Genomic DNA, 144,179 nt, shown 5'->3' with positions numbered 1-144,179 from the left:
AACCTACTTTTCTAGTGATGATCTACATCCGAGAGGTTTTTTGTCTCACCGATCCATTCTCAGATAGTCGACAGAGTTTTCCTTTAGCCTTACCCCAAAGCCGGAATGGATTTTGTCACTGGGATCTTAGGGGAGTCCTAGTGTTCTAGATCAAGTCTGTGTAAAAGTAATTTGGGAATAATCCTAACCATTTGGTTAGGTTATTTTATTACAAATTGCTTGATCTGCTAGATTATATTTGTGTCGCAGAACTGGGTAGTCTGTGAGGGTCTTTTGCAAATGGGTTTTCCCCTTTGAGATGTAAAAAATGTAAAAATCATGATATAAAGTGTCTTGAGGGTTAGAAAAATAATTTATCCCCTCATAGGTCCTAGGTCCTAGGTACATTTAAATTTTCCAAAGGGAAAATTCGTGGGTCCTTTAAAAAAATTAAATTTTAAGAGGTCCAGGGACTAAGGTTAATTGATTATTTTGCTAAATTTTATGCCTTTGGTCCCTGGGGTTAAGTCAAAGGTAAAATTTTGAGGAAATTAATTCAAAAATTTAATTTTTGAATTAATTAAAATGCATTTAATTGAAAAATTCGAAATTTCCTCAACATTTAAAATTTCGACGGATGAGATTAAAAGAAATTTTGATCCTCATCAACAGTCGAGATCACTTTGACAAGGATCACTTGAACTAGCTGTTGGAGGATTTATCTTTCAATAGGAGGTCATTTGTCAGTTAGTGTCATCCGATCTTTTGATCGTGTACTAAGCGAAAAGCTCTCCCTTGTAATATTTTTATGAGCAATAAAGAAAGACTTTGGGGTTAATTTCTGTTGGTGCTACTCTTCATGGAAATGTTGTAAGATGTATTATTTTCGTGCATAATTTCTTTTTTGCCATTAATAATAGCTTCTGAAAAGCGATTTGAGTACAAGTATCTTGCTTAGTTGCTGGGGTTTGAATGATAATTTAAGTTTTGAATATAATAGCAAGTATCTTTATTCAATCTGAATTTTATTATCGTTTTCTCGCTCTATGTTGACGGCTGAATTGAGTTTTGTAGGAAAATCCTTGATTATTAGATCATCGGGCGTTCAGGGAAGTTCTCGGCTGAACCAACCAACCCCCGATCCATGTTTTCTGAATAGCCCAGTTTAAATTTGATCCCAGGCTTATTATAAGATATATATATATATATATATATATATGGGTGATGCATGAAGGGTTTTGAGCTTAGTACCTCCTCTAAAATTCAAAAAAAAATTAATTTTTCTGTGCTAAATCGTTAGATCTCCCTGTTGGGAGCCTCAGATCATCAGATCTAGGAGTGGAGTTGGACTCACACTCCCTAGATCTGATAGATCTGCCATTCATGTATATAGATTTGTAATTAATTTAAGTGTTTTTGACTTGGGTTTTCGGGGTTTCGGTGTTTTTTTTGGGTCATTGTGTATATCGTTTGGGTGTTTTTTGTTGTATTGCAACTACAGATCTGAAGTTGAAAGCTGTGCAGAGTCCAGATCTAGGCCCTGGAGGGTAATATTTGGAACTCTAAGGGTCCGTCAGCATCATTTTTTGCAGGGACCATATCCAGATTTTGCAGTCCAAAGGTTCAAATTTAATTTCAAATCTGGACATTTCGTTAGGGTTTCGGGGTTATATCTGACGGAAGTGGAATCAATATTTTAATTAAATCTGGAGAATTTTCATAAGGGTTTCATTGATAAATTTTAAACAGAAATATAACATTTTAAATCTGGGAATTTCTGAGTTGTATTGGGCACCATTTGTCTTTCTATCTGCTGCCTGGGGTTTTCATTTTTTTGTTTTGTTGCTAGAAAATTTTGAATTTTTTTTGGGCAAACTATTCGAGACCCATGCTGCTCTCACTACCCATCAGATCCGCCCATCCGTCTCTCTGCGCTCTTTTCTCCATTGCTGCCAGCTCTCCGCGTGAGCTCTAAACCCCTTCCACGTAGCCTCATTTCCCATTCCGCATTCATTTCATCGTTGCCCACTCCTCAGCATTCCCATTCCCCCTGTCCGTGTGAACTTCCCACTCCTCTCGCTACTTCGATCCACCCTCAAACCCTTCGTGCTGCCCATCTGCTCCTTTCCTTTGCGCGTTCTGCTCTCACCCTAAACCTGCAAAGAAATAATAATAATAATAATAATACGCTGCTCTCTTGCACACCTTCATCTGGTTCCCACGCAGGCTAAGCCATCCATCTTTGCGTTCCAGATTTTTCTCCATGTCCATCTCACCTCTGCGGCATTCCTTCAACCATTCGCACTCCCATCCTACTCAGAGCCCTCACGCGAACCCTCATCCCCTCGCTGCTCTGTCTGCTGTCCACGTCCCTGTCCGCTGCTCCTCTCTACCTATGTGTAGCTTCCCGTGGCTCCCTTCAGCAAGCTCCCACGCAACCATTCGAAATCCTGCCACCGCTGTCCAAACCATCGACCTACACAAACATCATTTCGATTTATTCTACGTTTTGGTTTTATGTATGAGGGTTGGGCATTCGTTTTCTCTTTTGGTGTTACGCATAGTTTAGAATAGGGGTTGTATATATTTTTATTTTTATTTTTGATATTTTGTTTTGATTTTATCAATCCCGATTTTCATTTTATTATTTTAAAAAAAGAACTCTAATAAATAAAAAAGGGAATTAGATTTGGCTCTTGTTTTATTTTTCTTTCTTTCATTTTGTTTTATTTTGATTTTAATAAAAATTTATAACATTAAAATAAATCTAAAAACCCCTTTCGAAAACTTTTTAAAAATCACTAAAATATCTTTAAAATATTTAAAAAAAAAAACTAGAAATCCTAAAAAACATTACAAATTTTCAAAAGTATTAAAAATACAAAATACTTAAAATCCAAAAACCCTTTAAAAAAATAAAATTAAAAATTAAAAAAAAAATAAAAAAGAATCATAAATTAAAAAAAAAAAAAAAATCCTAAAAATTAGAAAAATTTTAAAACATTAAAAATTTCTAAAAGATAAAAAATATATATATATATATATATATATATATATGTATTGAGAATAAAATAAACTAAGGGATTTGTGCTTTAATGTTAAAAAATTTTAATGTGGCCTATGGCCCATTAAAATTTTATTTTTTAACCCTTTGATTCATTTCTCTGTCGCATTAAAAGATTTTAATTTCTTCAGTTACCATTAAAAATTATTGCCTAAGGAATAATTTAAAAAATTCAACCTAAAGTTCCTTAGTGTCATTTGCTCATTAAATGCAATTTTTCATGATTTTTCTATGGTCAAGCAATAAATGTGTTAAATCATATTGACTGTTGGAGAAAATTACTTAATTCTAGATCTTGGATCATTAACGATAATTATTTTAAATCTAGAATATCTTGTGTGATGCGGTGTTTGACATTTTTATGGATTATTTATGATTGTCACTTTTCGTCACATATTGAAAATCGTTCTAGATAGCTTGTTTAATTGAGGGTTAATTCAAATACTGAAGGCACTGATTTATAATTTTTTCTATCTTGTGGTCGTGTCTTGTTTACATTGGCGTTTAATCTATCAATCTGATTTAATCGTTGAGATTCATCAAGTTGTTCATCATTAAAATCTCCTAGAGCCTGTGATCCACAGGCTTTCTCATCCATTTACCTTAGGGACTACCCCCCTTGACTTGCCTAGGAGAGAGTCTAAACGGAGTGAGTAAGGATTAAGAGTGACAACCCTTACTCTAAACGTTGTCATGCTGCCTCGACAGTTTGCGCGACAACAAGTGCCAATCAGAAGAAGCAACTTAGATTGAGATCTAGGTCATACGGATTATAGCCTGCGCAGAGCCCACACATAGGGTGACGTAGGGCAATTCGTAGAGGGTTTTAGAGGCCAGTCCTCAGACCCAGATTTTCCTGTGGGGTGAGGAAAATTCCTCACTATATTTTTGCCAGTATTTTTCTCTGTAGGATTGCCAGATTCAAAATCTAGATTATTCTACTTAGATTTCACTGCTGCATAATAATAAAAACCCTCAGCTGCTGCACCAATTTTCCCAAGTTGGGTTTTTTCTGAGGACTTTTGTCCAAAGATAACAGTATCATATTTTTATGTGTGTGTGCTAAATTTTCTCAGTTTCCAACACTATTATTTTCCGCATAATTTTATTTTTGAAGGTTATAGTGTGCTTATTGTTTTGTTGTTGTAGAAACAAATTGAATAATTAATTTATCAATTAGAATAATTAATACCAGTTGCTGCAATAAGATTTCAATTTTGAAATTTTCATAGGAACAATTGTTAGAATGACCTATCAATTAATAGGTGCATGTGAAAAGAGGACATGGAAGGAGATTGGCTTCATGGAAGATAACACAATCTCGGTACAAACTTTAGGAGTTCATGTTGCCTCAAAATCTAGCATGTCTTGTGAGAGGCCTCACAAGACAAAAGCCAGAGTAAGACACAACAATGACATGGATTCCACTATCACCTCAACACTCCTCCTCCTACTCATTACTGCAATTTCACCACACAAGATTTTTCCTAGTATAGGTCACCTAAAAGTGTTCTTGGTGAATAGGATCAAGGTGACACTTTGATAGGCTTGATGTTATGATGGTGATCACATGTTCCTTTCCTATTCACATCTATTCTCCCTTGACTCAAGATATGTCATTTTACCCTCCTAAACCTCCCTTTCAATGAAACATATGATGTTTTCCTTGTTTCTCCTTGTCCTAAACAATTTCATGAGGAGTCTAAAACATGTCAAGTACCTCCTATCACAATTCACCACCTCCCTAGAAATTTTGAGAAGTGGTGTAATTATCACAAGTGCACAACTTTTAATGCAAAGGACTTTAGCGCAATATCTATAATGCAAAGGACTGTCATACTCTCTAAATAAAAGATACCCTTCATGGAATTTACTGACCTTTGATTTAACACCATCCTCCATTCCTTCCTTATTCAAGTTTTTTATCTCAAACCAAAATTATGCGCCCTTCATTTCACTTTGTACCGAACCTCTCCCTCCTCTTGCCTTTCCATGCCATTGTATGGTTTCTTTCTCTTTTTCTTCTTCTTTTTCCCTTATCCATTCAATTCTTAGGGAAGGCCTTGCCTTACACTCATAACCTTTGTCTAGTGGATTGAATATTATACTACATCATAAGATTTCCATAATTAATGTGGTTCACCAAGTTGAATGAATCCCCGTTTCAAAATGGGACCGTTGTGGGTCCAACTTAGGCCTCTTATATTTAGTGTCCCTTAAAAATTAGTACCACTCTTCGTCATACTTTCCCTCCTCAAAGACACTTTATCCTTTCTATTCCTAACCTTGTTGATCTAATTAGGGAAGAATACCTTCCTACTCTACTTTTGTTTGTTTTTTATCTCTTCTTTCCTATATTAATTTGCTTGTAATGGATTCCTCTAGGTTGTCCTCTTCAGTAGGGCCCGACTCGAGATGACTTCTCACTAGATTGGACCAACTTCCATGTGTCTTCCTTCCCTCCCAGTGACATTGGTCTTGGTTGTCACAACCCATAGACTGCAACTATGGTATCAGTTCTTCAACCATTCCTCAAAATGTCGCTTTCTAATTGAATTATTCCTTCACCATCTCAACCTTAGTATTGTTGGATTTTTCTTCTTTCCTTTTCTATTTAAAGTGCAGAATCATCTCCACTCACCACTTTTGTTTGCTAGCTTAACAAATGTTACTTCATCTTGCTTGATGCCTTCTTTAATTTAGCTCTAGCATTTTCACGTCTCACCTCTTGGCTTTGTTGATTCCATCCTAGCTTCACTGCATCTCACCTCTCCTTTCCTTGCTATTTTATCCCTCTCAGCTCTCTTTATGCTATTAACTTTTATGTTGGGATCATCAATTGTTTAGCTCCAAGAGTAACATAATTGCATATTTTGCATTCCTACATAGACTTTGACATCATCAACTACCATCCTCAGTTGCAAGTATGGCTCTTCTCCCTTTCCTTTTTATATTTTCTATCTATCTTATATTTCACTTTCTACTTCTAGCTTTTTGTTATAACCCAAAATGCTCTTTTTAGGTGGCAAAGTCCTATATAGAAATGAGACACTAGGATTAGTGGAGAAGGGCTACCCGATGTCACCGCAATAGGTGCTTCACTCCGTTTAGGGCAAGTATCATCTTACACAAAGGGGAATCCCAAAAAGAAACTACGTCTAACAAATGATAATAAATTGTAAGTGTTTTAGACTTAGGGTAAATCTTCTTCCATATCATGATGCTTCATGTGCTTGGATTCTTCTCCACCTAACTGGGGATGTCATGCTCTTAGATTGCCTCCAAGCATGCAATATTATTGATTCATCCTAAGGCATGTTCTTTGGCTTTGTACCCTCACTTTCTATGGATAATTCCACCCTACTACCTCAAGGAAGGTTGTAAAATAAAAAGGATAAGTGAGGTATCAACCATTCTTTATAGAACTTTGCCCCCCCCCCGCTTTGTACTTGTTTGGTAGTAGATTTGCTGCTATTAATTACATTGCATTGTAGATTGGGTACAAGCGCGATTTTTAGGAGAATTGAACTACGCACTTAGGTTTGTTAATGAAGTGGACCACTCTCTTGAAAGCTTGACACAACATTCATTTTCTACCCAAGTATATTTAACATTAAAACAACATTCTTTTATGTGGATTATTTCCATTTCACTTCTATTTGTTTTGGAACACATGGTTGAAGTGCCTCACAAAGGTGATTCATCCCTCTACCTTAAAGGGATGAGGAAAAGAGAGAGAAAGAGGTGAAGAAAGACTGATTTTTCAAGTAGAATATGATCACCAAGGATCCCAGACCCAGTGCTTGCCTATCAGGAGAAATGGAGTCAAGATAAAACATGAAAGGGCAACTCGCTCTTCAAGGAGACATAAAAGGAATTTCGCTCTCCTAGATGGAAGCAACAACAAAATGACTTCTAGATTTTTATACTTTTATGACACTTTTGTCGAGTTTCAAGTACACAAACTCAACCAATCCTCTAGGAACATTCATTCATTCTTTCTCCAATGAGTAACACATGCAAAAATTTCCAATAGTTTCAATGCTTCAAAAAACTCACATTAATTATACCATAGTATTGACCACGAAAACGTATTCCATGCATTAGACATTCTTGAAAGACAAAAATATAGCATCAAATAACACTTACAAGACAAAGAAGAGTATATCCATCCACAAAATTTCCAAGAAGAAGCTCCAAGAATGCTAGCGAAATTATCCAAACATCATAATTCATCAAAGACATCCAAATTTCGTCCTCTACAGCAAGTCCACATTATTTTCTAGAGAATTCCAATATCCAAAGTGTGATGCTTTGAGAGAGGCTCCAAATGCTGTAAAACATCTCCAAACCCAAATTTGGGCTCTGTGGGATCTAAATGGGTCTCATGGGTCTCCAAATGGCTCAAGATCACGTCGATGCTCCATCAATGAGGGCTAGAAGATGACACATGCCCTCCCATGTCTCCCTGAAAGAGACGAACCCTCCTCTGAGACCTGGATCAGCTGCCAAGTATCGGGTGCAAAGTGTACTCAGTTGGGAACGTTGTCCAAGTGCATCATCATCTTTGTATAACTCGGGCACAAACAAATAACGTGGTATTGTTGAAGAATCCCATGGTGTGGCAATCAACGCTCTTCATGTCTAGAGGCCCATGGCTCTCAACACTCACCCTACAAGTGACATGATGTCTCTCTAGAGGACTTGGATCACGTATAGGGAGGCCAAGTCCAAGATGAAGACCCACCTGCAATCCTATATAAGATCCAATGCATCTCCTCACCTTCCAATACAATAATCCACTAGTGCAATTGAGTAAATAAGCTTTCTAATCAGGGGCATAAGTGGACACTTCATAGTGGCATACCCTTCCAAATCCGAACACATCTGATGCTACAAAAATCAATGCCCTCAATGCCTCTGCTGCTATGGACCACTTGGAAAAACAACTCAAACTCAAGTGAAAGCAACCATTCATTAGAGACTAAGCCCATAAATGCATCTAAGTGGACCATACTCAAGTGTTAACGACATATTAATACTTCAAACTGGGATCACCTTTTAATATCTAACTAGACCAAGTCCCATTAAGGTGTTCCCTATCTTTGTAGGAGTGGCTAATTAGTCAACCCTATTAGGTGCTTCCAACCCCTAAGGGGAGGTGGCATTTCCAAGGTTAACCATTGAACCAATAGCTGTTGTTGTAAGAGAATGGAAATTAAGGGGAAATACTTCCTGGCTGAGTGTCATGGTCAAGGGATCAGCAAATGTGAGTCCACATCTTGAGTGTATAGATGTAATGGAAGGAGCAATCATGGATGAATGAGTTACCCCAGTTAGTTTGATTTTCCACCCCTTTGATGTATCTTTTACTTCTTTTTGATAATGCTTTGTGTTATTGTGCATAGCTGAAGGATCAAAGCTTTATCTTTAGGATAGAGAATTTAATTTACCCCTTAGGATGAAGTAGTTTATAGCTCATCAAGGTTGGCACATGTAAGGGTTCCTTTTGATGTGATGGATACTCGAGTGCTCAAAAATCCTGCGGTGGCTAATGAGGAGGGTAGAGCTCACACTATTCCTTTTCCCACACACTATCTTATGTCCCAACCATCTTTTAAATTTTGATTTTCTTTTTCTTTTGTTGTGGCCATATTATGTTTTTTCCATTCTTTTACCTACATCAATTTCCAGAGCAATGTTTTATAGCCCCACTCATGGATGTGGATAGGAGGGTGTCGTATCCTAACGAACCAATGACAAGTTAGACTCAAAGAATGTAGATGGTATCAAGGGCTTATATTGTGACATGGTAAGTGTTAAGTAGGGTGTAAGGGAGAATGAACACGCTATTTCAATCTAGCTTTTCCAAGTAGTGCTCGCCTATGCCTTAAGGGGCATCCCACTAGAATAGAGTTAAAAATTAACCCCCCTAGTAAAACATATCTATAGAAAATATCAATCAATCATCCAGGTCACCCCTTTATCCTTACTAAATGCCTGAAACATTAAGTAAAATCACCTAAATGCAAAATGATCAAAGTACCTGTTAAGTGGTACCCCACCTTCATCTGAGAGGAATGTTGAATGGTGAGAGATGTAGTGACTGGTGGAAATGGTGGAGGAGCTGGCGTATCGTCTTTATCAACCTAATGTGTAGGGTTGCTAGCTCGTTGGTTGTCAAAAATAGGAGAGAAGTTTTCTCCTAGGGGGTTACCCATTTCGATGGGTAAAAAGTATAAGTATCTCAAACTATGTATCAAGTTTTCCCTGGAATGGCCCTCATGTGTACATCTATATGACCCAAAAATGATTGAAAAGGAGCCTCTTCTTGAGTATGTAGGTTAGTTCAAGAGTTATAATTGCATGCCAGTTTAGCGTCATGAATTCTCTCATATTAGCTTGAATGAAACCTATCAATACACAAAAAGAGTTTCTTGTTTGTTTTTATTTTTTTTAACTCTCCTACAAATCAGAAATCAAAGCTCCTTCCCTTTCATAGAAATGTTAGTTTTAGTTTGATATGGCCTATGGTAGCAAGTATATTATAGAGTAAGTTATTCTTTGAATTCAGATAAAAAGGATTTCATCAGCTTGTGTGTAGTGGGCTGGTTGTTGGTATTAGGATTGTTTGTTTTGACAATCAATTGAGGATTTGAAAATAAACTGCCCTTTTATCTTTTTATGATTGATTCTTGCCTTAACAAAACAAATTTCTCTCCTTCATATTTTAATGTTGATATGGAGTTAGCCTTCCATATTGTGTTGGTGAAATTGTCTATAGTCCAACAATATTTTATAGGGAAGGCTCGCTAGTGGTTATTAGATCCACACTGATGAGCGAGAGGACAATTTGAGTTGACAATGGTTTGTCTTCTGAGTTTCTTTTGATTTTCCTTGACAAAGGCCTTCTATATCCAACAAGACAAATCAAGTGGAAATAGACTCATAATGTATTTTGACATTGAGAGTACCACACTCTCAACTTTTGAATGTCGCAACAGACTCATACATCATCAACTACCATCCTTAAGCAAGAGAATGGTGCTTGTAAGTTCTCTTCCTTTCTTTTTTATATTTCATTTATCGATTTCATATTTCAATTTCTAATTCTACCATTTTGTTACAGCCCCAAATCCTCACCTTAAATGACAAATCCTGATACACAAGGGAGACCCTAGGGATATTGTAGAGGGGCTACCCAATGTAACCTGAATGTCTTTTTCACTTTGTGTAGCTCAGTTATCCTCTGGCACAAGGGGGAATCCCTAAAAGAGACTAAGTCTAATGACTGATAATAATTTGAAAGGGTTTTAGACTATGGCTAAAGCTAACTTATGATATTTTTTAATGTATATAGTATAAATTATGGATGTAGAAACTAAAATGATGTAATTTTGTATTTTAAGGGGCTTGTTGGAAGGAAAAATTATAGTAAAACTTGGAAGCCTAGTGGAAAGTATCACTAGGTTGATGCAACAATGAGATCAACCACAACTATCACTTTAGTGGTTTTTCTACTAATCTTTTGTGATTAGATATTATCCCCACAAGCGAGGCCTCCCCAACAAGTCTCAAAGACTCAAGTAACCCAAGGATTCCCAAGTTAAATACCCTCTAAGTAACCTACTAAATTTAAACAACTTAGAAATGTATTCAACAAGGTAATTCTCAAGGTGAAAAAGAGATAAGGAAGTGAGGGCTAAGTCTAAAGGGCTGAGGTAAGTCATATAGATGCTCAAATAGTTTCCAAAGACATATAACCATTAATTAAAGGATTTTTGTTATAAAATAGGTTTTGAGATAATGACACTTTACACCATGCAAAATTTATGAAAGCAATGATACAGTAGCCCACAAATGATGGTTATCAATAAAATATTAAAGCCAAGCATATAGGTAAAAAAGAGAGGCTAAAACAAAGTTTTCGATGGCTGAATTGCACACAACAGCTAGGAAAACCTAGATGTCAGCACTAAAATTATGGGTGAAAAATGCATAAATTGATGATTTTCACTTTTTCAATGTAATAGATGCAAAACCTAGTTTTAGGACAATAATATATAAGGTGAATTATGCTATCTAATGAATATTTTCCAAACCTTAAGCATTTTTAACCATAAAAGGAAAAAGATAAAATAGATTTTGTAGGATCGATACGCCTAGAATAGTGTCTTTCTCAATTGTTTATATGGAGTCAAACGATAGAGGTCATAAGTGGAAGACCTTGTGTGGGTAAGATTGACAAGCATCAATACTCGATCCATCCCATAAATAATTCTCATCTCAAAGTGGTGAACAATGTGGCTTCAAGGCCATGAAATTCCATCATCTTGTGTTGGATGTCCTCATAATAGTGTTGGAGGAGTGTCAACCCATCCTTAATGGCACTTGAAATGTATCTAGAAAGCAACATCTAAAATAAACTTTCAAAATCAAATGAGATCATCATCATAGGTTTAGCAACCATAAAGGTATTATAGTGGACCATATCTAATGCAAAAGGCGCAAGGGTACTTCACACAAGCATTGTCTTCAAATGTCTTACTAGTTGATGATTTGTAAACAAGTTACCACACTTATAGAAGGGAGGGTTATCCAAAGGCCCTACTAAGGGGAGGAATTCTTAGTTTGTGTAGCATCAAATGTGTTCTTGCCACAAAATTTGGTGGAGAGGCTGGAATACATGAGATGTCCAAACCCCAGAAATCGTTTCTGGAAATTCCACCTAAAGATGGCTTAATTAGATTATTAGCCGATTTTTAAATATTTCATAAGTCTAAACTTAGGGTGTTGGAAACACTGAGAGGGGGGTGAACCAATATTTCTTAGCAATTAGCAGTTTTTAATCTTTTTTAGAGCATTAGTTAATATTCCGTTATTATTATTGTTCGTCTCCAGGTGATCATAAACAATAATAAACATTAGACAACATCATACAACAATGCAGAAAGATAAAACAAAGGGGACAAAGATTTTTAGGTGGAAAACCCCCTCCAGGTCAAAAATCACTGAATGCTTCTTTAGTAATTGTCTTCTCCCTGTTAAAAGAAAATTGATTACATTAAGATTTCAGCTACAATTGAATGAGGTGTCAACCCCCTAATTCACAGGATATAACTTGTAGGATGCTACTAGACCCTAATATCATTTTGCAACCAGAAGGACGCCCCAACGCCCTGTAGATCAGGCCACAACTTGACAAGTGCCCCAACTCTTTGTTTCCTAGTTGCTATCGGAAAAGATGTTTCGTTGCTCTATTAATTTATCAGCCACAACTGAATGGATGCCACAACGCCCTGTGCAAGCCACAACTCGCCCTAACACCACCCTGCCACCTTGAAGTGTTCTCAAGTCACAACCTAAAGGTGACTCCAATCACTTGCATTGCACCACCCTAACACCCTGAAGTGTTGACGGACCACGTTTCACAATCTTCAGACTAGATCCCCTTGTGCTTTGAATCAATATAATAAAGATGTATATATGTCAAATCCTGGTAGCCACTGATCACTAACAATCAAACTGATCACTACACGATGCTGCACATCAATGTCACTGCTCAACTGCACATCACTGTCACTACTCAACTGCACATCACTATCATTGCACACATAGATCACCACACATCTGATCACTGCTTAACATTAATAGCTCAAAATGCTAGCTACCACTGCACGTCACGAATGAGTAAGAATCAAGGCTCATATGCAAACAATCATACTTCCGTTGCTTCACTATTCCAAACTGTTAACAACACTGCAACCATATGGCACTGTTGTCAAATGATGGCACAAACCAAGGTGCCTCAAGTCATCCCTATGACCTGCAACCAATGCTCTCAAGCTCTGTCCTCGGAGAGCTACCAGCATACATGTAAACACTGCTGCTCAACTGGTCAAACCCTGCTATCCATCTTTACGTCAATATGCTTGTACAACTGGATGATATTGTCTTCAAGTCCTGCTGCCCTGCAAGGTTACAGTTGTGTCATTTGTACACTCTCTCTAGGTCATCACTACAAGTCAAATCCTAGGTCATCATTGTCATATGTCTATGTTCCTTAATCTATGGGTCAAGTCAATAAGTCATGCCAAACTTAAGGTGTCAACTCAATGTCAATGTCTTATCTAGATGTCAAATCAATAGTAATGCAATATTGTCATATAGTGTCTTAGTCAAGTATAGTTAAAGTCAAGACAGTTATCAACTAAATGTAAACTCAATGTAAGGTTCAAAGTCAAACACCATAGAATGCCCACTAAGTCAATCAATGGTTCACTTCTTAATCAAGGTATTTGTCATGTTAAGGTATCAAGCAGATGTCAAGCATCTGTATGTTAGGTCCACTGGTTATGTCATGTCAATTCACACTTTAGTTTGCCAATCTAGGTTAATGTATCAATGTGTCACTTGTTGTCTCATCACATATAGTCACATCAATGCCAATCCTAATAGGTTGTCAAGGCAACTGCTACAATAGTGAATGCCAAGATAATGTCAACTGTCATGTTATCAGTCAAATTCATCATTTGCTTAGCCGTTGTATTCAAGTCACTGTATACACTAGTTGTCACCTTAATACAAGGTCATGTCAATAGACTAAACACAACTCTAACTAACTGTATATAGTATATACATAAGTCACTCATTATACTTAAGTTATACTTCAAGTGTCATATTATTGTTAGGATAGTTGCAAGAACTGTTCACAACTTGTCAAGTCAAGGATATTATCACTGTATTGTCATGATAATGTCTTGTCTAGCTGTCAAATCTAAGAGCTGCTGTTATGTGTGCATATTTATGCTCAAAGAAGGTCACTGTCAATATGTCACACTATCATACACAGTTAATGTACATGTTACCACAGTTAATACAATCAGGTTACTATATTATTGTTACAAACGTTAATTCATCATAGTGAATGACATAGTTCTAACCCTTAATCATTACAAAGTTCTAACACTAGTTCTAGCAGGTCAAACCCTTAATCATTACAAAGTTCTAACACTACAAAGAATTGCCCAATGAATTCCAAATTCAAACAAAAATACCCAAGAATAGACTCTAGAACAATCCTAAATAAATTCACTGTCCTAGTCATACAAACCACCCAAGAAATATGCTATCATGACAAGAACGTATGTCCTAAAAGTTGTTGCCTTAATAGGAACCTAACACACATGACATGCTGCCTCAATTCAATTCATAACAGACCTAATATAATTTATTGTCCTAGAATTGAAGTTTATAACAGTTCTTCAAGCCTTAAACCAACGAAAGAAAGCAACAAGGCTAAATGAGTCTACGCCCAAAAGAAACCAAAAACCAAGAAGTAAATATAATAGAAATACCCTTCTACACAGGTCTGAATGCCTTTAGGTCTCCCAGTAAATGCAATGATCCTTGAAAGCCAAGAAAAAGGAAACCCTGATTTAGAGAAGGCCTGAATCTTACCTCAGATCTGAAGTGTATAGGTCCTATTTTCTTCATTAAGAAGAGTGACCAACACTTAAAAGGAACCTCCAACCCAAACAAAAATCATAATAAAAAACCAAATTAATTTGCTGTTTCCTCCTTTTGAACTTCTTCGCTGGTCTTCCCTAGAAATCCTTTGTTGTCTTATTTCAGGTAAGTCGAATTATTTCAGAGAAAAGGTCATAAAATAGTTTGCTGAAATGATAATTTTGAAGTATACACGGTCTTTTTATAGGCTTATGTGTGGGTATAAGAGGGGCTCCTATTAGCATTCCGATTTCCTTTTACAAGATCACAAAATCACTTTTCTTTTGATGATATACATTACGTATATGTTTGGAGTGATGTGTGTTCCTAAAGTTTATTGACTTGGATAGTTTTGAAGTCTTAGGGGCTTTGTTAGGTAGGCCTTCTTAGGATACTTCAAAAACAATTTCCTTTTTAATAAAATTAATAGTTATTAATAAATTGTTTGCTTAAGCACTAAGGAATTTGCACACTAACTCTCTTTGGTGTGTTTTGTAGGTGACACATGAGTGTATTAAGTCAATGATTGATTTATTGCCTTTGGCTTTTGAAGTTATGTAACTTATATCGGGTGATATTACAGTGATGAACAATGTCATATGTTGACAACCCTAGGAGGAGGTGTCATGTCAACACACCTGGGGTTTTAGCCAAAAGACTGGGAAAAAACTGGGGTCACTAACTTCAATTGTGAATATCTTTCAAACCAGGAGAACTCTCGGGGCGTACCACATATCAACAGAAACATCTTTTTGAGGAGAATCTAATGACATAGATCTCTGACCCAAACACAATGATTTACCTACCAAAAACCCTCGACAAAGTCGGGGCACATCCTCGGTCCAGGGAACACAAACCCTAAGACTTGGGTTTTTAACCATCCAACAATATAGCTGCCATCTTGATGTAATCCAACAAATACTAAGAAGTGTTCATTAACCATTTGACATCAATGACTGGTGTTTTTGGTCAAAGTCAAAACCAATCAACTCCATGGGTTGACATCAATGACAACACCATCCAACATAGAGAATATGGTTAATTAATCAGAATTAATTAATTCAAGGCGAGAATATTCTAGAAAATCACACGGATCGATCCAAAAATGATTTGAGCCATTGATTAAGATTTAATCTTGGTCGTTGGAGTCCCAACAGGAAGATATAAGAAGGGATTGATGTGGTGATGGAGAAGACACCAGAGACTCTTGGAGAATTTGATTTCCCAGATTAGTGGCAGTCAATTGCTGGAGAGTTCGAGCTTTAATGAGAAAGAAGAGACAGTGATGGGAAGAGAGAGTGAGGATGGAGGAATATTTCCAGATACAGTGAGTGCATTTGCAGAGAGGCAGAAGAGCCACAGAGAGGTTGACGCAGGGACTGCGTAGTAGCTCCTAGAGGCAGTTTGATTTGCATATTAAGGAAGTCATTTCAGTGTTCTGGTGGCAGAAGAAATTTTGCAGAGGCCAGGAGAAGCGTTTCTAGAGTCAGTGGTGTTGTCGCGCAGATTGACACGACAACGCTCAGACCGGGGGCTGTCACTCTAATCCCCGATCCCTCCGTTTAAGCCTGTCTCCCGCGGCTAAGGGGGGTAGTCCCTGCGAGATGATGAGACCAACTGTCGACCAGCTGGTTGGGAGACACGAGACACGATCAAGATAAGCACTAAAATGATTTGATTAATTGAGCAGACCAGTGCCTTAAGAGATTGTTGTTAAAACGATTACTTGTTAAATGATATAGAAACATAAACCGTGAACAACAATCATTTGTCATCAAAAGGTATCAGCTAAATCACAATGCTCTTAGAATGACCAAAACGATATCCAGCAACTGAGAATTTTGAAAAAGATGAATGCTTTAAACCACCACGAATCATAAACTATTAACCAGATATCAATTTCGCATCTCGACTTGAAAATTCAGCATGAAAGATATAACATGAAAACAACTGAATCTGGCAAAAATAAATTTTCCACGAAATTTTTATATTTTTTTCAAATTTTTTTTTTTAAATGAAAATTCTTAAAACGAAACTAAACTAAAAAATTTAATTTAAAATAAAAAAAATTCTAACAATTTTTTTTTTTTTTTTTTTTTTTATTATAAAAAGAAATTAAAAAAAAAAAATCCTAAAGATTATAAAACTTTATCTAAACTAAAACTCAAAATCTAAATCTAACTAAGATCTAAAACACTAAAATCTAAATCTAGAACTCTAAAAAACTCATTAAAAATATTTTTTATTTTTTATATTAAAACTAAAAAAATCTAAACTATGAAAATTTAAAACTATATTAAAATTTAAATAAAATAAACCCTAAACTAAACTAAAGGAAATCTAATTACAAACTATACGCTATCCTTTTTTTTTTTTTTATATAATTTAAAATACAATAAAACAAACCCTAAACTAAACTAAAAAAGAAATAACTTAAGATCGAATTACAAAAAATCAAAAATCTACGCTATCAACGAAACTACGCCTATCCAAGAACTCAGAAACAAAAAACTACGCTAACCCGCAGCCCTATGTAAAAATACAGAACTCGAAAACGCGTTATATAACCACAAAAAAAATCTCGATTTACCTGTTCCGGATCGTAGACCCAAATTCGATTACCTGTTCTGCGTAAATTGGAATGGCGCCCATGCACTCAGGTTTTTCGATTTCTCTTGTCTTTTGCTGGCGTGTTGACAAAACTCTGCAAACGGTGGAAAATTTATACGACGGCGGGTCAGAGACTGCGTGTGAAGAAAGGATTTTTTAACTGGGGAACACTTGAACACCGGGGTTTAAACGTGGCGTGTCAACTGAAACCAGATCCGCGGGCCAAGAGAAACTCGATGAATAGATCGATTCTTCCTCAGATTTCTTGATTCGTTCTTGTCTTTTTTGCTGACAGGCCGGCGGTAAATATGGCTCTTACGGCTCTTACGATATGACTCGGATTAGCTGATTGAATATCAACTGATGGCTTCTCACCTGCAGCAAATACCTTGACAACGGCGTGGAAATTGATTTGAGGATTTTAACGCAGATGTATACAATCTTACCTGAGCTTACGCCAAAAACTCGTGAATGCACCCAAAAGATCTTACTGCAATCCTTGCGGCGGAGTGGAATCGTAACCCCAATCTACAGCTACGAATTTTATTTCTGAGACAAATCGAATAGCGTATAACCCTGAGCCGTTGGTATTTAGTAGAAATCGAAACCTGGCGTGATGGCCCGCGCGGAAGGATCTTAACCCACAGAGACTGCGTGAGAAAGAACGGGTTTGGCAATTTCGATGGCGGAGAGAGAAACGTTTCACACACGAAATCGCTGAATAATGACTTCACAAATAATGGCAGATTGACGAGTTTTGCAGGTTAAATGTGCTTTGACAATTTTCAGGCTCCGAGAAACACGTATGCTCAGTTGCAATCGAAAACTTTGAAAATGATTTAGATCTTGCAGATGCTGCTAGCCTGAATTCTTATGCTTGCCTACACATGCGCCACTGTTTTAGACTGATGAGCTGCCTGTAGTTTCAAGAGAAAACAAAAGCCCTAATTAAATTTGTACAAAACAGAAATTTAAAACCCTAGATCAAAAATTTGAAACCCTGAAACAACTGATTAATGTACAGATTTGGCCCCTTAACAGCCAGATTCGGCAATAAGCACGGAAATATTTTAAGGAAACAGAAATTTTAGGTTTTCACTGTGAAGAACTTCAGAAAATCTCTCATGCAAATTAGAAAAATAAACCGAATGATAGACCCAGGATCAAATCCAACTGGGCTCAGCAAAAAATGCTTGCGGGAGTTGGCTGGTTCAGCCGAGAACTTCCCCGAACGCCCACAAAATTCCTTCAGAAAATGTTTTCTGCACAGCTCAAAACAACCGTCAACAAAGAGGGCAAAAATGTTGCTAGATCTAAAACAGTAATGCTGAGTATCCTTTCCTCTCCACACTTCCACTCCTTCCTTCCATCCATGTCACCATCCTCATAGCCCCAACAAGAAAAATGATTAAAGAATTCTAAGGGAGAAGCAGCTACATGACATCCTATAGGAAATCCTGTAGCAGCCTATCCCACAGAATGCCAATCACACCAACAACAAGTCTTCACCGGGATGATCCGGGAGCTCCAAAGCAACAACATCAGATCTTCAACCATAGATACTTGCAAAAACAAATAAACGATTAGCAGACAACAAGAGGAGGAAGAAGAACGACATGCAACAAATATACACAACAGCACCTCTGGTCTTCGACAACTGCAACATAGCATTGAAACCACAGGTAAGTATACCACTTTCTCTCTCATATGCATCATGTAGTAAAAAATTGTAAGGGTTATGAGATAGTTGGTTTATAAGTGAAAAAGTGGTAGGTTAACTTGGCCACCTTCGTTCAGTCAGCACATGCACAACCAGGGGTCCACTCACACGTGGCTGCAGTCAACTCAAAGACAGAGAAGGAGTAGGACAAAAAGTGATTAAAATATGGATCTATGAGGTGGGAGCTAATTACAAGAAGTGGGAAATGATGAGGTGGTAGTGGCGACCAACGGTCAAAAAATGGCAACGTACCTTTGCTGCCGGCACACCACCTCACCCTGAATCACCATAAGAGGAAATAAAACATCGTTCCCATGCATTCATGCATTTCACCTCCTCGAAACTCCCTCACTCAAGTCACTCTCATAACTTAGGCCACCCATTGGAAGAAAAGATCCATCGTTCACTGCACAGGAATTCCTACGGGAGCATGCACAGGAATTCCTATAGGATACAGTCTACAGGATACGCAAAGACTATCTACAGGATTGGAAGAGAAGATTTCAGAAGGGATATCACGAGAATTGGCCACTGCCACCAGTCTAAAGAGGCAGGCTTTAAAATTACATCCCCCTTTGCAAGTAAATGAACCAAGGATACTCTAAATTTGAGTGAATTTAGTAACTGTGTGAAGGGAATTAAATACACAGTCAACTCTGTTTTGCTCCCACATTTTAAAAAATTGTTTCAACCCTCTCATTTCTCCTCAAGCTTCACCAGCAAGATGACAGGAGGGTTTAATAGGAGAGAGCCCACAAACACTGTGAGAATCCAACAACACCCCTAGGTGCTTGAAATCTTCACAAGACATAGCTGGATGGGGTTTTTCAAAAAATTAAGAGGGTATGATGATGAGGTGGCTCAAGAATTTGCTCTCTCCCTCACTCCACACAACAGAATCCATGCCACTATTGTAATAAGGGACCTCACTATAGATCTCACCCCTGAGCTCATCAGCAGGGTCACCACACTCCCCCTAGGAATCCCATGGAGAAAAGAAGACAAAGGAGATAGCCAAGTGGCAAAAAGAAGATTCTTTGTAGAAGGTGAAGAACCCACTGAGGACAAAAATGGAGTAAGGAGGGAAAGTCTACCATATCCATGGAGTAAGGTAGGCTACCAACTAATCAAATACATCTCATGTGAGGGTAGTTATAGTGTTGTCTATGGCTATCATTTCAGGATCCTTGAAGAATTAAGATTTGGAGTAGAAACACCCCTTCACCAAAGGCTCAACATACCATATTTCTTTCTTCATTCACTCATAGACTCAAGCATCAAAGTGAAGGAGGGGAATTCCCAACAATTGGCTCACGATGGGTTGATTAGGATCCTCATTGAAGATTCCCTCCAAAACCTCAGAACCCCTATAACATGGTCAGTTTTCAGAGACCTGCCAGCAGAGGATGACATCAAAGCTCTCACTTATGGTCTTAGTCCTGATGTCAGTGAAGAGGAAGTAAAACATGAAGAGGAAGATACAGAGCAAGATAAGGATGAGATGGATGAAGAAGGAACTGACACAAAGGAACATGATGAAGATGAAGAAGAAGAGGGAGAAGAGAATGGGGATGATGAAGAAACAAAGGATGAAATTAAGGAGGAAACTGATAGAGATGATGAAGATCTACAAGAAGAAGAAGACATGAAAAACAAAGAGGAAGAAGACAATAAAACAGAGGGGACAGAACACAAGGAGGAGTCACCTAGGGTGTCTCCAGAGGCCACTGAGAGAGAGGCAGCAGTTGCCCTCACTGCTATTAGCACCCTAATCAAGAAAAAAGGAAAAAGGCAGAGGCAGACCCCACTATATTTCAGGACAAGAAAGAGCACAAGAATAAGATAGGGGAAGCTACAAACATCAACAAAAATTCCTATTGAGATTGAAGATTCCCCTACACAAAAAGACAAAATGCCTTCCCCTAAGTCCCCTATCACCTATGTAAGGAGGCCTAATACTAGATCAACTTCCTCAAAGGGTAAGGAAATCCTAAAGGATCCACAACAAAATGTACAAGAAGCAAAAACAGTCCTACATGATACTCTGCTGAATCTATAGGAGGCACAAAAATTGGAAAGAAAGGTAGGGGAGTAGCAAGAAGCTAAAGAGAAGGACCCACAGACAAAGGAACCCAACCCCCAACCTAACCTGGACTCCTATTATCGGTTTATTGAAGGAGGCAGGGTCATACCTCAAAAATTTTCCATCCCACTATTCTTCGAGCTTGAGAAGGAGAGGGCCAGAACTCACCGATGGATGCAGATCGCCAAATCAAAGGTAGTGGAAGACATTGGGCACATGGAGGAGAAACTCAAAGAAATGGGCAGAGAGCTAAGTGGCTTAAGGGATAGAGAAGCTATAATGAGAAATCAACTTGAGACAGAAAATGCATGGCTGAGGGGACAGCTACAGGAAAGAGAGAACCAACTAGCATGTATGGCCAGCCTCTCCTTGGAGGCAATCCAATGTAGGATGCCAGCTAAATCATATGCTCTCTACCGTAAAGAACAATGACTGCAGTTTCAGATTAAGACACTAGCTTAGAGGGGAACCATGCCATTTCAGGACTACAGACAGTTTATTGATCTTTGTGATCAAATTACACTAGAGGATAGGGCCAAAATGGCTGAGTTTTATTTGCACAACATGGCCCTCACAGACATGAATATTTGGGACCCTAATGCCAAGCTAGGAGATCTACAATTAATGGCTTTGGCATCATGGATGAACCATGAGGAGACAACAGGTGCAGAGATGAAAAGGATATTTTCTAGAGGGAAAACTGAACCTCTTTTGATCAGAGTTGAACAATCAAATCCCATGGCCCTCCTCAGTACCCATAATTTGATTGCAAATGATCCTTAGCTGGCACCTAGATATCATGTTGCCCAAGAGCAAGCAATTTCACATTTTGAGGACATGTTCAGGCTGCTAGGAGATGATAGTATACATGCTTGCCTAAGGAGATGGAACACACTACCATACATCTTAAAGATAAGAGAATATCACTCCCCTCAAAGGTTGAGAGAGGCAATCAACAAGACACCTATGTATAAGAAATATATGCGAAGTTTGAAGGTCAATTGGATAGGCCTAAAACTTAGTCCACCACTACTCTTAGGGATGCTAGAAGGGAGAAAAGATGTAGTGGGAAGAGGTAGAAAAGAAAGCACGCTTCTATGAACAGGAAGAGGAGACCACAATAGAGGCATGGGATGTTAGAGAGGCTACCAGAGCCATGAAGGATATGGATATTGACTAAGTTGCTCAGAGGATGAGCAACACTTTTAGTAGGGGGGTGATGATGAGCCTCATCATTGGGTAATTATATGGGCCTTAATTCACCTCCTAGCTTAGTCAAACCAACTATTCTCATAACTTATTGCATACTTTTCATTATATTTTGTTTATGAGTTGAGTTGGAGTTGGATATTTTGCTTTGTGGTCTAATGTGCATTTTATGCAGGATTAAAGGATAAAAGCAAGGAATTTTGGCAAAGACCAAGGTCAAAACTCGAATGGGACAAGGGAGAGGGATTATAGGAGGTAAATCCTCCTCATTTAATACACCTCCATTTGAATATTCCTCCATCAGCTCGAAGTGCAAACAACCAAATCATGAGGACTAGAAGGCAGCCGAGCAAGTGAAAGACAAAGCACCAGTTTATCTCGAGTTTGGGAGCCAAGCCTCCCTAATTTTAAGGAAGTCATTGGAGACTTCAGGTGTATAAGTAGAGAGGCCTAGGACTATTAGGATATTCCGACACAGGAAACAGTTAAGTACAACTTGGTCTAGTATAGAGTTAGGTATAGAGTTAGGTAAAGTGTGTTTCTTTACTATGTACATTTTGTAACTTACAATCCGACGGTCACGATATGTAGTGATCCGACGGTTCATTCTCCCCTCGGTATTACCGACACTTGATCCGTGACTTAACACCCGATTGGTCCATGATCTCTATTTAAAGAGCATGGAGGGTCATTTGTAGGTTAACCATTCATGAGAGAAGCTTATGTAAATTTTCATTCTTTTATTAATAAATTGCCTGAAGTGGCCGCGTTGGCTCAGGCCGTGGACTGCTTCCCTCTTTGAGGGTTTTAACCACGTCAAAAGTACTGGTGTATTGATCTGTGATCTGTTTGTGAGCGGTGTCCTTTGGTGTTCTGTCTAATGAACTTACCCTGTAAATTCCTACATGGTTTCAGAGCTATTTGAGGGCCGCGTCCGTTGGTGATCCAAATCTGAAGCCGGTAGAACTGCATCCGACTACCGTTTCCTATATCTACTGTTTCTGACTGCTTTCGGGCCGAGAGGACTGCTCTGTTGTGTTGGGAGCATCTGTTCCAGTGAGGAACCCCTTTCGTTTCACGCGAAAAGGTTTCCGGTAGCCCTAGCTGCGTCATTTTTAAGATCTGGAGGTATACAGTATTACAGTGTTTATTTGCAGTTTACAGTTATTTTCTCTCTGTTTATTTCGGTTTTCGGTTTATTTAGCTTTTTTTATTACCGGATCTATACCTTTCATTTATGTGTATGCTCTTTGCCCTGTGACTCTGTGCGATCTGGGCAAATCAGAAACAGAAAGGAAGGATTTTTCTCATGCGTATGCTCTTTTCCGCTGCGCCTTAGTGTGATCTCGGAAAATCAGAAACATTGAGGAAAATATTTAGTTTCCGGCTAAAGCTAACTTCGAGCCACAAGCTTCGTTTTTGAAAATATTTAGTTTCCGGCTAAAGCTAACTTCGAGCCGCAAGGTTCTTTTTTTTGTATGTCCGTGTTGGGTTTTGTGTTTTTTGTTTTGTAGGGAAAAAGAGCTTTCTCAAAGCAAGCACGCAACCCAAAGCATCAACCCCCCCCCTCTCTCTCTCTCTCAAACTTTTTGTATAGCTCACTTGGTGCAAAGCTAATTTATGAGAGTAGAGGTCTTGGGTTCAAGTCTCCATTTTGTGGGGGCGGATTTTTTCATTTCCGCACATTCCCGCACTTCGTCGGTGACTTCATCAAATTTTCTTCAAAAGGCCATAACTTCTTCATCCAGAAGCCGTTTTCAGAACCGTTTTTTTTTTAAACAGCCTAATTTTTCGAGATCTTTCCATTGAAACACTTAGTTTCAGCATCTATAGCTTCAGTTTTTTTTAAATGGAAAGTCCATGCCAAGTTATTCTTGATAGCACCAACTACTTCCAATGGTGGTCCTACATTGTGGATTTACTTAAAAGTAAAGGTCTTTACAGAATAGCCACAGGCCAAGAGACCAAATCGAAAGATGAAGACAAGGCAGCTAAATGGGAAAATAGGCAAGACCAAGCACGTGGGTTGATAGGGATGTCTATTTCTCCAGATCTTAGATTCCATATTGCAGAACTTGATACTCTTGATGAAGCAATGAAACAGATTACTAAAGTCTTTGGAATTAAAAATGAACTTAAAGCCCATCAACTTGAAAATGAATTGCTTACATTGGACCCCAATAATTTTTCTTGCATTGAAGATTTTTTTTCCAAGTTCAAGACCCTTAGACTTCTCTTGGAAGGTGTTAAGGTTAAGAAAGAAGATAGTAGCCTTATCTACTCCATTCTTACTAAGTTGGGACCAGCCTATTCTGTGTTTGTTTCCACCTTCCATTCTACAAGAGAAGCCTTCATTTCTCAAGGACAAGCCTACAAGTCCCCTTCCTTTGATTCCTTTTGTGATTCTTTAATAAGAGAACAAGAAAAACTCTTACACCTTGGTCTTCTTCATCTTGGAAACTCTTGTAAGAAAGCATTAGCCGCTCAGCAACAACCAAATTCAAAGAATCCTAAGAAGTCGTATCCTAAAAGGAATGGTCCTAAACCAAACAAGGGTCCTAAGCAATTTTCGCCTCAAAATGAAAAATCATTTCAACAAAATGATAAGACAAATAAAAACAAATGGAAGAAGACTGATAGACATTGCAACTTTTGTAATCGAGATGACCACTTAGAATCCAAATGCTTTAAGAAGATGGAAGCCTTGGAAGCAGCAATGAAGAAGCATAACATCCATTTGGAGCAATCTTCAACTTCAACTTCATCTTCAGGAATGGCACTTTCTGCATGTGGTTGTCAAGCATCTCGGTCTGGCTATGCACTAAATGTATCTTCTTCTTCTCATTCTCATGAGTGGCTCATTGATTCTGGAGCTTCTTATCACATGGCCAAAAACAAAGCCATGTTTTCTTCTTTAAATGATTGTAACACCAAAAATATATATGTTGGTGATGATAGATCTCTTAGTGTTGTAGGGACTGGAACTGTTCATCTAGACAATGGTCAGTTTAATGATGTATTATGTGTTCCAACCTTATCCTGCAACCTTCTATCTGTATATCAGATAACCCATTCAGGTGAAGGTAAAATCGTTGAATTTTCACCTCATGATGTTGTAATTAAGGACCTAATAGATCCTAGACAGTTTTTAGCTACTAGCATTGTTGATGATTCTACAAGGTTGTATAAGTTTCACAACTTTGGGTCATCAAATCTTCCCTCAATATTTGTTGCTCATAATGATGAAGTGAGAAAACTTTGGCATGAGCGATTTAGTCACTTAAACTATCGCTCTCTTCAGAATCTATGTAAAGAAAATATGGTGACAGGTCTTCCAATGGTATCTTGCAGAGATGGTGTTTGTTCCCGATGTGTACTCGGAAAACATCATCGGGACAGTTTTGAAAAACGTGCCTCTTGGCACGCCTCAACCCCTTTACAGCTCGTGCATAGTGATTAATGTGGTCCACTTCCAGTTGCTTCATTCTCTGGCTACAAGTATTTCTTAACTTTCATTGATGATTTCTTCAGACGCACTTGGGTATACTTCTTAAAACTCAAGAGTGAAGTATTTAACATGTTCTTGGCCTTTAAGGCCTTTGTTGAAAAACAATCTGGACATCAAATTCTTAAGCTAAGATCTGATAATGGTGGAGAATATGTTAAAAACACATTCATCAACTTTTGCACTGAGAATGGAATTCAAATGCAACATACTGTTCCATATACTCCATAACAAAATGGTGTAGCTGAAAGGAAGAATCGCACCTTAAAGGAAATGACTAATTGTATGCTTCAATCTAAAGGACTTAGTCTTAATTATTGGGCAGAAGCAATTAACTGTGCAAATTACATAATAAATCGCACTCCTACTAAGGTTTTAAAGAATATCACTCCAGAAGAAGCATGGAGCTCAATCAAACCAGATGTAAGTCACTTTCGTGTTTTTGGAAGTGAAGCATGGGCCCATATTCCAGATGAGAAACATAAAGCTTTAGAACCTAAGAGTGAAAAATGTATTTTTGTTGGATATTCTGAAGATGTCAAAGGATATAGACTTATTCCACTTAAGTCCAAAAATGTTATCATTAGAAGATATGTAAAGTTTGCTGAAAATATATCGGCCCGCGAGCCTAGTTCGGCGGATGTGCCACCTCTCCCTATCTCTTCTACTTTTGAAAATATTTCTTCTTCAGATGACGAAAGCGAGGATGAAAATCCTCCCCCACCTTCTCAGGATCCTCCTTCAGCTCCTCAACTTCCAAAATGGGTCCGTGCTACTCGGGATGCAGCAGGTGATCTTGCCGGTGATCCTACAGATCAGCGACGTACACGTTCTCAGTTCGAGAGAGCCTCTTCTTTACTGGCTCAAGCTTCAGTGAATTATGATCCTGACACCTTTGCAGAAGCTTCAAGCCATCCAGATTGGGAAGCAGCTATGAATGAAGAATATCATTCATTATTGGCAAATGATACATGGGATCTTGTTCCTCTACCAAAGGGACGAAAACTTGTTAGATGCAAATGGGTTTACAGAACCAAGTATGGACCAGATGGGAAAGTTGATAAACATAAATCTCGTCTTGTTGCTAAGGGTTTTTCACAAGTTGAAGGCATTGACTGTACTGAAACCTTCTCCCCTGTTGCCAAAATGAACTCTATCCACCTTGTTCTTTCCCTTGCTGCCTCTTTCAAATGGGAAGTCCATCAGATGGATGTTAAATCCGCCTTCTTGCATGGGGACTCGCATGAAGAAATCTATATGGAACAACCTATTGGCTTTATACAAACAGACTCTAGCCTTGTATGTCGGCTTAATAAATCCCTTTATGGTCTCAAGCAAGCTCCTCGAGCTTGGTATGCCAAAATGGATAACTTTCTTTTAGAAAGTGGCTTTTCTAGGTGTCATTCTGACAATACTGTCTACACCAAGAAAGTGGGCAAGTCTCTTATCATTCTTGTTCTTTATGTTGATGACATTATCCTGACTGGTAGTGATCCCAACCTTATAAACCATGTGAAGTCTAGCCTTAAAAGGAAGTTTGAAATGACAGACTTAGGACACTTACATTATTTTCTTGGTCTTCAAGTCTTGCAATCCAAGGAAGGTATTTCCCTTTCCCAATCCAAGTATGCATGTGATATTCTACGCCATTTTCACATGGAAGATTGTAAGCCAGCCCCTTCTCCCTTTCAGTCTGGAGTCAAACTTTCAGTCACTTGTACTTCTCCTGAAGTTGATGCTACCTTATATCGTCAACTTGTAGGAAAACTTTTGTATCTAACCCATACTCGTCCTGACCTTTCCTTTGCTGTTGGCCTTGTTGCTCGATTTATGCAAAACCCACGTGAAAGTCATTGGAAAGCAACTAAAAGAATACTTCGTTATGTTCGAGGGTACAATTTAGTTTTGGATTCATTACAGTGCCGAAGCATCTCCTCTATTGGTTGGTTTCACTGATTCTGATTGAGCTGGTGACCCTGATGATCGGAAGTCTACTGCAGGTTATGTGTTCACTCTTGGTTTAGGACCTATTACATGGGCTTGCAAGAAACAAGGTGCCATTTCTCTTTCTTCAGCAGAAGCAGAGTATCGTGGTGCCGTAGAAGCTAGTAAGGAAGCCTTGTGGCTTCGTCAGATCCTGTCAGAGTTTGGCTTTTAGCAGCAGCATCCGGCTACACTTTGGTGTGATAATCAAAGTGCCATTCAACTATGCAAAGATCCAATCCAACATCAGCGCAGCAAACACATTGAACTGCACATGCACTTCATCAGAAAGCTCATTCATGACCATGTTCTTGAAGTGCAATATTGTTCAACAGATGATCAAGTTGCAGACATCTTTACAAAGGCTCTCACAGAGGCGAAGTTCACTAAACTTCGATTTATGGTTGGAGTTCAGGAAGTTGTCACTAAGGGGGGATAGGCTCTAGTGCCTCCTTCCTTCTCCTATTGTGTCATATTTGTAAATCCTTCAATCCTATCCCAAGTTGTTCTTAAGGGGGGATGTTAGGATATTCCGACACATAGGAAATAGTTAAGTACAACTTGGTCTAGTATAGAGTTAGGTATAGAGTTAGGTAAAGTGTGTTTCTTTACTATGTACATTTTGTAACTTACAATCCGACGGTCACGATATGTAGTGATCCGACAGTTCATTCTCTCCTCGGTATTACCGACACTTGATCCGTGGCTTAACACCCGATTGGTCCATGATCTCTATTTAAAGAGCATGGAGGGTCATTTGTAGCTTAACCGTTCATGAGAGAAGCTTATGTAAATTTTCATTCTTTTATTAATAAATTGCCTGAAGTGGCCGCGTTGGCTCAGTCCGTGGACTGTTTCCCTCTTTGAGGGTTTTAACCACGTCAAAAGTACTGGTGTATTGATCTGCGATCTGTTTGTGAGTGGTGTCCTTTGGTGTTCTGTCTGAGGAACTTATCCTGTAAATTCCTACAAGGACCTCAGTAGGATTCAGATTTTTATTGTAAAACTCTACTCTATTTTCGAGCTGCAAGACTTGTGACAATTGTTTTGATGTAATTTATTGTTTTGGTAATAAGAATGAGTTTTGTTTTGAGCCAGCACTGAGTTAACCCAGAGGCTGAAGCTCTTGGGTTAGGGCCCAACCCTAGCAGCCAAGGCTCCTCTTTATTGTACATGTATGCTAGTGTAGATTCATATCTTAATTATTATTTTGTTTAGTAGATTGTTGCACTAAAAATTGTCACCTTAACATTCTACTATCTGTGGGAGTTCATTATTACTCATACTTTCCCCCTCTACAAGTCTGAAGCATCAGTTCCTCATATCAAGCCTTGAAAGTAAGAGAAAAGCCCTCAAAGTCTTTAAAACTCTGGTTCCGCACTTTCTCTTTGTATTACATGCGGTTCCGCACCTAATGGTCATGTCTCCTACGCACCTGACCGCTCTATCTCTGTGTTAAAGGTGCAGACCCCTGTAAAAGTTAAAAAGGCGTGAGTATATTCTGAAAAACTCACTTTCAGTCATTTCTAGAAGCTTTTGGAAGGAATCTTGAGGTGGCAAGTTCTCTCTCTTAAGGTTCATGCATCCCATACCTTAAGGAGCTAACCCGTTGATGCGAGGAGCTTATCCCTTTGAAGGAGGATTCTATCCCTTCATAGGTGGACCTATAACATCCTCCTCTGCACTATAAAAAGAAGCATTGGGCTGGTTACTTGAGGGGTTAGAAGCTGAATATTTTTGAGGTGAAACGCTGTTGGAACTTAGTCTTCTTTAGTTGAGTTTTTATGAGGAGAGATTACATACCTCTAAGATCTCATTTGGAGGAGTGTAAGGCTTGTCAAAGTAAAGGAAATTCCTATTTCGGACCCCAGGAAGAGCTTGTTCAACATCAAGGCTGAAAAGGTTGTAAGGTTCTTCTACTTCAAAGTTAATACAAATAAATTTGTTTTCTCAATATGCTGTTGATTTATGGTTTATTTTATGTATTCCTTGATCACCATAATAGACATGATTTATGATATTTGCTATGCAGGTGCTATTTAATGTTTGCTTGTTTGTGATTGCAAGTTTTTAAAAGTAACTCTTTCGAACGATTGGAGGTTAACTCTTTCGAACGATTGAAGGATGACTACTACAAACAAGCATTGGATCTAAGGTAGGATCTTAACACCTTTGTAGTATTTACTTATAAATTGCATATGTCTAGAGAAAGATAGGTTTGTTTTTCTGTTTGTTGCTAGATTATCTTTTGATACTAGGGAGATCGGCCTTGTCCGCAAGATCGATTTATCTGGCCAACATAGATGCATTTCCATTACAACCATGTAGATTAGATTGGTTGTGTGATAATTTGCTTCAATTTGTGTCTTATTTCAAGTAGCAAGTTAGCAAGGAGAAAAAGGATCACCACAAGGTTGTGAGCAGGTGTCTCGGCCTCATTTCCTCCCTCTGGGACCATGACTTGAGGAAGGGACCCTTCAGCAGCCCCAAAAACACAGATTTCTAGCTCTTGTATGAGCTTTGGAGCTTGTTGTTTTTGATTCAGTATTTGCTTAATGTTGCAAGGAAGATTTCATTGTCATCTTTTTCCATCTCCATTCCTGCAATAATATCTCACTCATGCTTTCATTCCCTTCAACAACTCTCCTCATGCATAATATAGGCAATTGATTCATGCTTTTCTAGTTTATGAAAATGTATCTTGTTGCATAGTTCTGGGGAGACTCACATGTTTTAAGTAGAGCAGGTAATTCAGGAGGAGACCAAGACTTCATCACCAACATCCACCTTAGCCACCCCTTGTTTCACCATCACCCTCACTAATTTTTCATCATTTTTCATTGAAATTCCCCTAGATACATTGAGTGAATCTAGCCATCTCTTAACTTGGATATTAACTCCTAAGTGCTCCTAGACCTTCTAACACTCCATTCCACCCATCACACACCTTTCTCAAACTTCCCAACACCTCCAACACCTCTCAATTAGCTCTCGGCTGTATCTTGTAGGTTTCCTGTAATTCCTATAGGATCATCCTGTAGGTTTCTAGTACATCCTGTAGGTTTTCCTGAAACGACCTATTTTGAGGCTGAATTGATGGGAAACCTCTATGAAGTCACAAAAAGCCTCATAGGACCCCTCCACACCATCCAACCACTTCATAAACCTTCTAGCCATCCTCAAACACCTTCCATCCACCTGTCACATCCACAAGAACAATTAGTTTGCATACTTGATTTTGCATAAAAAACCAAAAAAGTGAAAAAAGATTTAGTTTAGTTTATTTGCTTGCACATTAGTAGTGTTTGATGCTTTTTACTTCTGCAACTTAGATAGTAGCATTTGTTTAGTGCTGATTTAGCAATTCTTCTTAGCATAGCTGCTTAAATGGTTAATTAGTGTATCGTGTGGTTTAGCATTACATGTTGGTTTTTCCCATTACTACAGTAGAGTAGCTCTCTTAGAGTAGATTTGCCCTTCTCCCATCAAAGAATCAAGCTTCTTTTGACTCTATAGAAGTCTGGCTTGGAACCCCAGTGGTCTCGCCAGCTGAATAGTGACAACAGGCAAAACCATCACTTTTACTTGTTCATACAACACTGTCACCTCCAAGTTTGTACGAACCTCGGGTTGATAAGTAAAGCTGGTAGCCCAGGAGTTGTAGCATCCTTGCTGCAATACTGGCACTCATCACCATCAATGAAGGCTAAAGTGCCTCACCTTCTTGACAAAAATATAAATAGAGATATGTTGAACAATGAAGATCAAAGAGTGTAAAACAATCGTCATTGGATGTGCTGATGGGAAAATGATAAGCCGAATGAAAGTCACCAAGGATAGAGAAATGGTCAGATGAGTTGATTGAAGCATCAAATTCCCAATTTGAAATAAACAAAGACAAATCAATTTGAACAATATTGTCAATGCTCTGACAAGTCAAACCAAGTTCTTGCAACTGGTGACAAATTGTACAAGAATCATAGTCATCAAAAGAGTTTAGAGAGGATGCTAGCACCTGGAATGCATGAGACCGATTGAGGCATGGTGAACGGAGAAGAACTTGATTTGTGTGACAACTTGTGCATTCATTATCACACACGGAGATTCCTGGTGCGATGAGAGGACATATTTTCAATATAAGATTTGCAACAAGATCAAGGAGCTGACCTTTAAGGGAGAAATTTGATCAGTATGATTCTTGCAAGTAAAGATAGTCCTTAAGATGATCAACTTCACAATTCCATGACTTTATGAGAGATGGACATTCCCAACTCGAGTTTGATGTGAGAGATTTGCATGAAGACGAATGAACTGTAACAGATTCTTGAATAAAGTTAGAAGTAAAATCTTGAAAATTTGAAAGATCACACTCGGAATACCAAACATTTTTTGCACGGAAATCCACATCGAGTGAAACCATGCAGATAGACGGATTGTGCGAGAGAAACCATATCTGATTTAGTTCGGGGGGCTTACTAGAGTCGCAAGATCTTGACATAACCATCAATGGAATTTGAAGTGCCTTGACTCCTTGGCAGGTACTGCAACTTTCTAGGATTTTAGAATCGCATTTTGAAGCTTGAACTAGATCATGCATGGTTTGAGGACAATTGTTGTTGCTGATTTCAAAAATGCTCACCAGATGGCAACCATCTCTGTCACAAGTTTCACCAAAATTTTCACCTTCAACAATCAGATTACTCAATTGAGGAGGCTCTTCTGATATCACATTCAAAGATAAATGAATCAGTGAGATCTCATGAGAAATATGATTTGAAGAGTTGTCTTCATGCAAAAGAAGAGATTATGAGGGGTGGGAAGAGTTTTCTATGATTTGACTTTTTTCAATTTCATCATGGATGGCCTCACCGCCTTGTGTCAATCAAGGGGATAACTCATCAGATGAAGAAACTAAAGAGCATGGAGTATCTCCATCAAAATTGGATGTGTTGTGAATGGTGGGACACAAGGGATAGTGAGGTAAAGGGGAAGTTTCAATATGAACATCTTCTTTGACTGAAGCAGATTCTAGATCTAAATTAAGATCTTTATGAGAAACTGGAAGATGATATTATGTGCTTGGGCATTTGTCACGAGATATAGAAATAGAGTTATCATCATTGGAATGATTACTTCCCAAGGTTGGGGGTTAATTGAAATAATTGAATGTACAGGATGTTGCACCAATATTAGCAGATTAAGAGACATTCAAGAATGGAAACTCATTGTTTGGACATGGAAGATTTTGAAATAAAGGGGAAAAATTAATGGTGTCCTTACCTTTCTGCTCCTTAACCTGCGAAATGTGACTGCCTTGTGCCTGATCACAATTTGAGCCAACATCTTGAGAATCAATAGAATGTGAAGAACTAGTTGATGGAGCAGATTGATCAAGCAAGTCATGGTACAAGGAGTCATGGCTTGTAGATGATAGAGGATGGAAAATATTCAGATTAGATTCGAGGCTTGAGTTATGAACAATGAAATCATCTTGTAGAGTGGAGGAGTTAGTGTTTGCCATAGGCCTCATAAGCCATTCTAGAATTTCCTCCATTGAATATGAGTCATGGAAGGTAGGAGAAAAATGGGAAGATGGATTGGGAATTTGATTTGCGGACTTTTCAACTTTGTTTGTTTGTTTGTTTTTTTGTTTTTTTGTTTTTTGTTTTTTGTTTTTTGTTTTTTGTTTTTTGTTTTTTTGTTTTGTTTTGTTTTTTTTTTTTTTTTTTTTTTTTTTTTTTTTGGATAAAGACTATTCTATTAAAAAGATAAAAAAGAAAAAATATTTACAGAGAGGATTAAACCTCTGAGGGGGCCGTAGCCTGCCCATCACCAAAAAGACTATTGCAGGTAGCAAGCTGCATTCCTTTTACAAAATTGAGAGTTTTAGAAGCGAGAATTGTAGTGAGCTTGAGAGACCAAAAACTAAACTGTTCTATAGGTGATCGAAGCTTCAGAGGTAGCTGATCACTTACAAAAATGCTATCCTTTAAAACTGCTATTACAAAAAGATTCAAAACCAGACTTTTGACCTGAAGACTGTAGTATTTCATGCTGATATCAAAAGAAGCCGGAGACATGCACATAATGAACCATGGGAACTTAACACGAGTACCAGAAATCAGAAGAGGGATTGCTGTCATGACACTAGAGCCAGAAGTCTTTAAACCTGCGGAGGAGAGCCTGTCGCGTCCACGTTTGCCTGGTTGGGGGAGCCAATCCAGGTCACCATTACATTGTCTTCAGCTTCCATCATACTGCCTTCTGGAGGAAGAACAAGATTCAGAACGCTTCCAGAAAGGCGCGCTGGTTCACAAGCAAGAATTTTCTCTTGTGGTGAAGCTGGCTGGGGTTGAGGGTCTTCCTGAAGGCCATCCTCGTGCTGCACGGAAGTGTCATTGAGGACAACTCCAGCCATGTCACCCTGAAAGTCACTTGAATTCTGAGACTGAGACTGAGCCCTGGAGGTTTCATCCGAGCTTATAAGCTCATCTTCCTCCTCCGAGAAGATAACAGTAATAGTGGCTGAGATTAGAGGCTTATTGAGCCCACTTCTGAACTTGAACCGGGTAGTTTGAAAGGAGCTATTCAGAGAGGGCCGAGAATGATCAGAGGGCGGAGAGGACGGAGAGGCAGAGGCTAAAGGAGTGATGCGTTGAGGGGCAGAGCCACCACGACCCCGAGAAACTCCACGAGAACCTGAATTGCTTCCACGCTGGGGGACGCCGCATCGACGAGCCATTACAGGGTTCGCAGGCAGCTTGGGTGAATAGGGAGACCGAAGCTGGGGGTAAGGCGACCAGGCACAGGCTGAATGGACCCAGTTAAAGGACCAGACACCTGCATGATAAACCCAATTTCTAGACTCGCCACAGATGGAGTAGACCAGGTTAAGAAACCAGGCACAGGCAGAATGAACCCAGTGAGTGGACCAGACACTGGCGGAGAAGACTAAATCAATAAACCAGACACAGGCGGAGAAGACCAAATCAATAGACCAGACACAGGTAGAGTGAAACAGGTTAAGAAGCCAGAGGGGCTTCCATACACCCTGAGCTGCGCAGGGGTGCTGAAAGCATAACGAGCAGAGGAAAACCAGATTGCAGATGTCTGAAAAACTCGTATCGAATGAGCCATGATTAAAGCACGCCATGATTAAATCCCTTGCCTGAAGATCTCGAGTCGAATGAACCATAAATGCTGTGACCAGAGCCTTGATATCACATACCGTAAACTGCTAGATCCGTCCAAGTGTGTGGACAGCTGCCTCTGTCGCATGCATTGAGATTAACACGTAGTTATTACACCCGCATCCGGGTGACTTTTCAACTTTGTTACCATCATAGTGAGGCACCCTATTAGGACTGAAAAAGGAGGAGTACACGGAACAAAAGCGGTAATAAGCTCCTCCTCTGAAATTTTAGGTGCCTCATGATTCACAAGACTTGGGGGAGAAGGGAAGACAAGAGGTTCAGGATCACCGTATATGGAGACATGAACCAAGTTCTCAAACTCCTATCTCAAGAAATGCGAATTCAATTTTTTTTAGGAATTTCGCAACGGGGGTGAAGGAACCGATAAGAAAAATCCTCAACTGATTCACCATGCTTCATTCTTAAACGAAGGATTCTTTTATAGACATCTTGGTGGTTATACTTATTGAAGGCTTTGTGAAGTTTCTTAGTAAGCTGAGCGAATGAATGGATAGAAGCAATGGGTAATGTATGACACCATTGACTAACACGACCTTCGAATGTGAGGGTGAGTAATATAGCTATGACATCTTCGGAACATATTTGGTGACAAACACAAATATGGATAACTTGAAACAAATGTTCACGAAAAGTTGATTCGCCCTCACCATTGAACTTAAGTTCGGATAGGTCATGAATAACTTCCGCAGGGATGGTACAATTAGTCTCTTTAGAAAAAAATCACAGGATTATGATTTGGGGAAGAGCCATGTTAAATAAGAGATTCAAACCAGACTCTACAGGCACAGCTTGTCATTTGGACCCCCTTCTAGCGCCAAAAATGTTGATGGTGCTAGATCTACCAACATTAAGGGGATCTTCCCGATATGAGGTTCCAATTAGCCTCACACCATTTGGTGTAGGAGTCTCATCCAGTATGATGGCCCGATTGCCATATACTTAGAGATTTGCCTTGGATCTAACTTTCAACACATGAGAGTGTTGTAATGGTACCTCTGAAAAGCAAGGTTAGTGTGTCAGGTGAGTGTGCAACGTAACTGTGTCTAGGTTCTCTAACTGCAAAAAGGGGAGAAAAGTGAGCCTCTAAGTGAGAGGTAATAGTACCACCTAAGAAGGGACACACGTGAAATAGGAAGGTTTGTCCAACATCCCACGGAATAGTCCACAGCGGATGTGGCAGTCGTTAAAAGCAAAGAACAAGGAAGGGCTCGTCTACCATCCAACGGAATAGTCCACAAAGGATGTGACGGTCGTTATAACCAATGAGTAGGGAAAGGTTTTTCTAGTATCCCGTGGAGTAGTCCACAAGGATGAGACAACAATGACAACCATAACAACACATTCCCAACAAGGTAAGCACTAAAACAACTGAAATAGTTCAACTATCTTAGTACATGTGAAACAAACATGAAATATAAATGCTCACAGAATAGTCTTACAAACATCCATAAGTCATGCATGGAAAAGTGCTGGCCCGAGAAGGTTTCTGTATTAAGAAAAAGTTCCAAGACACATATTTACATCATACATCACTAGCCCAGTAGTGGGACATTGGAGCCACTCCTTGCTCCTCAAAGAACTGATTGAAATCTCTATGATTTGTAGGAGGATCGAAGGTGAAAAGTACCTTTCTCATACATTAAGGGGGTATATATAACCAAGGGGTGATGCTTGACCCTTGTGACTCTTTGACTACCCTCATGATTGTTCAACTTCCTATGACCTTTCAACTAACATGACTCTTCATATTCATGTGTTTCCATTGGACTTCCACTTTAGATTACATTCGATTTACAATAGACATGGCTCATAATAGTGATGTGGCCTTTGACAACTCATGACACGACTTGACATGAAACTGCTAACATGGACTAACTTGCTGAGGTGGAAATCTCAAGTCGCTTTTGCTGTTGAGTGATAGATGTATTCTTGGATGTGCTTTCTCTTCTCCTCTGCATAGCTTGATGATGCAGTGTCTTCAATGATCTTTGGTCTTGAGTGGTGGTTGCATGCATGTGTTCCCCTTTTCTTGTTCTAGGTAAGATCCTTTGCTCTTCCAACGGCAAGTGAGTCTCTAGGCATGCTTCCCTCCTACTTTTCCTTCTTCATCATCTCACCATGACTTGAGAGTGTACATGTTCCTGCAATTCACTCATGACAGGATGACATCAATCTGAAAACTCTCTACTCTAAGATGGTGCTTTATCATCCTTGGATTGAGATTGTAACAAGTCACGGGCTAGGAGGGAGGGCTCAGTGACTGTGCATTGTGCAGTTCCAGTTGGTAGGGAGAGAGCTTGATCACTAAGACTGCGCAGAGTGTATCTTAGGTTTGATTGAGGAAATTTTGAACACAGTCCTCATTGAGGAGAAAAATTGCGTAGTGGCTACTGGGAGACAATATTACGTAGCTCAAGTCAGAAGTTTCTAGTACGAGGTAAGGCCAAAGGAGGTTGGTTCTGTGCAATTTTCAGAGGCAAGGAGGACTGAGCAACAAAGAGGCCTAGAAGCCAAAACTATGTTGTTCTAGAGGACAGTGAGCTTTACTGTTTGGAGGCCAAGGGAGGCTAGGTTCTTTGTGCACTGTGTGATTCCAACATAAAAGGGAAAATCTTGAGGAGTGAAAGTGAAAAATGTGTAGTTCAAGCTAGACTGGAAGGAATTGTTGCGCAATTATGGGAGTCAAGGAAGGTTTCTGAACTCTGGAATTGTGCAGTGCAACTTCCCTGGAAGACAGTCATTGCATACTTCGTAGTTCCAGTTAGCAAGGTCACATCATTGAGGGCTGAGACTGTGCAGTGAACAACTTAGTTGGGGCCCGGTGAAGTTGAGTTGTTGGGTTGGGAAGATTTCCAAAAATGGCTAAGTGTGAGGAAGTAGATGGACTTGTGCTGAACTCAAACTGTGATCACACACTTAGCATACTTCATCGACACGATGACCACATACCATCGGAATAACAAGCAAAGAATTACCCTCTGAGTGATTGTCTCACAACAAGAAATGACAAGTGCGACACTTGAGATAGACCTTAGGACGACTGTGACGACACTTGTGCGATAATGCTCTAGAATTTTTGTATGAGTGCGACATGTGCTTACATGGCTAGGACAACTCGAATACACAAAGATCAACCTTTAAAACCACCAGGAAAGTTTCACAAACATGACATAATAACCAAACATGCCAAAATACGACAATTGATCCAACAAGAGAAAGGGAGCAAGACACTTAGAGGAAACACATGGAATAATTTTCAATGTTTGCAACCAATGCATGTCATTGAAGATATAATGATATGACAATGATAAGTGGTCCTTCATGCTACACTAAGAGGTGTATTTCAAAAGATGTGTTTTTTTTTCCATACCTATCCTCCAAAGGGTTATGCGTCAGATGGAGTCTTCACGCGGTCCCGATCTTTTATCGTACCTCAGGTTCCTTGGTCTTCTTATATGATAACTACCTTTTCTGCTCAGCTCCTTGAGTGTCATCTAGCATGTCTTCCTTCTTCATCATTTTGTCATAGCCTGGTATAAATCCTGTATCTGTAATCCACTCGTGACAATACAACAACAGTCTGATAAACCCCTAGTCTAAAATGTTGCACTTGGGTTCATAAACTGGGTCAATACTTAATGACATGCCAAGGGAGAAGGCCCAGTGATTGCGGAATTGTGCAATTCAAGTAGCCAAGGGTCAAGATTGATCATTGAGACTGTGCAGATCAGGCCAGACTAAGGGAAATTTCTGCACAGTCCTCACTGAGGGAAAGAATTGCACAGTGGCCACGGAGAGACACAATTGTGAGTTTAAGCAGGCAGTGGATTCTATGGGATAAGGCCCTGGGAGGACACATCTGCGCAGTTTTAGGTGGAATGGGTAGCTAAGATGCTTGAGGGACAAAACTACGCAGTTTCTGGAGACAGTGGGTTTCGGCTGAGGTAAGGACACTAGGGAAGCATCTGCGCAGTTTTGGATGCCAAGGGAGGTTGGAATTCCTGCGCATTGCGTAGTTCCAATAGCCAAGGAAAAGGCTTGAGGATTATAGATGCGAAGTGCACAATTCAGGAAAGCTGGATGAGGCTAGGTTTCTAGGAAAACTCTAGAATTTGGCTAAGTGTGGGATCAGTGGAACTGATGTGAGAAGTGATAGAAATTGACTACAATCACACACTTGAACACTTAGTGATACAACATAGACCATCCAAAACATATGAAAACATACTTCGCTTAATGCAACAACCTTTGTGGCAGCTTACGACAAGTGTGGCTCCAATGATAGACTTTTTGAGGATAAAGGTGAAACTTGTGCAATAATACATGAAACTTTGGAAATGAGTGTGAAACCTATCTATATGATGAGGACAACTAATTCTCACAAAGATTTCCCCTTGAAGCAAAACAAATTTCCCTTTGCATGACAAGCGATAATCCCCATGCCCGAAGATGACACATGCTATATAAAGATGAAAGCGTGAACGACTCTTAAGATTTAGGAAGGGAGCTTGAAATCATGAGCTTACCAATAAGTGACTAAGTAACAACCAATCATAGCATCCAAAGTATGCTCCAAAGTTCAAGTGTAGGCCAAAATTTTGGAGGGCGTTGCAGCCACTACAACATAAACATTATAGTCTCCCCCCCCCCCCCCAAATGTTGCTTGTCCTCAAACAACTGTAATGTTGGGTGTTGTAATATTTGTTCTCCCTCCCATGTAGCATCCTCCTCTAGAAGATCCTTCCATCGAACAAGAAATTACTTAATGACCTTGCTCTGTAGCTTCCTCTCTCTCACCTGAAAAATGGCTTCTGGAACTAGAATTAAATGCCCCTCATCATCCATCAGTGGTAACTATGTAGCTACTATAACCTACTGTCCAAAAGCCTTTTCCAAGAAAGGGACATGGAATGCATTTTGAACCTTTCTCTTGAGTGGGAGCTCCAACTCATACACTACCTCCCCAACTCAATTTTTCACCCTGTATGACACATAAAAATGAGGCTTAAGTTTTTTTTGCTCCCTTCTGCTTCAAACTAGACTCCCTATATGGGTAGAGCCATAGGAATACTAGGTCCCCAACCTCAAAGTGTCTCTCAACTCTGCCTCTATCTGCATATAGCTTATGTTTATTTGTGTTGTTTTCAAGTTATCCTTGAGATCTCTAAGGATATGTTCACTTTCTTGTATCCACTACGTAGCCTATAGGGCCCTCCTATCTCCAAAAATCATGTAAGCAAAGGTTATTGCAACATAACCATACAAACCATGAAAGAGTTACATACCTATGGATGTGTGGAAGGTAGTGTTGTAATAGTACTCTCCAAGGTGCAACCACTTCACCCAAGTACGTTTTTGTCTAGTCACATAGTTTCACAAGTAACCCTCCAACCATGTATTCACTATCTCTGTATGGCCGTTTATTTGTTGATGATAGCAGGTGTTGGGTGTGAGCTCAGTTCCAACTAAGCGAAATAGTCATTGCCAAAATCCCCCCATAAATCTGTTATCTTTGTCAATGAATATGGTCTTGGGGAGACCATGAAACCTAAATACCTCTCAGAAAATAAACTCGTCCACCTATGAAGCCGAATACTGAGCTGGAATGGCGAAGAAGTGGATGAATTTAGTCAACTTGTGGACCACCACATATATACAATCTCACCCCTGAACTATCGGTAGCCCTGTGATGAAGTCCATAAAGATGCTCTCCCATTTCCTCTTAGGAATAAGGAGAGCTACAAATGATAAATTGTAAGTCACATAAAACCAAGAGAAAACCCTTTTTTCAACCGAAATAAACAAAAGAATAGTGTCTCTAATAAAACTTCAGACCTCAGAAATTACTCTGTCATGTGCTTAGGCTAAAGCTGAGATTCTTTGAACCATATTTAGGTCATACTTTATGGGATATTCATATGTTTAGCGTGATGTCAATTTGGTGTTAAAATCAATGTATAAATCCAAGTTATTATCAGTGAAATTCAAGTATAATTCAAAAAATAAATAACGTCATTGCAAGGTAGTGGAGAGAAACCATCACATATCCTTTTAAAAGAAATAACAAACATAAAATAAAGATTGGATGGATGCTTCACTCATGCCAATACTAGTCCAAGGATGTTAGAATAAGATCGATAGAGAAATAGATGCAGAGGGAAGAAATAAGGATGGATAGATGGCACACACCCAAATGTCACATCAACTTCTGAGAAAAGAGGGGAAAGAAGGTTGCAGGATCAAAGAGATCACTAACAACATATAATATTCCTAATTAGCCATGGCTAATTAGAATAGCCGATTTTGCTCAATTTTGGCTTCTATAGTTATTTATAAATAAAAAGGTGAGGAAATGGGGGACGTAACTCACTTTTAGGATAAAGTCACTCCCTAGTAGCACAACGTTGTGACTTAAAGGGGAGCCTAGGGGGCCATAGGACCACGTAGAGAAGGGAGCCACACAGACACTTGGAGGGACTGCGCAGATGGAGAGGAGCACATGGCAAGAGATGGCTACGTTGGAGGAGGTGGGCCTTAGGGTTTTGAGAAAGGCCAATGGTATAAAGGGGAGAGGAGCCTCCTCATTTTGGCATTCGATTATGTTGCATCTGAGCTAGTCACTTCGACTTAGAGCACGCTGGCTGTTTAGCCTGTCTGTAGCACTGTTTAGTGCATCAAGTGTCTCGGTTCGGAGATCTTACCCTTAGCCCCGGGGGACTTCGAGTGCCTGCTCGGACAAGGTAGTTTCATCAGTATTTTGTAGGAGGATAGATTTTGGAGTTGAGGAGGAATTGGGCATTGTGATGACTGCGCACTCTTGAGAGAGGAAGACACAATTCCTTCTGGTAGGAGTTCCAAATTGGGGTTAGGTGGAGGATTTGAGCTTGGAGATAGAGCAAAGGATCAACCCTTGCATATTGGAGGATTTTGGCAGAGTCTCGGGCAGAGTTCTAGAGGATTCTCTTCAGTGGCAGTGCAGAGCATTGAGGGATAGCATAGATCCACAAGGGGGTGATTTTCAGGGGTCAGCTATTTCAAAAAATCTTTCTGGGCTTTTCTTGGTTTATTGAGCAAAGGTTGATTCCAGAGTTTCAGCATTTCCTGAGGAGGGGAGCAGTCCCAAATCCTCACTTGATTCCAGTAGTAGCAGCAGCACAGCAGTTCTCCGGCAGCTTGGATGCAGTTTAGAGAGAGGCCATTCCCTTACTATTCTGAGTGTATTTCTTCACTTGCCTTGTGCAAGTCGAGGTGCTATCTTCCTGATCACCTCTTGTACTCTGTCCATTACTCAGTATAATAAAATGGCTTAGCATTTATCTCTGCATTTCTTGAGTATCTGCTTATATTCCATGTTTACATTATTGTATGTTGCACTACTATTATTTTATCTATGTGAGCTTCCCTGCTACTATACCACTTGTGTATTTTTTTCTGGTTGGATTTGTTGGTGTTTGAGGGATATCCTTGAAAAGGGATATTACAGTGGTATCGGAGCATAGATCTGGCTTAGCCTGTGGAGCCAGCAGTCTATGACACCGAGGGAGAAGCCCTACATCTATTACAGAGGTAGGAAATACAGAGATATTGAGCGTAGGTTTGAGAACACCTACGAGGAGGGAGACTGTGTTCGTGTGGTGGACATAGAACATGAGGAGCCAGTGGTGAACACAGAACAGGAGGAGCCTATGGTGGATGCAAAGCATGAGGATCCGATGGCAGATGAGGATGGGAAGAGATTTGCGGGCATGCTCCTCAAATCAGTGCAAGATCTGTTGAGGCAGATCAAGGTGATGGGGTAGAGATTCACGGCAGTGGAGGCTAGACAGCGTGAGAACCCACAGGTTTTCCAGGTTAGTGAGGGATCAGGTACATCCCACCATTTGCCAGAGAAGGGTGCCACTCAGCGTGATACTATTCCGTAGATGGCCTCACATGCCCCTACACGCTCTACCATGCCCACTTTCTTAGGAGCAGACACGGGGGCCGGAGCTCAGCAAGAGGCAGAGCCCAGTCATATGCGCGATTATTTTGTAGAGTACCAGGCCTATGGGCAGGAATTCAGGGATGCTCTCCCATTCAGAGACTTTGTTTAGTTCTAGTGGGATAATAGACCCTGCGACCATCATAGAGGATACTGGCATTATCATGATGGTGACACCCACCGCGTAGCTAGTAGATTCCACTTACCTACGTTTGATGGTTCATCAAACAATTCGGCAAAGTCTTGGGTGGAGAAGCTAGACATATATTTCCAGCTTAAACAGATGTCGGAGACAGAGGCCATCAAGGTGGCGACATTACATTTGTACGGTGAGGCCCAAGATTGGTGGTTCCATGGGATGGTTACACTTGGACACTCCACAGTGACGACATATGCCGAGTTCACTAGGAGATTGATAGAGGTTTGACCAGAGGGATCCAGAGTAGCACTTTGTTGAGCTAACAAGGCTCAAACAGACAGGGAGCCCAGAGACCTACATTGCAGATTTCTTGAGGGTCTCAGTGATGGTGCCAGATATATCTGCGGCACGAGGGATCTACATGTATGTTGAGGGGTTAGCAGAGCCACTTCGGGGTTTAGTTCAATCCACTAGACTAGCCACACTCCAGGATGCTATTAGCAGGACCCAGGACTAACAGGATGTCTTACCCAGGACCCGACAGCTTACCCCCAGAGACAGACTTTCTAGCCTAAGGGGAAGGATGTGAGGATTCTGCTTCCAAAGGGGAATCCAGGACGAGCACAGATTGATGATGATGCCAGGAGGGAGCTAAAGAAGAAGTGGTTGTGCTTTAACTGTCAGGAGCCATGGGCACCGGGACATAGATGTGCTGCTGGCAAAGCACATTTTATTGAGGCCTTCTCCAAGAGTAGCGAGGAAGAGGATGAGAAGGTTGATGTGGAGGCAGGAGATAGTCATGTCGTGCAGGATCCTTCACCACCTCCAGCGCCAACAGCAGGTGGTGCAGCTTTTGCACCTACCGAAGGGGCCCTTGCAGCATTGCGAGGAGTCCCCAAGTATTTGATGCTATGCATACGGGGGACAGTATGTGGCCAGTGAGTATCAGTTTTGTTTGACAGTGGGGCAACCCACAACTTCATCGATGCACATATGGTTGACCGGAGAGGTATACAGATAGAGAGCTTCGAAGGATTTTCAATTTTGGTCCCAGGAGATCAGACCATGGTGTGTGCTCATTATGTCCCAGAGTTATCAGTGACGATGGGCACCTACAAACTAACTAACCACTTTTTCGTGGTCGATATTCCGGACACCAATATGATACTGGGTGTTCAGTGGCTTATCACTCTAGGGAAGGTCACGACAGATTGGAAGACCCTAGAGATGGAGTGGGATGACGAGAAGACAAGGAGGCATGAGAAGATACGGGGACAACACACATATCCGCCTCAGACTGTTTCGGCTCATCGGATGGAGGCAGTCTTCTGGAAGGGAGACGTAGAGTGGGCAGTGGAGCTGCGTGCATCAGAGGCAGGGACTACAGGGTAGACAATACATCCAGAGATACAGTCCATCCTTGACCAGTATGCCACAATGTTTGGGGAGATTCTGCTGAGACAGCCACTGGACTGGGGGTTTGAGCACACCATTCAACTTGAGCAGGGCATACAGGCAGTGATTACTACCCCCTATAGGCATCCCAAGGCCTATTGGGATGAGATTGAGAGGGCCATTCAGGAATTGTTGGCTCTTGGGCACATTCGGCCGAGCACGAGTCCTTTTGCTTCTTCCATGGTGTTGGTGAAGAAGAAGGATGTCACATTGAGGATGTGCATTGACTACAGGGCCCTGAACAAGAAGACACTAAAGAACAGGTACCCCATACCCAAGATCGTTGAGTTGATGGATGAGTTGAGAGGAGCACGATTCTTCTCAAAGATTGATTTAAGATTTGGGTACCATCAGATTCGCGTGAGGGAGCAGGACATTCCCAAGACCACCTTTAGGTGTCACTATCGACACTTTGAGTTTTTGGTGATGCCCTTCGGGCTAACCAATGCCCCAGCTACATTCCAGTCCTGCATCTTCCGCAGTCACTTAAGGAAGTTTGTGTTGGTGTTCTTTGATGATATCCTCATCTACAGTAAGACTTGGGAGGAGCATCTCCAGCACATTGAGACAGTGTTGCGCATCTTGGAGGAGCAGCAGTTCTATGCCAAACTCTCCAAGTGTGAGTTTGGGTTGACGGAGATGTACTTGGGACACATCACAGGGGTGGACGGAGTGAGAGTTCACGAGGAGAAGATGAGGGCCATCAGAGATTGGCCGGAGCCGAGGAACGTGACGGAACTTTGGGGGTTCATTGGCATTTGTACTTACTATAGGAAGTTCATCAAGGGTTTCTCACAGCTTGCTGCATCCTTGACAGATCTGACAAGGAAGGGGGCATTCAGTTGGTTGGATACAGCGTAGCGAGCCTTTGACAAGCTCAAGGAGGTTATGAGCAGTTGTCCAGTGCTTGCATTGCAAGATTTTTAGCAGCCATTCATTTTGGAGTGTGATGCATCGGGAGAGGGGATCGACGTAGTGTTGATGCAGGGAGGTCACCCTATAGCCTTTGAGAGCTGGAAGCTCCTTCTGCACGAGAGGTTGTATTCTATATACGACAAGGAGATGCTAGCCATTATGCATGCATTGGCCAAGTTCTGATAGTATTTAGTGGGTAACAGGTTCAGGGTGAGGACTGATCACAACAGCCTCAGGTTCTTTTTGGAGCAAAAACAACTACAGGAGAGGCAGAAGAAGTGGATCAATAAGATCCAAGCGTATGACTTTGACCTTGAGTATGTCAAGGGTAAGAACAACGTGGTAGTAGATGCCCTTTCACGTAGACCAGCCACGTTGTCTCTTGTGAGCTTGGACACAGACTGGAGGGCTCAACTCTTAGTAGACTACTCCAAGGACAGATTTGCATGTGAGGTTCTGGCTGGGCAGGTGGTGGATGATAGGTACAAGGTGGTCGATGAGATCATCTACTACAGGGACCAGATCTTCTTGACTAAGGGATCTCAGCTCAAGAAGAAGATACTTCAGGCATCACATGATTCACCATTGGCCGACCATCAGGGGTTTACCAAAACCTACAGGGACATTAGAGAGAGGTTCTCATGGAAGGGCCTCAAGGAGGACGTACTCCAGCATATCTGGGGGTGCGATGTTTTCCAGAGGAACAAGGGGGAGATGAGCCATCTCGCAGGACTATTGTAGCCTCTTCCCATTCCGGAGGGGAAATGGGAGTGTATTTCGATGGACTTCATCACAGGGTTGCCCATGGTACAGGGCAAGGATTGTATCTTTGTCGTCATTGATTGACTGACAAAGTACACACATTTTTTCGCCATATCCGCACACTACACAGCAGCGCAGGTGGCCGAGCTGTTCTTCAGAGAGGTCTTCAGGCTACATGGTCTTCCTAAGACCATCACCAGTGACAGGGACAGCCGTTTCATGGGCGGGTTTTGGCAGGAGCTTTTCCGGTTGGTGGGGACGGAGTTGACACCGAGTACCAGTTATCACCCACAGACGGACGGGCAGATAGAGATAGTTAACAAGTGGCTGGAGGGCTACTTGCGTAACTATGTCAGTTGGTAGCAGAAAGCATGGTTGAAGTGGCTGCATCTGGGGGAGTACTGCTACAACACTACACATCACATGTCCATTGGTATGTCGCCATTATATGCTTTGTATGGATATCATCCTTTATCTTTTGCTGACGTGATGTTTGGTGATAGCAAGGCTCCGAGAGCCAAGATTTGGATCTAAGAGAGTTAGGATATTCTCCGAGATCTCAATGACAATATGGCTACAATGCAGAACCAACAGAAGCTATATGCTGATAGGGGTCGGGTGGAGAGACAGTTTGAGGTAGGGGACTTGGTCTACCTACAATTACAGCCATACCGACAGTCGTCACTAAAGCAGAAGGGGGCTGAGAAGCTCAAGCCCCGCTTTTATGGGCCATACAGGGTGATACGCAGGATTGGACAGGTTGTGTGTGAGTTGGAGCTGCCCCAAGGCAGCAAGATTCATAACGTTTTTCATGTATCATACTTGAAGAAGGCATTGGGGCAGCAGGTGACAGTGACAAATGAGCTACCACCCATGGATGATGAGGGGCATTTGGTGTTGCAGTCCGAGGCTATTATTGACACCAGGGAGAGGCAGCTGTGGAGCAGGACGGTTCGGGAATTCTTGATGAGGTGGAAGAATTTACCGGATGAGGATGCCACTTGGGAGAGTGAGAAAATTTTGCAGCATCCATCACTTTAGTTGCTTGAGGACAAGCAACATTTTGTGGGGGAGACTTTAATATTCTGTTGAAGCCCCGAAAATCGGGTCGACAACAAGGGGGATACCCACCCGGTCCGGACCTTGGTTGGCAGCTCCTTATCCGTTTGGTATAGCGGGTTCGACTGGGGATAATGGGACCAGTTTCCCAATCTAAGGGTGTGTGTGTGTGTGTGCAGAGTTGGATGTTGCTGATCTAAGAATACTTAAAACTAATCTAATTCAAACTTTTAAACTAACTCTATGCTATTGTAATCTAATGAAAAACAACACATCTAATCTATGCTAACCCGGGGTGTATCTCTTCTATTATGCGATCTAAAGAGATTTCAAACCATAACTGGTAATAAAGATCATTCAGCTATCATAAGAATAGAAATCAATTAAGATGAACTACTTTGCATAAAAAGTTAGGGAAAACAGTTGTGAACAGCTTATCGCATAATAAGTTATTCATATATCAGACATTAATAAATGGCTCCACCGTACAAAAGTGCCAAATGGTAACTCACACATTCATGCAATAACATATAAACAACTAAAAACTGTATATCACTTTAAGAATATAAGCAGAAATGGCCAAGAGATAAAAGTACCATTTATGACTGGTTCTACTCATAAGCTTCAAGCAAAAATGATCTATCTCTACTTGTTCTAACATCTACTAAGAGTACAAAAGTGCAACATCAGTAGCAGGCATCAAATGCAAACATTAATAAATCTCGATCCATCCATTCATCAAAATCTCCTCTGAGGGTGCAGAAGTGCATGTTCTGAGGACAAGTTTTTGACAAATTTCTGGACCCTTCTCCAAATGCATGAGAAGGGTTTAAATACTGCTAACTAAATAACTTAATTACATAAATTTAGGATACGGTTTAAATGACCGCCCTTCTTCTAAAGCAAAACTATTTCTAAAAACTGAATCTAATTCCTAACTATTTCTGCATTTGCTCCTTAAATGTTGCGAGCATTCAACATTCGCCTGGGAAGAGTCGGCTGGTTGCCTTCTGCTTTTGTTTGATTTACGCAAACAGAAATGACAAGCGCTGGCACCACTTTTTAGTACACTAGAAGATATTTTTGAGAATTATCTTCTGGTTGGGCGAATTCACTGCGTATATACTTGGCAACAACCCAAATTTCTCTCAAACTGCTTCTGCTTTTGCTATTTCGGTTTCCGAACTTGCGAATGACTAAGCAAGTTAGGGACTTTGCTTTCTGAACAATTTTCTTAGCGCCTAGCGCGATCGAAACTGCCTCTGTTTTTTGATCCGGGCTTTTCTGGTGCGTTTTCCGCCTTTAGCGCTTTTTTCTTCACTGGGTAGAAGTTTCAGGATTTTTCTTAAACATGCTGCTTTTGTGAGCTTTCTGACCCTGAATGTTGAATCACCTATTGACCTCAGCATCTGTTGAGTGACACTCTGGAATCTGTGGTTCTGTTGCATGCGGCATCCGTTTATGAAGGCATCTCTTCTCTGTTCTCCGAGCATTGACGCTTTCCCCTTTTCCTTAGATGTTTCCTGTTTTTCATTCCTGCAGTTCACGCAAAGGAAAAGAGTAATGATAATAAATACTGATACGAAAGCTTTAACCTCTATGAATGTGTAAAATCATGACACCCATCGTGAACTGACTCTTCGAAAAACACACAACTGTCCTTCACTGACACTTTGGCATATGTTCATTAATTTCCTTTAAGGCGCGCGCCTAATTTTGGTTTATAGACATCTTTTCTTGAATGATGAGCCGAGGAAATTTGCGATGGGCGACAACAGCATCGCGTCATCGCATTACCTAGATGTGTCATCACAAATTTTTTTTAGATCAGGCTATCACAGATCGCAGATCGCGTTTATCGCAGATCACGTTTATCGCAGATCGCAGATCGCGGATCGCGATGAGTCGTTAAATCATTGTGTGCTGCTTATGCGATATTGCGATATGCGACGTCGCATATCGGCCGTCGGAGATTTCTTAAGATCTTCATTTAAGAGCGCTTCTTAATGCATGCGATGCGATGGATTTCGCGTCGCTTTTTCCGCAGTTTTTTATTACGCTCGTAAAGAAATGTTTATCTTCTTCGCGCGATGCGACATATTTTTAAGGAGTATAATACAAAAAGTTTTATAAAATGTTTTTGAATTTTTTATTTAGGGTCCCCATTTTCTTAGTGTTATTGCTAATACTAAACAAAGAGGGAGGTTGTTGGTGGCCACAACAATGGCGATTCACTTGGGAGAACTAGTTATCTCTACATTTTCTATTGAATTTTTTAAACTTCCGAAACAAAGAAATTTTTTTCAGAAAATTAAACTTTATTATAAAAAGATAAATCATATTATACTCCAAACTGTCAATGATATTTTGTTTCAACTTCTTTCTATTTTAATTGTTTGTTTCCTCAGCTTGTCCTTGCATTTACATCAGCCATTACTTGGTCTTGTAAAGATAAAATAAAGTCTTCCCTGTGTAGCAGCTTTTTAAATATGCTCCTTTGTCGTAGGTAGAGCCTCTGCTGCCAGCAAGCGTCCATAGCCTTGACAGGGTTACCTATTACCCAGTAATGATCCTTTATCCTGCTTAAGATGATCTACAACTTTCAAAGAAAAATCCAGATTGACGCTTTTTCCTTTTTTATTCTTAAAGAAAAATGTCTTGGTTTGGTAGCCAAATTATGACACAGTCATTCACTTGATTTACACTTTTGCTGAACAAGCTGGCTCGTGATGAGACCCCTTGTCTTGTGATTTCAATAATCTTGAGTCGTTGCCCTGTTTTGGTGGACAGTAATGGCAAAGTCAGCAAAGTTTATAATATCTGTGATTATGATAAGTTGGCTCGTGATGAGACCTCTTATTCTTTGAGATATAGTGTTTCTTGGATTGTCTCTCTGAATGCTGCGATTTTCTCTAACAGGGAGGATATCATCGCTTTCCTTAAGAAAGCCCTGGACGACAATAATAGAGTTTTTTGGAAATGGTTGTTTCTACAGGGAATCCTTATTTTGTTATTGATACCTTTCATTGTACTTGATATAAAACAATTTCTTCACTAAGATTGCTTTCATCAAATTTCTTGAAGTTGAAACTAGTATCATATCAGGGTTAAAGTTTTTTAAACTGTATCTATTAATAATAAAGATCAAGTTTCCAAAAGATTTGCTATTTATAGAAGCAGAAGTTCAAAATCTTGATAGAGAAACGGTGTCTTTAGTAAATGTCAAATGCTATTAACCACAACAAATTTTATTAGGAAACAAAAACATTTAAAGAAATGAGAGGTTGAAATTCCCTAGGATTATGTACATAATAGGGATAATCTCTTCTCTTATTTTGCCTACCAACTATTAAAAGTAAATTATCAACCTAATAACCTAGCTAAATTACTCCTACTCCTATTCTAACTATACACAGAAGAATTAGCTAGGTGAAATGATATTTCCAGTGGAACCATCTTTTCATTTTTATTCCTACACGTATGTACCTTTTAAACATTAGTGTTAAGAATAAAACTTTTCTTGGACTGTGAATATTGGATGTAGGATTAGAAAGTGTAACTTCAGTTGGAATTCCGCCTAAAATTTCTTTCTTATGATATCTTTTGTCCAACTGGATACCTATTGGATCATAAAAATCAGGGTGAATTTCTATTATGGATTGGTGATCACGAAATAGGAAAAATGACAAGCCAGGTTGCGAATATGATTTTTCAGTTTTAATGGCCTGTAGTCCATTATGCGTTAAAGTCAAGCTTTTAGCAACTTCTTGTAAAAGGAAAGTTTCCATATATAAATCACTAAATAAATCAATGAGGAATAGATAGAAATTTCTGACAAGAGATTTATCTATTAACGCGAATTGCTGGCAAGTTTGCAAAAATACTTTCTTTCGTCGATGATGTCTTGGAGGACATAGAAGTTTTTTAAGGAAGTCTGATATCGATTGATCTTGGAATTGAAAAAGTTCTATACTTCCTTAACACAATCTAGTTTTCCAAAATGGTAGCACATCTTTCGAATGTTCTTTGATAAGGTGCTCAGTATACCATTTTAATTTATCAAAAGTCTGAAAATTTAAAACACAATCCGATTTTGTACAAAATGAATGCAAGTGAGAAAGAATGAAATGATTATTTGTACAAATAATGTTACAGCAAAACTGGGATTGACTTGAAATATCTTCTTTTTCACAAGAACTGGCCAGAATTATGGGATCCGAGCAATTTCGAATTCTGTCTTGTTATGATTGTGAACAGACATGGGGGTTTCCTCATGATATGAATCATAGATCGGGGTATTGTCTTGGATAGTAAATCATGCAAATGATCCTTTACTTTGAAATGAGGATTGTCTGATATGATTCTTGAATTAGAATATCTCTCATTATCTGAGCTTTGTTGAGTTACTTGGGATAAATCAACATCATCATCATCAAAGTAGCTATCATAAATGATTTTACAGGTTTCTCTAGATTTCTCTTTTTTATCCAATATTTTCAGACAAGGAAGGTCAAGTGGTTCTTGTTTGAAAATGATCAAAGGATGTTCTATAGCTGTCTTTTTATCTTGAAAACCTAATGATGACTCACTTGAATAACCCTCTGTACTTTTTGAGATATCTTTAATATTGAGAGGGGAAAAATTATCATCACTAAAAACATCAGGATAAAGAGAAAAATGAGATTCTGGAACAATGCATTTGAAAATATCATCGTGGAAAAATCTTCGTTCATTAGATTCATCATAGAAATCGGGTTTTAGATCATACCTTTGTGTACTGATACTTTTCGAAAGAGAATTAGTTTGTTGTTCTAACCTTGGCATCTGCATTTGTTGACTTGCAATGATATTATCTGACCTTGTATCAAAGTCATCTCCTGGTTCCAAGGCAGGATTTCCTCCAACATTCTCGCTTTTGTCCTCTTGCATTAGAGCATGCATGTCTCCTAGGCTTTGGGAACCTTCTTCATCATGGCTGATTTGTATATTCAAATTGGAATTCTCATTCATATTAGAAGAAAGTGAGACAAAGCTTGGACTAATTTCTGTTGGATCAGACATAGGAGGCAGGGAATGCTCAGCATAAACTGAAGATTCTTCATCCATGAGTTCATTTTCAAGATCATATTTTAAACAATCAAGATGAAATCGCATATTAAAATCCCTAACAGATTCATCTTGTTTCCGTAGATAATCAATTTCATCATATACCTGGTTATAGTCATAACAATCAAATTTACAAATGAAAGCCTTGACGAATTGGTCCCAGCTGTGAATTGAGGCAACTGGGAGGGTTCTACACCATTTTCTATCTTCTGTCGTGAATGTAAGAGTAAAAATTCTGCATAAAACGCCTTCATCAATTCTTTGAATGTTCGAACTTGAAACTCTTTGAATAAATTGAAGAGCATGATTAAAAGCAGAAGAATTATTCTTACCATTGAATTTTACCTGAGACAAGAGTCTTACCACTTCAGGTGGAGTGTTGGAAGAGGCACGAACATGGATGCAACTCCAAATGGGAAGTTTGTGAGCAGCCATCCTAATTCAAATGTTATGATTTCCAACCATTCCAACAGACAATATGCTTCAGGCCCTCCTTCTAGCGCCAAATATGTTGAAGCCCCGAAAATCGGGTCGACAACAAGGGGGATACCCACCCGGTCCGGACCTTGGTTGGCAGCTCCTTATCCGTTTGGTATAGCGGGTCCGAATGGGGATAATGGGACCAGTTTCCCAATCTAAGGGTGTGTGTGTGTGTGTGCAGAGTTGGAGCTGCTGATCTAAGAATACTTAAAGCTAATCTAATTCAAAATTTTAAACTAACTCTATGCTATTGTAATCTAATGAAAAACAACACATTTAATCTATGCTAACCCGGGGTGTATCTCTTCTATTATGCGATCTAAAGAGATTTCAAACAATAACTGGTAATAAAGATCATTCAGCTATCATAAGAATAGAAATCAATTAAGATGAACTACTTTGCATAAAAGTTAGGCAAAACAGTTGTGAACATCATATCGCATAATAAGTTATTCATATATCAGACATAAATAAATGGCTCCACCGTACAAAAGTGCCAAATGGTAACTCACACATTCATGCAATAACATATAAACAACTAAAAACTGTATATCACTTTAGGAATATAAGCAGAAATGGCCAAGAGATAAAAGTACCATTTATGACTGGTTCTACTCATAAGCTTCAAGCAAAAAAGATCTATCTCTACTTGTTCTAACATCTACTAAGAGTACAAAAGTGCAACATCAGTAGCAGACATCAAATGCAAACGTTAATAAATCTCGATCCATCCATTCATCAAAACCTCCTCTGAGGGTGCAGAAGTGCATGTTCTGAGGACACGTTTTTGACAAATTTCTAGACCCTCCTCCAAATGCATGAGAAGGGTTTAAATACTGCTAACTGAATAACTTAATTACATAAATTTAGGATACGGTTTAAATGACCGCCCTTCTTCTAAAGCAAAACTATTTCTAAAAACTGAATCTAATTCCTAACTATTTCTGCATTTGCTCCTTAAATGTTGCGAGCATTCAACATTCGCCTGGGAAGAGTCGGCTGGTTGCCTTCTGCTTTTGTTTGATTTACGCAAACAGAAATGGCAAGCGCTGGCACCACTTTTTAGTACACTAGAAGATATTTTTGAGAATTATCTTCTGGTTGGGCGAATTCACTGCGTATATACTTGGCAACAACCCAAATTTCTCTCAAACTGCTTCTGCTTTTGCTATTTCGGTTTCCGGACTTGCAAATGACTAAGAAAGTTAGGGATTTTGCTTTCTAAACAATTTTCTTAGTGCCTAGCGCGATCGAAACTGCCTCTGTTTTTTGATCCGTGCTTTTCTGGTGCGTTTTCCGCCTTTAGCGCTTTTTTCTTCACTGGGTAGAAGTTTCGGGATTTTTCGTAAACATGCTGCTTTTGTGAGCTTTCTGACCCTGAATGTTGAATCACCTATTGACCTCAGCATCTGTTGAGTGACACTCTGGAATCTGTGGTTCTGTTGCATGCGGCATCCATTTATGAAGGCATCTCTTCTCTGTTCTCCGAGCATTGACGCTTTCCCCTTTTCCTTAGATGTTTCCTGTTTTTCATTCCTGTAGTTCACGCAAAGGAAAAGAGTAATGATAATAAATACTGATACGAAAGCTTTAACCTCTATGAATGTGTAAAATCATGACACCCATCGTGAACTGACTCTTCGAAAAAAACACAACTGTCCTTCACTGACACTTTGGCATATGTTCATTAATTTCCTTTAAGGCACGCGCCTAATTTTGGTTTATAGACAGCTTTTCTTGAATGATGAGCCGAGGAAATTTGCGATGGGCGATAGCAGCATCGCGTCATCGCATTACCTAGATGTGTCATCGCAATTTTTTTTTAGATCAGGCTATCGCAGATCGCGGATCGCGACGAGTCGTTAAATCATTGTGTGCTGCTTATGCGATATTGCGATATGCGACGTCGCATATCGACCGTCGAAGATTTCTTAAGATCTTCATTTAAGAGCGCTTCTTAATGCATGTGATGCGATGGATTTCGCGTCGCTTTTTCCGCAATTTTTTATTATGCTCGTAAAGAAATGTTTATCTTCTTCGCGCGATGTGACATATTTTTAAGGAGTATAATACAAAAAGTTTTATAAAATGTTTTTGAATGTTTTATTAAGGGTCCCCATTTGCTTAGTGTTATTGCTAATACTAAACAAAGAGGGGGGTTGTTGGTGGCCACAACATATTCCTAATTAGCCATGGCTAATTAGAATATTCAATTTTGCTCAATTTTGCCTTCTATAGTTATTTATAAATAAAAAGGTGAGGAAAGGGGGGACATAACTCACTTTTAGAATAAAGTCACTTCCTAGTAGCACGACGTTGTGACTTAAAGGGGAGCCTAGGGGGACATAGGACCACGTAGAGAAGGGGGCCACGCAGACACTTGGAGGGACTGCGTAGATGGCGAGAAGCACATGGCAAGAGATGGCTAAGTTGGAGGAGGTGGGCCTTAGGGTTTTGAGAAAGGCCAATGCTATAAAGGGGAGAGGAGCTTCCTCATTTTGGCATTCGATTATGTTGCATCTGAGCTAGTCACTTCGACTTAGAGCATGTTGGTTGTTTAGCCTATCTACAGTACTGTTTAGTGCATTCAGTATCTCTATTTGGAGATCTCACCCTTAGCCCCAGGGGACTTCGAGTGCCTGTTTGGGCAAGTTGGTTTCATCAGTATTTTGTAGGAGGATCGATTTTGGAGTTGAGGAGGAATTGGGCATTGTGATGACTGCGTAGTCTTGAGAGAGGAAGACGCAGTTCCTTCTGGTAGGAGTTCTGGATTGGGGTTAGGTGGAGGATTTGAGCTTGGAGATAGAGCAAGGGATCAACCCTTGCATATTGGAGGATTTTGGCAGAGTCTCGGGCAGAGTTCTGGAGGATTCTCTTCAGTGGCAGCGCAGAGCATTGAGGGACAGCGTAGATCCCCAAGGGGGTGATTTTCGGGGTTCAACTATTTCAGAAAAGCTTTCTGGGTTTTTCTGGGTTTATTGAGCAGAGGTTGATTCCAGAGTTTCAGTGTTTTCCGAGGAGGGGAGCAGCCCCAAATCCTCACTTGATTCCAGCAGTAGCAGCAGCACACCAGTTCTCCGGTAGCTTGGATGCAGTTCAGAGAGAGGCCATGCCCTTACTATTCTGAGTATATTTCTTCACTTGCCTTGTGCAAGTCGAGGTGCTATCTTCCTGATCACCTCTTGTACTCTATCCATTACTCAGTATAATAAAATGGCTTAGCATTTCTCTCTGCATTTCTTGAGTATCTGCTTATATTCCATGTTTACATTATTGTATGTTGCACTACTGTTATTTTATCTATGTGAGCTTCCCTGCTACTATACCACTTGTGTATTTTTTTCTGGTTGGAGTTGTTGGTGTTTGAGGGATATCCTTGAAAAGGGATATTACACAACAAGGGCCTAGAAAGAACGCCCAAAAATATAAAAGTAATGTATCGGGTAAGCACAACGCTGGTTATGGTCACATTAAACTTCAACTAACCACACAAATTAAATTTTAGTGACAAAGCCCACAAAGAGCCACATTCTAATAGCATCCTTACTATGTCATTATGATGAACTAAATTTCTGTATTATAATATTAGTAAGTTGCATAAATCCAAATAATCCACAACTATTATGTCAAACACAATATTTTCTATAGTGCCCAAAATCCCTTGTATCCGAACGTCACTTCAGCACTAGAGAAAGACGCAATTATCATCAGGACCCTCTCCAATAATGTAATAATGGCCTAAATTTCCATTAGAGTTAAGTTTATAGATGTATTATGGTTAATTAATGTAAAGTGGTATATTCATTAATAAAATCCTAATATGATGGTTAATAAATAAAAATCACTATGTTCATTACGTAAGGTCCACTAATGGTGGATTAATGCAACGATAGCTAGAGAGGTTGTAACTAGGGATGGATTACTCCTCATGTAATCAAGGAATGTTTATATATCATGCTTTGGCACTTGTATTGGAGGTCATCCCATTTGAAGTGGTTGGGAGAGCTTTCCCTCACTTGATTAGTGTGGATAATAGAAATCCTTTGATGTCCAATTGTATGTTGCTGCTATTCTTATTATTATGCACTATCGATATTAACAAGTAGTATCAAAGCATCAATTTGGGTCATGTGAAGCCATTTTGTTTTGTTTTTTGCAGATTATCTTGCGGTGGCATTTATCCTTGCTTGGAAGCCATATTGCAGTCGCAACAAATGCCATTAGAAGTGCAGTTGTGTCACCATTTCCAAAATGGGTTATAATTGCAATTCTAAGCCATACTGAGGAATTTAAAATAATTTTAAGTTGCAACCTCAAAACCATAGCCAAAAAATTGAGATCAATTGATTATTATATTGTGGCATGAATTTAGTCTTTCTTTTTGTTTAGGAGCTTGATTGCAATCACACTAGTGTCATCCAAAGCAAAGTTTTGATGTCATTTTCAAACTGGGGTCATAATAGAAATTTTAAGTAATATTGAGGAAGATATACCCTTAAAAAGCCAACATTCTAGCTCTACAAGTTTTGGCTGTCAAAACTGGAAACTTTTCTAGTGGCTTGATTTTCTCTCTACTTGTGAACCAAATTGAGGTCACGCCAATGCCACTTGAAGCAAAACATTAATGTCATTTCTAATTTGGGTTCATCACAATTATTCTAAGGAATATTAAAAGAGTTGCAACCATTTTATGTTGTTCCATTCAACCACAAAATCCTAGTGGAAAAAAGATATCCATTGAATATCAATATATTATTCCCCCTCATTGACGAATATTTGGATTTATGGGAAACCTAAATGGAAGGAGCCCCTGAAGAAATCTTCTACAACATATGAAAAGTGTAATAAAAAGTGATTAATAGAACTTGAAGAAATGGTGAAGGAGAACCATGATTACTCAAGCATTGAAGTCATTCACCCCATTACACAAAGTACATAAAGCATGTATTCTAAATTTTAGTGATTGTGAGACAACAAATTTAACTTTGAAGTTAAGTTCAATAAAGGAATTCCATGACAAATCACTACTTCCAATTCCACCTGTTATCATTTGAAGATTTTGAAAAATAGAATTGGAGAACATCCTTGTTGATATGAGCCTGGAAACCACTTGACATGGTCAAAACCTTCTTCAACAAGATTATGGTTACAATGGAAACAATGAATTACATTTATAGAGGAGTGCTCAAGCTAGAAGGAGGCCAAATGCACTTTGAAAAATAAAGTTGTGTGTTTTACGTAGTGACTAAGTAATAGGACACCTCCAAACAGGACTCATGTCCTATATACTAGTGTCAGACACCAATACGCGAGGATAACTATTTGACACGTTTGGCACATGTCTGACACATGCCCTAAGCGACAAGGTACATACTGAAAAAGATAAGATAGACAACCATGGGAAAGAAAGAAATCACTTCATATCCTTTGGTGAGATTCCTAAGATTCCTAAGCAAAAAACTCACAGAGGTAGCAAGGTCAATAGAAACATCCTCAAATATAATCAGCCTCAAGACTATCTTGGAGTCTCCCTAGTACCCTAGAATGAGCAACAACCGCCCAATTTCTCAGCTACAAATAGAGAAGTTGGATGGGTGAAACCTGACATCTCATAATGTAAATAGAAGATTGGAAAATTTCAAAAAAAAAACAAAAGGGTTAAAAAAAATTCAAATATCTTCTTAAAAAATAAAAAATAAAAATAAATAAATAAATAAAAACAATCAATCATAAAAATGCTAAAAAAAAATTTACCCATAAAAGATAAGAATTAAAAAACTAAAAAAAATTAAAAAATATATTAAAAAAATAAATAATAAGAAAAACATATTTAAAAAAAATGTAAAACATTAACAAAAAACTAAAAAAAAAAAAGAAAAAAAAAATTAAAAACTACTAAAATTAAGATTAAAAACATTAAAAAAAACTAAAAAAACAAAAATATACTCACATTCAAAGTAAAAAAAAACCCAAAAAACAATTAAAATAATATATATATATATATATATATATATATATATATATATATATATATAGAGCTCGAGAAGCTTTTCTCCAAGCTTTTTGAGCATAGGAATAAAATCTTAAAAAAAAAAAAAAATTGTTTCTTTAGGTCCGATAGACCAATGTTTGGTCTCAGTAGACGTTAACCATCATCATCGTCGTCATTATATATAAATTTCAAAAAAAAATAAAAATACATTTAATATATATATATAAACATTTTAAATCTTTATAAAACTATATATATTTTATTTAAAGAAAACACTTAAAATTATATATATATATATATATATATATATATATATATATATATATATATATATGTTTTTTTAAATAAAAAACATATATTTAAAAAAAAAATGTTTATTTTTTTAAATAAAAAATATGTAGTTTTATAAAAAATTTAAATGTTTTTTTTTTTTGCCTTTTAAAATTTTTCTAGTTTTACTTAATTTTATAGTTTTGTTTTGTTTTTGTTTTTTGTTTTTTGTTTTTTTTTTCCCAAATTCTTTTATGTTTTACGAAATGATTTTTTTTTTAATAATTTCTTTTTATATATATTTTTATATTTGTTTTTTTAAGTAATCAATATTTAAAAAAAGAAAAATAAGACAACTAGAAAATTCGTTATGTAATCATGATTTCAAAAAAAATTGGACATAAAAAATTTTAAAGTGTCAAAAAATGTAACATTTAAAAAAAAATCCACACTTAATATATTAAAAAATTTAAAGTGTAAAAAATAAACCCTCTAAAAAAAAAGGTTGATGTTGCATCAACACGTTTCAAAATCAGCATGAAAATCACTAACATTTAAAAATAAATATTTATATTTGATACATAAGAAAATTTAAAGTGTCAAAAATATGCAAAAGTGTATTCTGCATCACCAATTTTCAAAATCGATTGACTTTTTTGCTACCTCAACGAAACGGGTAATTGTATCAGTTCCCGTTTCAAAGTTTACATTGTCTCACATGGTGAGTAGTAGAAAAATAGGATAGTTGCAACAAAGGAGAAATTGAGCTATTAAGGAGTTGAACCAATATGTGATATAACAGATTAGAGAGATCAAAGAGGGCCATGATAAACTCCCACATAATAGAGAGAGAAAAGTGAGTAGCATATGGAAAATCCACCAACCAATAAATCATAATTTCTAATCATCAGAGAAATAAATGCGTCAAGCATTTCTCACATTTAAGTTGTTTTCTATCTTAGCAAATGTTGGGATTTTGTATAAGGCTCTGCCTTCAGTTTGTCTGTATCTTCATCTCCAGGAATGACAATCAAGTAGAAATGGGTTATGGTTCCTGTTGACACCTAATCCGAAACGGATGAGGTGAAGCTGGACAGTCATCTAGAAGATGAACTAATCCGTTTTATGTATGTATAAATATAGTTGTTTAAAGAATAAAATTAATCAGTTCTGCCTTGCGCTCATTAATTGCTGGAGTTACCCTGGCCTGACATGGTATCAGAGCCCATGTCCCAGTCCCTAAAATAGTAGTAACTCCTGTCTTGAGAGCTGCTCTGGCTTGATTCCCTGGCTCTGCCTCTGCCTTTGCCTGAATTCGCTGCGCTCTCTGACTGCCAGAGACTGCGCCTTTGGAGACTGCGCCTCTGGAGACTGCGCCCTCAGACCTTGAGTACTGTGCCCTGAGTTGATGCGTTCATTCCCTGGAACGCTGCGTTGAAGCTCCGTTACCTATGCGTTGATGCTGTTGAACTGTGGTATTGTATTGAAGCTGCGTTGTGCTCCGTTACCTATGCGTTGAAAACTGAGATTGGGAGACTACAGCTCGAAATGTTGCAATAATATCAATGGCTGCAACTGTTGTCGAATCTCTTCCGGTAACAGTAACAAGGTTCTTGGATGACAACATTTCGGTTCCGTCAATATGCATACTGGTTGGGCTCTGCCTTTTTCCAATGCAAAGTTCATAAGGAACCTGTTTGAAGATATTATAGTTGGAAGAAATATCCGTGCAAAGTTCATGCGGAACCTGTTTGAAGATTAAAATGGTGACTGCGTTTTTTATTGAAGTCTGCGTTTTTTATTGAAGCTGCGTTTTTTATTGAAGTCTGAGTTTGTAATGAGGACTGTACTAGGATATAAAATCCTTTGTCGACATCCTTAGGTCGCTGGTCCGACCTGAGCTCAGTTGGCAGAGCGGAGGACTAACAAAGATTCTGGAAATTGATGGTATACCATACTTTATCCATTGGATTTTGAATGTCTGGCAATCATATAAAACTGAAGAACAATTTTTTTTACTGTATAATGACATCATAGAACGGCAATGAATTGGTGGTGTGGTTGTTCAACTGTATATTTCTTCATTGCGACTGCGCTGTGGTATCGCTGCATTTTTTTATAAGATTCTATTGAAGCGCTGCTTGTGTATCTATTGGTATCACTGCGTTTTCCATGGAATTGCTGTGACATAAGCAGAGTATTGTCATCAGTATATGTAAGCGTTGAAGTTTTTTTTATGAGTTGTTGATTTGGCAGCACCAGCCTTTAAATATTCCACAACCTTTTTTGATTGAGCAGTTTTATGTGATGATAGCAGTTTGTGGTTGAGCAGTTTTGGGTCTAAAGCATTTGTAGTATTACATGATATGCATTGATATATATTGAAGTGATATATGTTGAAGAGATCCCTTAGCGCCTTTTTTTTTTCTCTCAAAACACAGTAGTGTGGCAGTGATATAAGAAATGGTGATGTTGATGCAAATGTTAGAAGAAAAATAAAATGCATAAGGCTATGATATAAGATTTTTTTTTCCAGCAGAAGTCTTGCTGTGGCATAAGAATTTTTTTTCCAGCAGAAGTCTTTTATCAACAGAAGTTTTTTTTTTAGCAGAGATATTTTTACAGAATGCATTCAATCATTTCTATGGTCGGAATAGTTCTCACTGGCAAGGAGAACTATTCTGAATGGTCTCGGATGGTGAAACACACCCTCATCTACAATGAGCTGTGGAAAGGAGTGTGTGTCGGAGAAGAAGACAAAGACCCTGTGCAGCCCACATCAGACAAAGAACTCGCCATTTGGGAAAACAAGAACAGCAAAGCCTTTGCATTGATCGCAGCATCTGTAAATGAGGAAGTAAGTCGTCATATTTCATCCTATTCCACTGCCTTTGAAGCTTTACAAAAGCTGAAAGAACTCTATGATACACATTCTGCACTTGAAGTTGTTCAGCTCATGATTAAACTCTTCACTCTTGAACTGAAAAATAATGATCCTCTTACTCTTGCATCTGAAATAAAGTCTATAGTGCATGATATTAAATCCACTAAGGTTGAGCTGGATATCTCTCTTATTGCCTTTCTCAAAGCACTCTATCCTACCTACTCTAACTATCTTGAGTCTTTACAAGCAAATGGAAATCTTAAAGATATAACCTTTGACACTCTTGTAAAAAAGTTTGCTGAAAGAGAGAAAGCCTTTGGAAAGAAAACAGTCCCTGAATCTTCTGAAGAGACTGTTTGCCTTGCTCATAAAGAAAAGCATCCTGCTCAAGATTCTACAAGAGGAAGAGGTGGACGAAGAGGAAGAGGAAGATACTTCAGAGGCAGGGGGGGCAGACATCCTCAAGCAGAAAAGGCAAATCTGCATTGCATTCGCTGCAAACGAAATGGATCACATGATGCTTCTACATGCAAGCTACCATGGGACAAGGTTGAGCAGAGAAGAAATCAGCAGAAAGGTAAAACTGATGACAAAGACAAAGGTAAAGCACCTGAATCCGCTCACTATATTGAGGCACAATGTAACATTGGAGTAAATGAAGATTTGTTTAATGCTTCACTTGCTTCTTCGAAAAATGACTGGTTGCTTGATTCAGGAGCAACCTGTCATATGACTCATAGGAGAGATTTCTTTGAAGATTTCACTGACAATGTTGATGGAGCAGTATACTTTGCAGATCAGTCAAAAATCAAGCCATCAGGGCTTGGCACAATCAGGCTTAAACTGCCCGGTCTTCCAGACTTTCCTCTGGATCATGTTCTATATCTCCCACAGCTGAAGAGAAACTTGCTGTCCCTAGTCCACATCCGCCAGCAAGGTCACTCCATTCACATGTTTGATGGAAAGCTTGAGGTAAGAAAGGCATCTGACCACTCACTTGTCATGAGGGGTATAGAAGAAGAAAGACTCCTTAAACTGCAAGGAACCTCTGCTCATGCACAACATTTATCATATATTTCTCATCATGAAGAAGGTGCACTCCCATCAAGTTTATTATGGCATGCTAGATTTGGACATTTAAACTATGATAGTCTCCGCTTGTTGAAGAAAAATGGTGTTGCTGGTTTGCCTACAATTCCTAGAAAACATAAACAATCTGATGCTTGCATTCTAGGAAAGCATAGCAAACAGTCTTTTCATGATTCACATTCAAGAGCACATAGGAAGCTTGAACTTATTCATTCAGATTTATGTGGTCCAATGCCTGTTCCTTCTGCAAATGGAAATAAATATATCATGACATTTATTGATGATTACACCAGAATGTGTTGGGTTTATTTTTTGAAGAACAAATCTGATGCTTTTCAAACATTCAAGAATTTTCATATATGGATTGAAAATGATGCACAATCTCATATTGGGTCTATTCGCACTGATAATGGAAAAGAATATACATCAAATGAATTTGAACACTATCTTCGCCAACATGGGATTAAACATCAAACAACTGTGCCTTATAATCCTCAACAGAATGGTGTAGCTGAAAGAATGAACAGAACAATTTTGAATATGGTACGATCCATGCTTTTCTTCAAAAATGTAAAGACAATGTTTTGGGCTGATGCTGTTCTATGTGCTGCATATATAAAGAATAGATGTCCATCTAGTGCTATAAGAAACAAGACTCCTTATGAATTGTGGTATGGACATGTTCCTTCGGTAAAACATCTCAGGATATTTGGTTCCACTGTTATGCTTTAATACCAAAGGTACATAGAAACAAACTTGGTGCTAGAAGTCGTAAGTGTATCTTCCCGGGGTATTCAAACACATCTAAAGCATACCGCCTTTATGATGAAGTAAATAAGAAGTTTGTTTTATCTAGAGATGTCATTTTTCTTGAATCATCCAAATCTGACAGTGTTGTTGAGCGGCAACTTGATCGCTTGGATAGATTCACAAAACCGAAATCATTCCAAGAGTTTGATAATCAGATTCCACATCTTGAAGGGGGGATTCCTATACTAGATCAACATGTGGAATCTCCTTCTAAAGAACAATCTCCCCTACATGACACTCCAACAACGGATGATGCTTTAAGTGATGTAATTGATAGAATTGGGAGACTCAATCTTGATTCAGACCCAACTCAATCAACAGAACAGCCTGGACCATCTCAGAAAGGTCCCCCAAGTGGCTGACAAAGACACTTGAAAGTGTTCATCCTGATGAAATTGGAAAAACAGGAACCAGAAATTCAAACCGACAAGATGGAGGTGATGTAGATAACTCTAATTCACCTGTTGATATGGATGTTACTTATGATTGTGAATTGAACTTGTCTACATATTTTGAACCAACTTCCTTCAAAGAAGCTGCTTCTCATGATCAATGGAAAGAAGCGATGTAGAAGGAGTATGATGCCCTCATAAAGAATGGCACTTGGAAGTTGGTTGATCCTCCATTTGGAACCAAACCAATTGGCTGCAAGTGCGTCTACAAGAACAAGTACAAAGCTGATGGCTCACTTGACAAGCACAAAGCTAGGCTTGTGGCAAAAGGCTTTGCACAGAAGGAAGGGGTCGAGTATGAGGAAACTTTTGCTCCCACAACAAAATGGGCCACCATCCGGACACTCTTTGCACTAGCTGCTCAGAACGGTTGGAAAGTCCATCAAATGGATGTAAAAACTGCATTCTTGAATGGAGATCTAAAAGAGAATGTTTTTATGTCCCAGCCTGAAGGATTTGCTGCGAAAGGACATGAACACAAAGTATGCAAACTTGTGAAGTCCTTGTATGGCCTCAAACAAGCACCACGAGCCTGGTATGAAAAACTAACTGAGCATCTTCTGAAACTCACCTTCAATCATTTTGATCTTGATGATGCAACTTTATTTGTCAAGAAAGTTGGCAAAACAGTTGTATATATTGTGGTATATGTAGATGATCTTTTAATGGCAGGGAACAATGAAAGCTATATTGCATCCATAAAGAAAGAATTAGGAAAATTTTTTGAAATGACTGATTTGGGCTATGTTCATTACTATCTTGGCATTGAAGTAACCCAACATCCAAAGTCCATATTTCTTTCTCAAAAGAAATACATTGGAGATTTGTTATACAGATTTGGCATGACAGAGTGCAATCGCCTTTCTACTCCAATGGAACAAAACTTGAAGCTCACATCTACTGAAGGAAAGGAATTTGAGGATGCAACAAAGTATAGACAGCTTGTAGGAAGTCTCATCTACCTCACTACTACCAGACCAGACATTTCATTTGCTGTTGGAATCCTCTCCAGGTTTATGCAAAAGCCTTGTGAGGGACATTGGTCTGCTGCAAAAAGAGTTCTGAGGTACTTGAAGGGAACTCAAGACCTTGGAATCAAGTATACACAGGTGGAAGACTTCAACTTGATTGGATACTCTGATTCAGACTTCGATGGAGACAAAGAAACTGGGTTATCTACTTCAGGATATGCTATGAGTCTTGGATCGGGAGCTGTCTCCTGGAGATCACGCAAACAATCAGTACCAGCTGATTCCACAACAGAAGCAGAATATGTGGCAGCAGCTGAAGCAACAAAAGAAATTGTGTGGCTCAGGAAAATTCTTGAAGATTTGCAGGTAAAACGAATACAATCAACTCCACTCATGATTGATAACACCTCTGCAATAAAGTTGGCCAAGAACCCAAAGTTCCATGATCGTACTAAGCACATCAATACTAAATATCATCTGATCTGACATCATGTTGAGGCCAAAACAATCCATCTCCGTCATTGTTCCCCAAACGAGCAAATTGCAGACATCTTCACCAAAGCGCTTGGAAGAGAAAAGCTTGAAAGATTCAGAACGATGCTTGGACTCACCAACATCCCTTCAGATTAAGGGGGGGAATGTTGACACCTAATCCGAAACGGATGAGGTGAAGCTGGACAGTCATCTAGAAGATGAACTGATCCGTTTTATGTATGTATAAATATAGTTGTCTAAAGAATAAAATTAATCAGTTCTGCCTTGCGCTCATTAATTGCTGGAGTTACCCTGGCCTGACAGTTCCCATCTTGTAGTTCACAGTAAGTTGCAGGCATGAGGAATCTCTATTACAAATAGAGATAGAAGACATATTGATTTGGGAATTCAATAAGGGGGGTTTCTCTATAGAATTACCCTGGTATAATGAGAGTAGAACTTGTTATCACTCAGGTTGTTCCCTTTGACTCCTAAGGGAATACGGCCGAGGTAACCACAGACCAATCTTTGGATCACAGGTCCTAGCCTACCTGCAATCAGAGAGGGCTCTCTCTTTAGGATTTAGTTTTGTTTTGGTAATGTTTTAGGCTAGTTATAATGTATTGAATTTTTGTTTAAAGTTTTGGTTGAATGATGTCTTCCAGTAGCTGAGATGAGATCTTCAGAAGGTTCAGTCCATTGGGCAATGGAGTCTGTGATTATGTGTTGTTTGAGGTATTGAGTAAGATTGCTAAAACTGCAGGGCCATATAGATATATCATGAAACAATCTTAAAATTGTGAAGATGAAATATGTCCAGCCAGTGAGAGGCAACTAAGAATCTTTCACTAAGCTAGTGATGTGGGAAAAGGAAATATCACTCAGGAGCAGATTTGAATTCCTGAATAATAATCACTGTGAAAGTTTTAGTATGAAGGTGAGCAGCTAAGAATTACACTTTCATAACTAATACTGGAGAAAACATTCATAACAGCATAGATTGAGTTCAAGGTGTTTAATGAACAAATCCTGAACTATTCTTTTTCTGTGCTATTAAACCTGTGAAATATAGAGCATGAGCGGATTATGAAAGAATGAAATACATAACAAGAAGGTTCAGGAAACTTATTGTGCCATGAAATATGTAGGAATCCTGTAGCAGCAAGCAATCACACCACAACACATCAAAACAACTCAGAACTTCAGAAATTCCATTAGCTCCCTGTATTAAAAGTCTGAAATTTACAGCATAAGTTCTCCAGAAGAAAAAATCAACAACCCCAGCAAGCTTATGCGTGGGGATATATATACAATCGTTTTTACAAAATATCTAAACGCTGAGTCATTTGCTCAATAACTACGTTCACCAACTTTCAAAATAGCAGATACAAAAGTTATTGCTACTTTAAATATACAATGAATGCCTTTCAGTTTGTCAGAAATTCTTTGACTTTTGGAGGCCGCTGGGTCGGTTGGGCACTTTGCATTAATTCTGAATGATATGCTCTTTATTGCTCTGTCGAGGTGCGGCTATCTCAGCCCCGTCATCTGCTTTTGCTGGTCAAGCTGGTTTGCTGAGTTGGCCTTTTCTTTAATCTTTCTCCCAGTCAAAACAAATATGTATTAACTTTTTTGAAATTGCTGACTTCTATGATAAAAATACAAAAATATGGTGAACAATTTGTTTTCTACAGCAGTGTTTGTATCATGCCTGTCCACCATTCCTGAGTAGGCAATTGGTGCCTTAAGATTATGCCTAGAGTCTCATCTGCCTCAGTATATTTGTAGTAGTTTGGAGGCACTTCAAAAAGATGTCTGATCTCATGTGCAATGAAGAATAAATTCTCTATTTTGTCATAGAGACTCTGCCCAGATGGAGGCCCTGTTTCCTCTGGGGTACTTGCTGCTGCAGTGATTTGATTTGTGGCATATGTGTCTACCCTCTTGGCATAATTTTCATGAGATAGTAACCTTCCTGCACTGGTTACTAAGCTGGGAAGGCCTCTGTTATGCAATGCTGTGATCTTCTCAATGAATCTGTTAACCTCTGTTTGCATTTCTTGACACCTCCTGTCTAATGTTTGCACATGATTTCTTAGAGTGAGCACTCTTTTCACTAGTAAAATGGTATCAGTCCTGTTAGTGATACCCATTGCTGCCAACTGAGGGCCAGTACGGTTATTCAAAACATTGATCATCTTATTGGCGATTTCAGGCATATTGCCTAGAGATGCCCTTGCTCTCTGATTTTCTTTTTGGGCCCTGCCTATTAGATCCATATGCTCATGGATGGTTTCAATATACTGCCACTGATCTGTTATTGATTGACCAATGTGGGTCCACAGGATCTTCTTGATTTCAGCTACAACTTTGTCAAGAGAGAGCTCTTTCTCTAGTTCTTTTATTTTCTTCTCAAGAGCTCTTACTTCCCTTGTTTTTTCAGCCACACTTTGCTTGGATTTGTCATATTTTTCATTAACTATGGCCAATTTTTCTTTAGTCTCATTCAGTTCTGCCATCTGTGCTTCCAAGGCTTCCAGTTCCTTCATCATGTTCTGCATACTTAGGCTGGGACCCTGATCTGGTGTTGTTGCTGGTGCTGATGCCGAAGGACCTGCCACTGATGTCTGTCCTGTGGGAGGAGCTGCTGTGGTAGAAGAAAGTGGCACACCTTCAGTAGATGCAGATGTTTGTGATGGCTGCATTGGTGCCTCACTTTGTCTTGATTTCAGTGCTACCTCTAGTGCACTCTCTGTTTCCATTAGCCTCTTGTATAAACTCAGGAGTAGGGCCATTACATCCTGATCCTTTTTCTGCTCTGCCACTTCTCCAGTTTGAGGGTGAAGGCCAGCTGGTAGCTTGATAAGCTTTCTCATAGCTGCTACATCCTCATCTCTTTTCTTTAATAAAGCTTGCACACCTTTAGGGTCCTTTGGATCATGACCCAACTCTATGATGATCTCTTCCAAGGACTTGATTCTGTTGTCCTTGGCCTGGGATGATGCCTTCTCTAATTCCAATTGGGTTGCAGTGTTGTGTAGGGAATTTTGTAGTTGGTGCGCCAACAGGGTCTTATAAGCCAATGTAGAATATATCATTTCCCCTGTTTGTCTGTGGAGCTCAATTTGATCCAAGGGGTGGATATCTCTGGCAAAAATTTCCAGATTGGTTCTAATGTAATCGGCAGCTGTTTGAGGCTGCTGCATGGTAGGCTTGAAATGACTAAGAGTCATTTTCTGCTCTTGAATGTCATAGGCAGACATTAATCTCTGCTGATTTGTTGGTGCCATATTCAGTAGATGGTTGTAAATCTGGTGCCTGAGGGGCTCATTCCTTTTCTTAATATCAATAAATTGCTGCTTAATGCTGGAGTCTGCCTTTGATTTCTGCCTAGAAGAGCTGACCTCTGTCCCATGTGGAATGTCCTGCCCTTGCTGCAAAGAGCTAGTTGATGTTTCAATGCTAGGAGGGGGCATATTTTCAATTGGTCTCTCTGGTACTTCCTCCTCTGAAAAAGGGTTCAACCTCTGTCTCTTTTCTCCTTGCTGGTCCATAGAGGTAGTGAGAGGAGTATCTTCTTGCCTATCCCTCTTCCTTGTCCTGTCTTCATTAACAGGTGTTTGTAATACAGAGGAGTCAACTGTCACCTCCTGCCTTGGAGGAATTTGTTCATGTGTTTGTTGTTCTGTGTGGGCAGGTTGTTTGGCTCTGCTTTCCTGCTGCTCTGCCTGCTGCTCCACAATCGGAGATGTTTCTTCTTGCTGCACTGCCTTGCCTTTAGTCATGTCTGTCGGTGGATCAGCTATTTTGGCCGGCTGTTGAGGAATAGTGGATGAAGAAGCAGCTTCTCCACGATGCTGAATACCTGAAGACCAAACCTGTCCAAAATACTCCAAGTCAACTGCTTTTTCTAAAGTTTTAATATCTTTCTCTGCTATTTCTTCTTCACTATAATCTTCCACTAATGTACCCTTTTTCCACTCTATTTGATTAACATACTGTTCAACTTCTGGAATGCTAATGTGGTCATATGGGGCAAGCCTATGCTTGATTCTTCTGAGGCTTATGAAATGGTTAGGGTCATAGGGTGCCCAATAGAAGGTTGTCTTGAGCTGGAGGGTTTTTAGCATTCGGTCTGCCTCTTCCCAAGCTTCTTCCCTCTTGTTGAATATGAATGGACCCAATTGATGCCTGATTTTCAGTTGTGCCTTCTTGTTTTTGCTATGGAAGTGAATCATATCTGCGTTGCCAAACTGTCTGAAGTACTCTAGAGCAAAGAGTCTCATGGGGACATATCTTGGTAGCCTGTATGGTGCCAACTCACAGCCATATATCCTGATCACTGTATGGTGTTGGTAAAAGTACCAATCCCCTATGCTATAGTTCTTGGACAGCTGAAGGATTTTCTGCATATCATCAGTGAGTCTAGGAGTGGGTGAACTTTGCAGCAGTGATAAGGCTGGGTGAATGAATAGGTCAATAAATTCACAGTATGTATATGGTGAGTAATGGATGTGATGGCAGACTGATGTCCAGAACATTACAGACCTTCTGTTTCCCTTTGGATCTAGTTTCTTGAGGAAAAGAGGAAAAGCATCAGGCTGATTGTACAATATCAGATGATATATATAAGAGGTGAACTTGAATACCCTCTCTCTTTCCAGATTCATGAACTGTTCATGCATTTTGTTGGATATAAATGAAGCATAGTCATACTGGACAACAGGGGGCTGTCCTGGGGTAAAAATGGATAGTACCACCAGTGTTGTCTCATCTACAAACTCACTGGTCTTGAACCCTAGGATGGAAGATATCATATCTACTAATAGTCTCCCTATGTCATTAAACTAGACATGTAGATAAGGGGGAGGCTGCTTGGGTTGAAACTCTGGAACCATAAACAGTTGGCCAATTCTTGTGATTTGTGAATTGGAGAGCTTAGCACCCTGCTCTAATAAAAGCTGCATGGACAGAGGGGCCAGTGGCTTTGTAGGTTGAAACTGCAGCATTTGATTTATGGCTTCAGGAGTGATATGGAACAAGACAGAGCCTGCAGGACTCAGAACAGCTCTTTGAGTGGGGTCATAGTTTGAGCGGCACTGATGGATCAAGTCAGGAAACTCATTGACCTGAGGGAGATAGTAGATTGGCAAATGAGAATTCCAAATTCCCAGGAGGTTTGTACCATCTTTGTGCTTCTTCCTTAGCTCACACACTGCTTCTACATGGTATTTGTTACATAGCTCTATAGTGTCTTTCATCTGATAATCTCTATCTGCCAGGGCTAGCCATTCCAGGTCCTTATGGGGGGCATTTAATGGGGAAATGTTCAATGCCACTGGAGTCTCCATGGTCACCTGAATTTAGAATTGTATTTGAGAACTTTTCCTTGGGCTCAGTAATGCAGAACAGTGGATTTTGCAGGAGCAGGGCAATTTGCAGAGGGGAAGAGGCAAACTGGGGAGAAATTGAGTCAAAATGCTCCTAGGATAGATTTACTGAGCAGATGTTGGGATTTGAGAGTCACTTTCTCGGTGAATTTGTCTAGCAGAGTTTCAGGTTTGCGAATGCGCAAACAAACTGGGAATTTGTGGAAATTCTGCACAATGGGGACTTCTGTGAGTGGAATTGGGCTTATAGTGTTGAGAAAAACCAATGGTTCATAAGGATTTCTGATTTTTAGTGTTCTTTCTCCTTTTCTTAGTTTCTTCAGTGAATTACGTAAAAACCAGGCGCGGAGGGGGAAAACTAATAAATACCTGGTATACTTGGCACAATGGTGGAAATGCAGGTGAATTCGGGCGCCGGCAGCAAGGAATAGTCTTCAAAGTTGGCAGGTGAACGACGTGCTCGCTCATGCAGGAGTACAGTGAGTAAAAATGCAAATAACGCGAAAAACAGGTTTTTTGGATAAAATAGTGAAAATTTGGCTTTTGGCGCGTTTTTGTCGGATGACGTCATGGTGGGGTCAGGTACGGAATGATGATGTGGTGGCCGGTGGGCGACCCCACGTGGACAGGTGACATGGCAGACAGCTCGGAGCGATGGCGGATGGGGTGGCAACATAGCGCTGAGGCGGCAGTGACGTATGGGTGACGCATGAGGTGACGTATGGTGGTATTGGCAGAGCGGTAAACGGTTGCGTCGGACCGCTTATGGTACGGGAGCGGTTTTGGCAGGAGGCCGCCCGATACGACCTGGGAACGACACGCGTCCGAGCCCTGACGTCATGGTCTGACAGATTTCGGGCGCTATCGTCTGGGCATCGGAGGCGGTCCAAAATTGCTGTGAGCCATCGGATGGGAGGGCCCAGATCCGACGGTCGACGGACGGTGGAGGTGCGGGATGGATACGGCCGGGTGCGGATTAATAAACAATTAATTTTTATGGAAAGGCGTGCTTGGGCGGAACTTTGGTTATCAAAGAAATTCGGGTTTTGCAATGGTTTATAAGCCAAATGGATTAATTGATATTTGTTCGCAAAATGGGGTTAGGGCTGTTAAACCAAGCAGATCTTGGTTTAATCCCGAGCCTTTGTTTTGGCGCTAATTTGCCAGTTGCGCTTCAATTTCCTTTGCGCTCTGACCCTTTGGAACTATAAGGCTATATTGCCTAGGGGAAGGGGTATATACTTATTTTTTGTGGGTTTTTTCTATACAATAGTGATATAATAATAGGGAAAAAGGGGAACATAGGGAGTTAAGTAATAGTAGAGTTAGTAGTTAATATGGGAAGGGGATACAGATGATAGGTAGTAGACACTAAGTTGTTAGGGAACAAACTTAATTTTAAGAGTAGATCAAAATGAAAAGATTTTTTACACAAGAAATGTGGCTCTTCTATATAACAAGAATAAAAAATGAGTTTGTTTTCTGTTGTGAACAAAGGTGATAGTGGGATGTTAGAAAGAAGTTTGATATGGAATGATAGGGAAATTAGCCATGCTTCACTGTCCTACCACAAAAATGCTGAATAGGAAGATCTGTACTGGCCACCAAGTGTTTCCTTTGCTTAGGCCAGTGATATGAGAGAAATCATGCTTCTGCAACCTCACTACCTACCCATCTTATTTCCTAGCATTTTTTGTTTCTTCAGGGAGGGTGCACTTGGACTTGCAAACCCTCATGTGCTCTTTTTCTTTTTGCTGCCCTCCTATCTAAATCTAGCCTTATATCTTCCAAGGGCCCAGATTAAGCTAGTGGGCTCCTTTCTTTCTCTATCAACTAATCATCTGTCAAGCTCAAACTGTTTGAACAGGTACTCATTACCTATTCTAAAACAAGCAATTCAAAACATGGCATGGCTCAAATTAAGCTGTTGAGCCATACATCAAGATAGCAGTGGCATTTTGATTGGCCACTTTCCTGGTCTTTCTTTGGGGTTCATTTCAATTCTTTTTTCTTTTGACCAAATCATTTTCTTGCCCTTTGATTATTCTTTTAGGGCATACCCTCTTTACATTTTTTAACTTTTTGCTTTGTCCACAAAAATGGAACCTTTGTGTCATCAAAGATGATCATTTTTGGCATTTCCACTGTCAATCATGAAATATGAAACCCTATTGGTATAGGAGGCTAACAGTGGCTCCACTTGGGGATGACTTTTCCAGATGAAAAGTCAAGATCAGCAGGTCAGATTTCCTTCTTTTCCATCTTTCTGCATTTTAACCTTTGCTTTTGTTGAAGACAGAATATGTGAATCCCATGAAACTTGCATGCAATACTCCTTAAGCTGATCTGTTCTGAAATTACAGCCCTGTTTTTGCCTTGCTTCTCTGATCATTTCTCATCTCCCAGATAGTTTCTAAGTACTTTCTCTCATTCTCTTATGCCAAAGTGAATAGGATTTACCAAAATAGTGCAGTACCTTAGTTCTTCTCAAAATCTCCTTCATTTGGAGCTCTATTTATCCGCTGAAAATAAACATACTGATATACAAATTTATGTACAATATACAATTGAGCAATGCTTGATCAGAGAGGATCAAAGTAATGCTTGAGCATTCTCCCATTGACTGGGCCTTCCTCAGTGTTTGAATCATCCAAGCTCTTTAGGAAATAAGTGTTGTTACCTTGTACAACACAAATTATAAAAGGTCCCTTCCATAAGAAATCAAATTTTCCATGTTTTCCTTTGTCCTCCCTTCTGGAATCCCATCTCAGCACTTTCTCTCCTGTTGAGAAGTCTTCAGCCTTAGTTCTCTTGTCAAATATTCTTTTGAGTTTTCTTGTAGTACTTGGGTTCTTTCATAGACTTCCTCCCTTGTTTGCTGCAGGTGAATTGCCTGATTGATTCTTCTCTGAATGTCATTTGGTTCAGCTTGTATTTCTTGCAGCAATTTGATTACAGGAACACCTAAAGATGAGGGAAACCTTGCTTCCATTCCATAAACTAGTTCATAGGGACTTGTACCAATGGATCTTTTGGTAGTTAGTCTATCTACCCATAGAGCATTCACTAACTTCTTATGCCAATTCTTTTTGTTTTCCTCCAAAACTTTTTTGATGATATTGATTAGGCTTTTATTGGAAGACTCAACTAGGCCATTGCCTTGAGGATCATAAGCTGTGGAATGACCTAAGGTCATATGGTATTTGTGACAAAAGCTGATCATTTTTTTGGACTTGAAAGCAGCAGCATTGTCTGTGATAATTTTGTCTGGACAGCCAAATCTGGACAGGATGTTGGTCTCTAGAAATTGTATAATAATGGAGTCATTGGCCTGCCTACAGGGGACAACTTCTATCCATTTGGTGAAATAGTCTGTAGCAGTCAGAATCCACCTATGCTGGCCAGAGGATGGGGGGTGAATCTCACCAATAAAGTCTAGACCCCATTGCTGGAATGGTCTCTCAGTTGAAATAGGTTTGAGTGGTAAAGGCAACAGCTTTCTCTTCCCTTCAAAGATTTGACATTTGTGACAAGCCATTACAAATTTTCTCACATCAGCAAATAAGGAGGGCCAATAAAAACCAGCCCTTAGGATTTTATCAGTAGTGGATTTCCAGTATAAGTGTCCTCCACAGTCACCTGCATGAAATTCTTTGAGGACATTGTCAGTTTCATCCAATGTTGAGCACTTAAGTAAGATCCCTTCATGATTTCTCCAAAACAAATCATTGTTAACAATACAAAATTTTGATGCTTTCATTTTCAAGAACCTTTTCTTAGTTCTAGACAACCCTGGAGGAGCTTGCAGGTTTAGTAATACAAAGCATATATCAGTATACCAGGGGGATTGCATAAAGGCTTGGTTGATCTGTGGAGTCGCCATCTCCTGTTCGTTGTCTAGTTCATTAATGTCAAGAGCTTCAAAATTGGTTTCAGCCATCAACTTGGCCAGACCCTGTCCTTTTATCAGTTTGGTAGGCTTGATTTCTATGTCATATTCTAATATTTTGGCAATCCATTTGCCCCTCCTACCTTCAATTCCTTCTTGGGTCAAAATGTCTTTCACTACTGCATTTGGGACATAGGAAATGATGTGGGAGTACAGAATATAGATTCTAAAGTCCTTGATTGCTTTCACTAGTGCATAGGCTTGTTTTTCCATGATCTGATATTTTAAGGGAGCATCCCTTAGAGCTCTGCTAAAGAATGCAATGGGTTTCTCACAGCCTTGATCATCTTTTTGTAGTAAAACAACAGCAATTGTATGTTCAGAAGCAAAGGAAAAAATGATGAAGTCTTTATCAAATCTAGGACTTGTTAGGACTGGAGTGTTTGTCAATGCTCTTTTAATATCCTCAAAAGCTTGTCTAGCTTCCATGGTCCATTTGACCTTGGATTCCTTTTTTAGCATGTTGTTTAACAGTCTTGTGAGCTCAGCCAAATTAGGAATGAACCTTCTCAAGAAGTTGATTTTTCCTAGGAAACTTTGGAGTTCCTTGATGTTTCTTGGGTGTGGTACTTGTAGGATGGCTTGAATTCTGTCCGGATCAATCCTAATACCATCTTTTGAGATTATATGTCCCAAGAGTTTACCTTCCTCTAGACCAAACAGTGATTTCTTTGGATTTAAAGATATGCCATATTTTCTACAAATTGTGAAAACTTGCCTCAAGTGTTCTAAGTGTTCTTGGTCTGATTTTGAAAAGGCAGTTAGATCATCCAGATAGACCACTAGAAAGTCATGAATTTCTTTGGCAAAGGCTATATCCATAGCTCTTTGGAAAGTAGCCCCTGCATTCTTAAGCCCAAAAGGCATTTTGACATATTTGAAAGTTCCCCAAGGTGTTGTAAAGGCAGTTTTGTCTTGGTCATCTGGGTGTACTAGAATCTGATTGAACCCTGAAAAACCATCTAACAATGAAATCCTAGAGGCTCCCACTACCCTTTGCAGGATATGATCCATTTTTGGTAAGGGGTAATGGTCTTTGAGAGAGACTTTATTTAGATTTCTTAGGTCAACACACAGTCTGATTTCTCCTGTCTTTTTCCTAGTAGGCACTAGGTTTGAAATCCATTCTGAGAATCTGATTGGAGCAATGATTCCTGCTTCATACATATGTTTCACTTCTTTTTCAATAAGAGGAAGGAGCACAGGGTTCACTCTTCTGAGCTTTTGTTTAAAAGGTTTTTGATTTTCTTTTAAAGGTATAGTGTGCTGGATGACTGAGGTATCATAAGACTTGAGGTCCTCATAGCTCCAGGCAAAGACATCTTGAAATTCTTTGAATAACTCAATGTATTTCAGTTTCTGCTCAGGTGGTAATGCTTTGGATAACTTAACCATTTTGGGATTTTCTGGAGTCCCAATGTTACAATCTTCTATTTCAGCATTTAATGGTTGCATTTTTGGTTTTCTTGAGACATCATTTGAATCAAACAGATCCTCCAAAGGGGTTAATCCTGTGGGCAAAAAATTATCTTTCAACTCAATTACCTCTGTTTCTGTTTCAGCCAGTTCATCTTCATCTATCTGACCCAATTTTTGTATGGTTTCACTGTTAAAGGTGGTAGGATGCAAAACTGCACCAACTGTTTCAGCTGACAATTTCTGTGTATTCATGTGTGCTTGTGGTTGATCATCTCCGGTAATTGAGTCAATGTTAATGCTAGAGAATTCCTCTTTTAGAGTGAGGAAATTATTTATCTGAGTATCACTCTCAAAGACTTGCCAGTTTTTGATGTTGTCTGGCACTGCAGGCCTGTGTTTGATTTCAACAGTAAAAGTATGAGTGGGTTTGAAAGGAAGTTTACAAGCGCTGGCAAAGGTTGCCAAACTGTGAACATTAAGATTGAGTTCCCTGGAAATTTTAGTCAACTGTGATTGTGAGAAGGTGTCAAGTACCTGAATAGCTTCTGCATCCGACATCAGTCCTAACCTTATAAAACTATTGGGGATACTTTGTACTGTGTTGGTGTCGATTCCATCCTTCGTCAATGTTTAACACTTGAGGAAGTTGAAAGAGTCTTAAATGATTGTCACTCTAGAGCCTGTGGTGGTCACATGTTGGGATATGCTACGACTCAAAAAATCCTTCACGTCAGTTATTTATGGCCTTTGATCTTCAAAGATTTCATCTTAGCAGTCCAAAAATGCCATGCCTGCTAGATTTATAACCGCAAACAGTGTGCCCCACCCACTCCTTTGCACCTATTTGTTACCGTCAGACCCTTTGCAAAATGGGGTATTGACTTCATGACATGTAACCCTTGCTTGGCCAGGGGGCATGGTTATATCATCGTCGTCTTTGATTATTTCACTAAATGGGCTGAGGCGATCCTACATATGATGATGACCGTAAAACTGTAGCTCAATTCCTTTTTAATCATGTCATAGCTCGATTTGGTGTCCCTCAAGCCATCGTCACCAACCATGGCTCTCATTTTCAAAATTACATGATTACAAAGCTTACTGCTCAGTTAGGTCTGCGTCACGATAACTCAACTCCTTACTATCCACAGGCCAACGACTAAGTTGAAGCAGTCAACAAAGTCTTGGTTACAATCCTTCAATGAAATGCTGGGATGCAAAAACGAAATTGGCACCTTATGATATTTTCATCTCTTGTGGGCATATCGAAATGCAGTTAAGACAACAACTGGATTCACACCCTTTAAATTGGTGTATGGTCTAGAGGCAACCCTTCCGATTGAATGCGAGATTCCTTCATTAAAACTAGTTGTCAAATTACTCCTTGGCACTTCACCGGAGGAGGATCGATTAATTTACCTCGAAGGGTTTGATGAAAATCATCGTATTTCTGCATTAGTTATTGAAGCTCAAAAGAAACGAGTTAAAACACAATACGATAAAACTGTTACTCCCCGTGTTTTTGTTGAAGGTGACTTGGTATTGTTATACAATCAATCTAATGATAAAGTGGGAGTTGGGAAATTCGAACGAATGTGGCATGGGCCTTACATTGTTAAATGAGTATTACAGAAAGGTGCCTATGAGTTAGTTGATTGTGAAGGAAATCTGTTGGTTGAGCCTCGAAACAAGCTTTACCTCAAAAAGTATTATGCATGATTTTGTGTAAATACTGTGTACATTAGTGTGAAGTTGGTTTTGGTGTGTTTGTTTGCTTTTGTAAATGTGTTTTCCTCTGCTTACCACGTGTTCTACTTGGTTTGCAGATGTCATTGAACCTTTATGTCGATTTCCTTGATGGTGTTTGTCGTAGTACACAAAATCTATCTTCCGCTGCATGGGAAATCTATGACCCTAATGGTGAGTTAGTGAATTTACAAGGCATATGTTTAGGTTGTACCACTAATAACATTGCCGAATATAGTTCGGTTATCGAACTTTTGTCAGAAGCCATTTCTCTTGGCATCAAAGAGTTAGTCCTCAATCTCCATTCACAACTCATTTTACTACAACTTAATAGACAATATTCAGTCATAAACCCTCAGATTTTGAGAATGTATTTGCGAGTTCATCTCTTGGAACAAGACTTTTATTATATCACTTATCAACATATTCCAAGACATTTGAACACATTAACATATACATTGGCTAATTACGTTCTATATAGACATTTAAATCATATGTAAATATAAAAACATATAATAGAAACATTAGGGGAAACATGTATATATATGTGTGTGTGTGTGTGTATATAATTTTTCAAAATGTCTATTACATCAAATATCAAAATTTGTGTTTTGAGACACATGGCTTCTCGAGCCTACATAAGTGCATAAAATAAAAACTAGAGATGGCGATTCACTAACATGGTACTCATGGTAGCACAAAATAGCCCTGATGACTTGGCCCAACAACCAACGCAGTTTGGCGAACACCCCTACAATATGTCTTTGATATCATAGTGGCACCTCATCAATAGACGCATATTCCGGAATGCCCATTGTCAAGGCTTCCAGGTTGCATTCCACCTCTACGATCGGGTCAACCCCCTCTTCAGAGGGAGAATCCTCTATCTGTCATGCCACCCTCCTGGATATCGGAGAAACCCTTGGAGGTATCTCTGGTCCAACATCAACAAAAATCACAAGTATCAAATCTCAGTACACATGAAGCAAAAACATCAAAAGCTTATAAAAAATTAAAAAATAGTCTTTTACGTGCATCAGTTCATTGTGTACCAGGTGGAAGTTTAAGATCGGTATCTCCCCGAAAATCCATGCCAACATATGCCCAATCATCTACCATCATTATTTGTTGTCGCAACCATCCAAAAAATGTTGGAGGAAATGACATTTGTTGACCACCTCCATGTCGAGGCATCAACTCACCCCATCTCAATAATCATGGATCCCTGGGTGCTGGAGCATCCACTTCTATCCACTGATATCTAAACAATGGTACACATTCCAAGAAGAACGTCACCATGATAGATACATACCCGAACTGTTTCAACTTCCCTGTCTTGCACTTTGTAAGTTGGTCCTTCATGTTGACCAACAATCCTTCACACCAATTAAAAAATGTGGGACTTAGACAATCTATGGAATACTGGAAAATTGGATTTAGTCGCTTCATGGAAAGCCTGAGCCCGAGCTATTCGGGCCATGGTATAGAGAATTGTTCTCAGCGGGAGATTGGTGATGGTCTTTATGCCTATCTTCCCACTCTTGGTTTTCTTGGAGCTTGGGCAATGTCTCGCAATCAACATATTTTTGCTCTCCCCTCCAGTACGAGAACCAGACAGCTGAATACGTTGTTTCCTGCTGGACAAACCCATTATAAAATATATGTTTGATTTATCAATCTCAAGCTCCCAGTCCCCAATGGTGAACAATTCACGGTCAATATTCCACCAACCAACCAAATGTTGCAGTAACTCAATTTGGGTCCTAATCCCGACACCACCGAAGAATTTTAGTAACCCACATGCTCGAAGGGCTGATATGAAATTCGGGTCTTGGGCTGCTTGATGATATTCTGCTTCATGCCCTCTCTCCTTCCATTCGATCACCATTTTTCACCGATTAACCTATGGAACATCCATAAACCAGGATTTAATGAGCTTCCATGGAAGAAAATTAAGGAAACAATCACTAAATATAGAGGATTTTTTTAAAATTTTGTAACTCTGTGCTAGCACGACTGTCTGCATATTTTTTTCACACTTTCAGGGCATTGACACAGTTAAACATAGGGAGAGCAGGGTGGGTCAGATGGGTAAAATCTGCATCGATCTCCCTCGACACATTTTATTTGCGAGCCCTCCTTATTTCATATCCTATGGATAAAAACACCTAAAATCATAATCAAAATGAAGAGAAGGGACATATCTCTTCCCTACAGAAAATGGTTCGAAGAATGGTGTCCTGGATTGGTCACACTCTTGGCCTGAAGATCGGGGAAAATGAGGATAAAAAGTTCTCTCCAACTTACCAAATGTCAAATGGTAAAAAAAAAAATTACTTTGTGAGTTTTTATAATTTTTTAAAGATATTTTTACCAAATTAGGGCACATTCTACTTATATTTTAATATTTTTTCTCGAAATGGGTAATTTGTGTTTCACTTGTGCAACGACAGGATATGGATACATGATGAAAATGATTAATTTTGACTCATTCAATGAGTTTTATTTTATCACTTCTTCGGAATCGTCACAAATAAGTGAAAATGGAACCCCCTGGAGTAATCTTTCAGCTCTTTTCTAACTCTCGAAATATGAAAAGATTGTCGAGTACTTGTTGTTTCAAACTCGTTAAAGTAAATGAAATGACGTCTACTCATTATAAGTTTAACCCTTTTCTGGATTGAGATAGACTATTGTACGAAAAATTAATACCTTAGTTGAACATGGCTAAGAGGTTCTCTTGGATACCATTTTCTACCTTTTCAGATTCAAGAGATGATTAACGAAAAGGGACCTTTGGAGTTTCCTTTTTGCCTCTTTTTCAAACTCTCTAAACATGAAAAAGATGTCGAGTTACCCCTCCGTCGAAATCGTAAAACTTAAACGATGCAGGACTTATCACCATGACGAGACCAAGTTACTCCTTCCTAAGGTTCACTAAGCTTACTAAGATGGATTCATTCGAAGGATGAACTTTTATGACAAGCATATGCTATTCCATTCAAGCTTGTGATAAAATATAATGAGGTACTCGATAGAAATAGTGGGAAAAATGAAAGTGAAACGTCTTGTATTTTATGTAAAGGCATCATGTTTCTCTTGAACATGACACTTATTTGTTGCTCGTGTCAGGTTTGGGTTATCCTCACTTCATCACTTGCCTTCCTAGGTTTTGGGAATCCATTTTCTTTTCATATGCTTATACCCTATTGTCATCGTGACCTCTGATCTTATGTTGAGTCAAATGTTGCCAAACTCCAGAGTCATGTTGCCGATATGTTCAAGAGAAGTCTCATCTGCATTTTTTACGACTCATACCTTGTCTGAATTTTTCCGTAACAATCCTAGATTAATCTTATCTACTCTACTTTATCCTTTGTTTCATGTCGATGATGTGGGATACATTATGGCCCTCCTTCGACAGATCACTTCTTGTTGAATTCAGCTCATTATCCAGGAAGATGATATAGAAACTCGTTTTCAATACCTTGGAGGTTGCATGCCTTAATGGCAAATTCTTCGCATTCAACGATAGCTTCAAATCATTGGCGTTCGATAGATGATTCTACGGGTGTTCGAATTCAGCCCCATTGTTCACACTCATGGATTCTGTTGTTGTACCTCTAGAACCATTGTCATTATTGGTGGTTTCTCATGTGCCTATTAACAATTTACATTATTGACTAGTAATCAGGTGGTTTTCTATCATGTTCAACCCCGACACATCTATTCACATGGTAGAATTTGTACATTGGTTGGATTGAGACAGAAATTAATACCTTGGGTTTCGTCTAATAAATCCAGGGTGCATGGAGTTCTTAGCTATTCATGATTGTACACATGATTCCCTCTATATGGATGGTTGCGACCATACCGTGGGTCCATATATATGATCCTTTCTATTCATATGGTTGCGTCCATGCCGTGGATCCATACACATGATCCCTTCTATTCGGATGGTTGCGTCCATGTCGTAGATTCATGTATTGTTAGATGCGTATTCATAGATGTATCATTAGGAATATTTATATCATAGATGTCAGATATGTATATTGTATCATGCTTGATTTGCAGGTCTCTTGATGGTGTTTTTCCGGGTCCTTGCCTTGACTTGTAAAGCATTTTACCCATCACTCACTGTTCTACCTTCATGCTTTAGGGGGCATCTATTACACAATATTTTGTTGCACTTCCCATCACATATCTTGAAGCATAAAAATGACGAAAGTTGTCAGTGTACTCACCATCAAATACATACAAAAACCTCCCTGAAGAAGAAAAGAAGAACTATCCGGAGACAATTCTAGAGAAATTTTCCTGAAACCCTAGTTTTCAGGATCAACGCTCTTTGCACTACTGCTAGACCATGTTGATGGTTGGTTGCATCTTGTTGACCTAGCACTGCCAGTGTGCCTTTTGATACGAAAACCCACGCGAAACCTCTTCTAGCAGACTTTCCTAAAGTGGAGGAGAAGTTTCGCTTGCTAGAATATTCAAGAAAAATGATATGGATGTTGTTGGACGAAGATATGGTCGAGTTCTCCCATTTTGAGTCCTTGATACTACCTTTAGGGATATTTACCTTGAGATGTGGATCTTCCTCCCTGTTTTTTGGATCCCTAACTCCCTCTCCTTTCCTATAAATCAAGTCCCTTCTGCCCCCAAGTGGTTGGTCATTGCTTGCTTGCAGTCCTCTGTTGAAACTATGCCCAAATGTTTCCCATCTAACTAAGGAGAAGGAGTGCTTGAATGGTCTTGGCTTGGACTTGGAAATCTACTACAAAGGAAGGCTCCAACATCAAGGCAATGGTTGTATGCTTCCCTTTTTGATTCATTAATAAATACATCTGGTGTTTACTTTCCATAAGTGTATTAATCTTTATTCATTTAGCATGATGCTCCTTGATCTATCATGTAGTTTATGTTTGAATTATACTATGTATGATCTTGTGCCTCTTATTGTCTTTTGATCTATCTTGCAAGTATTCAGACGCAAGAAATAGCGAGGAGCGAACATGGAAGCTAAGGGATTGAGATCATCATTGAAGGTTGAGCGCTTAGCATCAGAGTGAGGTATGTTTCTCTCTCTCACTTTGCATTTTTCAACATAAACTAGGAAAGCCTACACCAGTTTTTCTAGTTTGTTGCTAGATACTCTAATAGGACTAGAGAGATCGCTTTTGTTCATAGAAGGGATTGTCTTCACAACAAGAACTCATTTCTAGGGTGCCTCTTGGTTCATATAGGGAAAAATATAGCTAGTGCCCTTTCTGCATCCTCTTGCTTCTTTTTAATCAACATAGTATACATTTGCAAGGAAAAGGTATTCAACATATCACTCAATTTTTTCTAGCATACTCCCCATTTCATGTTTGATGGTTGAGGTAGAGGGAGAAGATTTGACTGGGCCTTGACTAGACCTACCTCTCTTCCTTGCATCCCTATAATGATTCTTTAATAATGTCTTGATGTATTCATAAATTAGTTGGTAAGTATCTCCACCAGACAACATATTAAGGGTCTCCATCAAATCCTCCCAAATCCCTTGAAGAAGTACAAGCTTCAAGGATTGTGGGTCATGGGTATAGTTAGCTCTTCTGCAATTGAGTTGAATATTTCTTCATAAGCCTCTAAAGAATCATTTGACCCTAGGGTCATCCTAAAGATATCCTCTTTTGTTTCCCTTACTTTACAGTAGTCCATGTATTTTTGATTAAAATCTTGCTGCATTTGAGCCCGGGTGGTGATGTTTCCTCCTTCCAAGCTCATGAACCAGTGCAAGGTTGCATCCTTAAGGGTAGAAGGGAACAAATTTAGCTTCAAGTTTGCAGGCTTCTACAGGATGTCTGCAGGGGATCCTACAGGAAACTAAGGAATTCTACAGGAAGTCTGCTAACTTCTATAGGATGTGCCTTTATAATTGTAATCATAGGTTCTACAAACCACAACAAACTTGAACATGGATGTATCAGGGAATTTAGAGGCTAGGCCATGGAAGCGTGGGAGAGAAGTGGAGCTTATGTTCTTCATTCTATCTTCCCCATTAGTTTCTTTGATTAGAAAGAGCTCAGTTTGTCTATTTATAGCCATGTTTTGGGTAGGTGATGTGGTGATTATGGGTTCTTCCTCCTCTATGGGTTCTTTAAAGATCTACGACTGCTCACCTAAAAGATTTTCCAACTACTCTATGGTCAACGTAGGAGGTTCATAGTAACCAGAGAAGAGTGATGGTTGACCACTTAAAGGGTTGGGGGTTTTTGGTAGAAATTTTCCTAGGTTATCCCTAATCCTATGAGGCATGAAATAAATGGGTTTGCTTTTTGAGTTTTTTTTTTTTTGAAGTTTCAAGACAAGAAAAAATGATGCCAAGCTAAAGTAAAATGAAAAAGGAAGAAATTAATAAGAAGAAACAATGCCTACTTAGTGTTACAGGTCTATTTGGGCACATCACTCCCATCATTCAGATAAGTAATTTTAGGGCTCATCAAACCCTAATTCAGTTGCTACATGCCCTAGACAAGTCATCACATTGAATGCCATCATTCCTGAGAGTTTCCTGGCCTGAAGACATCCTGAAATGACTCCTTGAGGGACCAGCGCAGCCTTAGTTAGGGGTAAATTCACTGTAGAGCACTTAGGCTCATTCAAGCCTGCTCTACAGAGCACCTAGGCCCACTTTTACTTGTACTGGGTGGGATTGAGCGAAATCTTCATAGGGTTCTGGGAATATTCCTACATTCTAGACCATTCTAGAAGATTCGCACCTCTTATCCTCTCTTATGATCTTGAAATTGGATAGGGAATGAATCAAATAACCTCCTATACTCTCATCACTTCCTCCATGGAAACTAACTCCCAAATTGGAAATCCATTCAATGCCAATTGATGACAAAACCACCTCCATTTCCCTATAAATTGAGCACGCATCATAGTGATTAGGGGTTGGACTTTGAAGAATTTGTAAGGAGACATTGTTGGTTTGAGGTTTGAGATTATAAGCAAGTATTGTTATGCTTTTGATGTGATGAAGGATGGAACTCAAGCTGGATGAGTGACATGGGATCATACTTCTTTGGTTGTAACTCTTCCTTCTAATTAATAAATTTGTTTACACCTTTTCCCATATTCTTGTCTTTATGTATGATGATTATATGTGTAAATGCTTTCGATTCCATTTGCTTATAGTAGATAGATCTCTTGCTTTGATTGGTTTTTCTCCTCTGTTTATGATTGCAGGTACTTATCGAGCGGATTTAGTTCGAGAAGGAGTGAAGGGAACTATTTAAAGGAGACAAAGGGAAATGAAAGATAACAAGTAGGTCCTTTTTCTTATTTATCTTCTATAGGAAAAGGTTAAACTCTTTAAATCTGTTGTTATAAGTGTAGCTACCCACTTAGGGAAGTTTTGTTTATCCATAGATGCAAAATTCCACATAACAAATTGACGACCATGCTAGGGAACGATCATCGTTCCGGGTATTTTTATCTTCATCCTTGTATACCCTAGTAGACTTTACTTGCCTCCATTGATCTTATTTCAACATTTTTGAAGTGTTTTTTGGTCAAAAGTTTTGCTTGAGTGTCCCTTGAATGGCCTCTCTGTCACCAGCGCAGGCTTGGTCTAGACACAGTGCACTGCAGAGCACACTTGGCTTGATGACAGTGCTCTGAAGTGCACTGTCGCCCATTCAGGGTTGTGCTAATCCTCCTTAGGTCAAAAATCCCACCTTTGGCTTGGTTTTTTCCAAATTTCCTTCTGTTTTTTCTTGCTGAAAGATCAATGTTTGTTGTGTCTTTGAGATCAATTTGTGTTTCCTTTCTTAGCCCTACTTTGGCCTTGATTGTTTAGTGTTTCTTAAATGATTTCTTTATCATTACCAATTCATTGTCAAAGTTAGATTATAGTTGATTAATATTTGCTCAAAAGAAAGTGTCGTAAAAGTCTTCATTTCTTTCGAAAAGGAACTGTCGTAAAGTCTTCATTCTTGCAAAAAGATTGATTGATTGTATTTGCATTAGTTTCTTTTTGTTCTTCTCAACATTAAGGGAATTGAAAAGAAAAACTTGCATCGTGCGTTGAAAAAAGTTTGTGTGTGCTTATAGGAATAGTTTAGGGAAATTTCATTAGATGTGCTCTTTGTTCTTTGATCAAACATTCTGAATGCTTTATCCCTTGTAGCTAAGGTTTTCATTGTTTAAATTGAATGAAAAGAATGCTTATCATATTAGTTTCATTCTAGGAATTTCAAAGACATCACGTGGTGAATCTTGAAAGGTAAACTCTTAATCAATATCAACTTAAAATTAATCTCAATTAACCTAATGCAGCATTGTCACCTAACGCAAAACATTTAGAGGTTCTACGCTAGAGATGTTTTCTGGCGCCGTAAAACATAAAAGTTGTCGCTAACTTGTCTGCAATACATTTCGAGTGTGATACCTCATTCCATGTACATGAGTATATCGTAGCTCATCCATGTACCTTCGGGTATATAGGGCGGTGTTACAATACGTAAAGTATAAAGGAATTCTCTCACAGTGCGGTTTCACATTAGACAATGCTAACACGGATTGGGCCTCCATGTACTTTTAGGCATATATGGGAGGACTACATTAGGTTGATATCCATCCTTAGGTGACCGAGTTAGCCGCCTTGTACACTATGATACACTGAACACAACATTCGGGGAAATTTCCTGCCCGTACTTCTTGGTTCGCTGGGAGGTATTCTACAGTTCACAGTTGCTTGGTAATCCTTTTGCCTAGATTACCTCTTTTTGTTTATTTCTTTTTGGTAATAAAATCAATCAACAATTGTGGAGGAACATCAACCCTTACCCCGTTGTTCGCAGAGAACAACGAGTAAACCACTTTTACTGCCTGAAGCCACACCTATCTAGTCAAAGCGATCTCGTTTGACTGAATCCAGTACATCCCAAAATTTTGGTTATTCATCTGAATAACTAGAGACACCTATACCGGTAAGTACTGTGACCCCCGTTACTCCTACAATTACTGGTACATCTGTTACTGAAGTGGAATCTCCACAATTACCTAAGGACACTAGAACTAAATCTAGTGAAATGATATCCCAAGTTGTTCAACAAGAAGTTGATTCTCAACCCAAAGTTGTTCAACAAGAAATTACTTCTAAACCTGAATCTGTTCAACCAGAAGTTGATCCTGAACCTATCACCGTTCAGTCAGAAGTTACTTCTGAACTAGAAGTTTTTCAAGAAGCCCAACCTAAACATGTTGTTCTTTTACCAGAACACTTGGATCTTGAAGTTGAACAATCAGAAGTTATTACCATACTGGAAGAAGATCGACCGGTTTATCCTCATACATCCGTAACTGTCAAGACTTCCCCTTTACCTCAGGAACAAATATCGGAAATATATTACGGACTTGATGGTGAAATCCTTCCACCTGATTTGATTTCGATAGAAGAGGAACCTGAGGAAGAAACATCCAGAACTCCATTCCATTTTGGAACTAGACTTTATCTTTATCCTCATACTCCTCATTTTATTGCTCCTTTTGATCTTGATTACTTTTATACACCCGTTGATTCGTTAGGAAATTTATTTGGACATTTGACTATGGCAAAGTCAACATCCCACACTGTACCATCTATTACAAATACAGCAGAATCTTCTGCCGCGACCTCTTTGATGTTTACTATGACACCTGAGTCACATTTGTATGGCGTTCCATCCGTCCCACCGGGTTACTAATCTTTATCTGGAACCCACTTAGGTGTTGCTTCTAGCCCTTGGTCTTCACCCATGTCCTCTACATGAATTTTATCTGGTTCTTCATTAACGGATATTGAACAACTGGATCCATCAAGTCAATATCAAACTGGTTCATCTGGTTACCGTCCAATGTATCCGCTTTACACTGGACTACCCCTATACTGAGAACAATATGCACAATCTCCCTATCCTCCATTTTCTGGGGGGAAACCATATGTCAGTATGTCGTTGTCTTTAGGTTAGCCTGGAATGACTATTTGTCAATGGCAGCCAACAATGCCCGTTCAACCAAGGCTTGTGTATCCATCACAACCTATGCAATTTGTCTCATCTATACCTACTACACCTGTTGTTACAGTTTTACCGTATTCGCAAGCTCAGTTAGTTGTATCTCAACCTGTGCAAGTTGGTCCTTTAACCTCAGACCCCCAAGTTTCAGGTTTACAGATTCAGCGTTCTCAAGAAGTTTTACAACAACCGTTTGTCCCTAGATTCCAACAACCTCAAGCCAATTTACCTTTCACTAGAATAACTCAAACTTACACTGGTTTAGTGTATTCATAACCTTGTAAAGCTTACATTTGTGGGCAACAATAGTTGTATCAACAACAGCAACAGTTGCTCCAACAGCCTTGGTAGCCCCAATATCAACAATAGCAATTCCAAAAATACCAACCTCATCTTGGAATTGGTCAACAAGCCTATGCTGGGTTTGATCAACAACAAGTTTACCCAGGTCCTGGTCAACAAGCCTATGCTGGGTTTGGACAACAACAAATGTATCCTGGTGCTCAACAACCACCTTATACAAAATTTGATCAACAAGCTTACCCCTATCAAGGTTACCAACAGCAGATGCCTTATGTTGGTATGCAAAGGCCTATTGCCCAGGCAATCCCATCTTACCCTGGTTATGCTCAACCTGACCTCAATAGATAGTTTCCTTTTGTTGCAACACTTGAATTACCAGATCTAAATCGGCTTACCAATGATCCAATTCTTTATGCACCTTGGTGGCCAGTGATTCCTCATAAATTACCTTTCGATATTCCAAAATTCAATGGAAACCCTGGAGAAGACCCATCCAACCATGTCATGACTTTTCATTTATGGTGTTCATCAAACTCCCTAAATGATGATTCAGTTAGACTACGTCTTTTCCAAAGAATGCTTACTAGTCCGGCTGCGAAGTGGTACATTGAGTTACCACGAGCTTCTTTTGATAACTTTACATCTTTAGCTACCACGTTTTTAACCCACTTCCAGTTACCCATACGATATGAAACTGGAACAGAACTATTGACCAACTTTAAACAGACTACTACTACTCATATCTCTAATCATATTCATGAGTGGCGTCGTTGTCGTCGAATGGTCAAAACTTATGTTCCTGATCAGCTTTTAGCTGAGTGGTTTATAAAATCCTTGTTGCCATCTATCACCGAGGATGTGGCAAAAGATGGAGTTTTCATTGAATAGTACGTGATTGATCGTGCCCAATATTTGGACTTGATTTATACATATTCTGGCATGCTCTATGACAAGATCCCGAATGCATCCATACTAGCTTATATTGTTACTCCACCACCATCGAGTAAGGACTCTCACGCCGGTGACGATGTGATTGGTTCTTCGAGCACACAAATGGCAGGTAGACCATCTAGTCAAACACTTGCTATTTCCAATGAAACTTGAAATGCATATGATAACACTCTTGCTACCAAAATTAATGTCGTGTCATCTGACAAAGGCAAGAGTGAAAAGAAACCAAGAGGCAAGAAGAAGGGAAAAAAGAAGAAGAAACAAAACAATCCCCCGAAAGAGAAATCATCTGATTCCTCTCCTTAAGCTAGGAAACCTCATTACCCATGTTTAATATGTAACGATGAGCACTTTACGCGAGATTGTCCTCACTGCTCTGAAGTCTCAAAGCTTCTTAAGACTTCTCGTACATCCACAATGCTGACTGATCCTTTTTCGAACCTAGAGACACATATGGTTGCTACAAACCATGCTTCCACTTCCCAAGTGCTTACGCTATCTGCTTCTAAGCCTAAAATTGATGTTTTGGTGTCAACACGAAGTAAATATTATGGAAATCAACCGTCATCGTCGAATAACTAGGCTAATGATCAACCTAATCCTTTGACTTTGACTTCGTCTGATCCTATTCCACAACCTATTGCATGAGAGTTAACAATAAAACCGCCTAAGGGAGTTGTAAATTAATCAACATTTAACCCTCAAGCTCGAGCAACATAGAACTATAACATAGTAGAATATTTGGCTCAATCACCTTTTTTATGTCGATGCTTGAGGTGCTTCAAAATTGTCCCTCCCAGAATCAGGCTTTGTTGTCAACAATTGGTGGAATCGATCCAACGGATTCCAATCTTGTGGTTTTCAACCATGCGGGTTATACACCACAGTTACCAGCACAATTAGAATTTCTAATTCAATTAAATGCCTTGAATAAACTTATTCACTGAACCATTATTGATGAGGGGGCATCTAATTGTATTATTTCAATGAATTTCTGGAAAACACTTGGTTCACCGCCTTTGTCACGTTCACCAACAACGTTAAAAGCTTTTGACAGTCGCACATATATGCCTTGTGGAATCTTGAGTAATCTGCAAATTGAACTAGGGGGAAAAACAATAACTGTTGAAGTTGAGGTCATTGACGGACCCCTTGACTACAACATTTTTCTAGGAAGACCATGGGTATATGCTATGGTTGTTGTGGTTTCGACATACTTTCGTATGATTGCATTCCCTCATAAAGGCGGAATCACAGTTATTGATCAACTCGCCTTCTTCGCCTCTAGTTCACAGGCTACTGGAAGCATTCTATTAGTTCATGGACCCCCGCTATCTCTTCAAAACATTAGTGTAGGTCTCTTCAAGGATTCTTCCCTAATGGGTACTTTTTCACTACCGTCACCATCAAACATGGCGGAAGTGGCAAAAGTTGAGACTTGCAATATGATATCTTCCACTTCATCTAATTTAAGGAAGATAACCAGTAGTTATGAAGATGATAGTAGTAATGAAATCATGCCGCTAAGCCCCATTGAGCTTGCATAACAATCAATCTTTTTGGCTTACATGACAAACCCAAATCCATCTTCACCAATTGTATGGGTAGATCGTTCGTTAGAGTATGGTACTTCTTCTTATCCTTTTTCACGTATATTTTATACTGATGAAGGAATCATCCAATCAATGATGATGGAAGAACCATGGGAAGATTATCATCATCATTCCCATCTTCCAGATCACATAGACGATTTTTCAACTGAAGTTAATCACCCTTCAGTTGTTGATTTCCTTTCGAATTCCATTTTTATAGATACAGTAGATTCTGAGCGAAACTTCCAATCTAATAGAGTTACAGAGACTCCAAGGGAAGGCTAACTTTCTGAGGAGGTTCATTCCCAATTATGCTGAAATGGCTAAAAGATTTACTCGTCTTTTGAAAAAGGGGATACCCTTCCATTGGGATCAGGTTGCGCAAGCTTCCTTTGATGCTCTTAAAGATACCTTGATTAGAGCGTCATTAATGTATTCCCTGAATTATCAAAATGACTACTTCATGTATCTTGCCGCTACAGATACAACCATTGTGATGGTTTTAGTCCAAGAAGAAGATGGGATTAAACATCCGATATATTATTTGAGTCACAATCTCAATGATATAGAAGTTAAGTACTCTTATGTTGAAAAGTTAGCTTTGGTTGCTATTCAAGTTGTACAGAGATTTCGCCACTATATCCTGCTCTGAAAGACCACTGTCATTTCAGATTGCAACCCTATGACATATATTTTGTCACGTCAATTGCTGGGGGGAAAATACTCAAAATAGATCGTCATTCTGCAGGAATTTTATTTGGAATTCATCAAGTCCAAATCAAAGAAATCTCTAGTTCTCGTTGAGCTTCTTTGCGACCTTCTCTCAAATACCATTGATTCAACATCAGAACCATCAATTCTGGATGAGTCTCTGTTCCTGTTTTTGTCATCTGACTCGTGGTATGGATATATACTGATTTATCTCCAGACCCAAACTTTCCGGCCCAATACCACTCACTCGCAATAGTGACATATCTGATACCAAGCCAAAGATTATCTGATCATTGGTGACACTCTTTACCATCGTGGTATCGATACAATTTTATGGAGGTGCCTCACACATGAGGAAGCCGAGAAAGTTTTGAATGATTTCCATTCAGGTGCTTGTGGTGGACACTTATCTGGTTATGCTACCGCACAAAGAATTCTTTGTGCTGGTTACTTTTGGCCTACCATATTCAAAGATTGCATTATTATTGTCAGAAGTTGTCATGCATGCCAGATCTATGACCATAAAGCTAGATTACCACCTGCACCGTTGCATCTTGTCGTTGTTGTTGGACCATTTTTCAAATGGGGCATTGACTTCATGACATGTAACCCTCACTTGGTCCGGGGGCATGGGTACATTATAGTCACCGTTGACTATTTCACAAAATGGGCCGAGGCGATGCCTACATTAAACAACAGTGGCGAGACGACTGCACTTTTCTTTTTCAACCACGTGGTTTTCTGGTTTGGTGTACCATAGGCTATAGTTACAGATCATCGGTCGCATTTTCGCAATCACATGATGACTGAGTTAACTGCCAAGTTGGGACTTTCACATGATAGTTCTACTCCTTATTATCCACAAGCTAATGGACAAGTTGAGGCCATCAACAAAGTCCTTAAGAGAATGCTTCAAAGAATGATAGGGGTTCATAAACAAAACTGGCATTTAATCCTGCACTTTGCTTTGTGGGAATATCGAACCTCGGTAAGGAATGCAACTGGATTCACACCCTTTCAATTGGTGTATGGTCTGGAGGAAATCTTGCCGATACAATGTGAAATTTCATCTCTTAAACTTGCAATTGACCTATTACTCAACACTTCTAATGAAGAAGCATGTTTCTTAGAACTCATCTGTCTGGATGAAACCCATCGTGAAGTTGCATCAGCTAATGAAGCACACAAGAAACGGATCAAGGCACAATACAATCGAAATGCCAAGCCTCGCATTTTCTTAGAAGGAGACCTGGTCTTGATTTATGATTAGGAAGCTGATAAACTAGGAGCACAAAAATTTGAACCACTATGGATGGGCCCTTACATTGTCAAGTGTGTTTTGGCAAAAGGTGCCTATGAGTTGGTGGATTATGATGGAATTCCATTGTCGCAGCCCCGAAACAGGCTGTATCTCAAACATTACTATGTTTAATTGAGTGTAGTAAAATCATTGTATATATGCTTTAATTGCATGTGCGTGTGTCAGTGTGTCTTTTAGAGTTTTTATGTGGTTAAGTAATCTGCTTTACATTCGTTGAAGATGTCGGAATCTTTGAAACCATTTGTTGGTTATGCTGATGGTGCTAGTCGTAGTACGCAGAACCTATCTTCTACAACATGGGCCATTTTCGCTCCAACTGGCGAGTTAGTGAGTTTTCAAGGGATTTGTATCGGTCGTTATACGAACAATATTGCTGAGTATAGCGCATTGATTGAACTTCTCTCTGATGCCATTTCACTTGGCATTCACCGAATCATCGTTAGGTTGGACACACAACTCGTCGTACTAGAACTTGCAAGTGTTTATACCGTCTGAAACCCAACTATTCTTTGTATGTTCCTTAGAGTTCGTCTTTTGGAAAGACATTTTGAGTATATTCAATATCAACATATTTCCAGAAAGTTTACCACATTAACTTATTCATTAGCGAAATATGTGTTAAACAAACATTTGCGACACATGTAAAAGTAAATTTTCAATTCACATCATTAGTTGAATAGTATTGCACATACCCATATATAAAAACTCTGAAAGTAAATATAGGTAGAGGTTTTAAAGTTTTTACAAAATTTGTGTCCAATACATGTCTGGTCATCTAACCTCAAAACTCAAAATGCATACAAAAATCATCCTAAGTAGACCTAGTTATGCTCATGATAACAGGTCACAGCCTGAGTTATCATGCGCAATAGCCTCATCCAATGGCTAGGAACACCAATAGTATGGCGTTGCAGCCTCATAGGTAACTCCTCGATCCAGACATCCAAAATACTGAGGGTTAACCCCTCTATATGATCCTGCAACTCTGCTAGTGTCTCAGTCAAATCCAAATCCTGGAGAACTGCTCTCCCGACATTTCTTTGTGCTGGTCCACCTGCCTCCTGTTGATGTCCCATAGGTCAAACAGTACCAACATATGTATGAATGAGAACGCTTTTAGTTTATTCTTGGAAACATAAAAAACACAGAAACATGTAGAAACTTAAAAATCATAAACATTTGGTCGAAAACAATTTACCTATGGCACCCCATTGAGCGCCCATTGGTAAACTCAAATATGGATCTCCACGAAAATCCATCCCTATGTATGGATGCTCCTCGATGACAATGTGTAGTCGATCGAGCCAACTGAAGAATGCAGTAGAAAATGTGATTGATGACTAAACAACATTTCTAGCCATCAATTCGACCCATCTCTGCATTCATGGATCTCTAGGACCAGCTACACCCAGTGTTACATGTTGAGGTTGCATCAATGGAATTCTCTCCAAGGTAAAAGCGATTAAGAGTGATTCATAGCTAAAATTATTCGTCTTACTGCTCTTTATCTTTGTCAGTTTCTCTTTCATTGAAGAAAGTATGACCTCACACCAGTTGAATACAATTGGCTCAATACACTCAAGCGCATACTGAATGTATGATCTATTCTCTAGAGAATGATTGTTCTCAAAGGAAAATCACGTACATCCTTGATGTTTGTTTTCACATCCTTGCTAGGTTGTGTAGCTGGCTGACAAAACCGTCGAATATAGTCCCTCATTGATTCACCCCCATGGGAAAATCCTGAAAGAGAAATGGGGGCACCATGTCTCGACAACTCAGTAAGAGAGTAAACATCAATGATCGTAATAGGGACCACTTTGTCCCTTATGTGAAAAATCTGATCCGTTGGATCCCATGCATGAACTAAGAACTGCAATGGTTCTAATTGTTGCCTCATCCCGGACAACCTGAAGTATTTGAGAAACCAACATTTTCTGAGGGCCTCAACAGTACCTGGATCATTTAGGGCAACCATGTCTTATTCTTCATGCTCTCTTTCTCGCCAAGTAATAGACATTCTGATCCAATCAAAGCCTGAAATCAAACCATAAGCTTAGTTAGGATCCATTTCATGCAAAAAACTAGAGAAATTTTGGGCCAAACAGGTGAAACAAATTTGTGAAACTCGCCCAACGCAGCCCAGGCAAGGAGACAGTGTGCTGCAGAGTAGGTACCCTTCTGTTTGGGTGCTCTGCAACGTAGTTTTCGATGTGGAAGGCTGCGTTGATCCCAGGGCGAAATATACTAACCCCAGGGGCCCTAAAAACCTAAAAAAATTGCCTGAAACTGCAAAAGAATGACATGAAAAGAAAGAGAAGGGGTAGATATTCTACCTGGTCTGGACAACATGAGAAATGATCCACAAAATCTCTCGCAATCAACTGTTGAAGTTCGAGGTAAAAAACTGGTTCAGAGCACAAATCTAAATGGTAAATATCAAATGGTGAAAATGACATGGTAAATTCTTGTTTTATGTTTATTTCATCATCATTAAATGAATAAACTTTAGTATTTACCTATTTTTACCAATAAAACAAGTATGTTTGATCCGTTTAATGTTGCTTTAAATAGATTTACAACTGATATAGTGAATTTGACGTGCATGATCGTGAATTGTACCTTTGACCACAGAGCATACTTTTATCTCTTTTTCGAGCTCTGTTAAACATCGAAAAAGGAACCCCCTTGGAGTCCTCTTTAAGCTCTTTTCAAACTCTCGAAATATGAAAAGATTGCTGAGCGCTTGTCCTTTTCAGCTTGTTAACGGATTGGTAATGACATCTACTCAGTATAAGTTTAGCCCTTTTCCAGACTGAGATAGATTATTTATGAAAAAGGAATATGTTGATCGAACATAGTCAATAGGTTGTCTCTCATATTATTTTACGCTTTTTCAGACTTGAGAGACAAATCTATGAAAAATAACTTGTGGAGTTTCCTTTTTGTCCCTTTTAAAAATCTCTAAACATGAAAAGGACCGAGTTATCATTATCGTTAAACTTGTTAAAACATCAAATAGCGACAAACTTGTCCATCATGACAAGACCAAGTTTCACCTTCGCTAGACTCGTTAAAACATCACATAGAGATGGATTCACCCGAAGGGTGGAATTATACAACATGCATATGTTATCCTCCTCAAGCTTGATAAAAGTTAAAGAGGTACTGGTCAACAATGACTGGGGAAAATGGTAAAAGGGGTAAACCACTTTATGGCAACAGGTCACTCTTGAACATGACACTTTCACTTCATCTCTATGAATACTTGGGTTGGGTTATCTGCTTGATGGTTATCATACCTATGGTCTATCATACCATCCATCACTTTGGTTTTGGGTCAATGCTGCCAATTCATTTAGTGTTGTCGACATGTTCAAGAGAAGTCACTCAGTTAAAATTCATCCTTTTCAATACTCGTAAACCTTCATTTTCATGACCACCATTCCTGAACCTTGTGTCGCCAGTCACATTCCGTCTTGAAAAATAATTACACTTGTTTCGTGTTGTTGATGTGGGATACATCAAGGCCCTCCTGCGATGAGTTGCTTCTTGTTGACATCAAAAAATTATCCAAGAAGTTGACTTAGAAACACCCTTCCAGTACCTTGAGGCTTGCATACATCAATGGAAAGTTTCTCACTTCCAGCGATAAGTTGACATCACTGGCCTTCGAACGAAAGACTTTGTATGGTGTTTGACATCAAAACATCCATTCACACCATGCAGAATGTACTGCAATACCTTGAGGATCATTATCATTATCAGTGATTTCTCTCACATCTGTTAACGACTTACATCATTGGCTAGTAATCAGACGGTGTCTTCTCATGTTCGACTTCATATCACATTTTCACATGGTTAGACACGTACTTGAGCAAACGATTGAACGAGATAGAAGACCCTAGATCCAGTTTCATCCATCCGGACTGAGATTTCAGGAGAGTACTAAATCATCTGTACAATGGCTTTACATTGATGGCCATTCCAACATGGGTCTATATCTATAGACAACTATCTATGTACCTGTAATGAAAGTTTATATGTTGAGCATGGGTATGCCTTCCCTCAACAATTCATGAAAAATCCAAAATATCATGATATTATGTATTGTAACTGATGCAGGTCACCATCCGCTTCAGAACCTCCTCATCGCATCGTAAATCATATCACTCGACATTATCATTTTCAATTTCATGCTTTAGTGGGGAACTATTACAGGTCTATTTGGGCACATCACTCCCATCATTTAGATCAGTACTTTTAGGTCTCATCAAACCCTAATTCAGTTGCTAAATGCCCTAGACAAGTCATCACATTGAATGCCATCATTCCTGAGAGTTTCCTGGCCTGAAGAAATCTTGAAATGACTCCTTGAGGGACCAGCGTAGCCTTGGTTAGGGGTAAATGCGTTGTAGAGAACTTAGGCCCATTCGAGCATGCTCTACGGAACACCTAGGCCCAATTTGACCTGCGCTGGGCGAGATTGAACGAAATCTTCATAGGGTTTAGGGAATATTCCTACATTCTAGACCATTCTAGAAGATCCCCACCTCTTATCCTCTCCTATGAGCTCAAAATTGGATATGTAATGAATCAAATAACCTCCTATCCTCTCATCCATTCCTCCATGGAAACTAACTCCCAAATTGGAAAGCCATTCAATGCCCAATTTATGAAAAAACCACCTCCATTTCCCTATAAATTGAGCACTCATCATAGTGATCAGGGGCTAGACTTTGAAGAATTTGTAAGGAGATACTATTGGTTTGAGGTTTGAGATTATAAGCAAGTATTGTTATGCTTTTGATGTGATGAAGGATGGAACTCAAGCTGGATGAGTGACATGGGATCAGACTTCTTTGGTTGTAACTCTTCCTTCTACTTAATAAATTTGTTTACACCTTTTCCCATATTCTTGTCTTTATGTATGCTGATTATATGTGTAAATGCTTTCGATTCCATTTGCTTATAGTATATAGATCTCTTGCTTTTATTGGTTTTTGTCCTCTGTTTATGATTGCAGGTACTTATCGAGTAGATTCAATTCGAGGAGTGATGGGAGCTATTCAAAGGAGACAAAGGGAAGCAAAAGATAACAAGTAGGTCCCTTGTCTTATTTATCTTCTATAGGAAAAGGTTAAACTCTTTAAATCTATTGTTCTAAGTGTAGCTACCCACTTAGGGAAGTTGTTTTTATCTGTAGATGAAAATTCCACATAACACTTGGACACTTCCCTAGCAACGATGCAAAAAAAATTAATGAGCCCTAGTATTGAAACAAGAATGTTGCAACTCCCAAGGCTACCAACTTTAATTATCAACCCGGGGTTCATACAAAATTAAGAGGTGGTCTAGTATTGTATGCGTAGTAGGATAAGCTCTACTCAACTTTATTTGAGGCAATGGACAAAAACAAGGTATAAAGAGACCACTCTATTAACTGAATCTAGATTGTCAAGAAAAAGTAGATTGCATAAAAGGAAGTTCTAATCTAATTGCATGAATGGAAATGTTAATCTATTTGTAGACATGTTAATGTTAATCTACTTTGCAGAAATGTAAAGGCTAACCTACTTGCATAAATTTAAATGCTATTCTGCTTGCATAAATGGAAGGCTACTCTACTTATAGAATGTAAATTTCACATCAAGGAAAGACTTAGCCTATGTATAAGAAATAACAGTGCTTGAAATGGAAACCATAACTTAGAAAGCATAAAACAAAGAAGGAAAACTTATTCTACCTTCCATAAAGTAAAGAGCATGAAATAAATCTTAAATCACTACATTTAGAAGAGATTATATCTTAATAACAGAGTCCATTAAGTGCTTCATAAAGTGATCTTGTAAATCATCGTTGTTTCATTCAATCCACGAACTTGTTTACTAACCCTAACTGCAAAGATAGATTGCAGTGGTGAAAGGACAAGTTTTAAGTGGTCTCTAATCTTCCTCAATTGTGGTTTCAAGGCCCAAGGGGAATTATGAATGAATAGGAGGCAAAAATCAAGTTTTAAGGACAATTATAGTCAAGTTTGGAGGGATTCTACACAGGGCTACATGATGCTACAATATTGCTACATGATGCTACAGGATTGCCCTATTTTACCGCAGGATTGAATACGTGAGATTTCTCAGGGCTAAAAAGGTAATTTTAAGGTGAGGAAGGGTAAGGGAAGGTGGAAGAAGTTTGGATGTGGTCCTTCCCAATCTTAGTACCCCTAAAGGGCCATCTTGCACAAGGATAAATGCACACGGTGGCCTTCAACACAATAGAATTAGACTTTTGTTGAACATTGTTTTTGAAGAATTTCTTGAGTAAGGAAGGAAGGAGTAGATGGTATGATGAGGAGTTTAAATTACAGTGCTACACCCTTCAATCCAACAGTAGGATCCACACACAACAAAAGTTACTCAATCTTGCTAAACATCTAGAGCATGGTAACAATGCAAATTGCAGAAAATTAAAATAACAAGGAAAGACTGAGTTGAATTTTATTCAAGCTCTGATTATTGCATTAAAATGAAATCTTTCTTGTAGTCTACATAGGATCTACAACCACAAGATATTATGCTTCCTATGCTTGAAAGAAATTGTTAAACAAACTATCAATTTGTAAAGAAAAAAGATGTAAAAAGAAGGCTATTCATAGATATAACTATTGCAAAAGATAATAACTATATATTTTTTGCCTTCCAACACAATATCTCCAACCACACTTTCCACAAGAGAGGTGATTGATAGACTTTCACAATAATTTTTCTCATAAAAAAATCCTACTATAAGGGAAAATAAATACTCCTAGCTAGATACAGGAAACAAAATGCATGATAAAATACGCAAAGGAGAGATACTAGAGCGAATGGGTTGGGCCCTAACCCAAGGGGACTCAACTCTCTAAAGAAAACTCATATTTGAGATTAAAAAAGGCTTCTCATTAATATAAAACAATACTCAAGTACATGATGAACATAATGAAAATCACAAGTGCAAGATCCTAACTTTTAGTAGTGTCTATTTTCTCCAAAAGTTCAAATCATATTGAGCTCTTGAGCTTCCTTATTTATACAAAAATGTCTGAGGGGAAGCCTCCTTGGAAAGAGGGTTTCTTCCCTCCAAAATCCCTAAAAAGGTAGATCTAGCTCCATGAGATCATTGCAATCTTTGAGTGCATCATCTGTTAGTATATCCTCAAATTGTGGTTGAGTAAATATAGGGAGAAAATTGAGTTGTAGGTGAGTAAATGTAGGAGACAAGCCTCCTATATCTTACCCAACTACCTCCAACATATTTCTGCATAGTAAATTCACTCTCTTCCTACGCATTAATTATGTTAGGCCACAAGATATTGTAACAACCCTGGTGAAAATTCCATGTAATAAATGTTAAAAACAATAACCACGGATGACTGGGACACTTATTCCAAGCTGAATGTTGGGCAAGACATCCTAGGGGGTGTTCATTTGGTTGTTTATGGCTAAGGAAATTGGCAAAGGCAATGGCTAAGGCATTAAAAGGAATTTTGGCACATTTATTTATGAAAATAATGGAAATTAGGAGAAAAAGGAGGTGAAAGGTCACAGGTTGCATGTGAGGAGGAAAATGAAGGAAAATAATGGAAAATGAAGAAAATAGAGGCCTCGTTCATAAAAAGGCTTTTGAGGATCAGTTGGTAACCTTTTGTCAGTTTAGCTTTGGAGCTCTCTCATTATTCTCTCTCTATCATACTCTTGGACACTTAGAGTTTTCTTGGAGCACTTTGGCATTGGAGCAAGAAAGGCAAAGAAGGCAAGAGGAAGCAAAGATCAAGCAGATAAAGGCAGGATCAAGAAACTACAACATGCTTCATTACAGGTATCAACTTGCATGTGTATTTTCCTTGCTAGATTTGACATGCATTGGATTGCATGTGTTTCTTTTCTACCATGGCATGGGTTTTTTCAGGTGTGACAATATTTTCAACCTAGCCTTGCCATTTCCTAATAGCTTTGATAAGATGGGTTCTCTCATGTGTTTTGTCTGGGATGGTCGGATTGGATTCAAAGTTGAGTAGGGTGGATCTCCGAATTGAAAAACACATGGTGGTAGTGGTCCCTGAACTAGACTGATGATGCACAAAGCCATTGGCCTATTAACCCCTGAACTAGATTATGGGTTGCAGTAAAGCCAGATTGTGTGCCTCGATGGGCCTAGTAATCCTTGCTGGTGAATGACGGGATATACAGTAAAGCCAAGAGGTGGATATCCTCTCCGTTGCGCCTAGTGATTTCGAGATGGAATGCACGATAAAGCCTGGAGAGTATGTCTCGGTGTAGGGCCTAGTTATCCCTGGATCATACTGTAGATGCACGGTAAAGCCTGAGAGACTAGGAGGCACTCAAATTCCTCACAGTGTAGGCGGAGAAATCTAGTGGCATCCACATTTATTGGTGTTTTTTGATGTGTTATATGAGTCCCACATTCATGCTTGGAATATGGCACGGGGGTGATTGGCTAAGGAGAGACTTGGCTCATTCACCGGTCGAGTAGAATGTGGTACTCCCATCACCGGTTGGTTCATTGCATTTATTAATGAGAAATTCATTCCCTTGATTTTCATGTGCAAATGCATTGATGTATATATGGATTTTGATGGCTGATATGTCCATTGTATTTTTGTTCCTATTATGCTAGTTATACGTACCTTTTGTGACAGCAACTATGTATGGCTCTCAACATGTTTTTACTTATATCTTAATGGATAATGTATCTATGATCTAATAAATGATAAGGCAGCAAATGACATGAGGAAACAATGGATCATGGTGATTCTAAGAGAAGTATGAGATCCCTACACTTTATTCTGTTATTTACACCTGTAGGTTACATGTTGATGATATGTTTTACGAAATTCCTGTCATGGCTAGTAGGGGTCTGGTTATGGTCTTGTTCAACTTATTGCTTTTGCATCCTTGTTTCCTTGAGTTCTTACCAATTTTAAGTGAGCATTCCATTCTGGGCAGTGTCGTGGGATCTGGGTCGAAAAATGTGGCTCAAATCCTGGAATGCTAGCAAACAAAGCATTAGTTTAGAGACTAACTCGCCTGGGCAGTGTCTGGGGAGTGTTTAACTCTCTTGGGCAGTGTTCGGGGAGCATTATAATGTGCCTTGGCAGTGTCTGGGGAGCGTTACTCTGCCCTAAGTTTCTCAAATAGTAGTAAGACCAAGGGATAGGCTGTCTAAGTGGCTGACTTGTCTTCTGAAGGTTATGTGGATGATGTTGGATGACTGTGTGTGATGTTTTATCGATTCCACTTCCTTAAGGTCACCTAGGAGGTCGAATCTGATCATAGTAGCCTCTCGTCTCATGTTTACACCGGTTGGCATGGTTGCTTGGTTAGATGTGGGAGGAGGGTGTTACAGAGTGGTATTAGAGCATGGTTCAACTCTCGGACTGAATGGGTTGAATGTGTGTTGGTCATGCATGCATGTCAGTTTCATGTGTCTCTTACACTTACATACTAGTTTCATTTTCTTGATGACAGATTAGGGTTGTAGCATGGTATCATAGATAATTTGATATTGATTTCATGAAATGTATTTGAAATAAGTATGTGACTAACTGTATATGGTTAATTGTCACTTACATGTTGATTTTATGTCGCCTACTTACATGCATCAGTCTTGTACGTTGATTACAAGAACTGATTGGTTATGTTCGACTACATCCATTTATGCATAGGTGTAATTGATTTGACATTTCTTATGCATGTTGTTGGTTGCATGTGGCAATGTGTATAGTGGAGTAATGGTTTTTGTCATTCATGAGGTCATAACATGCATTGTTGATATGGCGTTGCATTGATGACTAGACCCTAACTAGAGTGATGTTTATATGTTGATACAATTATTTGCAAACGGCTATATGCTATTATGATTATGTTATACATGTATCACGCTGATTTGGTGATCTTGTAGACAAGGTATCCTCCTCGAGATATACTAAGGTATGTTGATTTATTGTGATTTGGTTTATTTGACATATTATGCCTTGCAGGAAGAAAGAGATCAAATGGCTGGAAAGGTGGTAGACTACGTAGAATCTCCCTATGCATCAGATGAGCTGTGTGGTGTGGGGCATAATTCTAATTTAGCTAATACACTGATGAGCTTGAAGGAAGAGATAAGGAGTTGTAAGGCAGATAATGATCGGATCATACAGGCACAAGGGAAGCAAGCAAAGATTAATGCAATACTTCTTCATAGTTTGTCAGACTTGCAGCGATTAGTGCCGCTTAAGATCAGCCATGCACATCAGGATGGAACTAATGGAGCATATGGCAATATATCTCCCGGTAGACACAGGTCGGATAGATCTAATACAGTGAGAGATGGTAGGTCGTTGGACACTCTAGAAGGGAGGGGCGATGAGTACAAGTATTATTCTAGTTCTAGTTTTGATACACATCATGATCGTCATCGTTATCATCCTTACAAGAGGAATGATAGGGGGTACTTGCTCGATGAATTCAATAAAGCAAAACCACCTACTTTTGATAGAGATGTTAACAAATTCTTTGAGTTACATGAGTACACAGATAACATGAAGGCTTGGATAGCTATATTTAGCTTGAAAGGTAAAGCAGACATCTATTGGGAAGATGTTAAGTGGGTTAGAGACATCAGGACATATGACTTGAGTTGGCGGGAATTCAAGAGGTTTTTCGGGAAGAAGTACTTGTCAAAAAGATACTATGATAGCAAGGCTAAAGAGTTCTATGAGTTAAAGATGGGGTCAATGAAAAGCGAAGAGTATATGACCAAGTTTCTTGAGTTATTGAGGTATGTACTGTATATTACTGATGAGAAGGCTAAGGTTGAGAGATTTGTCAGTGGTTTTCCATTAGCATTTAGAGATCAAATTGAGTATGATAAGCCTCAAACACTTGAGGAAGTCATTGGGAAACTAAATCATTCATATGAGAAATCAAAGTGTAAGCATGAATCTCAGCATGGATGGAAAGGAAAAGACAAAGGTAGAGGTAAATGGCAGCCTAAGAGAACAAGAGATGAACATGCAAATGGCAAAGAAAATGTGGCACCACAAAAAAGATTTAATGCAACTAGACAGGGATATGGGCCATAATAACAGCAAAAGCATAGAGGTGAGGGCACTGGTTGGTTGGAATGTTGGACATGTGGTGAAGAACACCTTAGGAGAGATCGTCCGCAGCATGAGGGTGGAAGACCTAAGATATATAGTGCACAGGAAGCGCAAAATGTTGGGGATGTTGGCCAAAGTATTCCACGTATCTATGTAGTAGTGGACAATGGGAAAGCAAAACATTAGGTGTCTATTATTGAGATGGATAGTAAGCTTCGTGATCAAGTTATTTATATTTTGATCAACCCTAGATCTAATCATAGATATGCTAGTCCTAACTTGGTGGATAAGTGTGGGTTGAATAAGGAGTTGCGTGCAGAGTCTTGGTTAGTGCAGTTGGCTACAGGTACGAAGAAGCGAGTTCATCATTGAGTAAGAGCTTGCGCATTTGATTTGAATGGTATGCCTACAACAACGCATTTAAATTTATTTCCATTAGGTTCATACAATATGTTATTGGGCATGGATTGGTTGTATCTTCATAGAACCAAGGCTGATTGTTATGACAAATCTATTGAGTGCGTTGATGACAATGGGGAACCAAGAGTTTTGCAAGGTAAGAAGAAAGCCACATCAGTTAGGATGGTGACAACTATGCAAGCAAAGCGTAGCCAAAAGAAAGGGTGCAAGTTATTTGTAGTACACATTTCTAATGATAAGGGTAAGGAAGCCGAGGATGCAGATGTGTTGAATAGGTACCCAGTGTTGCAGTAGTTCAAGGATGTATTTCCTAAGGAAATTACAGAGTTTCCACCTCACAGGGAGGTACAATTTTCGATTGAGTTAGTACCAGAGGTAGCTCCAACATCGAAAGCACCTTACAGGATGAGCACACTTGAGTTAGTTGAGTTAAAGTTGTAGCTGAAGGAGATGTTGGACAAGGGGTACATTAGGCCAAGTGTATCACCTTAGGGCGCACCACTCTTGTTTGTGAGAAAGAAAGTTGGTACCCTCAGATTATGTATTGACTGCAGGCAGTTGAACAAAGTGACTATCAAGAACAGATACCCTTTGCTGAGGATTTATGACTTGTTCAATCAACTAAAGGGAGCAGCAGTGTTCTCGAAGACTGATATGAGATCCGGATACCATCAAGTATGCATCAAAGAGGAAGACATATACAAGACTGTATTCAGGACCATGTATGGGCATTAATAATTTTTTGTTGTTCCATTTGGCTTAACTAATGCTCCAACTACATTCATGTGTTTGATGAATAGTGTGTTGCATCCATATTTGGATAAGTTGGTTATTGTGTTCATTGACGATAAATTGGTATATTCTAAAAATGAGGAAGAGCATGCCGAGCACTTAGTAGCTATATTGAGGTTGTTTAGAGAGTATCAGTTGTATGCTAATCTCATCAAATGTAGCTTCTTTTAGACTGGGGTACACTACTTGGGTCATGTTGTCTCCAAGGAGGGAATTGCAGTAGATCCAAAGAAGATAAGGGCCATCATGGAGTGGGTGGCTCCTAAGAGTGTGGATGAGGTGAGATCTTTCATGGGCCTAGCAGGATATTATAGGAGGTTCATCATAACTTCTCACATATTTATTATCCTATCACATCATTGTAGAGGAAAGGTAATACGTTCGAATGGACTGAAGAGTGTGAGGCTATCTTTGAGAAACTTAAGTAGTTGCTTACACAAGCACCAATGCTACAGATGGTAGATCTGGACAAAGAGTTTGTAGTATGTACAAATGCTTGCAAGAGAGGAATTAGTGGATTCCTTATGCAGGATGAATAGGTGGTATGTTATGAGTCTCGAAAACTGAATGAGCACAAGCAGAACTACCCGACACATGATATTGAGTTAGCAACGATTATACATGCACTGAAGATGTGGAGGCACTATCTTCTTGGCACGCAGTTTGTGCTTATGAGTGATCACATTGGGTTGAGGTATTTGTTTGATCAACTGAATATGAATGGCAGGAAGGCTAGATGGTTGGCCACGATTAGTGAGTTGAATTCGAGATCAGGTACATCAAGGGTAAAGAGAATAGGGTGGCAGATGCTATCAGCAGACAGATACAGGTACATCACTTGGAAGCTATGAGCTCCTATGGGACATATTTACAGGACAAGATCTTGCGGACAAGACAACAAGATGTCATATATATGGAGATTGGGCATAGAGTGCAACAGAGTATAGGTGCATGTACACAAGACTTGGATCATTTTCTTCCAATAATTGGGTTGGTCAAGTTTCGAGACACGATATATGTACCAGATTAAAATGAACTCAAGAAGGTGATATTGAGGGAATTTTATGCGAAACCGTATTCAGGTCACCTAGATTATCAGAAGACACTCACAGTGGTGAAGAGATATTACTATTGGCCGAATCTGCAAAGGGATGCAACAGAGTTTGTGGTGAGATGTTTTGACTGTTAGTGAGTGAAAGCAGAGTGCAAACATCTAGGTGGAATGCTACAACTGATCGCTATTCCCGAGTGGAAATGGGAGGTCATTTCCATGGATTTGATCATAGGGTTGTTGAAGACATTAAAGCAACATGATTCCATCATGGACATCGTGGACAGGTTAACAAAGGCTGCACACTTTGTTCCAGTGAAGTCTATGTTCTTAGCTAGTGGTGTGGCACAAGTATTCATCCGAGATGTGGTTAAACTACATGGTGTTCCGAAGAAGATTGTGTCAGACAAGGATGCGAATTTCTTCCAAATTTTGGAAGGAGTTATTTGCAGGTTTGAGCATAGAGTTGGCCTTCAACACAACTTATCATCCGCAGACATATGGACAGACAGAGGGTCAACAGGATATTGGGGGACATGTTGAGGATGTATGTGATGCATCAGTAGAGGAAGTGGGAAGAGTATCTCCCTTTGGTTGAGTTTGCATACAACAATGATTATTAGGAGTCACTGAGTATCAGTCCCTTTAAGGAATTGTATGGGTGGAGTTGTAACACTCCCATTAGTTGGAGTGATCTAGTTAGCAAAGTATTGATTGGACCAGATATGTTGGCAGAGTCACATGGAATAGGAGATACAGGTGATAAAGAAAAATGTTAAGGAAACACATGATAGGCAGAAGAGCTATGCTGATAGGAACATGTTGTTCAAGGAGTTTCAGGTTGGGGAATAGTTGTACTTGTGCATCAAACCAAAGAAGAGATCCTTGTGGATTGGCTCATGTGCCAAGTTGGCACCATGGTTTTGTGGACCCTTCAGTATCATTGAGCGGATTGGGCCATTATCCTATCGACTTGCACTGCCTCCAATAGTGAAAGTACACGATGTTGTCCATGCATATTTTCTTAAGAAGTATGTTAAGGATGTTGATCATGTGATTGACTGGTCTGTATTGCAGGTGGAACCAGATGGAGAATTCCAACTGGAGCCTCATTGTATATTGCAAAAAAAGGTGCCCATGCTGTGGAATCGAGCAATAGAGCAAGTTAAAGTGCAATGGGAGCACTTTGGGCCTGATGAAGCTACATGGGAGATGGCGGATCAGATGTGGGCCATGTATCCTTCCTTGTTTTTTGGTTGAGGAAAAGAAACTTTGATATGGTGGTTTGGTGATTTCTTATGGTGGTTTAATATTTGCTTATGATGGCTTGGTATATGCTTCATAGTGGTTTAGTATTTACTTTATGTTGGTTTAATATACAGTTTATGGTGATCGATATATTCTTTATGATGTTTTGATATATATGCTTAGATATGATGTTAGTAGATGTTTGATATATGTTTTGGTATATGATTTGGCATATATCTTGGTATCTATATTTTGATGATGTTGCTATATATACACCTGTGTATGGATGTAAATACCGTAAAGAGTTGTCTTATAAATCTCCATTATGTGGTATAGGTGTCATGTTATTATGTTATCATGTGGTTATGTTATCATGATGTTATATAAGTTGGCACTCAACAAGGTGATCATTGTAATTACTGTAATGAGATGTGATATAAAGCTCCATTGTGCGGTATGTTGTCATGTTGTCATGATGTTATGTCTTGAGAAGATATTTCATTGTAAATACTGCATTGAGTTGTGTTATAAATATCCATAAGCAGTATGTATTCTTTCGGCATGCTGCTAAGGTATATGTGTGATTGAACACCGAGGACGGTGTCCCCCAAGGGGGAGGGTTCTGTAACAACCCCGGTGAAAATTCCATGTAATAAATGTTAAAAACAATAACCACGGATGACTGGGACACTTATTCCAAGCTGAATGTTGGGCAAGACATCGTAGGGGGTGTTCATTTGGTTGTTTATGACTAAGGAAATTGGCAAAGGCAATGGCTAAGGCTTTATGAGGCATTTTGGCACATTTATTTATGAAAATAATGGAAATTAGGAGAAAAAGGAGGTGGAAGGTCACAAGTTGCATGTGAGGAGGAAAATGAACGAAAATAATGGAAAATGAAGAAAATAGAGGCCTCATTCATAAAAAGGCTTCTGAGGATCAGTTTGTAACCTTTTGTCAGTTTAGCTTTGGAGCTCTCTCGTTATTCTCTCTCTCTTTCTCACTCTTGGACACAGATTTTTCTTGGAGCACTTTGGCATTGGAGCAAGAAAGGAAAAGAAGGCAAGAGGAAGAAAAGATCAAGCAGGGAAAGGCACGATCAAACAGCTACAACATGCTTCATTGTAGGTATCAACTTTCATGTATATTTTCCTTGATAGATTTGACATGCATGGGATTGCATGTGTTTATTTTCTACCATGGCATGGGTTTTTCCAGGTGTGACAATATTTTCAGCCTAGCCTTGCCATTTCCTGATAGCTTTGATGAGATGGGTTCTCTCATGCGGTTTGTGTGGGATGGCCGGATTAGATTCGAAGCTGGGTAGGGTGGATCTTCGAATTGACAATCACATGGTGGTAGTGGTCCCTGAACCAGACTGAGGATGCACAAAGCCAATGGCCTAGTAACCCCTGAACCAGACTGTGGGTTATGGTAAAGCTAATTTGTGTGCCTCAGTGGGCCTAGGAATATTTACCGGTGAATGGTAGGATATACGGTAAAGCCAAGAGGTGGATTTCCTCTCCGTTGGGCCTAGTGATTCCAGGATGGAATGCATGGCAAAGCCTAGAGAGTATGTCTCGGTGTAGGGCCTAGTGATCCCTGGATTGGACTGTGGATGCACGGTAAATCCTGAGAGACTAGGAGGCACTCAAATTCCTCACCGTCTAGGTAAAGAACTACGGTGGCATCCACATTGATTGGTGTTTTTTGATGTGTTCTATGAGTCCCACATTCATGATTGGAATATGGCACGAGGGTGATTGGCCGAGGACAGACTTGGCTTAGCCAATCTATGGTAGGGTGGAACGTCATAGTCCCATCACCGGTTGGCTCATTACATTTATTAATGAGAAATTCATTCCCTTTATTTTCATGTGTAAGTGTACTGATGTATATATGGATTTTGATGGCTGATATGTCCATTGAATTTCTATTCCTATTATGTTGGTTATACGTACCTTTTGTGACAACAGTTATGTATGACTCTCAACATGTTTTTACTTGTATCTGAATGGATAATGTATCTATGATCTAATAAATGATAAGGTAGCAAATGACATGAGGAAATAATGGTTCATGGCGATCCTCAGATAAGTATGAGATCCCTACACTTAATTCTGTTGTTTACACTTGTAGGTTACATGTTGATGATATGTTTGACGAAATGCCTGTCATGGATAGTAGGGGTTTGGTTATGGTCTTGTTCAGTTTATTTCTTTTTGCATCCTTGTTTCCTTGTGTTCTTACCAATTTTAAGTGATCATTTCATTCTAGGCAGTGTCCCGGGCTTTGGGCCGAAAAAGGTGGCTCAAATCCCAGAATGCTAGCAAATAGAGCGTTAATTTAGAGACTAACTCGCCTGGGAAATCTCTAGGGAGTGTTATAACGTGCCTTGGAAATGTCAGGGGAGCGTTATAATTTGCCCTGGCAGTGTCTGGGGAGCGTTACTCTTCCCTAAGTTTCTCAAACAATAGTAGGACCCAGGGACATGCTGTCTAAGTGGCTGACTTGTCTCCTGAAGGTTCTGTGGATGATGCTGGATGACCATTTGTGATGTTTCATCGATTCTAGTTCCTCAAGGTCACCTCAGAGGTCGAATCTGATCATAGTAGCTTCTTGTCTCATGTTTACCCCGATTGGCATGGTTGCTTGGGTAGATGTGGGAGGAGGGTGTTATAGATATGAAAAACATTCTTTGGTATTCCTAATAAACACAATATAGTCAAAAAGATGTTATATAATGCGAGGAAAAAGGTAAATATGTGTTGAAGGATGGCTAAATGGGCCTTGTTATGTACCTTTTAATAAGGCCCATCACTGACATCATCCTGACCCATCCAACAATTTGTGTAGTCAAATCCCCCGAGAGAGAAAATTTAGATGGGAAATTTCTTGTGAGTTGCAACTCTTGAGTTCTATCTACTGTAGATATTGTCCTTGGTCCTTTTTAAAAGTTTTCAAGCCTCGTCCATTTAGTCTCTTGTTAGTATCACATGTCCAAATCATCGTCTCTACTTCTCCTCAACTCGTTCCAAGTCATCGATGCTACATGTCAACCCGATAATGAGTCACCTCGGTACTCCTTTTCATTGCACAATTTTAAACCTCCTTGGGAGATAAAACCCTAAAAACATGAATATTTTATGTCATCAATGGATCATGACCTCTATTAAATAATGCCCCTCACCTTCGACCTCCTCTACTATGTTAACCTTCTGGGTGGAGTCAATGCTCCTTCATGGGCCCTTTGATGGTATCACATCCAATTACACTCGTTCCAGGTCATCCCAACGTTTTCCATCTTAGCTCACTACCATGTTTACTTGGTGCCTAATCATCCTGACGATCTTCTGTGTGCTTATCCTTTATTCTTATGGGGAATACTTCCTAGCACACATCACCTCAACAACATCTTTTGACGAGATTATTCCAACAAAACCTTGAGTTTTGTTTCTCCGACCTCCATTATGTGATTGCATTTTGTGGCTCTAAATAAATCAAGTCTTCCACTCCTTTCTTCATTATGTTCTCAGATGTTTTTGCACTTCTCTTACACATGAATCACTCTAGACTTCCATACACTCCTCTCTATGGATTCCTTATGACCCTATGTATTTTCCACTCTTCCACTATGCCTTTTCTCTCCAAAACTATAATTAAATTGGATCATTAATTCAGTTCGTTGATCAACGATCAACAATTGATCTCCGCCAATTAAAAAGGCTTTAAACCCTGTATGCATTCTTACATCATTTCTATAAATCACTCTCCCTCCTAAGCTTCACTATAACATGCTGCAACACAATTGTCTTACTATGAATACAAAGATAGATTGATATAAATGAGAAACACTTACAAGATGCAAACATGGACTCAATATACAGATCCAACACTTGAACAAAGATATCCTCTATTAATAAATATACACACAATATTCACAACAAGCCTCCTCTTTCCAGATTTAAATTGAATCGACCCTTCTTGGCCCTATGGGCTTACTTGGCCTTCAATCCTCTCAACTCTCTCTCCTCCCTCTGATCACTTCTCTTGAATTCCTTTTGGATTAAAAAATATACAAAAGGATCCTGAACTAGAATTAGTTCAAATCCATAATTCACTCAAGTAATAAGCTCCCAATAATCCTCTATATCCACAAAATCCTCTCAAGTAATCTAACTAACTCTAAAATATATCTAACTCACTCAACCTCTTGAGACTTCTTCTCAAAAGAAGATCTCATTCCATCCCAATTACATCAACATTAAATTATTTATATAATTCCTAAAAACGTAGAAAATTACAAACAATTAGCAATTAGGGAACCAACTCCCTTAGTAAATTAAAGACCCCTAGGTCTTAGTCAAAGGTATTTGACTTGGAGGTCGGATGCTTTTGCACAAAAAATATTTACAAATCCCCTAATGTTGTGCACAACATTCCAATCATTTTTATAGAGGATGAAGTTTTTTCTATAAAAGAACTAGAGTTTGGGGTTAAGTGACTTGCAAAAGGGAGACATAAGGTCATCAAAGGCTATCCAGCTCAAATCTTAAAAATTGAAGGGGCTATACTCATCCCTCACAAACAAGTTATTTAATTTAGTAGTCAAACAAGGATTCCCTAAACCTCAAACTCAAAGCCTCATTGTACCTATTTAAAAAAATGGAAAATACCTCTAGTCATAGGACCATTATGATTAACCCCATTTTATTCAAGCTATACATAATTATTTTGGAAAACAAGATCAACATGTGTCTAGAAAGCCATTAAAAAGAGCCAAAGGATAGCCTATTTTTATAGACTATCATTCAACTATGGACCACCTTGTTGTGCTTAGGATCATTGTGAACGAGTGTCATAATAATAAAGCCAATATCATTTGTTGTTTCATTGACTTTTGAAGAGATTTTGACATTGTGCTTAGGATTAACCTTTGGAATATATTAGAAGAGCTAAAAGTTTCTTTCAAATTGAAAGTTGTTGTGGTAAGTTTGTACGAGAATGCTATTTCCAAGTTTTGAAACACTCTAGTCTATTGAAAAGAGACTAACGATAATATAGGAGTCAAGGAAGGTTGTCCCATGTCCCTAACATTTTTGGCACATACATTGACAAGGTAGAAGATTTTTTGGAATTTGTAGGTTGTGTTAGGTTGATTCTCACTAGTACAGTCATCATCCTTCTTCTTTATTCTGACAATATTATTCTATTGGGAAGGATTACCTATGATCTCGGTAAGAAACTAATAATCCCCAAGGAAAACTTCTCTAGCATGGGTATCACTATGAACACTGACAAAATGAAGGTTATGATAATTAAATCCAAAAACGCCACCTACAATACTTTTGTATATGACAACAATAGCTTAGAGGAATTCCCTTCATAGAAATATCTTGAAATCAATATTCATCACAAGTTTAATTGAAACTATATCATTGAGAAAAAGAAAAACGGAGGGTGGAAATCTTATTATGAACTTCAAGACAATTGTAAATTAGTGGACCTTTGACAATGTGATAAAAAAAATCCTCTAAGGGTCTCGTCACTCTTGTTATCTTATAAGGATGTGAAGTTTGGCGAAGTAGTTCTCTAGAGAATCCTAGAAAAGGATAGAATGGATCCAAACGAATTTTATAACTTATAATTTCAAAATTAAAGGAAATACATCTTAGCTTAATAAAAACAAAACAACATGGATGCAAAGAGGCTCCCAAAAATTGTCTCAAACTCTAGTCAAAACCACCAACTCAAGTAAGGATGGCATAAGGATGTTATGTTTGGGTTAAATCATTGAGGAATAAAGGAAGAGGTGATTTTGGAGAATACTAATAACTTTAAAATATTAATGGATACAAAAATAATTGTAAAACTTATAATTTCAAAATTAAAGGCAATACATCCTAGCTTATCCTCCTCATTGAAACATGCCTTTCCCCCATTGAGAACATGGCCATGATTAGGTACTCAATTTACAAGAATAATATAAACAATATGGATGATAAGAAGCTCCCAAAAATTGTTTCAAACTCTAGTCAAAACCACCAACAACTCAAGTAAGGATGGCATAAGGATGTTGAGTGCAGGGTAAATCATTGAGGAATAAATGAATGAGTGATTTTAGAGAATACTAATAATATTAAAAATACCATTACATTTAAATTTAGGGAGAATCTATGGTGTGATAAAATATTGGATTTAAATACTTTAAGGAGGTGGCAGACCCTAATCTAGAAGATTAAAAGTATCTCTTTGTTTTGACTTCACATTGCTAAAATAGGGACATACTTTCAGGAGCTCCATAATGAAACATGGTGTTCCCTAAACATTGCCATATAAAAGAAATGTTCATACTTTAGATTATAGGAAGGTTGAAGATGAAATTTATTTTTCTTAGAGTGCCAATATATACTCAAGATTAGATTACAATTTCAAAATAATTGTCACAATAATGACCTTCCTAACCTTTTAAGTCATAAAAAATATGGTGATGTTAGAATGATTCTATTAATTTTTTTCAACATAAAATTAAAATTATTAGGAAATTTAAGTAATCTCTTACCTTTTTCTAGAGAAAAATACACCCATAATTTTATTCATCCAAAAGAAAGAACAAAATCTCATTTTGTATATGCTAAATGCATTTGAGAAAAAACCACCTCACATCATTGCTGAAAAAGTGAGCAAGGCACAAAAAAATGAGTTTCCCTAGTAAAGAAAACTATAATAATAATAAAAATACCCTAGAGGCCCACACATTAACCCAAAAAAAACAAAACCCTAGAATCCATTGGCTCTAAATGGGCCAACTATAAGATTGAAACCCCCAGAGACATAAAAGACTTAGAAATGATCCACCATATAAAAAAATAGAGCTCATGTGAACCCATAAAACAAGCCTTGAAAACGAGCAACAAAACATTACAAAGGCGGGGTGATAAACCCTAGCTTCATTTAAGAAGCTTGCAACAAAATCGAGTGCACAACAACATAACACCACTGGAGAGGAAGCACATGTGATGATGATGGAAAGTGAATGACAAAAGGAAATGACCCACAGATACCATAACAGAATAGGGAAGCGACAGTGAAAATCCCAAAAAGATTTGAACCACGATCAAGACCAACAACAAGAAGTGGAACCAACAATCCCAACTTTAGGAAAATACAAAACCTCATCCAACGACAAGTGAGAAAATGAGGCTACAACGAACCTAGCTCCAGGAAAAACACAGAACCTCCATTGACGGCAACGATAGGTAACTGGTAAGGCAAGCAGGACTTAGAGGCGGCAGAAATCTAGGGCAAGGCAGCACGAAAAAGAGGGTTGTGATGGCTTGGGTTCCAATTGTCGAGCCCTCTCCCCCCTCCAAGTAATCTCTTACCTTTCTTAAAGTCCGATAAATTATGGTATGAGTGGAACTTAATCATCATCATCATCATCATCATCATATACATACATACACACACACACACACACACATATATATATATAGATATATATATAGGTGGACATTATTTTATTTATGTATGATATTGAAATATATTTTTTATGGGAAACATTAAAACATTTTTCTCTTATTGATAATTTTTATTTTTATTTATTTTCCCGAGGAAAAATCACAACTTTCTATTAATAAAAACAATAAGTTACATAGAGTAGATGTGCAAGTGCATTCAAGTATTGTCCCTGGGGACCAGTGTATGTGCTTTAAGCACTCATAGTAGCTAGGCTACAAAAATTAAAATTACATTTGGCCAGATAAACTGGTTTTTTTTCCTTTTTCTTATGAACTTTTTGTCAAACCCCAAGTGATGGAGTAGTTGAAATAATTGCCAACTCATTATTTCCTGAAAAGTTTGGGGCTTCTCTATCTGAATCTGAGCTCTTAGAAACATGAGATCTCATTGTTCCACATGATCCTTGATTTTTTCGCTTGTCCTTGTGTTGGTTCTCATGGATTGAAACCACCATTGAGTTATCAGGAATATCTGCCTGTTTGTTCTGATCCTTCTACTTCTCTTTTCCCTTCTTTTGAGAACCTTGCTGATTTTGTGTCTTCGGATCTTGTCGGGTCTCATCCATTTCTTCATCCTCATCATTTGAAGAAGGAAGATCTAGGAATCGCCATCCTTTTCTATTTTGCGATCTTTTCTTTGTCCTTTTCTTTGCTTGATTGCATGTGTTCTGCAAGTGCCCTGTTTGATGGAAAATTCGACATCTAAAGGCGGTATTTTCAAAATATAACCACGGTGTCTACTTGAAGTCTTGATGTGTCAGGTGAATACAATTAGGAAGGCCTTTGCTTAAATCCATATCCACACATATGCATGCAAAATTGAAGATACATTTATCCATTTTTTCTCGATCCATCTTTGGGAACCTTCCCAAAGAGTTCCCAATGACTTCTAGGACCTGGTGTTGCCAAAAGGGGAGTGGAAGGTTATGTAGCCTTACCCAAACAGACATTTTTGTAACAACCATTGAGTTGGCATCAAAACCAGGAAACCATAGGGTTACAAAGAGCCCTACCCTTCCTCAAAACCATGGCCCTTCATTTATGACATAATCAAAGTATTTCTGATTATCAAATTGAACCACAAAAAAACCTTTTGCCCAGAGATAAATGTCACAATCTCTAGTCCAATTGAGGTAGATCCACTCATTTATATCTTCAGATTTGGTCTAGAAACCATTAAATCGACATATGATAGATTTTGCTTGGAAAATAGTGAAAATACCACTTACTTCTGGTAATTCTATGGACATATATGGCACTTTCTCCATCTTCTCTTCAATGTACGGTCCTAGGATTGTCAAGTTTGGGTTTTGTTTGTCTTGTGTGGTAGCATTCCATCTCAATGCATCCTTGAACGAGGTCAGACCCTTGCCAACCGAAGATGATCTAGGTGGAATGCTCGCTCCTGGGGCACCACCTTGTAGTGTTAAATTAAGGATAATCATAGAATTTCTTTAAATGCCACAATCTTTCAAATGTACCACATCCTACAGCACTTTTCCTAGAAAAATTAGACTTTGTAATGAATCAAGAATACCTATGATATTTTGGGCACTCTGCTTCAGATCAGTCACTAGATTCGTTCCTCGAATCCTTAGTGGGATCAATTTTCCATTAATGTTTTGATAAAAACATGATACAACTCCTCTGAATCTGGATCTGTGCCATGTGACACCCCTTATACTTGTCTCTCATTTGGATATGGACCGAAGTGACAGATCTAGGTTTTTTTTATGAGAGAGGGGGCTCTTCGCCATGCAAAAAGATTTGGATCCTTGATGCATGTGGGTATCTAGCGAGAAACCAGCGTAGATAGGGGGACAACTGCAAATTAGGGTTGTTAAGGTAGCCTTCGCTGTCCAAAATGTGGCCCAATACTAGATCCCCATCATTCTAAGGGCTCCCACTTGCATGAGTTCTTTAATGGAGGCATCTAAAGCCTGTCGATCTACCTTCCCAGCCAAGATCTTTACCTCTTGCATAATGTGGATGCCCTAGCCGACATCAAGATCCCAACCTCGTTTGATTTTTCACAGATTTGGATCATTATCGGATGCATTCGAGGGATCTCGATTCTCCCCCAGATACTTTAAGCTCAATATGGTGTCCAAGGAGTAAAAAATGTGAGTATCTATGCAAAAAATATCTGCTCGAATGCCCAAGATTTCCATAACTTGATGTTTTGCATATCGTTCTCCATTTTTAACAATATGAGAAGGGGCTGACATGATAGTATGTTTCCCATCAAGTATTGTGTCCTCCTAGATTGAGTTGCCATTCCTACATCTTTCAAAATGAGGCCTGGATGTTGAGTTGGAGAGGTAGCCATAGATTCCATCCGTACCCAAAAGAAATTATTACTATATAATTTTTTAAATGTTACATGTGTGTGAAGCACCAATTAACTACACATCTCCCTCATATTGAGTATCACACTATTGAAACGTTTTAACTATAATATGTTTAAACTTTCAATTGGTTTTTCCCCAAGGAAAAATCATAACTTTCATTATATAAAATATTGAAAATTACATGTTGTAGATGCTTCAAAGGAACATATCTCAAAAAGGGTGATCATGATTGATCACTCCACTGTAACACACACTAATTAGATATAATGGAACCCTTATCAGTCCATATATGGAAACATACAAAAAAATACATAAAACTATCCACATAATAGTAACATTTGTATAATTAAAATAAACAAAAATGTCTAGAATATGCATGTAATGGATTGTGTAGAAGTTGAATCCTGTGGTTGATTCTCGTTAAAAGGTCGACGTCGATGATAATATTGATAAAAATCTTGCCCTCTCTGTTCAGAGATCATCCAAGAACCAAATACTTATTGTACTACTTTGGATAAGCTGTCAAATATTTGATTTCTTTCCTTGTAAATATGGCGACAGACCACAAATTCAAATTGATTGAACCAGTTAATGATGATTTTAAAATCACCAAAGATCTGAAGTTGTCGAAAATCTTTCTCAAGGACAAAGAAGAGCAGTAGCTTCGTGGGGGCTTCACTCAATGAACCTCTAACATAGCACGTGCATTCGTGGTATACTAAATAATACCCTTAATTTGATTACATATTGGAAAATACCACTAAAATTCACTTTATTTAACCCCCTAACAATACTAACCCAATACACCTTCCCAATTTAAAAGGCCCATACCTTCACTAGATATTGTAGGTATTCATTTTTTCATTAACATTTTTTACGCCCCTTTATATTTATATCCCTTTATTTTCATTAACAATGGTAAGCAGACTCTGCACCTAGAAAGAATAACCTAAATACAAGGTCGTTGAAAACTTGAAAGTTTCAATAAAAAAGAGGCAGATATAAGTTGGTTTATTTACAAATACATATTGTGGAAAATTTGAATGGAAAATACATAGATTTGAACTCTCAATTACATCTATATTCTATTGAGTATTGAAAAAGATACACTACAGTAGTTCAAAATAGAACCTCGATAAACAACACCATGGCGCACCTTTCATCTTGTTTATAGAATAGGAAGAGGAGATAAAGTACAACGAATATGGACACATGCAAAATCCTATCTAGTTGGACTTTGTCAAATCATAGCCCTAACATGATCACCTAGTGCACTATAGTTGCATGGTAAGAGTGCCAAGTAAGTGTGTCTCCATCAAAATATGAATTGGAGCATGCAATAATGCATCCCTTCCTTGAGATCTGTGCCTCTACTTAAGATGGAAATTTATCATGCATAAGTATTCTAATTGACTAAGGATATATACCCTCTTAGTAAGAATATATCACGCATGCTAAAAATAACAAAAGAAAAGCTCTTATAATAGAAAAAATCTATCCAAAACTGAAATTTATAAATTTGAAACAACATCTAAACTAGAATTAATTGAAGGTGTGACATGCATGCCCTTAGCATACATGCACTCTCTTCCAAACAATAGTCTATTTTACTATATCCTATGGCATGCATGTGCCCTCCGCCAGGCAATAATATGTGTCATTGTCTCCTTCACTTTCATTCAACCTATTTGTCACTAATGTAAGGAAAGGGTGAAGGTACCATATTTGTTGTCTTCTCTACTACCCCATCATTGGGAGGATCATTAGCATAGAAACAGGTAAAAAAGTCTTAACACACACATTAGACATAGATCATAGAGGTATTAATAATGTGATGCATGCTTATTCTAGAGAAAGGTTGTTTAGGAGCAGGAGAAGAAGCAATAAGGAGAGTAGAAGCGAGAAGTGGGAGTGGAAGCATGAGCGAGGAGTGACATTTTCAAAATCTCCCAGGTTGGGAGAGATTTTGGGAGTGAATTTTATATAATATATATCTTTATATTTTTTGATACATATATGTCAAAAAAAGCTTGTAGAATGATGAATTTATGATTAAAAAAACATAAAATATGGATTAAACCATATAACATCATTCATCTAGTAGTTATAATCTTTATCAACCACTGGTCCACAATTACAAGTTCTCATTTATATAGCATGTAAGTGTGTACATAACCAAAATAACAACTAGTGCAACCCATCTCTTAACCAAAAATACATCAACAAATAGGCTCTGGATGGCCTATAACATCCAAAGAAATCATGCTACAACAAATACTTACATATCATAAAAATCATTTCCTATCTTGGGATCTATGTCTTTAATATCACCGTTTAAGCATTAACATAAGATAGAAGAAACGTAGCATGTCAAGTCAATATTTCGTTTGAGTGACAAGTACATTTTTAGTAGGGTCATGATAGAGGAGTTTGACAACCAATTCCACTGTAATCAAGGCACATAGAGGGCTTGTTTCTCTTGATTAAATACAAGTTCCATACCCTAGTACATGACAAAATCCAATGGAAACATAGCAATCCCCCCAATCCTGAAATCCTGAAAAATTAATAAGTCTACTGGAATTTAAGAGAGATCTAAAATTCTACTTTCTCCATATGAAATGTAGTGAGGTCAGAACCACTCTCAAACATCCTGAGTCATTTCATGGTAATGTTAAAAATTTAAGTAAAAGGATGAAAATGAAAGATAAAGGAGAATGTCACTTTTACTTTAAAAATTTTACATTACCATGAATTGCGTGTCAATACTAGGGCCATAGGTTTGAATATTAGGCTACTATGGACCTAATATTACCATTTTTTTTCTTTCTCCCTCCCACTCTCGAAACTCCCACAATACTCTTGAACCTCTATTTCTCCATCCCACTTGTTTTTTGCCTCTGCATGGCCAATGTATTGTATAAGCAATACCTTATAATACACATATTGTTATACAACGTATAAAAACCCTTTACCCCCCTATTATATGATCAATATATTATTTCATTTTTTCCTCATTCTTTATGCCCCAATATGAACGCACGTGATATGGTATTGCTTTGTCAGTGAATCCCCCGTGAGTAGCTTAAGATTATTTAACTCTGCAAAATTGTTTGTGCCCCTACATAGTCCCATTTTCATTTTGAAGGAATGTTCTTCATTTAAGAATAAAACTGCACCACCTCCACAACCATCTTGTTGTGCTGATCTATCAAAATAAGGCCAAGGAAGATATTTGTCTATAGACTCAACGTGAATGATATGAGTCGTCTGATTTTGTTCCTCCTTAGGAATCATATTATAGATAGCTACTGATTGTGCACTGATAATGGCCTAGGGCTTGCTTGTTTCTTGAATTTTTTTTTGCTTCCTTCCTAACCATATTCCCCAACAGACTAAAAGTGGGAGGTTCTTAAGTTTTGTAGGGTGAGCCTAGTCCCATCATGCTTCCCAAGCTACATTAAAAGAGTCTTCATGCCATTTTATATTAATTTCCAGAGATTGATATAACAAGTTCCAAATTTGAGGAGAGAAAGAACATTCAAGAGGTAAGTGGTTTACTTATTCTTCACTATACTAGCACATCACACACCATGACGATCCCTGAAAAGATGCATGCTTCAAATTGTCCCCCTTCGGGAATTTATTTTTCAAAAAACACCACTTGAAAAGCCTTGTTTTTTCCGAACTTTTAAGCTTCCATAATGGATGCCACCACTAGGAAGAAAACTCAGGTTCACGATCTGCAAAAATAAAAGGATAACCTTCTTTTGGGGAATATCCACCATGGTGAGACATGGACCATATGAGCTCATCTTCATGATCCTGGATTCTGATGTGCGATGCAAAAAGAGCATTAGTAAATTGTAGCGATACCTGATGCCAATAGTCAGGAATTTGAAGCTCTTGTGTGGATAACCATTTTTCCCACAAAAAAGTAGAGTTGTCCCTATTAGAAATTTGATCTAGGGTTTATTTCTCTGAGTTAGCAAGGAATTGAATCAATTATGGGGGATAATATGTGCATTTCCACTACTAGACCATGCACATGTTCCAATACGAACCTTCACTCTAGCTCCAACTCTCCAGGCCAATCCCACTCTAATATATCCAAAAGAATTTAGGACTGCCTTCCATATCGATGAAACTGCTGATTTGTTCTAGGTTTGTAATCAAATCCATTCGTTAATTGGGAGTGGGATAATATACTTCCTAATCACCACTTCAGTCCATAGAATGTTCAATGTAAACAACTTCCACCCCAATTTTGATGCCAATGCTTGAGAGAAACAATAAATGTTTTTCATCCCCCATCCCCCCATTTTTCAGGGAGTGAAATTGGTATATAAAGTTGATATTGAAATATGAGAGAGATATTTACATGCGGTGGATGTTGAAATATTTTTTTTGTTTTTTGTTTTTTATGGTATCTCTCAACTGCATATTGAGCACATAATGAATGACACCTCTACATTATACTATATTGTGGAAAGTGCCTCACTCAACATAATCAATTCTATAAGGGCATCATATATGATAACGATTGTAAAAGTTTCTAGAAAGATAGTTAAGGATGCTCCTAATGAATCTTTAAAGCTTGATAAGATAAATATGTATACAACTCTTATTAAAAGGAAGAAAATATACTATATAAATAAAAAGCAAGCCCAGTTGTTGCACCTATCTAAATATGATTTTAGAAAGTTTTGGAGAAAAATCCTACTTCATAAAACTAATGAAAATAATTTGATTCCCTTAAATAAATAGAATTCTTACCATAAAAACCTTTATGAATCCCTTGACTTCAAGGACACCATTTTGAATGCTCCTATAGAGGATGAAATCTTTAATTTGGAAGACATTGAGTTTGTAGTTAAGTGGTTCCCTAATGGGAAAGCTAAGGATATTGAAGGATATCAAGTTAATTTTTCTAAGATGGGAAGGTCTATTTCATCCCCCGTATACACACACTCTTTAATTTGGCAGTGAGGCTTCCCTAAGCCTTGGATGTAGAGTCTCATTGTTATCATCTTTACAAGGGGGGTAAAAGCATTCCCTATAATTATAGGACCATTATGATTAACCACATTTGAGCAAAGCTATACAAAATTAATTTGGAAAAGAAGATTAGCCTGTGGTGAAAAAGTCATGGTAAAAGAATTAAAAGGAAAATTGGTTTTAGGAGATACCATTTAACTGTGGACCACCTTTTTAACTCTCAAGATCGTTGCAAAGGAATGTTGGAATAATAAAATTGATGTCTTTTATTGTTTCATTGACTAAAAAAACTTTTGACACTATATCTAGGGTAAAATTGTGAAAGAGGGACCACCTTGTTAACTCTTAAGATCATTGCAAAGTAATGTTAGAATAATAAAATTGATCTCTTCTATTGTTTCATTGACTAAAAAAAATTGACACTATATCTATGACAAAATTGTGAAAGAAGTAGGAAGAGATGATGTTTCCTCTCGAGTTGAAGGTTGTTATGACAAGGTTTTATGAGAATTTTATTATTAAATTTAGGATCGCCGAGAGTTCATAAGAAATTAAAAGCAATATTAGAGTCAATCAAGGGTGTCCCATGCTCCCTATCCTTTTCAACATATATATTGATAAACTTGAAGAGTGTTTGAAAATGTAGGTTATGTTTGCCCCACACTCACTCGTTTAGTCGTAACTCTTCTCCTTTATGTTGATGATATTGTTATTTTGGCAAAGAATCATTACAACATTAGGAATTTAGTCGTAACTCTTCTCCTTTATGTTGATGATATTGTTATTTTGGCAAAGAATCATTACAACATTAGGAAGCAACTAACAATCCTCCAAAATGAGTATTAATACTGACAAAGCTAAAGTCATAATAATCAAATCTAGAAAGATAACATATGATACTTTCATACATGATAACAACTTGGAAGAAGTTCCTTCATACAAATATCTTGTAACTGATATCCATGGCAAGCTCAACTAGAATTATAGCATTGAGAAAAAATTAAATGGAGGATGGAAAACTTATTATGGGCATGAAAACAATTGTAAGTCAACATATCTTTGGATGAAATTAAATAAAAAAACTCCTCTTTTAGGCTTTCCTCATCCTTGTTATTTTATATGGATGTGAGGTTTGGGGTTGTAGTACCTTTAAAGTGTTGTGAGGATGATAGAACAAATCAAAAAATAGTTTATAATCTACAATCCCAAGATTAAAGGAAATATTACCCTATCCTCCCTATTGAAGCAAGCTTTCCCCATTGAAAGCATGACTATGCCTATGCATAAGTATAAGAAGTTAAACAACATGGAACATAGAAAGTTTCCTAAAACTGCTTTTAACTATAGCTAAAACCTCCACTTCAGCTTAAGCTAGGATGACATAAGGATGCTTAGTCTTGGTTAGACCAATGGAGAATAAAGGAGAAGATCATTTTGCAGAATAAGGATATTATTAAAATATTTTTTACATCAAAATTTAAGGAGAAATTGTGGAGTAATAAAGAGTTAGAATTTAAATGGAAAGAGTGAGAGAAATTGTGGGGTGACAAAAATTATTACATGGAGGTGATAACCCTAAGTTTCCAAAATAAAATAAAAAGTATCTCTTTGTGTGGATTAGTGTTAAGAATAAACATTGCTAAAATAAGAACAAATTAACCTCAACCTCTTAGTGAAGTCAAGTATTGGTCAATTGTCAAAGGGGTTGTCTACGGAGGCCACAATTTGGCCTGGAGAACAAATTTCTTTCGAGAATCTTGCAAAAAAATTCAAAAAATCCAATTGCTACAAGGTTTGAATTATTTTTTTTTATGGTGGAAATGGAGTTAGCACCATCAAAAACTTTGAACACCCAAAATCCTAAAGATTGTAAAATCTTGCCAAAATTTTTACTATTTTATTGGCAAAAATGTGACTTTGTTAAATTACTCTATTATTAAAACATTATGAAATGATAAATTCTCTCACTTTTGTTGAAGTAAACAAGGCTTCCTTTATATTATTCATTACACGTGCCAATATGAAATTCAAAAAAAATCATACTACCAACTTTGTTAATCTGCTGTAAATAAATAAACAACAATTCCAACAAAATGGAAATTGGAAGTCATTTATTGCAATAGTTAAAAATGATTGCAACATAGACCAGAAAGGAGTACGATACAAATCAGTCAATCATTTTACAAATTTTACAATGCAGGGACATGCACAATCCCTTATTAATCATTTGGAAAAAAGTTAATCGCGTTGGAGTTTGGAGCGCGAACTGTCAACTCACGTTGCAGGGAACACGGGGAGAATTGTTCGCATTGAATATGAATTGCGCGGGTCAATACATTATACGAGGGATTGCGCGCAAGCTCTGTGGATATCTGTGTATAGTACAATCATTTGAAAGGATTAATTGCAGCAATAGAACTCAGTATTAACATTTAATTGCAGCAGAATGCTCGGATAGATTATTGGGTGGCAAAGGAAGTACACGCAGTCAAGATGAGAGCAGAAAGGATTCGGCGGCGGCGAGAATCCTGAGACAATTCTATTTATAAATCCAAGTGGGTGCAGTCAATTCAAAAATATGACCGTAGAGGTTGCGTTCATTCACTTCTGGTGGTGTTTGATATCAGCGTTAGCAATTTTTATTATTGGGTGCTGTTGTCTACAACGTGATTTTTTGAAAGTTTTTCTGGTCGGTTTTTTCCCGTCGAAATCCGACAGAAATTTATTGGAATCGCAAGTTTGATAGCTAGTTTCTGCACAATGAAAGTGTCCCAGGGTTTTTCAGGGTGCTGAATCCAAATATGCAGTTAAAAAACCATTTTAACTGCAACAAATCAAGATTTAACCTCAATTTCTTCTGCTGAATTCCGTCACCAAAATCTCCAAAAAATCGCATTATAGACAACTCCTTATTGGACAGGTTAATACATTATGATTATGATTGCGCGCAAGGTCTGTGGATTTTGTCTACCATACGAGCATTAACACACAAAAAAAAATAGAACGAGTATTAACACTTAATTGCAGCATAATGCCCGAAGAGATTATTGGGCGGCAACGGAAGTACACTCAGTCAAGATGAGAATACAAAGGCATCGGCGGTGGCGAGGAATCCCAGACGATTTTGTTTATACATCCCAACTTCCAACTTCCAAGGAGGCGCAGTCACTTAGTCTAACGAGGCCAACTTCCAATTAGGCGCAGTCACTTAGTCTACCGAGGCTGATGCTGAGGTGTTGCTTGGAAAGTTATGGAAATTTAGTTAATATTTAGAAAAAATCTGGTAAAGATTTTTGTAAATGCAAGTCATAATTATTAAATTTCAAAATTTTAGGTGTTCTAAATGTTTTTGTTTTTTATGGTGTTGAATCTATTTACACCATAAAAACACTATTTAAACATGGTCTCTACAAAAAATTTGAATTTTTTTTACCTGGTTAGACGACTCAAAAATCGCGTAGTCTGACGTTACCTGGTTAGACGACTCAAAAATCGCGTAGTCTGACGTTAGCCGTTACGTGCATTCACTTCTGGTATTTGATATTGGCAGTGGCACTCGAGAGCTGGCGCAGTGATGAGAGAAAAAAATAGCCACGTGTTGTATCTTGTTATATCGGCCCCATGTCAGACCACATTAATATTGCTATAGGGTCTGAAATAGGAGTCGCTATGGCACTCAATCATTAACATGGCAACGCGGATTTGCATGGTTTACAACGCAATTTCGATGGTTATTGAAATTTGAAATGGCAATGGCGATTTGCATTGTTTGCAACTTAATTTCACTGATTATTGTGGATGTGACGATTCTGTAAAATAAATTGCGAGTAGTAAAATTTTGGGGGAAATTAATGGACATTTTGTTGAATTTATTTTATTATCAAAAAACGAACGATTTAAATATGTTAGTAGTTGTATTTTTTGAAAAAAATTTAACAGGATTATAGCAAAAAACATTGATTGTGGTTTTAGTAGACAACACCATAAACAATGTTTCAGATTCTAATTACTTAGTTTAAGGAGGTGTGGAAATTTTTTGAAATCCTACTTTCAGCTATAAAACTTCAGAATTTTAGGTATCTAAAACTTTTTTGATAACACTGAATCTATTTCCACCATTAAAAAAACTATTCAAACAATGTATATCATTATAAATAAATAAATAAAAATAAAACAAAACTAAATTCAACTAAAAATAATTATCCAAGTAAAATCCTCTATAAACAATCTTAATTCTAATTATTTTACAATATCATATAATTATTTTACAATTTTTTTTATAATTATATATATATATTTTTAAATCAAAATTTAATTCGATAATGGCCCTTCAATAAAAATAGGATGAAAATAAAGAACAGCATGATGAGCATTCATGCCAAAAGGTATCTGATCATTTATCACACTGCCTTACGGGACAAGATAATCCAGAAAGAAATAAATTTAAGCTTATCGAATTTAAATACTCGTACGTGTGTATATGGTTAAGATGATTTATTAGAGACTTGAACAATTATCAAGCTGCGGTTTTCCAACAATATAATAACATCAATACATATATTCACATCACCAACAACATAATGACATTAATACATATAAACAATATAATGACATTAATACAAATATTCAGATCACCAACGAAAGTAAAAAGTGAGGTCATTTGAGATCTTGGATGGTTGTTCAATTCTCTAATAACTCATCTTAACCATATAAACAAGTACCCGTATTTAATTTCGACTTTGTGGATTATCTCAAGGCAGTGTGATAAATGATCATGATACTGTTTGGCATAAATGTTCATCATATTGTTATTTATTTTCATCCTATTTTTATTGGATTGCCATTTAAATCGATTTAAATTTTGATTTATATATATATATATATATATATATATAAATAAAATGTAGAATTTTAATATTGGTAAACTTTTTATATTTTAATAATAATAATGATATTGATAATGAAGCGCAATATCTATGATGCTAATGAACATTGTATTTGAAAATGCAGAAATCATGATGTTATAAAAAAATTAGGGGCGGGGTTGTTTATAAGGGTAGCAATTTTACTTGGATAGTTATTTTTTGGGAATTTGGTTTTGTTTGTTTTTTTTTTATAATTTAAATTATGATTGTGTGCAGCAATTTTATAGAGTTATAAATGAAATTGTTCAGAAATAAAAGTTATATATATACATATATCACCAAGTATCATAATAATACACACATCAAATTTTAATATTTATGAAATTTTTATTAAAAAAGTATATATGTCATTGAGTGTCATAATAATACACACATCAAATCTCAATATTTATAAAAATTTCATTTCTAAGTAAGTGTGTCAATCTCATTTTAATTAATGTGTAATTTTTTATTATTGCGAATAATGGTATGTGCTACATGTTATGGATGCATTGGATTAACGGCTTTTAGGACGAGCCGGGATCGTGGATGTTGGCAGGTTAGTGTAACTAAGTAATACAACTACCATTAATTACAGGTTCATGTAGCTACTTACCATGCCTATGTTGCTACTATAGGTGCTTCGGGTACTTAAAGAAGCTCCTACCTCTCCTTCCTTTGGTCTAACTTCTTGTCAGCTCTGAACCAACCAATAAGTCTCCCTTTGTTGGGAACCTGGGGTGGGATTTTCTACTTCCTCTTGGCTAGCCCCGGTAAATGCCTCCTTAAGCTTCCCCCATGTCGAACGATAGTGAGGTATTGATTGTTGCCGAAGCCTGTAGCTGGAATATATTAGTTAGAAGCTGGAAGTTGGATAGAGATATTTTACCGTACTAATAGAGGTATACCCATGGGTAATGGTAAATAAACACCCTAGCAATCAGAGGGAAACTGCATAAAATAGCATGGTTGATTGTTGTCTATTTACCTTTAGACGACCATTACAAAATATTATGAGTTGAAGTAGTCCTGTAAAGTTGTTGAAAATGTTGAAGCGACTCCAAAAAGCACCAAAGTATAAGGAGAGAGAGAGAAGAGAACGATCACTTGGACTATTGTCAATCTTGATGCTTTGCATAATTAATTCGTAACCTTTGAAAATAATTTCCAAAAATTTGCTGAAAATTTTTAACCATCACATTTTATTTTTATGATTTTTTTTTTGTGGTTATATATATATGATATTTTAAATATGAAATTATGTTATATATATATATATTCAATTATATATATATATATATATAATTTACTTAATATAAGAAAAACATTTAAAATTATTGTCAATGCTTAAATATAATATTCTTGAGTTATAATGAGAAATTTTTAACAAAATCTCTTTTAAGCCTTACTACTAGGACTCCAATACTATTCCAACAACTACTAAAAAAGTCCAAAAAACACATTTTTGATTTTCTATCACTTCCTATATCAATATAAAGATATTTGTGAAATACAATCTAAGTTCTTCCTCTAAACTCTTGTTGCATTTGAATCTCTTCCTGCACTAATACAACTTCTTTAAATAGATGACCAATATTTGAGTTGAATTATAATGAAAAAAATATTGAAATTGTTTTTTAACTTCATAAATTGATTTCTAATTGGTACTGATAATATAGTCTCAATTTTACATTTATTGTCTCTCTAATCTATTAATAACTTGAAGTCTCCCCATGCTTATAATTATTTTTCTAGAAAAAATTCATAAAAATATAAAATGCCTAAAACTTAACTATTCTTTTATTAACAACATATTTAAAAATAATATGATTTATTGATAAGAAAAAACAATGTCTCTCCATTATAAATATTTATAGCTCTTTGGTATGCCCTTGAGTCGACATGTCTTTTCATAATTAATTATGTGTTACTTTAATATTATATAAGGGTTTTTTTCCAAACATTTTTACCTACCTGTAATAGCTAGTTTGAGTTTATGGGCAACTTGCGTCGGAGTCATATAAGGCTTTGAAATATCAAGTTGTCAAATAATGCAAGGTAAAGACTTATAAGCATTTGTAGATGCATTGGTTATTTAAGAATATAGACAACAAACAAAAGACAATTGCTGTGTAAATTTTTGTTATGAATGATTTTAATGCAAAATAGAAATTTCATTGTTTTAACTAAACACTTGGTGAATCTTAACTTTGTGAATTGATCTATAAAAATCTCCTTACTTAAAAACTTCAACAATTGTTTTTTGTTTTAATATTCTAAAGTAGAAACCTAAATTCAAAAGTTGAAGAAGATCTAAACTATTATAATGTCTCTTACAAAATGGAACCTTGCAAATCATAAGTTTAAAAAAAAAGATCTTTATGTATGGGCATGAGGGAATTTTTATACTTATGCTATTAATTATTTTTTGCAAAAGAGGCAGGTACTAAGTAGCAACACTGCATATTAGACTTGTTTAGTATTTGTCTGTATTATTTATTTACATCAAATTAACACTGTGACAAATATTTTGAAATCTAGAATGATATGCGTATAAAATGAATAATTAAAAAAAAAAAAAAAAAAGTTTTTCATTTTAGACTCTTTTACTACAACAAAAGTGAGAGACTCTATTATCCCATGGTATTTTGACAATAGAGTAGTCTAACAAGGTCACAAATTTTCCCATAAAATAATGGAAAATTTGGCAATATTTTGATAAAAATCCGGTAGAATTTTTTGGAAATCTGAGTTATAGCTATCAAGCTTCAAGATTTTGGGTGCCCCAGGGATTATTGATGGTGTTGAATCCATTTCCACCATCAAAAAATGATTTAAACGTTATAGCAATCCTTTTTTTTGAAAAAAAACTCGTGATATTCTCTAAAAGAAATTTGTTGCCCATGCGAAATTGTGGCCTCAGTAGACAAAGCCTTTGACAATTGACCAAACTCTGGCTTCACTATGAAGTTGGGGCTAATTTGTTCTTATTTTAGCAATGTTTTTGTTTTTTGGAGATTGGGCTTCATCACCTCCTTGTAATATTTTTTGTTGCCCCACAATTTCTCTCACTCTTTTCATTTAAATTCTAACTCTTTATTACTCCACAATTTCTCCTTAAATTTTGATGTATAAAATTATTTTAATAATATCCTTATTCTACAAAATGATCTTCTCCTTTATCCTCCAATGGTCTAGCCAAGACTAAGCATCCTTATGTCATCCCAACTTAGGTTGAAATGGTTGTTTTAGATAGAGTTAAAAGCAATTTTAGGAAACTTTCTATGTTCTATGTTGTTTAACTTCTTATACTTGTGCTTAGTCATAGTCATGCTCTCAATGGGGAAGGTTTAATTTAATAGGGAGGATAAGATAGAGAGTATTTCCTTTAGGAAATAAAATATTTCCTTTAGGAAATAAAATATTTCCTTTAATCTTGAGATTGTAGATTATCAATTGCTTCTTGATTTGTTCTATCATCCTCCACAATCCTTTAAAGGTATTGCAACCCCAAACCTCACATCCATATAAAATAACAAGAATGGGGAAAGCCTAAAAGAGGATTTTTTTTTTTTTTAATTTCATCAAAATATATGTTGACTTACAATTGTTTTCATGCCCATAATAAGCTTTCCATCCTCCATTTATTTTTTTCTCAGTGTTATAATTCTAATTGAGCTTGTCATGGATATCACTTACAAGATATTTGTATGAAGGAACTTCTTGCAAGTTGTTTTTATTGTATATGAAAGTATCATATGTTATATTTCTAAATTTGATTATTATGACTTTAGTTTTTTCAGTGTTAATAGTCATACCCATCTTGGAGGATTGTTAGTTTCTTCCTTATATTGTATTATATTGTAATGATTCTTTGCCAAAATTACAATATCACCAACATAAAGGAGAAGAGTTATGACTAAACCACTGAGTGTGGGGTCAACACAACCTACATTTTCAAACACTCTTTTAAGTTTATCAATATATATGCTAAAAAGGGTAGGGGACATGTGTTGGAAATAATACTGAGAGGGGGGTTGAATCAGTATTATCAAGTCAAATATTCCCTTTTTCAAATTAAGATGATATACGCTACTTCAACTAATTAAACCCGCGTATATATGCAACTATGTCGAAATAAAACCGCGTATACAGTCCAAACTTATAATTTACTTTATCTGTCAGATGTTGATTGTTAATCTGTGTATCAGAATCAATTAACTAGTAACTAGGAACAGTAAAAACAGAGTAGAAGACAATCACACACAAGAACACAAGATATAAGGTGGAAACCCAATGTGGGTGAAAACCACCTGCTGCAATTCGTCTCTATCTTCTCTTTAATTAGAAACTTATTTTTACAATTGTACTGGTGCAGTCCTTTACCAGTATGCAGGCTGCAACCTACAGAGAGCTACAACCCTCTCTCGTTTTCCAGCGTCTCCTGGAAGGGAGATACAACCCCCTTAGCCCTTGCACTAGCCAAGATACTAGTACGTAGGTGCTGGCCTACAGAAGGCTACAACCTTCTCTTTCTTTCAGGGACCACGTTTCATAAATTTTCAGACTGGATCCACAAGTAACATCAATCAAACATCAAGAATTATGCATCAACCAATCACCTTTTCACAAATCAAAATAAACACTTCTCTGGCAACTGTACCCAGATCACAATAACAGTAACCACACACCAAATCTGAACCCAGAACACTGCAGCAATAAACAGAAGCAGCAAGATCACAACTCAAAATAAATACGCTACTTTAATAGCCTGAAACCTGCGTGCATACGCTTCTGCGTATGGAACAACCTGCATATACGTTGTTTCCCTTTATTGAACCAGCGTGTATACGCGCCTTCTCTTTACTGAACCTGCGTACAGATCTATAAAGGATAATTCACTCTTTCAGATATTCAAACACTAATTAACCCAGATTATCAGACTTATAGATCAAGCATGCGCCACATATAGCAGATCAAAATCATACAAAGATACTATCATTCAAGCTTAAAGATTATGACCCATCAATAGAACTTATCCTTCTCTTTGCGCTAAGGTTCCTCCTTCATTCAAATCTAGATCTGCACCATAACCCAATTATCAGTATTCCAGATCTAGCACTTTATCAAATATTCAACAATAATTCTGATGATCCTTTGCCAAATGATCTCCTTCCTCTTTTATAGTCTTAGGCCTTCCACAATACCACGGTCCAAAACCATAATAAACCAATAAAACGGACCCAATACTTGGGATCAACACGTCTAACGAGGTACCATGGTCCAAAACCATAGGTTCAAATACCAAGGACTAACTACCACGGACCAAAGGTAAGTTCTACAACATATACGCGCTTTTCCTTGCATGAAAGTGCGTGTATACGCACACGCGCCTTTGAAACGTCTAACCCGCGTGTATACACGTCTTCATCTAGATGAACCTGCGTATATGTCTTTTCCTTCATTCTAAAAGCCTGAACTGAGATCTGTTACCAAAGAGAGTTGCCATCAAGGACAACACCTGTGCCATAGCTCCAACCCTGTGCCATAATGCCAACAATCTCTACAAAGTTGCAAAATCTACAAAAATAAAAAATCAGAAAATAAACAGGAATCTCCCTCTTTCCATCTGCTCGATTGCTAGATCTGCTACATGCACTCCCTTCTTGAGTGAGGAAATATGATCATAGCTCCTACCATTGTGCAGTTGGATAATTAGATCTCTAAAAATCGAGATCCCTTGAGAGAAATTTCCCCCCTACGGTGTGTGCATTTCTCTTCCACTCGACACTAATTTTGTTGCTGCAACTTGTTGAAAAAATCTCTGCATCCAACCAAGGAATCTGCTCAGTGAAAATCTGAGCTGTTGTTGCTCCCTTTGCCTGCTAGAATCACTATTCTGGGCAACTCAAATTTTCTGCAATCCTGCAACTGAAAATCGAACTTCCCCAAGGAATTCGATTTGCTTGCCCTGGGCTCTGAGAATTCCGGCCTACTACTCAATCTGAACAATGAAATTCCTTTCTCCACTTCTGATCTTCTCGATTAATCATTTACACTCTGATACCATGTGAAAATTTCAAAACTAAAATCCTATTGCAGCAACTAATATTAATTCTTCTAACTGATAAATTAATTATTCATTCTATTGTTACGGTAACAACAAATTAAACACACTTCAACCTTCACAAATAAAATTCTGCAGAAAAAATAGCATTGGAAACTGAGAAAATTTAGCACACACACATAAAAATATGACATCGTTATTTCTGGACAAAAGTCCCCAGAAAAACCCAACTTGGGAAAACCAGTGCAACAGTTCAGGGTTTTTGTTATTATGCAATAGTGAAATCTAAGTAAAATAATATGGATGTCGAATATGAAAATCCTATAGAGAAAAATACTGGGAACAATCTAGTGATAAATTTTCTTTACCCCACAGGCAAATCCGGCTTTGAAGACTGGTCTCTGAAACCCTCTATAGATTTCCCTACGTCACCCTTTGTGTGCGCTCTGCGCACACTCTAATCCGTATGGCCTGGATCTCAATCTGAGCTTATTCGTCTACTTTCCACCGACTCTGAAAACACTTCTCCTGGCCTCTGCAAAAATTCTTCCGCCACCAGAACAATGAAACGATTTTCTAAATATGCAAATCGAACTTCCTTTAGAAGCTACTACACAATCTCTGCATCAACCTCTCTGTGGCTCTTCTGCCTCTCTGCAAATGCACTCACTGGATCTGGAAATCTTCCTCCATCCTCACTGTCTCTGCTCGTCATTATCTTTTCTTCCTCATTGAAGCTCGAACTCTCCAAAAACTATTGGAATCTATAAGTCTAACTCGTTAGAATTTCTTCTTGTACTATCTGGTTTATTTCTCCTACTTGTTTAAGTGCTCAACAAGTTATTTACCTATTAAGGAATTAAGACTTCTGTGATCCATTACATTGTTTAGAAAATCTTCGGCAAAAGATTGGTTATGTGATTTTGCCGAAGATTTTCTAAACAAGTTATTTACCTATAAATACTGAAAATAAGCACAAGTACAATACAGATCATCAACTAAAAGAAAACAAGAACACAAGTGACACCGCTATTTTTGACCAATGTCCCCGAAAAAACCCAATGTGGGAAAACAAGTGCAGCTATTCAGAGGGTTATATTATTAAGAAGCCTATATGAGTACAACTGGGTGCCTAATCCGGCTCACCCAATAGAGAAAAATGCACGGCAACAATACCTCTATATCTGGAAACAGGTATTCAGCAAACCTGTCCTACGAAACCCTCTTCGACACAACTGAAGCTCAGCGTTGGTCCTTCTGGCCTCTACATCAGCCTCCTGCTGACTTGTGTCAGCCCTCTAAGGCATTACGCAACCTCTGGGAGCCTCTGCATCACTCCCTCTACCCTCTGCGTGGATGATGCAGTCTCTCTGGGCTTTGCGCTGCCTCTGCTAGGCTTTGCGTAGCCGGAACTGATAGCTGCTTTGGCTCTCTTCGCTTCTGTGTTGGTATCTCAGTATTGTCCCTGCCTCTCTGCCTCATACTCACTGCCCCTCACTACTGATCACTGATTCAACTTTGCTTAGCAACCCCGCTCTAGCAAAATGAATGACTGATCACTCTGGTGTATTCTCCAACTGACCCACAAGCCTCTTCTTATACTTTTCTCGTTGGTCCATCAACGACCGAGATTAAATCTCTAATCAATGACTAAGATTAGATTTGGCTTGATCAATGAATTTTGGAACCTTCTAACCTAGTTTTATATTAATACCCATTAATATTTTATATAGGAACTCCACTAAAAATATTAATTATTTTAATATCTCCCAAACCAATTAGAGTCTTCCCAAACCATTTATGGGTCTTGGAGATCTCATGTGCTTTAGCCTCTCCACAAATTCTCATGGCTAGAGCACATCTAATGCTACCCCAAATCAACACTCCCTCTTAGCGAGGACTGTGCTCTAGTAATGCTCCTCACTGAGCATCACACTGATTATCCGGCACCAGTACCTGTGCTGATGCTAGGCCTCCCTGCCCAACATCCTGTGCACTGCTACATCTTGTACTACTGCCCATGGCTCTGCCACTACCACTGCTGCATCCGTACAGCAACTCCCTCTACATCCGTGCTACTGTTGGTCCATCCTCCCAGCACTGCATCTGTACTGCAACCCCTCTCATTGTGCTGCATCGTGCTACTACATACTGCTACTGCGCTGCAACTCAGTTACTAATAACTAAGTAACTGATCCACCCAACTTCTGACATCCCTGTCAGGCTAGAAACACTTTCGATGTTGAATCTCCCTCTGCCACTAACAAGTTCTCCCTCTACTAACCTTTGCATTGTTGCAACAACTCCATGCATCTCGCACCATTGCACACCTCTCCATTCCATCATGCACTAGTGCAACACTTCCGTGCCTCTTGCACTGTTGCAGCCTGCTAGCCTTGCGGTTGTCCAGGGACTCCTGCACTGTAGCACTCTCTGTTGCTTCATCCGCATCCGTTTCTACCTACATCCGCTAGTCCTGCAACTCCTCTTTGGGGCTCCCGTAGCGAGGTATAATCCAAGAGGTTAGGTACCTCAAGGATCCTGCCCCTCATCGTCTGTAGTCCATCTGACTACAGCTCGATGTCTCCCCACTTCTTCTCAAGTGGCACATGAGCACTCATGACACAATCGTCATTGTCCTTGACTTCTTTCTCCGCCTTCGCAAGCGCTGCCTTCGAGTTCGAAGAATCTCCCTTACTCTTCTTCCTAGAACACTGGTTCACAAAATGACCCAGTTCCCCAAAATGGAAGCACTTGACCTTGGAGAGATCCTTCTTCTTCCTCTTGCCATGCTTTCACACAGATGCTAGAGCTGCAACACCATACATTCACTCTTTAAGGACAGAGAGCACTCCACAAGCCATATGCCTGTTCATACAATAATCCTTCACTATCTCCATGTGGAGTCTCTAGCCTCTATATAGGCCTCATACATACAATACCATGGGTCATTACCATGGTTCCCTCATACCATCAACTAATACCATGGGCCCATTAAATTATTATTAACTACTTGTGGTTCCTTACATGATATGGGTTAACCACCTTATTTATTACTATGGCCCATCCCATTATTACATTATTACCTTGGGTACCTCCCTTGGTACCCCATATTATCCCCCCTAGGTATATAACATTCCACCCCCCTAAGCATGTTTCGTCCCCGAAACATGGGAAGAGCACAAATAATAAGATCTACTCAAAAGAGTAGTCCACTGATACCATGCACGTGCATCTAGCCATCCAAGAGAAAGGTGAACCGTCGATCTCGCTGGTGCCTCACTCGCTTGAGATGGAAGTTGACCGTGGCAGCTCTTCTGTGTTGATGTGTAATGGGTGGATCTTCTCTCCTCGCTATCCGTCATGTGACTACTTGGTTTCCATCTTGATGGTTGTCTTGCGGGGTGATGTGGGTGATGATATGTTGAAGTTTTAACCCACGATGTCTTTTTCTTTAATTCACCCTGCTATGGTGCCTGTTGTGGTGTCTTCTTTTCCAATATGACTTCAACCACTGAACCCTCATCAGATGTGCCAGTACCTGTAACATGTTCTGCTTCAGCCTCTGTTTGTGTTTGATTGTCGACCATCAACTGTTCATCATCTGATATGTCAGTCCCTGGAACATCTTCTGCGTCAACCTCCTTGGATTCTACCTGCTTATTAATGGAAATATCCTGTAATGTAATTTTCTTCTTTTTATATCAGGGCTTTAGGAATTTCTTCTGCACATTAATATTGAGAGTACCCGCAGATTCCATCCAAGGATATCCTAAAACAACATCCATATTATCCATCTTTGAAGTATAAAAATCACCATGCAACACATACTTATCCATAGAAAGCTTCAAATATTTATAAATTTGAACATCCTCATCATCAACCTGTGTATTTTTAATTTGTTTAGCTGGAACTTGCAATTTGTTTGCCAAATTAACATTGATGAAATTATGCTTGCAACTATGATTTATAGAAACAATGATTTTCTCTTTCTAAATCAATCCATGAACCTGCAATAAAGATATACCAGTAGGAATTAACCCCACATGTTTCCCCTTATCTTGTTGTCTAGTCTGAGACCATTTGTCCATAAGGAGTTTTTCCATTTCTTCATTCGAGAATTTGGACAAGGCTATATGGCCCAATGAGTTCCACCATATGGTGGCCTCTTCCTTCAAAAAAAGTGGTACCATAAACTTCCATCTCTCTTCAAATATTTTCTTTAGGTTTTATATGAATTTTTCAATAGTAGGGCTATCATCTTGTCCAGTAATAGTTTCCATGAAGAGGGTTTGAAAAAAAATTCACTTACTTTGGCGAAAATTTGAAATTGTCACAGTTTCGTCAATATTGCTCAGAATCTCTATTATAACCTGTTTTTAGAAATGGAACAATCATTCTGCATCTGCCCATGTGGTAGAAATCTTGATCCAGACACTTGAAATTTCAGATCTGTGCTGCTATTCTCCCGCCGTCACCAAAATTTCTGCAAAAAGAGCTGATTTTAAATCAGCGATATCTCCCTCATCCGGACTCCGATTCGACTAATTTTTTTTTTGAAATTGGGTATTTTTTCCCAAAGAATCTAGATCTGCAATTAGATTTTGCAGATCTTGTACCAGGACGTCTAGATCTGCGCCGCAAAATCGCTGCCCTGAAAATTGTCTGCAACCCCACTGATTTTTAGATCAGTGATATCTCCTTCATCCGGACTCCGATTCAACTGATTTTTTTTTGAATTCAACTATTTTTGCACAAAGAATCCAGATCTGTAATTATATTTTACAGATCTTGCACCAAAATGTACAGATCTGACCTGCAAAGTCGCCGCCCCCGAAACCCTAAAAAAAAAAAATAAAAAAAAATCTCCACTTTTGTGCCCAAGAAAGTGCTCTGATACCAATTGTTGTAGATCTGATATGAAATAGCTCTGATACCACTTTTTATAGATCCAACCCAGAAATATATGATAATGGAAATAAACCCAGAAACAATGAGAGAGAAATAGATAGAAATGCTTCTTTATTATCAAAACCCTTATGGTAGGGCAATACCATACATTCACTCCTTAAGGAAGGAGAGCACTCCACAAGCCATATGCCTGTTCATACAATAATCCTTCACTATCTCCATGTGGAGTCTCTAGCCTCTATATAGGCCTCATACATACATTACCATGGGTCATTACCATGGTTCCCTCATACCATCAACTAATACCATGGGCCCATTACATTATTATTAACTACTTGTGGTCCCTTACATGATATGGGTTAACCACCTTATTTATTACTATGGCCCATCCCATTATTACATTATTACCTTGGGTACCTCCCTTGGTACCCCATATTATCTCCCCTAGGTATATAACAATTTTCCCGCTACTCCCCACCTTGCTCAACTACCTGATCTCCTCTTGGCGAAGAGTCTCCCATAGTTCTTCCCAATCTGGAAGACTCACCCTACCCAGTATGCTCTGGACAAATGTCTCCCACTCCTCGGAGACTACGTTAAGTGTGGTCCTCACCAACATCTCCTCATCTGGCGTGGTCCCTATAGAAGTTAGCTGGTCCCAGATCTCCTTCAATCGACGGAGGAAGTGATCTATCTACTCTCCCTTCTACATCTGGTATGCCCTTAGTTGATTCTACAGGAGCATCTTCCTCTGCACGAAAGTATGTTGGTACAATGTCTTCAAGGCATCCCACATCTCCTTTGTCGTTTCCTTCTCGGCAATATGTGGTACCACATGATCCTTGACCCCATCAAGGATGATTCACTTAGCCTTATCCATTTCCTCCTTGTACCTTTCATTAGCTACCGGGTCAACTAGGATAGATATCACTCTCGAGACGAGGCCCTTGAGGCAATGTCTGTCTAGAATGGAAAAGATCCTGGCCTTCCAGACCACAAAGTTGGATGCTCTGTCCAGCTTATCCTGATCTCTCAGCCCATTCATAGCCATCTCGCTGCTCTTCTTTCGACTCCTCCGGGTGTCTCAACTTCCCGTTTGGAAGTTCTCAGTTCGACTCCCTCTGAGTCTCGATTTCCCTTCTGGAAATCCTTCTGCCAACGTCAAGTTGCCCCACTCCAATTGTCTGTGCAACTGCAACACTGATCCAGATTTCTTGGCTAGAAATCCACCTCGGCAGCAACTCCCTCCACCTTGGTCTTGCCCTGTTAGGTACTGTTCTGACCACAGTACCCCACTAGCTTCGCTCTACAAATTATCCACAGCCTCCTATACCCCAGCAACTAAAGGATTGAGCCACTTGGCTCTGCCCAATCCCGGCACTGGCAAATCGATTCCCCCAGCCAACTACATCAGCCCTCCTAGCCTCTGTGTGAGCCTAATTCTGCCTCCCTAGCCTCTGCGCTGCCTCTCTCTGGCCCAGAATGATGACACAGTCTCTCTGCGTCACTCCTTCCTCTGTCGCCTTCTGCAAGGATCAGCTTTGTCACTCGAGACAGTTGAATCTGCGGCAAATGCTCTGCTCGGCTGATGCCTTCAGTTTTCCTGTGATCTGCAACCATGCATTGATACCATGTTGGAATTTCTAAGTCTAACCCGTTAGAAATTCTTCTTGTACTATCTAGTTTATTTCTCCTACTTGTTTAATTGCTTAACAAGTTATTTACCATCTAAATACTGAAAATAAACACAAGTATAGTATCAACATCTACAGATCATCAACTAAAAGAAAACAAGCACACAAGTGACACCATTATTTTTGGACCAATGTCCCCGGAAAAACCCAATGTGGGAAAACCAGTGCAGCTATTCAGAGGGTTTTATTCTTAACCAGTATATCTGAGTACAATTGGGTGCCTAATTTGGCTCACCCGACAGAGAAAAATACGTGACAACAATACCTCTATATCCGGAAACAGGTATTCAGAAAACTTGTCCCATGAAACCCTCTCCGACACAACTAAAGCTTAGTGTTGTTCCTCCTAGCCTCTACATCAGTCTCCTACTAACTTGCGTCAACCCTAGGACTCTCTGCATTAGCCCTCTGAGGCACTGCATAGCCTCTGGGAGCCTTTGCGTCACTCCCTCTACCCTCTACGTGGATGACACAGTCTCTCTGGGCTCTGCGCTTCCTCTACTGGGCTCTGTGTAGCCTAGACTAACTGTTGCTCTGGCTCTCTTTGCTTCTGTGCTGGTCTCCCAGTATTGTCCCTACCTCTCTACCTCGTACTCACTGCCCATCGCTGCTGATCACTGATTCAACTTTGCTTAGCAACCCCGCTCTAGCAAAATGAATAACTAATCACTCTAGTGTATTCTCCAACTGACCTTCAAGCCTCTTCTTATACTTTTCTCATTAGTCAACGACCGAGATTAAATCTCTAATAAACAACTAAGATTAGATTTGGCTTGATCAATGACTTTTGGAACCTTCTAACCCAGTTTTATATTAATACCCATTAATATTTTAATATCTCCCAAACCGGTTAGAATCTGCCCAAACCATTTTTGGGTCTTGGATATCTCATGTGATTTAGCCTCTCCAAAAATTTTCATGGCTAGAGCACATCCGATGCTACTCCAAATCAACAGAAACTGACTGCCGCTAATCTAGAAAATCGAATTCTCCAAGTGTCTCTCGTGTCTTCTCCATCACAACATCAATCCCTTCTTATATCTTCTTGTTGGGACTCCAACGACCAAGATTAAATCTTAATCAATGGCTCAAATCATTCTTGGATCGATCCGTGTGATTTTCTAGAATATTCTAACCTTGACTTAATAAATTTTTATTAATTAATCATATTCCTTAAGTTTAGACTTAGCAAATATTTAAAAATCAGCTAATAATCTAATTAAGCCATCTCTAGGTGGAATTTCCAAAAATGATTTATGGCTTTTGGAGATCTCATGTATTCTAGCGTCTCCACCAAATTTCTTGGCTATACATCCGATGCTACAGAAACTAACAGTTCCTCCCCTTAGGTTGGATGTACCTAATAGGGCCTTTGGATAACCCTCCCAACTATGTGTGGTAACTTGTTTACAAATCATCAGCTAGTAAGACATTTGAAGACAATGCTTGTGTGAAGTACCCTTGCGCCTTTTGCATTAGATATGGTCCACTATAATACCTTTATGATTGCTAAACCTATGATGATAATCTCACTTGATTTTGACAGTGTATTTTAGATGTTGCTTTCTAGATACGTTTCAAGTGCCATTAAGGATGGCTTGACACTCCTCCAACACTATTATGAGGACATCCAACACAAGATGATGGAATTTCATGGCCTTGAAGCCACATTGTTCACCACTTTGAGATGAGCATTATTTATGGGACAGATTGAGTATCCATGCTTGTTAATCTTACCCACACAAGGTCTCCCACCTATGACCTATATCGTTTGACTCCATATAAACAATTGAGAAAGACACTATTCTAGGCGTATCAATCCTACAAAATCTATTTTTTCTTTTTTCTTTTATGGTTAAAAATGGTTCAGGTTTGGAAAATCTTCATTAGTAGCATAATTCACCTTATATATTATTGTCCGAAAACTAGGTTTTGCATCTGTTACATTGGAAAAGTGAAAATCATCAATTTATGCATTTTCACCCTTAATTCTAGTGCTTACATCTAGGTTTTCCTAGCTGTTGTGTCCAATTCAGCCATTGAAAACTTTGTTTTAGCCTCTCTTTTTTACCTATATGCTTGGCTTTAATATTTTATTGATAACCATCATTTGTGGGCTACTTTATCATTGCTGTCATAAATTTTGCATGATGTAAAGTGTCATTATCTCAAAACCTATTTTATAACAAAAATCCTTTAATTAATTGTGGTATGTCTTTGGAAATTATTTGAGCATCTCTAGGACTTACCTCAGCCCTCTAGACTTAGCCATCACTTCCTTATCTCTTTTTTACATTGAGAATTACCTTGTTGAATACATTTCTAAGTTGTTTAGATTTAGTAGGTTACTTAGAGGGTATTTAACCTGGGAATCCTTAGGTTACTTAAGTCTTTGATACTTGTTGGGGAGGCCTTGCTTGTGGGGATAATATCTAATCAAAAAATATTAGGAGAAAAACCACTAAAGTGATAGTTGTGGTTGATCTCATTGTTGCATAGACCTTGTGAGGCTTTCCACTAGGTTGCCAAATTTTACTATAACATTTCCTTCCAACAAGCCCCTTAAACTAAAAAATTACATCATTTTAGATTCTACTTCCGTAATTTATGCAATATTGTAATATTCCTAATTAGCCATAGCTAATTGGAGTATTTGATTTTGCTCAATTTTTTCCTTCTATAGTTATTTATAAATAAAAAGTGAGAAAAGGGGACATAACTCACTTTTAGAATAAAAATCACTTCCTAGTAGCACAACGTTGTGACTTAAAGGGGAGCCAAGGGGGCCAAAGGGGGACGCAGAGATGGAGCCCATGCAGACACTTGGAGGGACTGCGCAGAAGGGAAGAAACACGTGGCAAGAGAGGAATTACATTGGAGGAGGTGAGATGTGCATTTGAGCTAGTCACTTCGACTTAGAGCACGCTGGTTGTTTAGCTAGTCTGCAGCATTGTTTAGTGCATTGAGTGTCTCTGTTCGGAGATCTCACCCTTAGCCCCGGGGGGACTTCGAGTGCCTACTCGGGCAAGGTATTTCCATCAGCATTTCTGGCAGGAGGATTGAGCATCTTGGAGGACTGCGCAGCACTGGGAGGGATGACGCAGTTCTTTCTGGTAGGAGTTTTGGCTTGAGGGTTTGCAGTAGGATTTGTCCTGGGAGATTGAGCAGGGGATCAGCCCTTGCATATTGGAGGGATTTGGTAGAGGTTTCATGCAGATTTCTGGAGGGTTTCATTTAGTGGCAGCGTAAAGCCTTGAGAGACTGCGCAAAACCCCAAGGGGGTGATTTTCGAGGGTCGGCCATTCCAGGAAAGCTTTCTAGGTTTTTCTGGGTTTCTTGAGTAGAGTCCGATTCTAGAGTTTCAACCTTTTCTGAGGAGGGGAACAGCCCCAAATCCTCATTCAATTTCCAGCAGCAGCAGCAGCACGACAATTTTCCAGCAGCTGGGACGCAGATCAGTGTGAGGCCATTCCTTTGCTATTCTGAGTGTATTTCTTCACTTGCCTTGTGCAAGTCAAGGTGCCATCTTTTGATCACCTCCTGTACTCATTCTATTTCTCAGTATAATAAAATGGCTTAGCATTTCTTGAGTATTTGTTTACGTTTCATGTATACATTGTTGTTTGCTGCACTATCGTTATTTCATCTCTGTGAGTTTTCTGGCTATTATACCACTTGTACGTTTTTCTGGTTGGGGTTTGCTGGTATTTGAGAAATATTCCAGGAAAGGGATATTACAGTGGTATCAGAGCATAGATCTGGCTCAGCCTGTGGAGCTAGCAATCTATGACACCGGGGGAAAAGCCCTATATTTGTTACAGAGGTAGGAGATACAGAGACACTGGGTGTAGGTTGGAGAAGACCTATGGAGAGGGAGACTGTGTTCTGGTAGTGGATGCAGAACAGGAGGAGCCTGTAGTGGACGCAGAACAGAA

The sequence above is a fragment of the Pinus tabuliformis genome, chromosome 2_2 (genome assembly GCF_031772625.1).
Source record: "Pinus tabuliformis cultivar Carrire ecotype Pingquan chromosome 2_2, CPIR1, whole genome shotgun sequence".
NCBI lineage: Eukaryota > Viridiplantae > Streptophyta > Pinopsida > Pinales > Pinaceae > Pinus > Pinus tabuliformis.
Note: the sequence above shows the minus strand (reverse complement) of the source record.